The 139,572-nt window shown below is 42.0% G+C and overlaps 5 protein-coding genes and 1 long non-coding RNA gene across 6 annotated transcripts in view; 4 read left to right on the top strand and 2 right to left on the bottom strand.

Moving 5' to 3' along the window:
* B3GNT5 (UDP-GlcNAc:betaGal beta-1,3-N-acetylglucosaminyltransferase 5) overlaps window positions 1-14,374 on the bottom strand; it is a 19,065-nt gene extending 4,691 nt beyond the window's left edge. Inside the window, exon 1 of the mRNA XM_041406011.1 lies at window positions 14,315-14,374. The gene's annotated coding sequence lies outside the window, so the exon portion shown is untranslated. The remainder of the gene's footprint in view (window positions 1-14,314) is intronic.
* Window positions 1-69,537, top strand: part of MCF2L2 (MCF.2 cell line derived transforming sequence-like 2) — a 115,522-nt gene extending 45,985 nt beyond the window's left edge. The window contains exons 16-34 of the mRNA XM_041406012.1: window positions 31,317-31,383; window positions 32,506-32,621; window positions 33,901-33,970; window positions 38,679-38,771; window positions 39,286-39,378; window positions 41,598-41,723; window positions 45,684-45,905; window positions 47,162-47,254; window positions 47,664-47,742; window positions 50,803-50,875; window positions 53,831-53,940; window positions 57,794-57,889; window positions 60,457-60,546; window positions 62,253-62,324; window positions 63,986-64,072; window positions 66,132-66,250; window positions 66,795-66,907; window positions 67,318-67,421; window positions 68,554-69,537. Coding sequence (XP_041261946.1) covers window positions 31,317-31,383; window positions 32,506-32,621; window positions 33,901-33,970; window positions 38,679-38,771; window positions 39,286-39,378; window positions 41,598-41,723; window positions 45,684-45,905; window positions 47,162-47,254; window positions 47,664-47,742; window positions 50,803-50,875; window positions 53,831-53,940; window positions 57,794-57,889; window positions 60,457-60,546; window positions 62,253-62,324; window positions 63,986-64,072; window positions 66,132-66,250; window positions 66,795-66,907; window positions 67,318-67,421; window positions 68,554-68,654 — 1,924 coding nt within the window. The 3' untranslated portion in view covers window positions 68,655-69,537. The remainder of the gene's footprint in view (window positions 1-31,316; window positions 31,384-32,505; window positions 32,622-33,900; window positions 33,971-38,678; window positions 38,772-39,285; window positions 39,379-41,597; window positions 41,724-45,683; window positions 45,906-47,161; window positions 47,255-47,663; window positions 47,743-50,802; window positions 50,876-53,830; window positions 53,941-57,793; window positions 57,890-60,456; window positions 60,547-62,252; window positions 62,325-63,985; window positions 64,073-66,131; window positions 66,251-66,794; window positions 66,908-67,317; window positions 67,422-68,553) is intronic.
* Window positions 69,538-73,286: 3,749 nt separating this feature from the next.
* LAMP3 (lysosomal associated membrane protein 3) lies at window positions 73,287-88,243 on the top strand. Its single transcript, XM_041405860.1, has 6 exons — window positions 73,287-73,581; window positions 77,694-78,451; window positions 79,561-79,683; window positions 82,472-82,529; window positions 83,065-83,232; window positions 86,506-88,243. Exons 1-6 carry the CDS (start codon window positions 73,536-73,538, stop codon window positions 86,643-86,645), a joined length of 1,293 nt encoding a protein of 430 aa, XP_041261794.1. The 5' UTR covers window positions 73,287-73,535; the 3' UTR covers window positions 86,646-88,243.
* A 5,480-nt stretch (window positions 88,244-93,723) lies between these two features.
* Window positions 93,724-113,337, top strand: MCCC1 (methylcrotonyl-CoA carboxylase subunit 1). Its single transcript, XM_041405871.1, has 19 exons — window positions 93,724-93,852; window positions 94,860-94,906; window positions 95,407-95,546; window positions 95,960-96,055; window positions 96,207-96,328; window positions 97,267-97,414; window positions 98,182-98,303; window positions 99,377-99,488; window positions 99,817-99,898; window positions 100,676-100,803; window positions 101,731-101,914; window positions 102,436-102,545; window positions 103,819-104,035; window positions 104,754-104,840; window positions 105,387-105,436; window positions 107,527-107,664; window positions 109,020-109,127; window positions 110,141-110,212; window positions 111,768-113,337. Exons 1-19 carry the CDS (start codon window positions 93,806-93,808, stop codon window positions 111,885-111,887), a joined length of 2,130 nt encoding a protein of 709 aa, XP_041261805.1. The 5' UTR covers window positions 93,724-93,805; the 3' UTR covers window positions 111,888-113,337.
* Window positions 113,338-115,891: 2,554 nt separating this feature from the next.
* LOC121336622 lies at window positions 115,892-121,663 on the bottom strand. The gene is made up of 3 exons (XR_005952791.1): window positions 121,496-121,663; window positions 121,151-121,363; window positions 115,892-116,619 (listed from the first exon to the last, which is right to left on the bottom strand). It is a non-coding gene; the product is annotated as an uncharacterized LOC121336622 (long non-coding RNA).
* Window positions 121,664-121,674: 11 nt separating this feature from the next.
* DCUN1D1 (defective in cullin neddylation 1 domain containing 1) lies at window positions 121,675-138,756 on the top strand. Its single transcript, XM_041405955.1, has 7 exons — window positions 121,675-121,817; window positions 129,668-129,884; window positions 131,156-131,324; window positions 131,811-131,941; window positions 135,956-136,038; window positions 136,270-136,366; window positions 137,771-138,756. Exons 1-7 carry the CDS (start codon window positions 121,815-121,817, stop codon window positions 137,848-137,850), a joined length of 780 nt encoding a protein of 259 aa, XP_041261889.1. The 5' UTR covers window positions 121,675-121,814; the 3' UTR covers window positions 137,851-138,756.
* Window positions 138,757-139,572: the final 816 nt, after the last annotated feature.

Below are 139,572 nucleotides of genomic sequence, written 5' to 3'. Positions count from 1 at the left end.
CCCCCCGCCCCCCCCCCGCCGCTCCGCCCGTCCGCGCTGGCCTGAGGGGAGCGGCCGTTGGGCCCAACGGCCGCGGGGCGTGAGGCGCCGCGAGCCCGCGCCGGCCGTTACCGCGCGGCCCCTCAGGGCACCCGGGATACAGGGACACACGGACTGACACACAGACACACAGGCTCTGCCCGGCCCTTCAGGGCACCCGAGATACAGGGACACACGGACTGACACACAGACACACAGGCTCTGCCCGGCCCTTCAGGGCACCCGAGATACCGGGACACGGACTGACACACAGACACAGCTGTTCACTGGCTCTGCCCGGCTCGCACCTTCGGGCACCCGAACTACACCCAGGACACACGGACTGACACACAGACACACAGACACACTGGCTCTGCCCGGCTCGCACCTTCGGGCACCCGAACTACACCCAGGACACACGGACTGACACACAGACAGACAGACTCACTGGCTCTCCTGTTAGGCACCCCCGCCACAGGTACACCCTTGCACTTACAGCGCTACTGTCTCTGCTACCGGCCAGCCTTTAAGTGAAGAATACAAAGAACAAAAAGCCCCCCAAGTCCAACCTTCTTGCCCTGCACGTTAAAATTTGGTTCTTGTAGCCAGAGTTGTCTCTGCTGTATCATAAACAAGCGCAGCCTGAAGCGGCAACTACTTGTTCATCCCATAAAAAGCCAAAAATAGCTGTTAAGCAAGAAGTGTAGGACTAGCACCATAAGGAAGGACATCCCACGAACTAAGCACTTGTTGCATGGAAACAACCCCAGAAGCAAGAGAACACAAGCTATCACTTTCAAGTCAGAAGTTACATGCAACACAAATATTTTGAGACTGTTTTAGCCATCTGAAGTCTTGCAATGAGAATAGCATGATGAGAACACAACAGCGTATACAGCGATAAGAATACCTGGGGCAATCCAGGAAGTGGACCAGAAGGGGACCGGCTGCTCAAAACTGAAACCGTGCATTGGTGTACCCAAGGATTGCAGATTGTAATGCGTAACAGAAGAGCTGTATGGGCAGTTTGGTGAATAAAAGTCAGTCAGCGCTTTTTATAGTATCAGTTTAAACCCTTTTTATTTTGGAAACATGAAGTTAAACAATACACCTCAGAGTTATAAACTCAGCAACTTTACAATAGAACATTATTGCAAAGCTTACTCTTGTTTCAGATGAAGCACAGGGATGCAGACAAGCTGGAGTGTTACAGAAATCCCAACTTTTGGTGGTTCCTTTTGAAGGAGCCGGTCTGAAGCTACCAGATTGTCAGGTTGTTCACTGCCATCATGATAAACTTAAAGCAGAGGACTGAAAGCAAAGGAACCACAAGGCAATCTATTTAACCACCTGAAGCAAAGTTTACCTTGGTAAACACAGGGATACTCATCACCAAATACAACTTTTTTAGATTACACCTGGATAAGAATTTCGGGAAACAGTCTGCAATTGCCAAAGCCATCTGGTAAAAGGAGACAACAATCAACACCACAGATAAAAAGGACATGGTCACTGCAAGCTAGCAGTGAAACTAACCTATGTGACAGTTATTCCCCACTAGGGAAAAAAACAGTCTCCAGAAAATAACCAAAACCACCAACAACACTCAAACCAAACCCACATATCCACCAAAAAAATCCACCACAAAACACATCATGGAAACAGCTTTAAATATGGAGCAGGTAGCAGGGGACAAGAGGCATGCGTAGACTCAAGTTTTCTGCTCTCTAGCACCCTTTCCTGAAATCAGGGATGCTGGAAAGAGAACTTAAACTTTTCCTATGAGGAAAAAAAAAAGCCATGAAATTAACTGGCTAAGGGCTGGAACAGTCTGGTTGTCATTTCCTTGTTCTAGTTCAGTGGAATTAGATGAACCATTAGTAAACAAAAGCTATTCAGAATCCTCCTCAGAAAAATACCTCTCAGGTAAAATTTTAAAATGCAACTATAGATGAACAGTACTGATGAAGTTTAAGAAGGTCTATACCCACTTGCCCATCTCTCTCCAAACGCATGGAGATGTGCACTGAAGGTACAAATGCACAAGCAGAGTCTCTTTGATTGTCAGAACTTTTTATAGCCCAATTACAAGACCCAGCCTTTGGACTTAGTCATGTTGTCCTTCCCTTAACAGGAAAGCAGGTTGAGACACCACAGGAGCTATTTGCTGCTATTCAAATTTCATCATTCCAGGAAAAGAAAGCAATCCAATTCATCAATGTGTTCTCTCTAGCAAGAGGAAACACCATTGAACAGAGATAAAACTCTGCCTGACAGTCATTTTTCTGACCATAATTAAGCTGGTTTTCCTCTTGGTGTGCATTTTCTGTCTTGTGGCTTGAAAGCTGTTAGATCCACTCTAATATTGCAGAAATATTGTAAGAACCATGGATCCATACACAGTTCCTGTAACTGACTTTATTTCCGGTAGATTTAAGATTAGAGCTGCCTGTGGTATTTCCCCCAGTTGCAAGAAGCGCAGGCTTTTGCCATCCTGTCTTTGCTGAGTTTTTTATTTAACCTTTCAATACTTCCACAAGCATGACTCACTGTAGCAATTGCTCACTGTTCTGTATTTTGCATCTGGAATATATTCTAGGCTGAAAGAGGAGCTAGCATAGTTTGACTTGCAAACTCAATAGTTTGTAGAGTGACCACTATGGAAAAGCAAATCTACTTTAACTTTTGAAAAAAAGTCAGTATGAAGTTTTTTTCAAGATAGAAGTAGAATAGTTTTGGAAAGTCAGGTAAGGAGAGACAGACAAGACACATCCTAGAGAGAAATAAAGACACACTAGACATGAGACACCAGAGGCACAGACCCTCACAGGAGGAACCATGAAGAGACAATGTTTACACAAAAGACACAATGTGTATTTTAGGACAAAGATCATAATGTATAGTTATTTTTCACTCTTCCACCTAGGACAGAAGATTAGTTCAGCTCACAAGTGGCTTTGCCAGGATATACCAGGAAACACTATTTGAAATAGAACCATTTTTTACAATCAACTTGTAGCAACTGCCCCTTCATATCAGCAACTCTTGGTTAAAGTTCAGAAGATTTACCAGAAAGACTGAAGACCTCAAACATTACCTAGTTACAAACAGAATTGATCTGAAGAGCTGCTGTTTTCTATGTCCATATTTTGTCCTTGGCTTTTGTGGACAGCCTCACAGACACTCTGCCCTTTCATCCTTAACACACCAACCTTCCACACCTTGCAACAGCTCTGGAGTTTATATAGTTGCTCAATAATCCAAATTCAGCTCCTCCCATCCTCTTACCCCCAAAAAGCAACCTGCTGAATCCCTGAAGGAAGTATCAGAAAGTGGCTAATTGAGGTCAAGCTGTGCCTAACCTAAGTGCACAATAGGACTCAAGGGTTTTCTTTTGTAGAACCAGATGTAACATTGTATCTAATGCTTTCAGTCTTTTCAGTTCTAAGGCTACTGCCAGGCTCTGGTACTACAGAAATTTTGAAGCCCTAGGACAGGCTTTTGCTTTAAGGTCAGAATAGTTCTGTCACACGAGTCACTCCATATCAGCTTTACAGTGGATGCCCAGGTTAGAAGGCACATTGTAGAGATGTTTCAGCTCCTGTTTCACCTGCACTTCATCCTGCTTGCTCCATCCTGATGTCAGATGTGACATGAGATGTCCTCTAAGCTGCAATACCACTTCTACAGCACTAAAGAAATGTGCCCAGCCACAGAGGTGACAGAGGCAGATATGTTGCAGTTAAAGCTGCGTGGGCCAAGATTATCACTGTCTGGCTTTAAATTCAGAGAGATGTGTCAAGCCTAGTGTAAGGATGGGACAATCCTGACAAGAGTGAGTTGGATTTTCTTTAAGTTTCAAAATCTGTTTAGAAAGGGGCTATGGGGTCCAAAGAACACGTCTATAAGATATGTTTGAGAGTTTTATTTGTTAAGTAGAATTCAAAACATTTTTTGCTGTTTGAAGCAATTTAAACAGTTATAATTCCTGTGAAACTGAACTCTCCCATCTCTAGTATTGATTTATGTACTGTTTACACCCAAAGTCCAAAGGAAATCTAGTCAAGTTCACACATCAAATAAGCTGTCAAAACACAAGTTTATAAAGATTTTTCATTATGACTGAGTAATTGAAGATGATGAAAGTATGTGTCTAAGTTAATGGGAGCAAAGCCTGAATAGACTTTGCTGCTTACAGCTTTAGCTACAAGATTATGTAACCCAGGTTCCTCTGATGGTTTTTCTGTTGCTGACATGTCTTCACAAGTCATGTTATCTGTCATCTCTTCCCAAGCCTTACATGCTGTCTGTGGATGTGTTGAAGACTTCTCAGGTTGAACAGACACCTGACCTTCCATGAAGATGAACATCCAACACTTTCCAAAACACAAACTCCTTAAATGATTCTGAAATTGCTCAGTCAAGAGGAACCCCCTTATTAAAAACAATGGGCATTGAAGCACAGCACTTTGTCCAGGGAAGTTCTGTATCAAAATAACTACAACACCACCTATAAAAATGAGCCTTTTGAAGCTGTGCCCAATTGCTGATTGTCACTGATGGCTAAAACTTGCAAGTACTGAGCAGTGTTGGCAGAGAAATTAAAAGGATGGCAAAGCTTTAGATGGCAATTGAGTAAAGCAGTTCAATTCCTTCAGGGCTGGAAGCAGAAACAGGTTGTAAATGCTCAGCACTGCCAGGAAGCAGCTAATTGCCAATAGAGATTTATTTTCTACAGAGGTTTTGCACTTACTGTAACTATTGGGTGGAAAGAAAGAGAATTATTTCTTCTAATTTTCCACTATTGGGTGGAAAGAGAGAGAATGATTTCCCCTAAAATGAGCTGAAACTTCCCAGCTGCTACAAGCCAATGTAAATGGAGACATCTGCCAGAAAGGACAGATTTGCCTTCTTAAATGGCTTTTATCAAGATCAGTTGTCCAAAATAGCCACTATGGAGATGGCAGGAGAGGAGCAGGACCACATCTTTCAAGCGTCAGTCTACATTAGCCTGCAGTTCTCAGTTATTTTAACCTCCCATATCCACTGCAGACTCTTCCCCATACAAGCTGGAAGGAAGGATGGCATTTTCCAGAATGAGTCTCAAAAATATGAGTCATTTACTTCAAGGGATTTTGCATAAAATGCACAAGCACCAACACGAATTTTTTTGGCTTGACATGCAGCAGATGAGGTGAAAAGAGCCTGTTCTTTGCACTGACAGTAAGGATAATATTCTGAAGTTTCTGTCTGTCATTGACATGACCAAGGCCACGTGTCCTCATGTTCTGAGAGGAGGGACTAAGTTAAGCACTTAACTTCCATACAGACAAGTCAGAACCCTTGAGACTCAGCTACAAAGGCTGTAATGGCACCTACTGTGCAACCCACCACATCTGTTTTGGCAGCAATGAGCTCTAATAATGCACTGAGCAGCAGTCTGAATTTATGTAAGTTCACTTTCACAGTGCCAGCATTTAAAGACATACGACTCTGGCACACATTCCTTCCTACTCCCATGCACCAAGGCAAAAAGAGGTAGCAAAGGGGTAGAGCACATTAGCTGCAGCTGTTAATGTTACCCCATTACTATAGCCTCTGGAAAGTCACCTCCCTCTCCATTTTACAGTAGATAATTTCCGTTTCTATTTGAAGTCTTATCTGGAAGCTTCTGTGCTAGTGGTGTAATTATTTTTTTTTAGTGATTATAATATCAGTTACTCCCAGGATATTATAAACACAGCTTGCCTGCAAAAGTGGGCAAGGACCACAAGGGGCAATACAAAGAGCTTGACACTACTTTCCGTCCCACATTAGTGTATTCACCTCTTTACAAAAGTGAATTGCAGACAATCTTGCAAGAAGGACATCCCATTAAACATGGCACACTTTGAGCTGAACACTGAAGAAAACTATTTTCCCCATACTAGAGAAAGCAATTGTGAAATATCAAGCAGTCAAGGGTCCAGTACAAAACTCAACACTGGAAGACAAGAAATTAAAAATTCCCTAGTTAAGCATTAATACTGAATGTACCTGTTTCATAGTATGTTCCAGTTGAAGAGCTACAACCTCAGAGCCCCACCTAATCAATAATTTTTTAGGTGCCTGCTTTAAGTAGGCCCATTCAAATATTTATTTGCAGCTACATCTAGAGGTGTTATTTCCTGCCTATTTTCCCCACAAACCCAAGGTGATTTCTGTTGCAGTCTGCAGGCCATACTTGAAGATCAAGCTGAACAACTATCTGAAGCAGACTTTTTCCATGCTAGCTATCAAGCTAAAACAGGACGTAAAGTTTCAGACTGACACAACTAACTGTAGGACTAGTTCAAGCTGCCTTTTTATGGGGCCTCTCAGAAAACCTTCTTTTGCCCAGTAAGAATACTTAAAAATAATGCAGTGAGTCAGAAGGTGTGTGAAGGGCTTGTTTCAACCAAAGGCTAACACCATTGTACCATGGCTATTTCTAGATTTTAAGATTTTCATTCCAGAGTAAATATTCTCTCATCTCCTTCCCAGTCTATTCCTCTTCCTCAGACAATACTGTAGCCTATTAACCTAATTCAGCATCAAACTCCAAATGAATGTCCCACACTGCAGCAAGAGCTTGGATGTTGCATGGGCCACTACAATGTAGGCATTAAGGCAGGAAGACAGACAAATGAGAATTTGTAAATTCAGTTTCAGATTAGGATGCAGAGTGTTTTGTGCCAAATTATTGTGGTTTTCTCTTTCAGTTAGACCAGTGATGATAAAACATGTTGGAATTAAAAATGTCAAATATACTGGTTAACTTGAAGGGTATATGAGTGGTGGGTTTTCTTAGTGCTCTATTAGATTGACTCTCCCTGTTCTACACTGGTTAGCACAGACCAGAGGTGAACTCTTGAGTCCACACAGCAGAGTACCATCCCATCAAGACTTCCCAAATAATCTCAGTTGCTTTCTTAAGCATGGCTCATTCAACTCAGCCAAGTCTCATGCTGACTTACCATTCAGACACCATTTATGCCCTACAGAAAACTGAGCATGACAGAAGTCCTGCCTCATTCTTTTCTGCTTCAAATCCTTTCCCAAACCTACAAGTAGAGCCCAGGGAGACAAATCTTCAGGTTTGCTTGTAACGTGCAAAGCACATCCACAAGAATTTGAGGAAGCTGGCTTGCAGAACACCAGTGCTCATTCCCATCCTAAGATGCCTTCAGTCAAAACCAACACCACTTTTACTAATATCTGTTCCATCAACCAGGTACATAGCCTGGTTTTCAGCTCTGTTGTCAGGGAGGTATCCAGGTCTGCAGTTTCAAGGCCATGCTTTCCCCACCACATGCACACACCCAGCAAGGTCCAACACTATGCTGAATCCACCACGCACAAAGCACACGCTTACACACACAGGTCTAGTAATTTAAACTATAGCATCAGCCTAGAAAGGAAGCTGCTTATGGACAAAAATAATACTTCTATCAACATCCGAGGACGCACGTGCATAAATAATTAATTATAAAAAATGAGCTTTCTGATTAATGATGATGAGGAAGAGATGACCGCTAATGGCTCATCCCCTCCCATGAATGTAGTGGAGCTGCCACCACCACAACACTTCAGAGGCCTCCTCTTGAGATCACCAAGAGCAAATATTGCCCAAGCCACTCCATCCTTCTATACACCCACAGACCTACATGCACTTAAGAAGAGACAGTCATTGCCCACTGTTCTTTGGCTCTGAACAGTCTGCCCTTGCTCATCCTCACCCCCTCCCATTCACTGCTGTGCATAGCTACCCCCAGCACTTAAGCAGAAAGAGAGAAATGCTGTCTTCTGCTGGAGGCTGAGGGAAGAGAAAAGTTGTTAATGACCCTGTCTGCTTTTTGCATAATCTCATCTAGTGGGTTGTCTCTTTCATTCATAGCAAATGCATCTATGTGAATCAAGCAATCAGCCTGTCCGATCATGCATTCATTTCTTGTTTAGCATTTGTACTGCAGTTATTTTCTTGAGAGATTAATTACCATTTGGGGTAGCTCAGCAGTAATTTAATAAAACTGTGCAGATGCTGTGTAAATGTGAAGTTTATATATACTATATACACACACACATTTTCTATAAAAGCATGAAGTACCAGTCATCCAAGATATACTAGCAGAAGAACTTAACTTGTAAGTTAAGAACTTACATTTTAAACTACTTTAAAATTAAAGTTACACAAACAGCACCTTAAATTCAACTAAAGAGTCACTGTAACTTGAGGCGAATCATTACCTAGAAATAGGAACACATCAGACTGTCCATTTCTCCTAACTTCCAGCCTCCAATTCTGAAAGCATTCACAGTTTTCACAGACCAAAGAATAGCCCGAAATAGTTGTAGCATTGAAACTGAAGAAACGTTATGTTAAGAGGCACAGAGGTAGTTTGAGTAACCAAACTCCTAAACAAAAAAGCACTATCCAAACCTGTAAGGTTCATGTTCCCCAATCTCTATTTGTATAAAAAAATCCCACTTCTTGGGAAGGGGCTGTCAGTTAGGGGAGAAGGTTATACAAGACGGCAAAGTTTTGCTATTATAAGTCCACTTGATGAGCTGGCCACCAAAAAAGACCAGAGAGGATAACGTTTCACTACTGATTCATCACTTCTGTGACATCTGGATTCACCTATCCAGCTATCCTTTTCCATTAGTTCAGTAGTGAAATGTTTAATTTAAATTATTTTATATGATTACACAAGTTTCAAGGTTCTCATGTGGTTTGCACGTTTTAAAGTTTTTAAGACAGTCGAATATTTCACATAGCAAACTGATAGTTCTTTGAAAATTTAAAAACAGATTCAGTACTGTAGGCTTCTACATGCATATTCGGGGTCTCCGTGATTGCCTCAAGCCAGCCAGAAAGACGTAAGCTTTTCAGATTTTAGGATAATGTGGATCGAGAACCATCAGCTTATACAAAGGAGCTGTAGATTGGCTGGGATAATAGCGGTGCGAGGCTTTGTTTAAGCCTGTCTGCAAACAGGGTGGGATGAATTCCATTAGTCCTCTCGTACTTCTGTGGGAACTAAGGAGAATTTTGGCTTTTATACAGCCTCTTCTGCAATGCAACAAGGGCAGGGATTGAACAGGAGATACGTGCCTGCTCTTAGTCGTTATTAACTATGGGGAGCAGGACGAGCACAGGCTCATGGCAGAAAAGCAAAGCAAAGCACCGCTCCTTCCCCACCCCATGCACTTAGGAGGAACACTGAGGAACAGCATCCTGCAGTTCCAGCTCACCATAGCTCAAGTGCCCTCCCTGACAGCTGCTAACAAGCAGCCACAACAAGCCACAAAACAGAGGGCTAAGGAAAGAGTTCCTCCAGATTAAAATCAGATCAGAAAAGTCAAACAAAGGAGCTGCTAAACACTCCCAATGTGTTTAACAAGGAGTGAGATTTCTACAAGGTGGCAATCTTTGTAAATTAAATGAAGGAACTTGTGTATTTGCATTTAACCAGAAGTGCTTGTCTGAGCTTAGGGGAAAGGGATAATAGGTCACACTTGTCAATAACATCAAGAGACAGTAAAATAATATTTTTACATATTTAAAAATACGTGTATGTCGTATATATGTGTGTATATATACATTCATACTTCTTTGCAAGATTAACGTAAGGCAAAACAAACTACCTACAGCACTTGCACACACAGCACCAGATTAGGAACTGCTGTGAGGACAGTTTAGTGGAACGGGGTTAAAGTAGAAATTACAAATGCAATTCAGTGAGAGAGAACCACAAAACACCAGTCTGTGGACTGCAGAAGGAAGCTACAAAGAGAGGAGCAGAGGCTTGCAAGGCAGGGATGACTTAAGGATGACTTAAGAAGGAAAAGCAAAGATGTCGCTAAAGAAGCCTGATGGTTCTAGAAAGTTGAACTTGGAGAACAATGCACTAGAAAGCCAGTATTTGTAATTACCACAGGACTTTACTCAGGGCTTGCTGACAAAGCAGCCAGAACCTCAGCAAACAATTAGTCATAGGTATGGTACTTTTGCCACCCGTATTACCCACTACTAAAAATGTAGTGAATAAATATGTTACTGGAAAGCCAAAAAGTTCCAAGGAAGAAAGCACTTTGTGTGAAAGTGCTTTGTGTGGTTTTAACAGTAAAACACATGGATTGCACAGTCTGGTCCACAGTGCAAAGTTAAAGACTAAGCATCCTTTAGTTAACTAAGTCAAGTAGCAGAAAGTTCATCCTCTGTCTATTTCATATTCCTTAGGAAAACACAGCTAATCGAGGGCTGAGCGCACAGGGCTGCAGCGCTGTTTGTAAACTGCCACTGATGAGTAGCAGTTTAAAGAACAAGAAAAACTAAGTTTTCTGCCCTAAGACAAAAGGTCTGTTTTGTCTGACAAGCCTCCTCAGGTTCTTAGTGAAAGTGAGATTGGAAGAAACAAATGATGCAGGATACAATGGGAGAAGAAATGTGAGCAGACTTAGCAGGCCAGCAGCATGTTCAATTTGAAGAAACTTTCCTTAGCTCTAAATGCAAAGGACCAATTAAATCCCTTCCTTTGCTGCTATGTCCCAAAGCACCTCCAACCATATGTTCTGTGTTGACCAAATATGTTCTTTATTCCCAACTTCCTGCCTCACCTGAGTCGGTGAAGTTGAGCTGCTGCATCTGAAAGGTGATCATGTACCTTCAGAGCATGGCAGAATTCCTGGAAGTTGTGAGTGAACATTTTTTATTCAAGTTTTAAACTACATTCTGAAATCTGGAGTTGGTAGCAGTCAGCCTTGACCTCATGAAACTGCTTTGCAGAAAGCCAAGGCAGGAAATCCTACAGCCTGTGGTCTTTGTAGTATGTACATGTATGTCCCACTTCAACAGTCCTGCCAGCTAAGTTGCTTTTGCTTACAACAACATTCCCTTCTTCTGAGGTCATCTTGTTTAAGCATCCTTGGGATCTGTTAGATTTTCTGAGTTATTTGGGCATGTAGCAGCCACAGCATGTCCAAGCCACAATTCTGAGTTGAAGATCAGGCTACACAGCCAGCCAAACAACAAGTAAACTTCAGCACTGCTACGGGTTCATTCTAAGCCATTGCAATTCCCAAATCAAGGCACGTCATCATCCTATTTCTATGCATGGCGGTGGTTTCCCCATTGACTATAAAATTTAAGTCAAGTGTCATCTTTCAAAGATCCTCCTCAGCGTTCTTCCCTTTGCTGCCAGGGGCAAATGTCCTACATGGAAAACTTATGATAGAGTGGAACCTCTAGTATCCATGACTATTATTTCAGTTTTTGAAGACTCAGGAATTCACAGGTCTCAGTTCAGGATCTGGACCACAATCTCCCAAATGTTGTAAAGAATCCAAATATATGTCTCCTTTATCAGAGAAAAATCCTGCTTTCACTTCTGCCAACCTGACAGAAGTAGGCCATGCTGCTTTCCACAGGAATTTAAAGGTCTGCTGAATAGTGAGATAGCGTCAAGTGAGATGTGCACATCCTAGGAAACTAAGGAAGGTATCTGACTAAACTCTTCAAGTGCCATGTGGAACGAAGAGTTGGTAGTGCAATGCTCATCCGTCACAGTAGTGCTCATCCATCACGTTCTGGTTCCCTTCACCTCTTTCCACCAGTCCCAAGGCCCAGCCAGACCCACTGCAGTAACAGCAATGCCACAGGGAGGTTTCCCAACAACAAAACCCCCTCAGTACTTCTGTACTTCTAGTAATCAACATCTTCAAGGTAGAGGATTACCTAGGCAACTGCTCAGGCGCAGAGGGATAACCATGGAGGAGGACATGCTCAGTACACTGATGTAACACCGTAGGTGCAGAGTGACACCAAACACATCAGCCACTGGCATTTCCAATGATAAGCCATGACTTGCAGGGTTTTCCACATGCTTCTCCCTAATCTGTAGGTGAATTACCATTCCTAGCATCAGTACTCACTACTCCAGTTTGGCCAGATGTCAGAGAGATTGTCCCAGCTGCTGCTTTGGGCAGCAGGAGCAACCAGTTTGTTTCTCAATAATTTGGGACCTCAGAGAAAGCAGAAAGTGATACAGTTTTGTTTCACTCAGTGGAAGACAGTCAGTAAGCAGATACTATTACATTTCTAAGCAGAATAACAAACAAACTCCAAACCCCTTACTTGAAAAAAAGCCCACATTTTTACTGCAATACTACATTTCTGTATATAATAAATGGTGGACTTCTATGAAAGTAGTTTTGGAAAAAACAACCAATAACTTCCATAATACTAGAGCAACAGCCAGCTCTATGTGACAGTGCAGGCTTCTGGAATACTGCTAGAATATTCCATAGCTGTTATCAACAGTGACTTACTGTCTCCTGCCCTATTCAACAAAAACCCCTTAGACTGCAGCTATTTTTCCTTTTAAAAAACAATCCGTTCCTTTCCCTTTCCAACTGCTAGAAGAAATCCAAGTATCGAGGAGAAGTCAGAACAAGACAGCATCATACAAACCAGGTTTCAACAGCTGCACTGGTAGTTTCAACACTGCTGCTGAGAGATCCTCAGGCATGCCTGGGTAGTTTCGAGTTGAGGATGCTGCAGCACGTACCGAGTTCTGCACTGTCCTGCCGAGTCAAGACAGTGACAGGGGTTCTTATCATTGTCTTGCAGTCCATGTAGTTGCTCACACCGGCATCTCCCATCTCCGGATACTCCCATGATCTTGCGCAGAAGCAGTTATGGAAGCTACTGTTCCCCCAACAGCTCAGGTGTTCTCTGTGCTCCCCGCAGCGCGGATGAGGCGCTGCGATTCTCCCTTTCCTGGGGTCCCGCCGTCCCCAGCCCGGCCCAACCCGCGGCTCTGCCCCGCGCCTGCCTCCCGGCGCGGCAACAAGGGCATCCCCAGCTCTCCCGAAACCTTTGGAACCCAGGAGAATCGAACATACCGGGAAAGTCGCGGGCTGGAGGACACCCCGCTGTCCTCACGGGCTTTCCCCCGCCGGCTGTTGCCGCCTCCCGGCAGCCCCGCGGCCCCCAGCTCAGGGACGGAGATCCTCCCCACCGCGCCCTCCCCCATGCCCGTTCCCCATGCCCGTTCCCCGGAGCACCCGCGGAGCCCGGGAGCGGCCTGGGAGGGGCGGCAGGCAGGGAACAGCTTCCAGCCACGCGGCTGCGGGCGCCCCTTCGGGGAAACAAAGGCGGGAGCCGGCGGGCTCGTTCCCGCACAGCCCCCGCCGCCAGCCTCCCCCCTCGGCAGCTCCGCAGCCTGGCCAAGAGGCCAAAAACAAAAAAAACAACAACAACAAAAAAAAAAAAAAACAAACCACAAACTTTTTTTCAAGCTTTGCTCGCACAAACGCGAAAGCGTTCACTCTCCTTCTTTTCCCTAATGTGATTTCTCCTGCCGATTTTTCCTGCGGGGTGCCCAAAAACTGCTCGGGGCGGAGGCAGCTCCGTGCCCACGTTCCGCGCTCAGCAGGCGGGCGGCAGCCCCGGCGCTCTCGGGGGCGCGTCCCCGTGTTGCAACGCAGGGCTGCGAGGAGAAACTCCCAGCCGGATCTGCGAGTTTCTTGTGTGGGAATAGTGGAGGAAGAAAAAAAAAAAATACCACACTTTTCCTGTAGAAAAAAACAATCTTTGGAGGAATAGGAAGCCGGGAGGGGCTGCTGGAACAAGGGGCGGGAGGAAACGGCGCGCCTTTGAATGGGTTGTTTCACCGCAATGCTCGAGCGGCAGCGAGTTTTCCCTCCAAGGCTCAGGGCATGAGAAGGACCCTGAAAGGACCACAAAAACCCAGATAATTTTCTGGCTTTTTTTTTTTTTTCCTTAAACATAGTCGACTGCCAGACAATCAGAGGTTTGGGGGGAATCTGCTAGGTTACATAGAACAGACATAAAAACTACACTCAAGTTGGTCTCGTTTATCACAGAAATTTGAAATCCCAAACCCCAACAAGACCCTTCTTTAGGACGGGAGAAGAGGCAAGCGCGTACGGCAGTAATGGATGCGGTCTGCACCGAAACCTTGGAAACAAAGCAGTTGGAAAACTCGTTTGTCCAAAGCAGGGAACCGCAATTCCTGAAACGCGGAGAAGTGAGACACCCTCCTCCCCTGAACAGACCAGCTCTTACAATCCCTGAAGCCAGGCAGAGAAGAGAAAAAAAAAAAAACCCTAGCATTTAGAAAACCGGAATATTTTCGCTACTTTCAATTAGCCGCCACTCGCTTTAGCCATCAGAGGAACCAACTGCTCTTAGTTCAGAAAGCGCGAGGGGCAGCGGGACGACACCCAGCAGAGATTCCCGCACCTCACCTACCAAACTGAGCGGAGAGCTGCTTTCTCCTCCGCTGGCTTCCTCGTGCAGCAGGGACGGGCCGGCCACGGCGCTCCCCGGCAGCAGATGGGCTCCGGCGGCCCGGGAGCCGCCGGCTCCGCCCCCTGCGCCGCGCTCCCCGCGCCCGGCCCGGGCTCCGTGCTCGGCCCGGCCGTCCCGCTGCTCAAACTCGCGGCGCTGCTCCCGAGCGGCTGGGCGCGGTGACACCGCCGTGCGCGACGTGGGAAAATTCTGCCATGCGCTGACACTCGGAGTGAGAAAAGTGATGTGCTAAAAGTTCTAAAGTGCTTCTATCTTAAATGTTTCTTAGGGGACGCCATAAAAGTTTAGCTAATTGCTCCTCTAAGTCTCCGAGGTGCCAAATAACATCTTATTGCTGGGTAGTTACTTTGTAGGTCACAGTGAAACTTGTTTGTCTCCCATTGCTGTTGGGAATCTTCAGAGGAGTAAAAGAGAGCATGATTTAGGGTTTCTTTTTCTCTTCTACCTTCCCCACAAATCTTGGTGACTTTCTTACACCAGCCTGAGGGGAATGCCTGATTAATTGAAGAACATCAATAGTAAGTTAGTCTCCATGGGCAGTAGGACTGAGACAGAAGTGTTTAAAAAACAAACCAAAGAAAATGCTATAAACGCGCCTTCATTGAATACACTTTTGCCAAACTTTTGTAAAGAGAAAAACTGAGTTAAAAATGGCATTCAAATTCACTTGGAAAGCCACTACAATGTTGTGCCTTGTGTAATTTTATAGAATCACAGAATCATAGATTTCTCACTGACCATAAAGATCAAACACAAACCCATTGTATATCTCCAGTTCTTTCACATGACTGTGATTGATCTGAATCATTCCTGACCTCATCATTGACTTCATAGAAATTTAACTATTGCATATCATGACAATTAGGGTCTGCTTGTCACTTTGCAACCATAAATCTGACAATGGCTTTGTGAGGCAAGGAATTGTTTTCTTTTCACACACAAGAGAAAATAGAGATAGGAATACTGTTGTCAAGGTCACCCAGCAAAAGTAGAGCAAGGGTAAAACCTGAGCAGCTGATGGTCCTATGGAAGGATGTGTTGTTTTGCAATACAGGTTTTGCTTGGGAACCTTCAAGGCCTAAGGAGTTTTTCACTTGATCTCTCCTTTCTCCTGTTGTGTGTCTTAGTATGACTAAATACTTTATAGCAGCCTTCCCAGACTTTCCTTTGTTTGATCTGGAGTAAGACAAAATATAATTCTCTGCAATCTTCAGTTCACCTTAGAAGGAAAAGTTTGCAGGTCACAGTGGAAATTTGACATGTTTTCTGAGCAGTGTTTAAATAAAAAATAGAAATAAACTTATAAACAAACATCATTCATTTTTCTTACTAAAATGATAATTGTTGATTCCTTCCCTAGTTCACAAACACAATGGTTGTTTTTTTTCCCCATACATTATTCTTCTTTGCAACTTTTAAGTGTCATTTCTGCCTTATCTGTGTCTGGGTAATGCAGCTTCCAGAAGATACAGCTTCAATGAGTCACATTCTCAAAATCAGGAGATAACTTTAAATTTTAAGGTGTGTTTATGTGGAAACATCATTCAGACATAATTACAAGATTTGAAGAACTGGGTCCATAGAAAACAAAGTCAGAAATATTTCAATTATTGAATAAAAATTACTATTTCTAATCAACACTGCAAAGAAACTGAGTTTGTCATACAGTTGTGTCTACTTTTTTTCCTGAAAAGTGACATCTGCTCAAAGGATCCACAATCTTTTCTTTGTCCTTACTAATGTCCCATCTTGATTGATCTGGATTTTCTCCAATTGATGTCACAGAAGTAATCACACTTCATCCTCCTTCTGACCTAAAATTACAGTTGGAAAATTTCTATCTGTATCTCTTAATAGATTTTATTTTTCAGTAGACAGAATGGCCTTGCCTTGCCTCGCCTTGCCTTGCCTTGCCTTGCCTTCCCTTTCCCCTTTCCCCTTTCCCCTCTCTCCTCTCCCCTTTCCCCTTTCCCCTCTCCCCTCTCCCCTTTCCCCTTTCCGTTCCTTTTTTTTTCCTTTCCATTTTCCCTTCCCCTTTCCACTTTCACTTCCCTTCTCCTTTTTCCTTTCCACTTTCCCTTCCCCTTTCCATTTCCTTTGTATTAAACCAAATCTTGTTCAGTCCTCTGTTGAGATAAAACTTATTTAGAAATTAGGATCCACCTCTTCTATTTTTTCCCCAGTGATGCTGGTAGGGAGAGGTTCTTCAGAGCACCACCCTTATTTGTTTATAAATTACATTTAAACATCCCTTCTTGGCCATATCAGGCCCACTCAGCCCTGGCAGAAGTGCAGAGCCGGTTGTGTCTCTGAACCAGCAAAGCAGGAGGCTGCACTATCTGGCTGGCTGTTCTGAGAGGCCCCCACATGTGGTTTTCCCCAGGAAACCTGCCCTGCTGTAATCATGCTGTCCTGCATGCACAGGCTCAGGTCACTGTTCAGAGAGCAGCGTGGTTTACAGTGCAAGGATGTGGGACAGTGCAGTTTGTAGGGATGTGGGTTTAGCAGGTGCCTCCCTGCAGCCAAACAGCCTTTCCATTTCGCTCAGTCCGTCACACCATGGCACCAGCATCAACCTCGGTCGTGGGTTTGGTTCCTGTATGGGCCACTCATTGGCCTCACATCCAGCTGGAAACCTCAGGCCCTATTTCAGAGTAAATAATGAGTTGATAAGATTCAATAGAACATGGAGAAATACCTAGATGTTACTGTTTTGTAGAATGGTTTGTAATTCCTGCTGATTTGTGTTGAGGTGTTGTGCTCTTATTGCTTCCTACTGTATGAGCAACATGGTTTAGCAATTGTTGCCCAGTGGAAGAGGAAGGTTGGAGGCAAATTCCATAAAATACTTTGTAACACAGAAGCCTGCGTACCAATGATGTATTTGCACAAGGAGGTTGGGATCAGAGACCTGTCATTTAATGCTTCTGAGCCTTTGAATCTCAAGGAGCCCTGAGGAAGCCACACAGTGCTCTCAGAGGGGTTGTGCTTCTGGCCCAGCTGCTGCTGTGTTCATCCTGCAGACCCATCCCAACAGGAGGGACTGGCATGATCCAACAGCGCCTATTGTGTTGTCCAGTGCAGCCCAGTATAGCCCAGGCCCAAAATCCATGAGAAGAGATCTTCAATCAATGGAAAGGCAATCTAAAAATCCAGAAGTACAGTTCTGTTTGATAAGCCAAACCAGCATCTTTCTGTGTATCCTTGACGTGCTTCTTGTATGAGAAGTGTGAAAGTCTTTCACAACCACATGACTGTGCTTAGACTCTATGTATAACAGAGCTGGGCATTTTTGACAAAATTTCAAGCAAGGCAGCCCTTTCTAGTTCATTTGCACAAATGGCTGTAGGCAGCCTGTTCCTGTAGCAAACTGCCCTAATCATGCATTGACTACTTTGCTGGGATATTATTCTATTTATGGTCAAATGTTATTGTGGGGAAATTATTTGGTTCGCTGTTCTGTGGTGTGATTTTATGGCCGGAAATCTGATTCATAGATCTGTTCTGAAAATAGTTTCACAACCAGTCTTAGCTCATTTAGGGATGCTGCTGCTGCACCTTTTGCTCTCCCCACACCCACCTCATGTAGTCCCTTCATGTCCCTTTTACAGGACTGGCACCTGAGCAGCTGGTATGACCTTTTTTGTCTTTTTTGTGAGGTTGGTTTTGAGTTGGGCCAACTCATCTTGCCCACCAGTTTACCTGAGTGTGCATGCTGGAGTACACTCACTGTCAAATGCAAGGAAGGGGGCAGGATGGAGTGACTGGGAGCAAGCAAAGATGCACAATTGTTCCTTTGTAGTTGGAGTGGATAAACTGATCAAGAAATTCCATCCAGAAAGCTGATATTGGCAATCCCCATCAGACAGAAAACTGAATTTCCTGTAAATTTGGAATATTTTTCTGGTTGATTTGCTCTGTATCTGATAAACCCAGCATTTTTCTAGTCCACCTCGCAACAAGGGCTGGGAGAATGTTGGGCAATGTTAGTGCTTCATTTTGAAAACACAGAAGTATGACATCTGCTCCAGGGCATTCTGACCACAGTCTCATTTTTTTCGTGAGATGACCCCCCAAATCTTGCATATGGTTTTAGTGTTCTCAGTGAGTGGTCAATATGGCCTTAACAGAGATCACTTACAAGCACAACAATGTGTATCTTGAAGTGATCAGTGTGCAGTGGCAGGAGTTAGGATATAATTAATGTTTCATCTTCATTCAGGTCTATTACTGCTGAATAATAAACTGAAAATTGCAAGGCATTGGTGGTTTTGTACTCAGGTGAGGCATGTCACATAATGACATTTCTCCTTTCTGAATCAAATTCTCATGAGGCAGTAATCTCTCCTACATTTATTTCAGATCTAATTAACTTCATGAATGACCAGTTCAGGGTTTGAAGTCTGAGGTACCATTTTTGTGACTTTAATGAAAGAGAGTCAAGTTTAAGACTCAGCTATCATGTATGCATGGAGCACTTCTGTACGCATGCAAGATAATCTCCAAGCATGTACAAAGTCCAGCCTCACTGCTTGTCCTCTGAACATGCCCATAAAGTGTGCTTTACATACTTAGGAAATCTGTGGAGCATCTGGGATCACTTCTGCACACCAGCAGCCAGCTGTCACTTGGCATATTCACATCCTGGAGTGTGCAGCCTGTGTGCCTGAAGGTGCTTGTCCCCTTAAATGACAGGTTCCAATTGTAGATTTGGATATTATTTAAATCAAAGAATCCTTTAGATTCAGTGTATCTTTTTATCTGGGTCAGGGTTGTTGATCTAGCAAGTTCTGGGAACCTCCAGTCTGTGCATCTCTCTGAACATGAGAATAAGTGTATCACTGAAACATCAGGTTGTGTGGGTAGAGCAGGACAGCACTTCTGCCCTGGGTAAGGAATTAGAAGCTATTTTCAGAATGAGAATATTGTGCCAGAGCCTGATTCTAAATCAGCAATAGCAAAGATGTGCTGACTTTAGGTCTGGGAATTGCTAAATTTAGGTGTAGACTGGTGTCAAAAATACTAGTAGCTCAGGGAGTGCTACTGAAAGCTTTGGTGTCCAAGTGCTTATTGTAATCATCAGAGCTGTGTATGGCAGGAGAGAACTAAGTTTCCTGATTTCATTAGCTATTGTCCGAAGATGCAGAGCTTCTACAGGAGGCAGAGCTAAATACTGGAATCATAGAATAGTGTGGGTTGGAATGGACCCAAAAATCTTGTAGTGCAACTCCCCTGCCATGGCCAAGGAACCTTACACTAGAATAGGTTGTTTAGAGCCCCCTCCAGCCTGGCCTTAAACATTTTCAGGGATGAGTAATCCTCAGCCTCTCTGGGCAACCTGTTCCAGTGCCTCACCACCCTCAAAGTAAAGAATTTCTCCCTGATATTTCATCTAAATCTGCCTTCAGCCAGTTTAAAACCATCACCCCTTGTGCTGTCACTACAGGCTTTGGTTACTGTGTCTCTCTTGTAAGCCCCCTTTATATTTTAAAAGGCCATAAAAAGGTCTTCCCAAAGCCTTTTCTTTTCCAGACTGGACAACAATTTCCTCTCTTTACATGACATAAGTAAGATCCATTGCAAATATTTCCATTCAGTGTGTAAATGAATGGAAAAATATATATACATACATAACCTGAATGTGAAAATAGATAAATTTCATAAAATAGTGTAATATAAGACTTCTGTTACAATTAAAAGAAGGTGATTTTGGTGAGTGTTGCAGTAGGAGCCCAACAGCATGTCTTTCCAGTCTAATTTCCAGGCTCATGAAAACTTCCAGCTGTAGAGAGGAAGAACTTGGAGTCTACATTTTAAAAGACAAACCATGCTCTTGACTCAATCAATAGGCACAGAGAGCTGTTTTCTTTCACCAGACTTAATGAAAGTTCAGTCAGCAGGAGAAATTTCAAGAAGCCACAAGCCATTTCTTGTTTGCCATTGTCTCTTTCAACTTTTACAAAATCTTTGTTTTCAGAGAAGTTTCCCTGTTGGGCAGATTGGCTCCAGCATTTACAAGTCTAATTACAGCCTAAAGGGTTGGGAAGATCTTTGAAGTGAAGTGTATGCTGCCATGTAGGGAGATCTGGCTGCTGATAGAAATCTGTGTAGAATAACAAGGGGAGATTCATTCCTACTAGAGTCCCAAATATTTCTAGGAACTGGGAAAATTATTATGAATAGAAGAAGAAAATTCTTGTTGTTAAAATGCAGTTGTTGACTGAGTGTTCTGGAGGCTTCCTGAAGTCCTTGAAGGCCTTGCGTCCTTGCTCCCAAAGAGTGTGGGAGGTAGAGAAAAGCTGAAAAAAGCACTCTCAATATGTTTTCTTACAAAATTTGCACTTAATCGAATATCAAAGAGCATTAAGCAGTCACTTCTGCTATTATCTCTCATACCTGCTTGCTATTGGATACTAAGGTTATTTTAATGCTCTTCAGAAATTCCAGGAATTCCTCGACTTGTTTTCTGTGTAGTTGTTCTGCTGCCTGCTGGCTCTGGGCAGGCTCCTGGAATGCAGCTGGCCACATGCACCTCCTGGATGGTCGGTTTGGTTTAGGCACATCAGAGGTATCTTCTGTCTTGTTCGTGTCACAGAAATGTGTGTGCTCCACTTGAAAAGCACCGAAAATTTCTGCAAGCACATAGTCAATGGGCAGCGATCTCCCTCCTCTTCCTCTGCCTATTCAGGCCAGGACTAAAGGTCTGCTCACACCCCTGATCCAACTCAGGCTTTACAGAGCACACACAAAGAAAGGCAGCTCCGTGTTGGCTTAGGACTGGATGCATCTTCTCTGAAGAAGCACATGTGGACTTCAAGTTTTGTATGCTTGTTTCTCCCCTAACTGTAGCTTGTTCATCTCTCCATAAAAACCTGACTTTGGTCTGACATGGCAGGTCGATAGTCCTTGGCCTTTATGTATTTGCATAATACATAATATCTCGAAATCCCAGGTAACACGGGCACAAGCCAAGGAGCAGAGGAAATGAACCCTGTTATGAGCGTTATCAGCTGATGGATGAGGAAGAAGGAGAGGCACTGGTGTGATTTTACACCACCTCAGTTCAGGTGGTGCTGCTTTCTCTGTAAAGGGCAGAATGGGGACAGTTTCCAGGCTGGGAAATCACTGAAACTAACCAAGAGCAATCACACCTCTCGCAGGGTAAAATTCTCCGACACCTGCCAAAGCCTTGCTTTTGCACATTCACACCAATTTCAAAAGAGTCTGTTTTTAAACTCTGTAGTTAAAAACGTGCAGCTCCTGTGTGTCAATTAGCTCATGAAGGAGTGCTGAGCGCTTCACATTGTTATTTACAACAGCACAAAGAGCACGTCATGTTGCCTAATCAGATGTCAGTGACTTGCACCCACACTGAGCTGATCTAAATAATTGCACGGTTTGCAGGACAGCAGCAGACAGGACACAGCAGATGGGAGATCACTCAGTCCCATGTAGTGAGTGATTCAATGGAGCAGTGATTTATCAATTGCACTGTGCAGTAAATCACTGCTGACTTTATTTCCTGCATTTAACAAGCTGCTCATTAACTGGGAATATAATAACTAGGTTTGGAAGATTTATTACGTAATCACCTTTAGAATTCTGTATTCACTTCTGAAAATTCATGTGGATTTTTTCATTCAGCAGGAACATTCTTTCTTTGTATGAGTCTAGAAAGGAATTCTGTTTTACATAGTATGACTTGTCTGTCCAGCAGCTCCTCTGTAGACTCTGCAGTTCCTGTGCATAGGCAGATTACTCAATACACTGTTGCCGGTCTTTCTCTGTAGCCTCTAGTTGGGAGACACTGATGCTTTATTTGCCTTTCTAGTTTTTACAAACCTGTCTTCAAATACTGTTCCCTGGTTAATAGCCATGTTGGACAAACTAGCATGGACAGTCTTGCCTTTGTGGCGCCTGACCTGCATTAGAGCTAAACAAGGTGACCCTAAGCGTGCTCTTCTTGGTAAAAGTGCCTAAATTCTATTTGTCTGTGCTCCCCCAGCAGTCTGTCAGATCAGATTTCCTGTGTGGGCAGAGGACACCGAGAGCTCCAGCCCCCGTAAGAGCCGTGCCTGGTGCAGTGCTCTTACCTCTGCCAGGCAACCGCCCAGCCCCAGCTCTAGCTACAAACACTGGAGTGGCAAACAAGGCATTTCCCACGTAGGCGAGGCTTGTGTAAGACCTGCAACAGCCACTGATGCTGATAAACCAAGCTCCCTATTCTTCTGGGAGAAAAGGAAAGGAATGGCTGTCGTGGATGAACTTAGAAATCTCTCTGTGCCGTTGTATTATCTTGGACAATCCCCATTAGCAGCTGCTTAGAGGAAAAAGTAAGAACCCCAAATGTTGGGTAGTGTCCTTCCAGTTTCGTGCAATTTGCAATTGTAGGAGTTTCCCTTTGAGTTTCCTACTGAGTAAAGTGGCCCTCTGAACACTTTCTCCAGCTGGAGTCTATTTGACAGTTCTCTAAAGTTTCTTTCTAAGTTTGGAATATCTTCCATCTAAGTTTGGAATATCTTCCATGAGTGTCTCTCCCTCTTTCTCCAAGTTTATCATTAAATTCTGCAAGCCATGTTTCAGGGTGTGGCAGACAGGGCTGCCCAAAGTACAGTTCAGTAAATGGATGTGGATGTTACTGAGAGCTGTGATTCCCAGTCCCTGCTGGGTGGAGCGTGGTAGCTGCAGATGGCAGGATCCTTGCCTGCCCCTCTGGCCCAGATTACTGCAGCTGAGGACGTGTGGCACACAAAAAGGGGATGTTTGTCCTCAGCCATGGCAGTTCACAACTTACTGACAGATGTAAATGTGCCAAGAAGAGATTAACTAAAGCACAATATGTTCCAGTTGCTCTCATAAACTCCATTTGAGCTTGTCAGAATTTTCTCTCCCTGTTCCATTGCTGTTGTCCTGTAACTAACACCTCAGTTTATTTCTCCCAGGCCTCAAATACTGATTCATGAGGGTATTTAAAAGCAGAGTCCAAGATGCACTAGAGTTTGGGTTGGAGGACCATAGATTGTAAGTCTGGCACAATTTTGTGTTCTGGTACAGGAAGAAGCAGATTTTGCAGGATGGACTTTCCTTAGGGTCATGTCTCAGATTGAAATCATAGAACCATAGAATCATTTCAGTTGTAAAGGACCTTTAAGATCATCAAGTCCAACCATTACCCCAGCACTGCTAAGGCCTTCACTACACCATGTCCCCTGTAGTGGAAAAATCTACATGACTTTTAAATACCTCCAGGGATGCTGACTCCACCACTTTCCTGGGCAGCCTGTGCCAGTGCTTGAAATACAGACCCTCAAAGGTTGAGGCATCATCACCAAACCTATCCTCTCACTTCCAAGTGCAACATGAACTTCCCTGGTCAGCCCTCTCCAACATAAACTCAGGCCTGTCCGTAACATCAATTATTATTAATTTTACTAATAAAACTAATTCTTCATTCTACCCAAATGGCCTTACAAAGCAGAACAAAGCTATCAAAGGCAGATCTGCCATGAGAATCAAAACCACTGGTGCTCTTCTCCTGCTCTTCTGAAGAAGTTGGGCCTTGAGGATAGAATTTGTGTTCCCATTTACATGAAGTAAATGACAGTTCTGTGTTAAGCTTTTGAATCCCAATAGAAAATGGCTCTGTATGGCACAAAATGTCCTTGCAGGGACAGGAAGGGGACGAGTGAGTACCACAGGCATGAGACATGTAAATCACAGCACTGTCAGAGGTGCTCTGCAGTGAGAGATTAGGGTGGTGTAGGAATCTGCAGGGAGCAGAGTCACATGTGCCTAAATCCTTCTCTGTCCCAACAAGACACCCACAGCAAGGACATCCACCTGAGACTGCTGAGAATTTTGGAGCGAGGCTGTGGGCATGGTTTAGGTTTAGGTTTAGATTTAGGTTTAGGTTTAGGTTTAGGTTTAGGTTTGCTTAGAGCCTGAGCTCTAGCAGTCAGCAAGAATTCTCAGTATAAACAGTGTCCCTTACATTTCCTTTAACCTACTTCTGCGTTTCATATTGCTGGTCTTGTCTGTCTGAAAGTTTTGGGGTTTTACCACTTTTGCTGTAACTTTTGCTGTTATTGAAAAAGTGCTTTACCATCCTGTGTGGGAAAGTCCACAGCACTGTCAGCCCTTATCAGATTTCTTGCTCAATGAGGTCAACTGGTATTTGGATATTGTTGTATTGTGTCTACAAAGGAAAGGAAAAAGCATACGGCATGTAATCTGAAAGTGGTTGTGGTCTTAAAAGTCAGATTGGGCATAGAAGAAGGCTGTTAAGTTTTTTTTTTCCAGAAGTCAGAAACTATTAAATATCTAGAGTTTTTGTTTGTTTTTTTTTTTTTTTTTTACGTGCTCTATTTTCAACTTTTAAGAAAAAGGTGGCCAGGAAGAAATTACTGCTAGGACACAAAAACCCCATGAATTTCCCACATGAGTAGGACACGCAAAATCTAAAGTGCTTCATTTCAGAGGCCTTATCTTTGAAATATCATTGTGACTGATACATGCATATATATATATATATATATATATCTGATATATATTCATATATATACATATACATATATCACTGATATATATTCATAAGGTATGTTCTAATCATTGCTAGCTAGAAACAAGTATGGGAATAAATGTCAGTGTTTGTATATGAATTAATTCTGTGCATATGTGCATGTATTTATATTTCTACATGTAAAAAAAACCAGTGAGCTTCCATGGTTGGCTGGCAACCCATACTGGCTTCAGTTCAGCAGATCAAATCCATCCTTAAGGAAGTGTAGTGAAGAATTATGTCTTTCTCTCTGTCCTCACTTTAAATCCTTTACTCAATATGGTTTGTTGCTGCACTAGATTTGCCTGGCCCTAGGAAATCACCACGTTTTCTTTTGACTGGGTAATATTTCTAAAGCATACTGAAATCTGAGTAATTAAGTTCATTCTGTGGTCTGCATGTAAATACTCATGATCTCAAGCAAACACAGAAATTGCTTGCAAGTCTGCACAGTGTGGGAGCAGCCTGTTAACCTGCAGTGCCTCAGTAACATCAGATATTTCACAAGCATGTGTGTGTAGTAGTTTCTATGGATCTCAATTTATTACCAACCTATGACAATCTGCTGGAACGACCTAATACTAGTAACTTTTAGCAGTTACACTATTTTTGTATATAAATTATTCACCTGCTCTTAGCTAATTGATTACTCAATGCTGAGATATCACAGAGCTAAATATATCTGTATCACCAAACAGAAACAGTGGAGCTGCAAGATTAAAACCAAAATCACGAGGGGGGCCGGATGGGTAGTTCACAAATATGGGTATTTGACAAAACATGTACACAGCTATGTGGTCTCTTATTTTGGCCCACAGTAAGGACCAGTCTGTAGCATCCACATCATCTAAAGGTAGCTCAAATTTGGGTTCAGAGATGCATCTTTTCAGTGTAGATGCACAATTGAGATAAGAAAAAACTCCTGTGTGACTTTTAGTCCTCTATTCATATTATTCTTTTCTGTAGGTGATTTAATTAATTTACCTCTCCATTAACAACTATGCTCTGGTTCCTATAATGTAGGTCAACTAATTAAGATATATAAAAATATTTCCCCAAGGTCATTTGTTTTGGGAACAGTGAATATGGGACAATTCCTTTTATGTGAAGAGTTCAGATCATTTCAGAAGAAGCAAAATATTATAAATGGCGACTTTGGTGGTGAAATATATTTCTAACAAAGATGCAGTCCTTCTGCTCAGAGGAACTTTCATAACAGCTGGAGCAAATCCATTAGACATTGCAGCAGGCACTACAATAACTTCAGTAAAGGGCACGAATTTTGAGATGGGGTGGAGTGTATTACCTAAGTCCCTTATGCTTCTCAAAGTTACTTAGTTGGGGTTTGTTTGTAGCCATGAAATGTATTTTAAGAACTATCGTTCCTGTGAGGCATTGCTCTCACTGGAAAAAACAAACAAACAAAAAAAGAGTACAGGGCAGAGAAATCAGAACTGTTGTCTGTATCAACTAACAAATACTGTATCAACTAACAACAAGTTCTGTTGAAACAAATGTTCTTACATCCAGAATGTTCTTTTATTACATTTTAGGAGGTAAAGTACAGCAACTGACTCATTACTCAAATTTCATTTGAGCTGTTGCACAACCTCAGTTAAGAATACTTTTCAATTGAAAAAGGCCTTTTTAGCACTATGAGAAACAACAAAAAAAATCCTCTTAAATGCCGTTATGTAGGTGGAATGTAAGTTTCTTCTACTCAGCTACTGGCATGCTGTCATTTCTTTTCATTCCATAGCATCAAGATAATTTTGAGATTTTATAATTAGACCAGCCTTGGAATTTCTTGTAGTGATTTCTAATTCAAAATTGGATGTGATATTTATTGCTGATTCTTCTTCTACTGCAACAGTGAGACTTTTGTCATATACTACCTACAAAGAAGATATCATTGCAAAAAAATATAGTCTTGTTAAATTTTATTTACATTCAGAAATAGGAGTTTCACAGTGCTTTGAACTAGCCAGAGTGCTGGACCAGAGATATTTTTACCACTGTGCTCATTTTTGCAAGCCAGTAAATTATTCCCTCTGACTTCCCTTAAGTCTATCCAGTGTTGATATTTTTTCTGTGATTATGTTTCCATAACACTGCACACAGGTTCTTTCAGTCCTTATTATTGTGTTTGAAGCCTTGGGTAGTAAAAGAACCAGTATTTTCAATTTTAGTAGCTCTCTATCTAATTAGATAAATTTATAAAAGTGATGAGAGTGTTTTTTTAGTTAATTTATTAAATTAAATATTTTGCTCTTACATACCCATTTTCTGCTCTTCTGGCTGTTGAAAATACTCCATCTAATGTTCCATCTCCTAGGCACCATATGTTTTTGTAGGACAGGTATGGAGAGCTCCTGCATGAGTGCCATTTCTGCTGGTTCCACACCTGTCATGCAGTCAGGTTTTCACCAGCACAATAATTTGGGAGCACCAGTTATGATTTATGCTGGGGGTTCTTTTCAGAAAAGCTCCCTGGTTTCATTCTAATTGATGGCTTCAGTTCCTCTTCTGAGAAAAAACTCCTTATCAGGACAGGCATGTGTGATAGCAAATCCTGGCACAGAAAGAGGATCTGTGAGTGGAAGTGAGCCAATGAGTTTGTTAGAGAAACACAGCTATGGAAACAAAAATCCTGAATTAGTTTATATTGTCATCTGAGCAGGATGCACAAATAGTAACTCTATGAGGACAAAGCAATTGAGATTTAGCTAGAGGAGATATTAATAGGTTGTGGTAATCTCTACATAATATTCCTGCTTAGTGTTTCATTATACTGGATAGGGTTTTTTAAGGCAGCACATATCACAGCACAGAAACCATTCTGCCAAAATTATTGTGACAGAGACTTGCAGAATGACCTGACAACCCTGGGGAGCTTGGTCAACCGTTCAATTATGTTACTTTTTCCTTCTGTTGTTAAAGAAGAGGGAAGGAGAAAGAGTTACTGAGATGAAATTGTCTGATATGTGTCTGCTTTATGGTCACTGTGGTGGGGCCCTTCCTAGAAGTGTGCTCTCAGTTACCCGAAGAAGCCAGCTCAGATAAATACCTATGACTGAATTTTGTTGCAACAACACAATACAGTGCAGGGTAAGTTTATACTTATAACAACAATGCTGCTAATTGCTATTTGCACAGTCCTAAGTGATATAAATAGCTACCTTTGATCTAAATACCAGCACAGGCAGGGGCTGATAGAGAAATGCATTTCTAAAAGTCAAGGGTGATAGGTAATAGCAGAGTTTACCTCAGTTTCAAGGTTTCACTTACAACCTTGGCTAAAAACAGGTCTTTTCCCAATGCTTTGTTGTCCGTTGCAGCTCCTACATTCTAACCCTTGTTGAGGAACTTCCTCTGTGAAATAATTTTTTTCCTCACTGCAGCACGGCATGACTAACTTCCCGGAGACAGCACTATTGACAAAGCAGAAATAGTTTTTTATTACTCTCTCCTTTCTTATCATCCCTGTCATGCTGGCACTTCAGGGCTTCTCAAAGCTCAGAATAATGGAAAGTGGCTCAATGTGTGAGATCTTAGTGGTGCTGCAGGGCCACAGGATATCACAGCTGCTGAAGTGAGAAAAAACAGCCCAAATGGCACCTCTGTAAAATCCCCCTTGTGGGAAATGTGGTCTTGGTGTGTCCAAGGCCACAACGTTTCCTTAGAAACCCAGATCAATCATTCAAGGAAATGTGAGCCACTTCATGCAGTGTAATTAATTTCCATACCAAGAAGTTTCCTTTGCTGGAGGAACATCTGACAACATCATATCAGTGAGCCTGTGTGTGATCCCTGCCACAAAGACACCCAGATTCTGCCAAGCAGGGATGGCAGCAGGGGCCCTGCCATTCTCAGGGCTTTGCCAGGTCAGTGGTGGCTGAGCTTCCTCTGCTAGGACAGGTTTAACTCCCTCCACAGAGTGAAAGCTGGCAGTGACCTCCTGAGCAGTGTTTCACGTCACTATTTCCATGCCAGGAAAGCTACTGAGTCAGGTATTTCTGGGACCAGAATATTCTACCTTTATCTAGTTCTGGTGGTTTGGTGAGTCTCTTTGTTTCATGGGGGAAGGAGCAAGTATACTTGAGTGGAATAAGTTTTACTAGCAACAGGATGCCTACAGATAGGACCTTAGGGATTTCTCAGATTCTGACCTTTAGGTCAGATGCCTAATCCTTTACCATCCCTGCTGAGACGGCCAGTTTGCTTGGGAATGGTCCTGGTGAGGAGTTATCCTTGTTGAATCTGCCCATAAACTTCAGCAAGCTCGGAGTTTTGTTGTGCTTGGACTGCTGCCATGCAAACCTCAAATCCTTGTAAAATTTCTCTGAAATGAATGAACAATACAGTGTGGAAGTTCTCTCCTACCCCTTTACCTCACACATCCCAGTTACACCAGGAATTACTTCTAACCTAGTCATGCATGTCAAAGGGGAAAAGGGGATGGGAAGAGCTGCCTGTGACAATAATCCTCTCAGTTGCTGCCTCATATTTTTGTTAAATCTGATACTGGCAGCAGGTGTGTGCTAAGCTCCCCTCATTGCCCATGACAGTCATGGAGCAGCTCCAGTCCTGGCACAATCAGCAGTGGAACATTTTGGGGGAGGTCTCCCAAACTGTGGACACCTGAGTGGGAGCAGAGTCACCAGGAGCCCACAACCAGTGCAAGAGTGACCAATGGGACCTGAGTGTGGCCAGAGGAGCACTGGTACAGCCTCACCCACTGCCCTACCTTCTGCTAGACACTGCAATTTAAGGCATCATGCCAAGGCAGCTGTGAAATCCCAGCTATTTTATAACAAAATTTGAAACATCAGTTGAAGGTAGGGTCTGGTTTTCTCAGTATTCATAATGTTTCTCAAAAAGCAGACCATAAAGGAGTAATAGCCTTTGAGACCTGAATAAGTGGTCCCCAGCTAGCCTACAAAACCACATTCCTTGAAAAAGGATTGGGGAAGTCCAAAGGAAACCAGTGAATCTATTGTAGTAGCCAAGTAATATTTTAGTCAGTGCTTTTGCATTTCAAGCTGCAAGCTGAAATGTAGCAATTTGATTTTCAAATGCTTGGCCAAACCATTCAAATGAGGCTTTATAAGAAGTGTGATTGTTTGTTTAACCTCAAAAAGGACATCCTAAAATATTATGGAGAATGAGGGAATCCCCTTATAGTGGATGTAACAGTACAGTCATGACTCAGGATCTAAAGGGCTGGTGGGGTCTGGCTGATGGGTGGCTGTTGTGTGACACTCAAAGACAGGTAGCCAGGTCTGGCTGATGATGTGACACACAAAGCCAGGTAGCCAGGTCTGGCTGATGGTGTGACACACAAAAACAGGTAGCCAGGTCTGGCTGATGGTGTGACACACAAAGCCAGGTAGCCAGGCACAGGCAGTGTGTGCAGGGAGATGCTGGATGAATGCTCCTGCTGGTATCGATGCCAAGAGTTGCCTACACTTTCCTGGCCTCAGGTTGTGTGCTGCTCATGGCTGGCCACACTCCAGTTCCTCTAGACATTATTCCCTAGTGTCCTTCTGGGGATGTGTTTTGGCTTGAGGTAGCCATGCTTAAAGACTCTCGAGAAGCACAGGCCAGGAAAAGAACACCAGGTGCTTGTCCTTTCCTACTGCTCACACCTCTGGAGGAGCTACCCTGAAAACTTTGTTTATAACACTAATAAAGACAACTAGATAATATGGGATATTTGATGCATAAAAACATGAGAGACCTAATGCAATTTTATTTTAAAATCTAATTAGTTATTTGTTCAAAAGTTAATTGGTCACATTCATGTTTCTGTGAAATAAGTCAGGCATCTTCAAAATATATGTCTTCAAGTTACTTAGAGCATTAAACTAATATTAGAAATGAAAAGTTCAAAACATAGTAAAAGTATTTTACTCTAATCTACTTTCATATTTTCAGACTGACATCATCGTATTGCCTATTTTTGCAATGTATTAAAGGATGGAAGTCTAGCCACTGATTTTGTTTATTTTATAAAAGAAATTAAACAAAAATATTATCATAGTTCTGATGTATAGTTTCATTTTATTCAGTATTAGTTATTTGTAGAAAATAAACCTTTTTTTTTTCTTCTTCTTGGGATTTTTTTTTCCAATTTGCAGGAATAAAAATGACAGAAAAATCCAAGCTGAAGTTTTAAATTAGCTGAAAAAAATTACAGTCCAAGATGTGCTTAGGTCTTTTAATCTTATCAACAAGGCACAGGATTGAGGAACTGAGAAATGACCTTCAGAGGGTTTTTGTGTGTAGTCAAAGGCATAAACAGGAATATGTAAGGAATATTATTTTTTTTTCTTTCTCATGTGCTTGGTTAACACTATGACTCTCTACCTTCTTGTCTTTCAGCCACATAATCAATGAGCTGATAGAAACAGAACGGGTTTATGTAGAAGAACTTCAAAGTATAATAGAGGTAAGAAACTCTTCTGAAATTACTTTTTTGGTGCTTGACCTCTAAGTCATCACTGCAGGTGCACATCCTTCATGGGCTGAGCACTCCCACCTCCTGTTTATAACACACAGGCTGTGTTGGCAAGATAGCTCAGCCTTGGAGATGGAGAATGGGAAGGATGTTGTGAACATCCTTCCTCAGGCCTTAAAGGAAAAGGCACCTTCTCTGGCCCAAGCTCACAGAATGACAATTTGCATGGTTCTGAAAGTTATGGACAGAGAGAGTTAATAATGTCTTTTCAAAATATTACCAATACGTCTCAGAAGCAGCACTTTGATGTCCATGGGGCCAGCCACTAAATTCTGTGAATCTGCATTTGGAAAATGATTGAGGAAAAAGGAAGGCACCCCTCCTGCTCTTCTTTATTGTCCCATGTTGTGCTTGAACACAGAAAAAAAAGCTCATGCTGCAAATATAATTCTTGAACTTTTGAAAATGATAGGATACCAGCATATTCAGTGTGTGTGGAGTCTGAGGTCCCCAATCTGTGGGAGGACAGAAGCTGAGTAGGGATCAATCATGCTTATATTTGGGTGGGACTTCTGGGACCTGTGGTTGATTCTTTATTGCATTTGTTCCATGGGAGCTGGCAGCTCTGGTAATTGATGTATTACTCTTGAGTTTAAAATCCGAATGTTCTTTTCTCAAAGTTATTGTTGAAGAAACACAATACAGCTTTTACAAGAAACAAAAAAAAAGTCCAACAAATAAATCCAAACTAACTCTTGCGCAATGAAGCAGGGTAGCAGAAAGATATCTACCTGTCAATCTTAGCAGTCCCCATCCCTACATGACCCAAATGGCTTTTGAATCCTAGAGACATAATTTTGTCTATTTTTTCTCAAGCTCGTGACCTGTTCATTTGTGGTTAAAATGTGTTTGCACAGTTACAGGGTAAAATCTCTGGGGAAAATCAGAAGCATCAGGAATTCATGGGAGCAACAAAGCAGCAGGCATGGGAGAAGCTTTGTTTGCTCTGTGGAGAACAAAAGCACATGAACTTTAGGGCTTTCCAGTCCTTTGAACACAGTACTTCTTCCCTGGTAAAAACAGTCTGGTTTTATTTTCCGCTCTTGCCTGCAGGGATACGCTTCAGAAATGGACAATCCCAATTTAGTACATCTGATTCCATCTGCACTTCAGAACAAGAAGGAAATTCTTTTTGGGAACCTCCCAGAAATCTACTATTTCCACAACAGGTACCTGGGAACTGGTGGTTGTCCTGCATCCTTGGGTGCCACCATCACATCCAGTGCTTTTCTGTTGGGTGCTTTCTCATGCTTATACCTACACTGGCAGGAAAAGTCATTCTCACTTGGTCTCTGTGTGTATCCTGTAAAACCCACGTGTAGAGAACGCCTCCAAGATCATCTATTTCATCTTTTTTTTTGGGTGAAGATTGTACTCTTTGTACATTTACTAGTGATTTCCCCTGGCAGGTTCCATTTTGAATGTCAGCTGTGGTCAGTATATTACCACCTCTCTTGGTACACTGGAAGATGTCACAGGACTAAATCCTGATATTTTCTGTCTGGCAAGACACCTTTGTGAGGAAGTTTTCTTAGTGTTCAGCTAATTTGTCCTGTGTTTCTGTTATCAGATCAGAAGATGTTATATATTTGATAACACTTTTCTTTTTATCCCTCATATAAGATCACCAATTTTCCCAGAAGCCATGTCCATACTGTGGATAAGAAAACCCAGAGCCCATAACTACAGAATATAAGTTATGAACAAGATAAACCCTTTTGCAATCAGCTTTCAAAACACAAAGTTTAGGGCTACTTCTATAAATGTCTTGCTTTTCCTAGCCTTGCTTAAGCACGACTGGCTGTAACCAAAGTGGGAATTGAGGAACTCTTTTGAATAATAATTGCCTGTAAGATGTAACAAATAGTTGAACAGAATAAATTTAAAAAATCTCTTTTACAAGTCTTAATATTATGCCAGAGTAGTTAATACATAGTAGAAAAAACTATTTTCCAGTTTATATATTATTTTCAAAGATTGTGTCTTCCACTTGGAGAAAGATATTCCTCTCCCTTTGCAAGACCACTCTTTCTTTCCCTAAAGGTTTAGTGCATTGACAGTCACTGCAGAAGCCTTTGGACTACATCCCATATTTTCACTGCTTGCTGATTGAGCAACTGCCTCTGACAGAGCATTCCTCTCTTTTCTAGCTGTTCTGAAAAATCCTTATACCCAAATGGAAAGCAGGTATTTGGGCTGCACATTAGAAACAAATTTCAACAGCCAGAGGAATCAGATGTAGCAGATAAAATATGATAATATTTGTGATTTAGGGAATCAGGTGGCAGCCACATCCCATTTTTCTAAAATATGTATTTCTTGGTGTGTTACCTTCCCCACTGAATCCTCATATTACAGAAATGAAAGCTTTAAGTTGGATTTATACAAGCTAACATACAATGTGAATGGGATTTTACATTACTCTTTCTCTTTTTTTCTCCCTCTCAGGATTTTCCTTAAGGAGATAGAAAATTGCATTGAAAACCCTGAGCTTCTTGCCCGATGCTTTTTGAAAAGAGTAAGTGTATCCTTTTTCAGGTTTGAATGAGTATCTATGGTCTTATCCTACAGTATTTACAGATTTACTCACATCTTTTCAGCCTGTTTGCTTTTGTGAATGAGGGAAACTCCTCTAAGCAGATAGTCCCATATTAAGCCACAGTTACCAAGCATATATTCTGATATCTGACCCTTTACCTGGTTTACTGACAGGAAGAGATCTGTTACCAGTGCTTTACAAGTATTTTAAGTCCCATTTAAAAGAAAAAACCCAACAAATAACAGAGATTCAAATGTTTGACATGCTTTTCATATCAGACATATCTATAGCAGGAGAATGATGTAACCCAGACACCACCCTGCAGTAAATAAGCAGAGGATGGTGTCACAGCAGGTTGCTCTGAGTGCAGACAACACATCCTGTTCCTGCTTTATCTTATCTCTCTCTTCTCTGCACAATTCAGGACACTTGGTCCCCTAGAACTGTTCCAGCTCTGCTGCTGTCCTGCATGGACCCCACCATCCCCATAAGACTCTGTGAGGTTGATTCCCTTTATTTCTCCACACAACTCACCAAGTGGGATTCTCCCCTCTGCTGAGGTGACTCTCAGTGCCCAAGTGCTGCAGCTCTCTCCAAGAGCTGCCTGTGATGTCCCTCCTCCACCCCCACTCAGCCTGACCATTAGTTCTTTCCTGCAACACAACCAAAGGTGCTTGTTTATATAGCACTCCTTCAGGGGCCCTATTAATGAAAAAAAAAATCTGTTTTGGTGGTTTGCTACTGCTTCAGAGTTTGACAAAACTGTGTGAATAAGGCTCTGTGTTTTGCACAGGAAATGGAAGTGGCAGGAGAAATGGGAAAGTCTGTCCACTGTAGTCAAAGGTACCTCCTGCTTCTACTGTATACTACAGGCAGCATTTGCTGCTTTTCCAGAGCACGCATTAAATACAGCCATGTTTGGATGAACCAGTCAGAGGTGCTGAGCACTGCCACATTACTAAGGTTTAATGGGAATTTGAGCATGTGATACTTGCAAAGGGTATGCTTCCAATTTACAAACAGGTCAGGCTGAAGAGAATCACGCAAGTGTAAATGTGATTATATGTCCATTGAATTATTTTCTGTTCAACAACTCAGCATTTAGAGCTTGAGTAAATGACACTACTAAGGCATATGTTGTTAGCCTAGGATTCAGATACTGGGCAGGAAAATACTGTGGTGAAATCATTATGCAAATGAGGAAAAGCAGTCTTTGAAGAATGCAGACCTCTGAAACCAAGAAATGTAAAATAGTCCATGTGCTGCATATATCCCTAAAGAATGCAGCTAAATAAAAATTCTTGATATAGAAATGTAGAAATGTTCTGATTCTGCAGGAGGTTCAGATTCCATATTTAAGTATTGTAGCTTGTCTCTCTGTAAAAACAGCTGTTAAGTCAAATTCTCCTCACTATTATACCAATATGAAGACAGCACTAAAGCAGGGGTTCAGGTATGAAGTGAAAGAAAATCAGTCCTTCCATCACCTTAGCTCATCAGTTTCTGTGGCCTCATCAAACCACACTAAATCTATCTAATAAGAGGTTAAATCATGCATTTGCTTTCTCCCTATTTCAAATTTCACACTAAGAAAGCACAAGCTTCTCTCTTGAGATGTCTCTGCTCACACAGTAGCACCTTTGATTCCTGCCCTTATGTTCTGTTTTTAGAAGAAGCCACATAAAGTCCAGAAATGTGTTGTTTCTGTTGGACTGCCTTTGGGAGGCACAAACAAAAGTCTGGTTGTGTGTTTGTGCTCCCTATGATTTGGCAGCTTTTTATGCCTTCCTGCTGAGCAGTGGCTTCTGGCTGGCCCGTGAGTTACGGCCGTGCTTGCAATGACAGGGGCAAACAGAAGCAGCTGCTGTTCCAAGTGATGCTGAGCTCTGGGAGGAATCACACTCTTCAGGTTGTCCCCCTTTGTATGGGTGTGACCATCCTTCTACAACAACAGGCTGGGTCTATGATTGGAAACAGACAACTTTTTAAAAATTCATACTTTGAAGAGTTTTACTCTGTCTGATCACACCGGGCCTTTTGAGCCCTGATTCCAGAGCTGCTTGAAAGTATCCTGAGAGCTGCAGTGAGACACTCTGGTGCCAGAATCACTCCATCCCCTGCCAGCCATTCCTCTGCCATGGCCCCACACACCTTCCCAGCTCCACCAATGCCACCTGAGCAGCTGACAGCATGAATGTGAACCCTGCATCTCAGGTGATGGGAGAAACAGCCTGTGGAGTCTCTCTCTGGCTTTGTCTCCTGGAACATGGCAGCAAAATCTGGTAAAAGAGGAGCCAGAAATGCCGTTCTTGTTCTCCCTCCCACTTTGCCTGACCTCGTTTAGGGCATGATCTTCAGAGGAGCTAAATTAGAAGTGAGCCAGCTCAACTTTACCCACGTGGCAGCTATTTTGCCATCACCAAGATGCCTGACCTTCCTTACAGCTGTGTGGTCAAGGACTACACAGCATTCAAAGGCAGGAGGGATGTGCACTGAATTCCTTTCAGAATGGTCTTCTGGTGCTTTATCTGGGCTGATCTGCTTTCCAAAGGCTGATCTGCTTTCCAAGGGGCTGAGAAGAAGGAAACCTTACCAAACCAAGGCAAGAATGCCCAGGATGGAACCAAAGGTGTCAGACTGCTTACCAGAATGTGCCAGGTGATGTGTCTGGCAGGAGTGATTCACTGTGGATTACCACACTTCACTTATTCATATTGCTAACCTCAAAAAAGGGAATAGTTTAATAGGAGCCAGCAGTTGGAACATTTGGTCATTCAGGGAGAAAGAAGCATTTAGAAAAGAAATCTACCTGTGAAAGAACAGTAGCAGCTGACCAGAAACCTGTGAGTTTGATTCAAAGGTCTAAATTCTGGACTAATGCAAAAACTATCCAAAAATCAGCAGTCAAAAAGATAATTGGAACTGTGCATACATGCCATGTGCATTGGAGCTTACAGAGCTGTCAGGGTCCAAATCAGTGGAAAGGAAAAGCATTGCAGGACAGAGGAGCTTGGTGTAAAAGTACCAGCAAGAAGTCAGAACCTTTGCATGTGAAAATAGAGATGTGTGGAATATTTAAGACTGGGATTTGAATAATTAGACAATCAATTATTTCTTGGCATTTTAAAGTCTGAGCCTAATTCTATTCATAACACTATTGCAAAACTTAAAGCTGTAATTAAATATGTAAGTATCTGCCTTAGCAGGTGTCAGTGATTTAGGCAGCAGCGGATTGCACTGGAATAGGGTGGTTCCACTATGGCAAATTACTGGTAAATTGCTGGTTATTGTACCTTTTCTTTAAGTTTAAATTGGTTCTTTTCTCTTATTCCTGATAGTTCTCTTGTCTGTTGCTCTCTGTGCTCTTCTTACCCAGTCCAGTTAGGTTTCTGTGGGCTAGGATGAGATTGTAATTCTTGATTATGCTTTGTTGCTATTTTTAGTTCTGTGGGGTTTACCCCCTGCTAACTTCCCTCCAGGGCAACATGTACAAACAATTATATTTTTGTGAAGAAAACTCCGCACCTGTTTTGAAACAGAACCATAAATATTCTATGGAGTTGCAACAGAAGAGGTTTTTGTGTTGCATAATCCTTGACACAGTGTAGTGTTAGGTGGCACAGCTCTGATTTCCCAGCTGATTCATCAGGGTGATGTCAGGATGGGTCTGTAGAGGAAGACAGCAGCAATGCTGACTTCTTCTGGTAATTGTATAGAAGGAAGTGATTTCCCTGCAGCAACAGTGTATGGGAACTGCCTGGTGGACTGAAAGCACAGAGGAACTATCTGGGAATTGCTGAGATTTATTTTTGGTGTTTGCTTTGCTTTGCTGAGGTCACATCCAGCAGGGTAGGTACAGATGAAGGTGGGAAGTTCCCGGCTGGTCGGGCACAGCCCTGCTCAGGAGCCCCATGGCACTGCCCCGTGGCCACCCGGGGGCACAGGCAGCAAGCCCAGGACCTGGCAGGGGAACACCCATCTCTGCATCCACCCACAGAGCCCAGGCAGCCCAGAACACCCGCTCCAGGCTTTTGTAGAGATTGTCTCTGTTTTTACTGAAGTCAGGGAGATTTTTGCCGTGGACCTCAGTGAGAGCACTTGGAGTGTAGTCAAAGCTAAATAAAGTGAATCCACCCACTTCTAATTTGGAGAGGACAAGGTTTAAGCACATCCCCCTGCCTGGCCTGGGACATCAACAAGACAAACTTCCTCCTTTTTAACTTGTCCTTGTACTGTTGAAAGCCAACAATATTTTTGAAGTGTGTTGAACTGGTAAACCTTAGTCATCATTAACAATTACAGTCTGTGCAAATATTATTAATAAAATTGTTAATAAAGCTTAAATTTCTAATGTTTCTTTCTCTTTTTGTTTTGTTTTGGTTTTTTCTCAAACCATCAATTCACCTCCCTGAAAAAGATACTGGTTTTGCTGTTAGATTATTTATCTTCCAGTCTACAGTCTCCTTGCTTTGTATGAAAAGTGAGGAAAAAAATTTCTCACTTTTAGGTGTATTTAACTTAATTAGAACTAAAAATCAGGTTTAGTGGTTTCAGTATGTTTTTTACAGAGTTATTCCATCTAATAATTACTTCATGTCTTAGGATGGAAGGTAAGAAAAAGTGTGATTCAAGAAAGACACTCTGAATTCTTTTTCCTTCCCTTACCTAAACTCTTCTTTTTTTGCAGAAGGAGGACCTCCAAATATATGAAAAGTACTGTCAGAACAAACCAAGGTCTGAAGCTCTCTGGAGACAGTGTGGAGACAGCATCTTTTTTCAGGTGGAATTTCGTTGCAGACTAGCAGTGCAAAGCCCTCAAAGCTCATTTTCCCTGCGAATCTCTATTCTTTAGGGAACCTAGAGTAAAACACACATTTTCCTGCATGCTTCTTATACTGATGGCAGGTTGGCAGGTGCCCACTGTGTGTCAAAGTGTTCTCTACAGGAGACTGGGCAGGTAGAGCAGTGGGTAGATTTCCTGGACAGGAGCCTGGCTCTGCAGGCTATACCCACACCAAAAAGTGCTGGCTGCTTTGCAACTCCCAGCTGATTGCAATCTCATCAGCAGGGAATGCCAGATTTCAACACCAAGTGGAACCTGAACATTAGCTCTTGTTTGGATATATTTTCACTGTGGGATAAGGAACCCAGAAATTCCTATGCAAATGGAACAAATTTCTCTCTCAATTAATTCACAGATTTATGATCTTCAGATTGTGAAATGATAATGGTCTTGGTGACTTGCCTGTGTTTCAATAAACAATTTTATTTTTCTTCCATGTTGTCTCCTGCAGGAATGTCAGCGTAAATTGGATCATAAGCTCTCACTTGATGCTTATCTCTTAAAGCCAGTTCAGAGAATCACCAAGTACCAGCTGCTGCTAAAGGTAAGTTCTCCATGACAGTGCAGAGAATTCCAATGCGTGGCTTGTTTTACTTCCAGAATTGTATATCAGTCAGGAGTACCTGGATATAAATGCTCACCCAGTTCTTCAGCAAATAACTCAGCATTTTTCAGTTGCAAAATGGTAGAAAACAATCTTCTACAGGGACTTCCTGTTCCCAATCTATTTTAGATTTTAGATTAGGCTTTTTCCCCATAGTTCCCAATCTATTTTAGACTGGGAGCTGCTATTATTTAGCAGTACTTATACTAAGTAATAGCAGTATACTATTACATGTATAGCTTTCTCTATATAAAATATTTTACTACGTTTTTAACATAGTATTTTATTTTCTTATTTATTTTTTATTTCTCTTTAAACAGAAATTGAGCTTGTCTTTATTGTATCGGTATATGGTTTTACAATTTGAAAACAGGAACTGATGCCTTAAATCCTGTCAGTAACATCTGTCCCTGTTTAACAAAACTCTTTCAGCTCCCTGAAGTAATAGTTTCCCATGGTTGTGACTCAAATCTTTCAGAGGGAGCCACTCCCTTTTGCTGCTTCTTTTTAAAAGACACAGGCAGGAACAAATTGTCATTTTTCCACAGAGTGAATATGTGAACTTCCTCTTGATTGGTTGGAACCATGAGTGGTCCATGCTTGAAATTCTGGTCTGAACTGGGCAATAGAAAATATATACACTCAAAACAATGATTTTTTTTTTTTCTTTTTAAGGTGGTGGCTTAAATTTGTGTCTCCATCTACTCAGTTCTTAAAAATAATACTTACTGACTTTCCCTACAGGAAGGTCATGAAAGTGAATTACATGCTGTTCTCAAGCCTCTGGGCCTAAAGTAGTGTTATGTACTGTCATGAAATTTAGCATTGAAATTTGCAATGAAGATTTTAGGTTGCCATTTAACTTGCTAACAGCTACTATGGCACTGCTGAAAATGTGCCAGTATAAGCCATGGGAGGGCCTGGTTGGCCATTCTTGTATCTCTGTGAACTGCTTATTGACTTCGTGTAAACCTATAGAGTTCAAATATTGAATATGGATTTTGACAAGGATGTAACTTCACTGATTCCAGTAGATTTACATCAACTCTATTTCTTGAAACTATTCTGTGAGAAGGGAAAAAAATGTCAAGGTCTCCAGGAAAGCAAGAGTAAAACAGATTTTACTTTTAATTTGAAATATGACTGTAAATAAACCCAAGATTAGATCAAGGAGTAAAATTCTCAAGCAAAACAGGTCTCAGCCATTGGGGTTTAAAGCTTGTCAGACCAGTTTCATACTTAGCAACAACACATTGGCACTGGCATTTACTTTGTCAGGGTTTATGAGGTCTGGGAAGATGGTGCACTCCATCCCTGGCTGCAGGAGCATTTAAAAGTGTACAAAAATGGAAGCCAGTGAAAAATTGGTAGCAAACAAGTGCTTAAGAAACTGTGTGCCTTGAGTGGTGGGCAGACTGGATTTGAATTGTGGGTCACAATTACTGCAACCCTCTGGTTTCAATCAGTTTAGCTAATATGCTCATGCTGATAAAAGCAGCATGCTCACATCTCATGAGATCCATCCTCATTCTGGAAAATGTGCAGCAGGTACTGTAGGAGTGCATCCTGCCTTTGCCTTCTAATCCCTGGTTACCCAAGCACTTGAGGAGGGACTGCTGCTGTTTGGGGTTTGCAGGAACTACCTTTTCCATCCCTATTTTACAGGAACACAAGCACCTCAGCTTTTGGATTAGATATTTCCAAACTCAAAATGTCAAACCTGCCAAATTCAGACTAGAAATTAATTCATATTTTTAACAGTGGTAATAAGTACTGGAACTAATTGCAGAAGAAAATGGGGAATTGTCTAACACCTGAAATAATTATACTGAGTTTCTTTTCTAGCAGATGTGAAGAAAATAAACCCCTTATGTAATTCTATGGCATGCAAGGAGTTAATTGCAAATATGTCAGAATGGTCCTGTCTGTCTTAAACGAACCCTTTAAACTTGAGAATGTTCAAAAGATCAAAATGTGTGTCCTCAATGACCACACTAGTGGAATGTCATATTTGACGGTTTTTGGGTTTTTTTGTTCCTCTTTTGTTTTCCTCTAGTTCTGTTACTTTGTTTATACAACACAAATTCCAGGAGGATTGTCTTACAGTGTCTTTTGGTATCAGAAATTCTCAAGTATTCCCCATATCTTTTTTTAATCAGGAAATGCTGAAGTGCAGCAAGAATTCAGAAGGCACTGCTGAATTGGAAGAAGCCCTGGCCACGGTGCTTGATATCATCAAATCAGTAAATGACTCCATGCACCAGATAGCAATCACAGGATATGAGGTAACTGCTGCTGTTCCTACTCTGGTCTGTCTGAGCCATCCCATGTTCCTGTCACCACTGGTCATGCTGTGCCCACGGCTGGTACTGTGCTTTATGGAGCCTGTGCCACATTCCTGAAGGGTGTCACTCAGAGATGTGTTGTGATGACCAAAAATACATCTCAGCACACCTGTCACACGGAGCTGGGGTGTGAATGTGGGGGCATAATGGGGAAAATGCAGGACTTTTGAGTAATTGCACCCAAAAGTAGGTGAGAGGTACATGTGGCAGAGCTAACTTAAGAAATTTGCTGAAACTTTGTGACTCCTGTGCAACTCAAGTGTTTTCAAATCTTTTGCACTTAGGGAGAAAAATGTGGCTTTCATTTAAAGTGGGTACTGGAATCCATGCCAATGATTGGCAAGCTTGTTATCTGAAATGTGAAATAACAACCACGGTACAAATCAAAGGGCACAAATATATGTCTCTGCAGAAGCTCCATTGAAGTCATATGACTTTCAAGATCTAGTGCTGACTACATAAAATGAGCCCTTAAGTGAGAAGTGGAAGTGATTGACACATAAAGGAGAAACAAGCCTGGCAAAATGAGGCCTGAGAATCATGTGGTTGCCCATTTTGAAATAGCTGCAGGGTGAAATGTCAAGAAAGAAACAATATACTGAGTATTGTTCAAAGAATTTTTACATCACAGTAACAGGCTTTAATCCAGAAAAACTATTTTGTGCAGAACCTGATTTCCTGAGAAGGTGCTGAGGTCTGTACAGACAAGGTCTGGGTGGGAAGAGTTGCTCTGTTTATCAGGATGGGAGTGGCCCTAGGAGTTTTGATTTCTATGGTTCTCTTTTGTGCAAGTGCATCTGGTAGCTGAGGAACCCATGCCTGCTGCTAACATGATTTTATGAATAAATTCAACTGCTTGCTCATTTAACTGCTTGTCAGAGATCCATTGCTGCACACAGCTGCAGATGTGGACTGTGCATTACACTTGGGATGAGAATTTGAGTTCTGCCTGCAGTAGCTGCGCTGGGTTGAAGGTGAAGCAGTGGCCACTGGCAAGCACTGAATAGGTTTGGTGATTGTGGATCAGAGAAACATCACAGGTCATAAATACAATCTTAGATCTCCTGAACCTGACAAGCTTAAATAAAGCAGCACATGGTCATGGCTAAATCTGAGTGTCTCAGACACTCATTTTAGTTCATTTTAGAAAAACTCTTTAGAGCCTGTATATTATTATTGCCGACTTGAACCAGTCAACATGGACACGGATACAGCACACATTCTACCTCCCAATTTCCACTGTTTCTTATTAATTTTCAAAGGGAAAGGTAGCTTTCCTCCTGTATTTCTCAGTTTAAATGTATGTACTTGCAGCAATTCAGCAAAAAATTTATTTCAAAACAGTTCTGTAAAGGGAAGGGAAGAAGAACTTCTCCAAGAAAGGTAACATATCATCCTGAATAGGGGGGATTTATCCAGATTCCTGTCCATATAAATGCTGAGGTCATCCTTTTGTCTATTCCTTGCTTTAAAGTGTGAGTAGTTTTGTACTCAGGAATTCAACAGAACATTGCTGTTGCTTTTCAAATTCTACTTTTGAATTTTCCAGCCTTTCATGAAATACCAGATAGTAACTCCAAGGACTAGATTTTAGCCTCTGATTTCTTAGCTGAACTGCAAAACATGACACAGTGGGACATGGCCACTGTTTAGCCCAATGCTGACAGCATTCCTGAGATGGTTTGTTACATGACTATTAAATGGGGTGAAAGTGTGAAAGAGGATGTACCCAATAATTTCTTCTCCCTGTTCCACCTGTCCCAGATGCTCAGCTGTAGTGCCAAATATACACCTCCCATAGACAATGAAACCACACCCCATCTTGTGGAGTCTTTCTCATACAGCCATGATAGAAATACTTGCCTGGAAAACCTTTCAGAGAGGGATAGTATGGCAGTAGGAAAGCAGGTTTGGTGACAGCTGATGAATGCTCCCAACTGCATATTCTGTTTCTTGGACTTGGGCACATGCACATTTGAGGAGTTGAACTCCTGTGTAACAAAATGCTACCATGTAAGTCTGGGGTTGGTTTGGTGTATGTTTTTTATTTTTTAGCAAAACCACAAAAAAAAGCTCAGAGAGCAGAAGATTTAGATGTGTTTCCTACTATTACCCTAATATTTGTGGGTAGTTTGTCCATGAATTATGGTGAGGGATTCTTATAAATTATCGTATGTATTGCTCATCTTCCATAAACATGGGATACTATGAAATGCTCAAACAGGGGAAAATTATATTTGAGATAGTGACCAAATCCTCCACTTCAAAGAAACTTCCTTTAGGATGAAATATTGCTGTCCACTAGCAGAAATAACAAGAAACTGTGTCCTCCTATTTGCTGCCTATGCTGAAGAGAGTGCAGTGCTTGTGGGCTGATATTCAAAGTGTCCTGTGGGATTGCTGCAGACTGCCATCCCTGTCTGTCTCATTCTTGTCTCCCATATCACTCACCATTATCCCAATCCAGAGTTAAGGCTGGAGAGAGAGAGCTGTCACAAGAGTTGAACTGAGCTTCTGGATCTCAGTGCTGTATTGAACAGTGCCTGGAGTGACAGAAGCCTCTCACCATTGTCAGAACAATGTAGAAAATATGCTTGGGGTTTTTTTTGTTTTTTAATTTAGCTTTGCATATCAATGTGCTTTTCACAGGCTTGCAGTTTATAGCTACATGCACCTATAGATACAAACACCCACAGTCCTGTATGCACAACGGAAGTACCGAGGTCTAGATATTAAAGATGACAGACTTATCTAAATTGCTGAGGGTTTCTGAATGGTTTGGAGAGTCTAATAATATCCTGATATAGAGTGTAGAAGTACCTAATAAAGCTCTGGTTTTGCAGTTGAATGTAGGGTAGAGGAGGGGGAGTGAGAGGGGAGAGCAGGTTGCAATTCTTAGTATAAGAAATGAGACATTCCCACTTGAAGTCAACATCTTCACCTTATAATCAACAGAACATGCAAATGTTGAAAGTAAGTACTTTAATAATGCACTGGGCTTATTCCCTCAACTTATTATTCAAAGCATTCCTAGGAAAACTTGTGTTAAGATAGTTATGATTATCATAATTTGTTGAATCCCATTACCATATAGGTATTGCCATGTCTTATATACATACCTTCCTCCACTCTTAACATGGGATTGTTCTGGTGACATCTGAGCTAAATATTTATATCAGTTGAAGTATTTTCCCATCAGTGGTCTTCATACAAGAGCTTTAATTTAGAAAGGTCTTGTTCCTGCCTAGTTTCACTCTCCCTCAGGTGCTTTTATGGCTCCTTGGTGCATTCACTCCCTCTTTGCCCAGGGCTGTGCAGTGTTGCATAGTTTGCAGATGGTGAGCCAAGAAATTATTGACAAAGCTTGTAAAGACTGTTTTGAAGGAGGGAATTGCATACCTACACAGCTCTAGGCACTGATCCGTGACTTCAGGCATCTAAGCTCTTTCAAGGTTTTGCCCAGGGATGGAGGAAGCTTGTACAGGAGTGGAAACTAAAACTAGATCTTCCAGAATCAAAGCCTTTGTTTGGGTATTGGACTGCACTGGCCCTTCCTGCTGCCTTGGAGTCAGGGGCCTTGAAACCCAGTTTTTGTCAGAAGAAGCTTCCTCTGAGGTCACCAGAGGGGACAGCCTCTGTGTCACATCCAAAGAGATCCTGAGACGGACCTTAAATGCTGACTATGGTTGGGGAGACAAACTGGGAATTGTGGACATGGAAACTGGTGAGTTAATGGTTGTGGGAAGAAACCACACAGGCTTAGCAAGGGGACATGTGCACTCTCCAACACAAGGAATGCCTCTGCCTGGAACCTCAAACACCACCAGAGCAATGAATTGTGCCTGGGACTACCCTGGTTTGAATGTGATGTATGCTCTCTCTCTTTTCCCTGCTTGCTAGGGGGATGTCAGTGAGCTTGGCAAGCTGTTGATGCAAGGTTCCTTCAACGTATGGACTGACCACAAGAAGGGGCACAACAAGGTGAAGGACTTGGCTAGATTCAAACCAATGCAGAGACACCTCTTCCTCTATACAAAGATGCTACTTTTCTGCAAGAAACGGGAGGAGAACACGGATGGCCACGAGAAGACAGCTTCATACAGCTTTAAAAATTCATTAAAGGTAATAAATGCAGTAATGGTGGGGGAGGGAAATAAGTCTGGTGTTCTCACCAACAGGGATGTGTCCATATGGGAATTTGAAGAAGGTGCACATATCTGGAGCTGTTTTGCACCCCTGAATAAATGACAGCTCCCATTTAGTTTTGGGCTGGAGCAAGACCAAGCTATACATCCTGCAACTGCAGATGTGAACCTTGTTCTTTGCAACTTGATACAAAGGGGCACCTTGTGTGATCTTGCCCAGCATCCCATAAAGAGAAGCCAGACTGAATGGACCTGCATCTGTCATTGTTCTGCCTAGGGGCATCCTCCAGGTGCAGTTCTATTGCAAGTTTTACTATTGGCACAGCTGAGCAGACATATTCTGTGGCAGTAACACCTACAGATGAATCAGTGCAGTAGAAGTGCCCTTTTATTTGCAAGAGTGAAATTTCCAGATATGAGTCAGGACATTTTAAGGTGGCAATCACAAGTAGGCCACATTATCCCTCTAAGCACATTGGTGTGACTTTAACCAGCTAACACAGATCATCAAGTGTAATGTTCCAAACTTATTTCAGGGTACCCAGACAGGAATTGTAACAGAACCTGCTTCAAGGCTTGAACCAATTCACATAAACATTTCAAGTTTCTTCCTGTAGAGACAGAAGGAATGGTGGCATAACACTGTCTAAATCTTTAAATTAATGCTGATGTGAATGTGAACAAGAGGCATGAACAAATGCAGTAATAAGATGAGAAGCTGGTTAGTAGCAGCTGAACTTCAAGACTGATTAAGAATTTTTCATTTAAGAAATCTAGAATTTTTTTTCTTCAGGTTTTTTGTGTCTTCTGGATTTTCAGACTGGTCATTAAATCTCACAAAGCCCTATTTCATCCCTCTTTCTCTCCCACCTCAGCAGGTCAGTGACAGCAAGTGAAAAAACATCTTCCTAAAGCTGAAAATTTGTCAAGGTGAACAAGAGCCAGGATGGGGTTGAAAACTGATCCACAGATCAAGCAATAAAAGAAATGAGGATAAATTCAAGATCAGACATTAGCTTGGGTTAATTTTGAACATTCTTTTTCCCTTTAGTAATCAAAAAGATGAACGACAAATTAGATATTAAGAAATAACATGCTCTGAATTTTACTTTTAATGACTCCCAAAGGTGTCAGAAGTGAATGCAGCCTTTTAAAAATGCTTCTCAGAGGATCAAGTTTAAAGACTATTGATATTTTCCAGATTCCAACTTCTTGTTTTCTATTTTGAAACAGATGAGCACTGTGGGCATTACAGAAAATGTAAAAGGGGATAATAAGAAGTTTGAGATCTGGTATAATGGCAGAGAAGAAGTCTATATCATTCAGGTAATGACAATCCTTTTTGTCTCCAAGGGCTTTACTTTCTTTCAATTGAATTGTTTTTAAGAATGTTCACTGTCCTGTATACTCCAGAAACAATAGCCATTGAAAGCTTCATTGTTGAAGCACTTTCCAAGGCACTGAAATGGCTAATTTATTGTGAAAATGGTCAGGATTTTGACCAAAAGAAGAAATAAAGTAATGGAAAATTCCTTGGAATGCTGGACAGAAAAGCAAGGACAGAACTTTGGATTTGTGGTAACTTTTCCACCTTGAGGAGCATCTGCTTTGCTCAAAGCTGGCCACAGTGTTCCAATCCTTGGCAAAACTGAGAGCCAGTGTAGGTCCAGACAGCACAGTGCTTGGCAGCATGTTTTAACTGGATCTGCTTTGCCTTGTCCTCTTTTGTTCTCAGGCATCTTCTGTTGAGCTGAAAAACACCTGGATTTCAGAGATCCGCAAAGTCCTGACAGGACAGCTGGAGGCATGCAGAGGTAGGGCTCACAGAGCAGCAGCTGGGAATGAGTCCTTCCCCCTGTAGCTGTGTGTGACAATATGGGGCTGGGACAGCTCACAGTGCCAGCCAGTACCCCCAGTGAAGCCAGCAAGGACCAGCTGGGCAGTTGCAGCATTGCTGGGGTTTAAAGCCATGTCCTGATCAAAGAAAATTTCTTGGACTTTTATAAGTGACAGGAATAACTATTCCATTCACAGTTAGTCCCAGGAACATGGTTTTCCTCTGTTTCCCTCTCAAGCCACAACTCCAGAAGCATCCTTCTACCTCAGCATGTGAGGAGATGGGGTGTGTTCTCTGTGTCTCCTGGATCAGAAGATCTTCCACATCTGTGACTGGACACAGCAACTGCTCCTCTGTCTTAGTGTTTAATTTATTTTCTTTGGGCTTTGAGGGTTTTTGTTTTAAATCTAGTCACCTCTCACCCTATGTTCTAAATCCCGGTTGTTCCATCTTTCCATCCTAATGACCTCCCTGTAAAACATGGCTCATGACATTTCCCTCTCTCAGAGATGTCACTATGAAGGTTCTTTGTGATGTGTTCAACACTGTGAATGATTGAAGCCTCCTAAGAACCTAAGATAATGACACCCTTTTTTATATAAGATAGTGAATCCCAGACAGACAAAATTCAGTCAGGTTATTTCAGATAGTAAAAGAACATAGTGATGAAAGCTATCATAGATGCTATTCTATTTATTCTCTTAGGACAAAAACCCCCCAGACTTTTCCTGAATCTTGGCATTGCCTCTCACCTTGGTCTGTCATTTTCTGCATCTCTTATACACTTTAAAGCAAGGTCAGCAAAGCCTCTCCACCCACATCCTTTAGATTCCTAAGCAGACTTTGTCCAAGGTGGAAACCTGTGTCTGTGCTTTAACTTTAGAGGTCTTTAATTGCCTGTTTCACAAAGACAATGAGTTCTTGCATCCTCCTTAGGTACAAAGAAACAATTATGAATGTTAACCTCAGCAATTGAATCCAACCCATAACAATACACTTATTTACAATGTTTACTACTCTGGTCTTGTGTTCCTGATCTTGTCTTCATCCTTTATCCTTTTTATTCTGAATTTTACTGTGATTAGTTCACCAGGAACTGCTGAGGAAAGACCTCAAGATTCTTGTTAGTGCAGTTTCGGGACTGGATCTAGAGACTTTCTGATATGGTTTGTAATATTTGCTTCTGAAGTATAAAAGCTGCTTACTTAGGCTACCACAGAGTTGCTAATGGAGAAAAAGTACATATTTAATAGGATAGAGTGCTAGTCCTCTATTTGTGTTTCTAGGCAAAGGAGATTAAGCTTGTATGTTACCCAGATGAGCATTTGTGAAATCTCTATAGCATACAAGACCTATTAGCTGTTAGAGTTGCTTTGCATTTTCCAGAGAAAAATAGAGGAATCAAGACTGATTGAAGCATTGAACATATATTTGGATGTTCTTTATTGTTTTACCCTAAGATTGTACCATTCTAGAATATTTCAGGTTTCAAGGGACCTCAGGACATCACAGTCCAAGGTTCTGCTCAGAGCAGAGTCAGTTATCGGTTAAACAAGGTTACTCAAGACTTTATTCAATCTGGTCTCAAGACCATCCAAGGGTGACTTTCATCCTACTCTATGAATATAGTCAAGCTTTCCTTTACTGGGAATCCAGCAGAACAGCAGTCAGAGGATATAAATTGTATCTCATTTGCTATTGCAACTCTTCCTGTTGCCTGTTCCCAAATGGTCACATGAATCAAACCCCTTACTACAATAACTGGTGTCAGGAAGCACATGCTTTGGCTTGTGGCTTTGAAGTTTCTTTTTTTAATGACTCACAAAAGAAGAGGCCTTAATCCAAGACTGCATATTTTTACAACTGAGCATTGCAATGGGAGAAGGAAGAAGGATATTTGTTTGGCTGTTTTTAATGACTGTTGTTAGGAGTTGCACAGGGGGTTGGAATGTTGGAAGGAACCAGCTGAGGTAAATGAGTGAGGGGCAGAAATGGTGGCCACAGGATGGGATAAATAGTTTAAAATATGGGTCATTCGTGTCCAAACACTCCTTGTGTACCCAGCCCCATCAGACCCTGCAGTGAGCACGGAGTGCTAACGGGGCTTTGGGCAACACCTTGATCCATCAATCCCCAAGGACGCAGCTGTATCCTGCAGGCAAAGGAATTACTGACACAGCTCAAGGGATTTGTGTAAGGCCATGAATCAGTTACCAAACCCAGGAGTGGAGCTACTTCCCACTCCCCATCCAGCATGGGCATTTCTACCCCACCAACAAAGGACTTGAGTTTAAGTCCTTTCAGCACTGCCCCGTGCCCTTGTCACTTCTCTTTCACTGATAAGAGGTTAATCTTTTTCAGAGTGAAATAGCCCAGGGATCTCAGCAATGTGAGAGTTTGAAAGCAGCTCCTCCCGTTGCTTCCTCAGTTCTCAGTGTCTGATTCTCCTGGCCCTGAAATCCAGGCTCTGAGCAACTGTCTTATAATTTTTCTTCACTCAGTGTTTACTGGACAAAGTACAAGTCTGTTGCTACCTTGTGGCCCATCAAAAAGAGTGAACAAGTAGCATATATAACATTTTCTGATTACTTATTGTTTGTCCAGGATGCTGACAAAATCATTCTGCAGAGAGATGGGGATATATTCTGCCATGTGGCTGAGTATGCAAAAGGACTGATGGACATGTGTTGCTAAATCCAGACAAAGCTGTAAGCCACAAAACTTGTATTCTGGGAAAAAGACCATTATGTCCATTCTCTAGATCGATATCATGCAGTTAGCTAGAAAGAGGTATTGAGAAAAGAGAAGGCAATAGGGAAAGAAATGTCTTTTGTGGTGAAAAAATGTGAGTTGTTTGGTGAGCTAAAAGGTTTCATTAAGATCTTAATATGCCTTTCTCTTCGAGTACAAGCATTCAATTTTGATTGCAGTGGCAGTCAAAATCTCTCCTCTCCTGTTTCTCTCTCCCACCTTCTACATAAAAACAGAAGCAATTGAAACATTTTGGAGCAGCTTCTTTTTACTTTTTCTTTAACAGAAGCAAGTCAACTGCACCAAAGAATCACTGAGAGTGTGTATCATGCACCGATGGATTCCTCTAATGCAAGCAGGTAACCACAGCTGCCTTGACATATCAGGGCCATGTTTTGTCTTGCATTTGTGCTTTTGCAGTACATAAATTCATAGGGTTTTGTGTTTAGCTTCCTTCAATTGTCTTCAAATTCTTTAAAGATAAATAAACACAGATAAAGGTTTGCTCAAGAGAGAAGTAATATTACAATGCAGAATTAATTTCAAAGACTAACTCAAATTCAGACGAAAAGTATTGGAACATTTCCAGGATCTTAAATGGAGCAGTCAGCAAAGTTTTGTAATAACCCAGTTGCTGGGCAAGTTTAATGTAAGTTGCCATGGGATTTCACTGTAAAATTTTAGCAGGATCAACCAAGCCAGGAGATCCCAGGTAACAGCCAGCCTTTGAGAATTGTACAACTCAATGCAAGAAATATTAAACAGATGTAGTGCTATTAATCCTGCACCATATTTTCTCTAGGCTTGGTTAATTTGCTTTTTTAGGGTTCAAGGGTGGAAATCTTTCAGCAGAACCACCTTGAGGATAGAAGAAAAATATTCCAGTAAGATATGAAGTCCAATCACAAAAATGTTTCAGAAGAATCCAGATGTGTGTCCTTCTTATAAGGCTCTTAAAGTGAGATTTTCCAGAGCAGAAATTATAGACCAAATACGTCAGCAGAAAATTAACTCCAGGAAGAAATGCCATGTGATCAGCTATTTGTCCTAGAGTGGATTAAACCAAAGGAAAAATGAAGTGTTTGTTGTCCTCACTCTGGCAGCTGTGCCAAAAAAGGAGAGGTCAGATGCTCCTGCTCCAAATGCTGGATTATTATAGGAACAGGAAGAATACAGTGAGTCTTCATGAATGATGCTTCATGAAAGATGCTTCAGTGAGTCTTCATGAAACAATGCTCTGGGCTGTGATGAATGGCACAAAGTTTGTTATCTGTAATGTATATCCCCAAGATAAGCTAGGGCAGCAGAATTGCAGCATCAAGCACAGTCTGTGCTCGTGGCTGACATGACCAAGCAGCCCCAGCTGTGAGAGGTGCTGGAGGCCAGTGGAGACAGCATTTGATAAAGAGCAGCCAGCACCACCAGTGCTCTGCCAGCAGAAGGAGGCTGATTAATCACTGACATGTTATCTACCCAACAAACACCTACTCCAGGCTGCCCATGTGTGACAGTGACTCTGCTGTTTGTTGGGAATTGTCAAACCTCTGCTGTGACACTGGGGAAATCTGTTTGCAGGATGCTTTCCCCTCTCCAAGCTGTATCTGTCCCATGACAAAGACTATCCCCTTTACTGTTTTCATGCCACCAACATCACTTGGGACTGCAATTCCATGAAATAAGGCATGCCTGAATTGGGATTGTAGCTGAGGTGTTGGGAAAAGGGACACTTAGAGCCAGTGTCCTTAATACAGGCAGCTATTGAGTGTCCCTAAGTCCTGTTCAATCTATTTCAATTCTCTCTCTCTCTCTATCCAAGTTCTTCCACAAAGTTCACTGTTCAATCCAAAAATGGGATGCCCTGTGGTATCTATTGCTGCTGTATCTCTCTCAAGGGATGGCTGCTGCATTTAACTGATAATGAAATGATCCTTTTGTATTGTTTTCTAATCTATTTAAACACATGAAACTTATATAATCTATTGTTCTAACTGCTTAACTATCTGCTTTGTTGGAAATGACTGATGCAGTCATACATCCATGTAAAAATATCCCGTGAACATGGATAAACACAAACTCTTGGAATTTGGCTGCAGATGCCGTTTCAGAAAAGCTCGTGTATTTTCTTGGTGTCTTTCTCACAGCTGTAAATCTTTAACTCTGTCAGCTGCATGTTTCACAGTTATCCCAGCCTAGCTGGGAAGAAAGAGAGGAAAAAGAATAAGGAAATGTGAGTGTGCTTTGGATTTGTTCCCATGTTTATTTTGAGCCCCATTTTGTACCCGACATTAGGCTGCAAAATCACATTTTGATTTAGTACAGGAGGTAACAGAGACCTTGCTAAGATTCCATCAGAAACAGGTCAGAAGTTCAAATGCAAAACAATGAGTCCTGGACTGCCTTATGTTTAGAAAAGGTATTTACAAATCTCTAGTATTTAAAATGTTTTTAAATTGTTAATGATATCTTGGACCTTCCCTTACAGCAGAACGAGCCCTGTGAATGTTAAGTGTAGCAGTTCACATGTTAATTGCAAGCAGCAGTTTAATTGCTGATACATGTCAATAACAAGAACTTTGGCAAAGAGTATTTCAAATGTGTAGATACAATGATTTGTGTGGAGCAGTCTGCCAAAGATAACAGTCAAACACCCAAATTAAACCACCAGACATTTGCAAAGAACCACAAGAAAACCTTGCAGCTTGAATGTCCTACAAACCAGGGACAGGGGGGTCCATCCCATCACCCAAGGCCAGTGCCTGGGCAGGTTTGTCAAGGTGGATCCTCCCATTTGTGATTCAGCTGCAGACAAGGATATCCCACTGGGATTCATGCTGCAAAGAGCAGAAGAAACAGAAGTTGGGGAAGCCAATAGAATTCATATGTTGCTTATGCATGGTATGACCTCTGCATAACCATCCATTATCCCTTTGTCTCCTGGAGACAAATGTATTTATGCTGCAAAGGAAGGAAAATCTGGGTTGCCTTTTCTTACCTGGCTTCCCACTCCAACCCTTTCAAATCTGCTGCACTTGCAAAAAGAACTTGTGCAGACAACCAGCTTGTTTCTCCATTTTTCCCTTCTCAACTCTGATGAAACACATCATTCACTGTGTGGTGTGGAGAGGAGGCAGGATGGGTTTTCCCCAACACACATGCCTGCACAGATGCAGGCTTTTATAGCACACAGCATTTTAAAACCAGCCCTTTGTTCCTTAGGCTTCCATGTCTGAGGGTAAAAAAGAATGCTTAGTATTCAGTGCTTTATTAGATGTTTACCAGGAATGTTACTATTTTTGTATTTCTTTTGTCCCAAGGTATAGCAGGAAGTCATCAAGTATATATGAAAACAAATCTGAGACATCAAATGTGGATGCATCAAACAATAAAAACAGGAATTCCAGTCCCAGTGCCAGACAAAAGAGAGGTAGGAATTCTCACAGAGATTTTGCTTCTAAAGGGTAATATTTTTATGTTTGCACATATTTCTGGAGTTTGATGAGGATACTTTAAATCTACATTGTTTTAACCCAACATCCAAAAAAAAAAAAAAAAGCTACAAAGTTGAATGACTGTTCCATGAAAATTTGTGAGCACCAAAAGACATTACCGGTTTAGGGTTTTTAAGTCTGAGTTTTGATGGTTTATAGTGCTCTTTATACAACTTATGTTGTTTGAAAATAGAACTTAGGGGACAATAGCATATATGTTTTAACCTTCTGCATCCTGGTGAAGTTAACTTCTAGACATACTTAATCTATTTTTTTTTCTACAGACTTTACTAACTGATTTCTTTGTTTAAGTCAAGGACAGTTTTTTGCCTCCTCTGTGTATATCAGTTCTCCTCAGGTGTACAGTAAATAAACCCACAGGCAGTCACAGAAAGTCCCTCCATTATTTGAGGCCATAAGTACAACAGATCTTCTATACAACAGAAGTTAAAATAAACACTATAAAGAAACAGAATCTCATCTGACAGCAGGAAGAGAAAATCTTTTGATAGCAGTTTCTCTTTTAGGCAGTATTTCTTTATGTTGAACAAAGAATTTTCTACTAATATGAAAAAAGAAAACTGTGAGGTCTTAAGACATTAATGCCCAAATGAGGCATAAAGTGGCAGCCCCTTTATAAATAAAGATATTTAAAAAGAAAATTGAATATCTCTGTTGGAAAAATAGGCTATTCACCAAAAGATTTTTAATTGCATTAGGTTTTCATGCTGGGAAAAAAAGTTTTGGCTTCTTCATTAAGAAACCCGATCTTACATTTTTTTTCAGTAAAATTTTATTTTTAAAACATTTAGACTTTTTTCCTGATTCAAGAAGTGGAAAAGGGGCTTTTCCTTTTAAACTTATAAACCCCTTTAAAAAAAAGAAATCCAGGGAGATTACTGATGGTTTCTAACTGTCCAGCTTACTGAAGAGTGTGGGATGTGGGAACAGGGCTCACATTCCTGCTGATTGTCATTCTTCTGTCTTCTGCTTTCCCATGAGCAGCTCCTCAGGGCTCTGGCTGGGATCCCACCGGCTCAGCCCAGAGCATCCTCGTCCTCTGGTGGGTGGCTCTTCCTGCAGGGCTGGCAGTGAGTCCATTCTTTGGTGATTCGAGTGTCCTGTGCATCCTGAGCTGCACACCTCGCTCTGCAGAGCCGGCAAAATGCCCTCCAGCTCCAGATGTCCCACCAAAACTCGAGTTTGTGTCCCTGTAAGGCACCTACGGCTGGGGCTCTGCAAGGGGCTGAACCCAAAAATGTCCCAACACCCGGCACAGAGCCTGGGGCTCTGCCAAAACTGTCTCTTTTGTGCCACCTACTGCTTGTAAAATGCTTCCAATATCGGTGCAGTTAATGTGAACACCGATTATTTTAAAATACTGGGGAGTTTCTGCAGTACAGAAGTGGAGGGTACTATTGACAAGCTATTTCAGTTTTGTTATTCTTATTGATAAGTGGCTGTGGCAGAGTTTTCTACATGTAAACCAGTGTGGACCTGACTGGTGGAGTCACTGCCTTGAGATAAAACAGGAGCAAATCCTGCAGGAACCTCTGGGGACTCCCATGTCTGACTGCCCTGCTCGAAGCAGGGTCAGCTGCAGCAAGCTGCTCACAGCCATGTCCATTTAGGTTCTGAACAGCTCCAAGGATGGTGACTCCATAATTTGCCATGGGGACACTGTCCTAGGCTTAACCCCTTCCACAGTAAAAAGGGTTTCTCACATTTTTAAATGGAATTTCCCATATTTCAATCTGTGCCCATTGCCTCTCTCATCCTTTCACTGGGCTCCACTTAGAAGCATCTGGCTCCATCTTCTTTCTAACATCCTCTTGAATATTTTGTTCTCCAGGCTGTGCAATCACAGCTCTTTCACTCTCCTCATGTCAGCTACTACAATCCCTTAATGATCTTCATGGCATCTCACTGGATTTTCACTGGAGTATGCCCATGTCCTGAGGAGCCCAGGAGGGTGTCTCTTGTGCTGAGGGGAAATGTCACCTCCCTGGAGCTGCTGGCACAGCTCTGTCTGATGCAGCCCAAGATGCTGTTGGCTTTCTTTGCCACAAGTATGCATTGCAGGCTCTCTGCAATGCATACTTGTGGCAAAGTATGCATACTTGTTCAACCTGCTGCCCATCCAAGACCTGGTTCTTATTATGTTTGGAAGTAATTTCCAGGGTTATTTGGTATACCTGCAATATGAAGGAAAAGGTTTGAATGACTGAGGTGGAAACAACATGACTTTAGAGACCAATGCTTTGCTGGTGCAGAAAGGCAGTGGGTGCTTGTGAAATGCAAAGGGGTCCCTCAGTGAAGTGATTCAATTGCAGAGCTGAAGAACACAGGAGCCCACCCCTCTGCACCTGCACTCTTGTACTCCCTGTGGGACTCTCTGATAATTAAATGCTCTGGATTTTCTTGCCCTAAGAAATCAGGAAGTAAATATATTTGACATACCAGTTTTAAATTCTTTATAAGCTACGGTATTTGTACAAAGATTGCCTGGCAATGGGAGCAGCCATGGCAGGGAATGGCCAACACAGGCTGTTTGGAAGCCAAAGGCAGCCAAAGCTGAAGCTGCTGCTCGGGAGCAGCTCCTCACCAGATCACCTGCCTGGCCCAGAGCTGGCACTGGGTAGAAGGAGCTCAACCACAGTGACATAATTCTTCTGTTCCTCTGTTCCTGTCACACTCACCTATGCATGCAGGCACCTCGGATCCTGGACTATCTTGGCTGCAAATCAGGAAGTGATGGGATGCACTTTCCTTGGGAAGCACAGCTTATTTGTCTATTTCTTGTCTGTCAGTGTGGATTCACTGTCTCTCTGTGTTCCCTTTGTACTTTTGGTCTTCATTTGTCCCTCTAAGGATTTTATGTGACAGAGGAGGAAAATCTATTGGTTAAATCCCAAGGTTCAGAAGCAGGCACCCAACACATGGTTTTTCTCCTGCTCCTTTGCCATAAACCTTGTGGGTGTTATCTGCCCACACCAAGAAAGGAGCAGATGGAGGATTTGGCAGGAATGTGTGGATATGGGGGTTTGATCTAGGTCCACCTGTTTCCTGCAATGTGAGTAACTGAGTATCTTTCAAGCTCAGAGCCTCAGGACCTCGATCCATCTGTGACTGATCTCTGCAGAGGCAGCTGTCAGACAGCATGGCTGATTATTCATGCAGGAGCCTGGCATGTGAGCTTTGCTGGCATGGCATCCTTACATCCCAGCAAATCAGGAGATCAATTGCATGACTCTCTGCAAGCTTCAGAGGCTTTAGAAAGGTTTCAGCAGGTAAGGCTGAAGGTGTACCAGCCACAGGGCTGGTGAGGGCAGTCTCTTCAGTGGCAGTGCTGGATTGCAGAAGTGGGACTGCTCCCAACAATTGCATGTCCTACACTGCAAGGCTTCTTCTCTTGTTTCTCCCTACAACTCAGTGCTCCAACCAATGATGTGTTTCCATAACAGAAGGCACTAGCTTGCTGCTAAATTGTATTTTCCTTTGATGAGAGCTACCTCCCTTCACCTGTTATTCTTTGGTTTTGTTTTGTTGTTTTCTCCATTAAAACTCAGTGAGCCAAACTCAACCCAGGGGCTCTGTTTGGTTCAGCTGGTTTTCTCACCCTGACCTCATGTCACCTTTCTGATTGATTAGCTCTTGCTCAGGCTTGAACTGAATCAAAATTTATTGATTTCTTTTTAGTTGTCATCCAGTGCTAACCTTTCCTTTGCCATAAGCTGAACAGCTGTCCCTTCCTTCCTTATTTCTCTTCCCTCTCCCTCTCTCTCCTAGTTGATGCTTCCAGCAGCCTTAACCTTGAGCGCACAGCGCTTGCTAGAAAGCGATTCACATTGCAAGGTCTTTCCAACCGCAGAGCTCCACCCAAAGGTAAAATCACCCATGCAGCATTTGGTCTCAGGCCATCTGTCTCCTGCACTCCCACAATGTTCTCTCCATCCCATGGTGCCATCCATCACCGTTTCCTAAAGTGCTGCTGCATCTCACCCAAACGCTCCTTTCTGGTGCACACAAGTGGCTCCTCTGCTCAAAGACACCGTCACCAAAACTTGCTCCCAGAGCAGCACTGGCAAGGCAGCCTCTGGGCTGGCTGGCTGGGTCTTTTACTGGAGCACAGTGCAAATAACATTTGTTTCCAGTTTCTCTCAAGGGTCAAAGTGTGAACTGGTTTTAAGTGATCAACTCAACTTCTTTCAGCAGCTTACAGGCTTGAAGAAAAAGAGTATCACATCTGTTGTGCTACATGAGATTTTCATGTGTGAAATCATTCATTGGTTGGAAGTCTTTGTTTTTTCAAATATTGTTCAGCTGTGGCCTAGTGGGGAACCAGAATTCAGGAGATCTGGGGTTTTATTCCACTTAATTATGTTATATGACACTGTAAAATGCTCTGTTTTGGGTATTTGTGCATAAATGTTTAGTAGATATCCGTGAACAGAGAGCATTGCAAGTTCCTGTGAAAGCTGTACAGGGAAGAGACTTTAGAGGAAAGAAAGAAATGTGAATAGAAATTAAATTGAATGACTAATTTCAATCACTTTCTGAAAATATACTGTAATTACTCCCTTTATTGTTTTTGTGTGGCTTTTCTCCTGTTCTGATAAATAATATTTCCTCTGTGAGACAAAGGGTTAGTATGCAGTGATGGGAGAGGGTGAGCATCAAAGGAGGAAGAACCAAGATGAAAGCATAGAAGCAGAAATACAGAAGCATTAAATTATAATGTGATCAAGTAGATAAGAAAGGCACCAAGAGTCAGCACTGCTGTAAGATTCTGGCTACAAGATTAAGGTTTCATGTGGTAGTGAGATCCAAGATGTACAAACAAAGTTCAATGCCTGAATATAAAAATAAGTGTATTTTAAATCTTGTGACTCAAGAAAATCAATGACAGAACACAACTTTCAGAAATAATTCCTTAATTTTTGTGAGTCTAGATTTACAATTTTGTTTGGAGCCTCTTTTACTTTTTATTCTGAGTTTTTCTTGTCATTTGAAGTGTCTTGCCTTGCATTCAGTGTTCCAGGCAGTGAAGCACAGCTCGGAAGAGCTCAGCTGTAGGTGCTCTGAGTTCAAAGCCTTGCTGGGTCTGGTTACTTGACATTCCTGTGGAACACCTCTTGCACAATGTCCTGCTTCACTTTGTGGGGCTGACCTGCTCCTGGCCAGAGGGAACTGCTGGCAGGCAGGCTGGCTGGCCGTGGTCGTGGCCACAGGAAAAGCCTCTCAGCACTGCACGGGCTGGCTGCTGAGGCAGGTTGGAAGCTGGGAGAAGGGAACAGGGAAGTGTCTGCAATCAGCTTGTCCTGCTCCTCAACACTTTGTCTAAAGGTTTTTGTTTTGTTTTGGCCATGGTGAAGGATGGTGTGTTGAGCTGAGTGTACTTTGGTTCAGGTTTGCTGTGTTTGCTCCTGTCCAGAGCACATAAAAATGAAGGTCTAAACAATATAATACCCCAACTAACTAGGGTGGAAACAAGATTGGGTATCAACTGCCAGTGGAGCATGGATTCTCAGAGAAATACTGAATTGTCTACCCAGGCTGGATATGACAGGCAGGAAAAATGTTGCATATAATCACTTTGGTGTTTTAGTTAAAGAAATGCTGATGTCTGGAGAAGAAACTTCAGCACCCTGCACTCCATCAGAGCAGAGATCTCTGGGGCAGACGTCCCAGGGCTGGCACCAAAGTGTATCCAAGTCCACACTCAAAGCACCCTGCATCTCCCCACCCTTGGGTCAGCATTACCATCCTGGTTTGTAGAGCCAAGTTCATATTCCTTGGGGTGGGCACAACTTCAGCACATCTCATAGTGAAATGTGGGGAGTCGTTGTCTTTACTCCTGAGCAAACTTAGAGAAAAGGCAGGATGCTAAATAAGGAAACAAAAAACCACTATGTAGCCTTCACTTTCTCCAAGCTGGTTTGCACTGGTAAAGACAGAAACTCAGAGATTATTTTCAGGCATTCGCACAGTTAAATTTTAGAAATGACAAATGTGAACTCCAAACCATCATTTATGCTTGTTTTTCAGTGTATTTCAAGTCAGTCATCACAGAACAAGCAGTTCAGTGTCTAAAATGATCCAAACCTCATCTGTAGATGCACGCCCCATTCCAGCCATCATGCTCATTTCTCTGTGTTTTGTAGCTGTACTTGGACACTACAGTTGGTTTTTAGTTGGTTGCTAAACTAATAATTGGCATGGCTCTTTTCTGAAGTATTAAAATTGGTGCAATTGGAAATGCTTTGAAAATATGTTCATACTAACACATTCTGTGCTTTTCACCTTGTTGAGGGTATTTTTTCTCTGTTTTAGAGGAGCAACCTTTCTTTTCTTTACCCTTTTCCAGCTGCTGCTTTGCTTTGAACATCTTTTACCCCCAGTGCTTATTAACCTCTAACCCTGCCCTGCATTGCATCTGTCTGTTCTCCCAGATCCAGAGTCTAAGGACAGAGAAGTTACCCGTCGCTTTTCCCTAGCCTCCTCCATCAGCACCACAGTTAATGCTTCTGCTGCCACCAAAGGTACTGTCCTGCTGCTTGCTCAGCTCCCCCTCTCCCTGCCTGCTGCCTGGCACATTCACTGCCAAATGCTGCTCACAGAGTGAGCGCCTCAGCCTCGGTTTTTGCAAAGGCAGTAGAAGAGTCTTCTTCCAGTAGAAGAGTCAGCACCAGTGTAGCAACTGCAGGGAGGCAGGCCAGGATATTTTGAATGTGTATTAAGGTGTGCTGTCAGCACACAGAGTGACTCTTCCCAGTTTCTCCATTGTAGGCTTCAAAAAATGTTGCTGGTGTCCATGAAAATTGGATTAAATTTTGGCTGATGTAGGGTTTCCAGTAGCATTGTGGGCACATAAGCCTACATATCAGGGATAATTTTGACAACAGAACATATGGTTTTACATGGAATTCTGAATATACTACCTTTTGGCAGTTCCTGGAGTGGACTGGAGGAACTGATTTGCAAGGTTAAGATTTTCAGGGCAATTCACAAATCAAAATAGAAGCCAAAAGGGCAGAATCAATTTTTTACAAAAATCTTTGCTCTATACTTGCCAGGAAGAAGGTTGCTCAGTGTCTGTTGCCTTCTCAACAGCTGTGAAGGATATGAGCCTCATTCCTGGCTGCAATGAGGCTGTCAGGGAATGAGGGCACAGTGGGGTTGATGGGCCAAGGAAGGATGTGATAGTCTCACTACCTAAAAATGTTTCTTTGACAGCACCTTTAGACCACAGCACTAGAACCTCCTCACATGGAAGTGATGGGCATAGCACATGAGAAGAAGTTATTACAGCTTTTTGCCCTCAGCAACAACTCAGAAATACATGATCAGTTGCTAAATTGTGGGAAGACTGAGTTATTTCCTAATAATTCTTTTCAAAGCTGGGGAACATAAAGAAGCACATATCTACAAAGAAAATGGGCAACCAAGGGTTGCTCTTTAGTGTGGTGTATCAAAGAGAGCATGTGTGAATTGCAATGAAAGTTAAAAATTGTTACAGTTTCATATCAAAAAAGTCCTATCCTAGAATCCTGTCTGCCAAAAGACTGTTGGCAATCTCTTGGGATACTGAGAAAGCTACTTCTGCAATGATTTTCAAAGCTCAAAAACAGAATCAGTGCTTTTCAATTAAGTTTTTTTGTTACAGCATCTGCTCTAAGAAAATATTTCAGATGACAAAATAAGTGAAGCCTGAGTCTTGTCTCAGCATCAGCCCAGATGCAGACCTAGCCAGCGTGTTGTGGTCATCACTTCTGAGGCTGCAGCTGCTGCTGTGTCTGACCCTCCCTCCTGACAGTTCAGCTCCCCCCACATCTGCAGTCGGGCACAGGAGAGGGGCTGCACACAGACCTGTGGCTGGTGTCCCCCACTTCTGTGGGTCAGAATTGTTGGCTTTGTGAGCTGTGTCCTGCCAGGCTCACGGCTGAAGGCTGGGACTGTGGGTCTGCTGCCTTAGTGCCATCTCCTGGGCAAGAGAGAGAGGCAACATCTGTGAGACTCGAAGGGAAGCAGATTCTTTTGTTGTGATGTCTCCATGTCTTTTGACAAAAGGGGTCTGCTCCCTATCCACTTCACAGAAGTGTGTATCTTCACCACCTAGAACCCAGGGGTTGGTCATTCTTCTGGGTGAAATTAAAAGTGTTAGGTAGTTAGTGTTTTTAGGTGGTAGGAAAGCAAGTTTCTTCTTTAACACTATTTACAGCCTTGTGACTCTATAAACTCCACACAGGTCCCCTTGTTCCTGCAGTTAAAGTCAAGAGACATGAAATAAAGAGTGACCCAACTCCCCTGGGGTTTGAAGGTAGGAGTATTTCCATCCTGCATGAAAACCTCATTTGATATTATTCACTGAACTCACATCTCATCACAGCTGGTGGGTGACACTGGAGTCCATTAGGGGCTTGGGGTCAGTTTATCTGCATAACTGGGTTAAAGGCAGCTTGTTACCCCCTTGCCTGTCCCCTGCACTCATATTCACCTAGGCACGGGCCTGAATTAAATTCCCAGTTCTCTGCCTGTTTGGGAAATAAAGCTCTAGACTGTCACCTGGATCTGGATTTTCTGCCTGGCTGTGCCTCCTTCCATAGGGAGCAGCAGCAGGGAGCCAAGGGGCTCCTTTTCACCTCCACCTGCAGTCTGGCCACTTCCATCCCTCTTCCCTTGTTGGTGTCTACTCTTAATGAGAGGAGCAGGAGCTACGTGCATAAAGACTACAGGGGAGGCTAGACTGTGTATTAATAGCCATTTCAGGTGCAGTGTTTCATTTCAGACAAGCAGAATTTCCACCAATTTGTTGCAGCAGATTAATAAATTGATATTTAATAAACAGTACCAAATAGTTAAATTGGGATGCTGTTCCTCAGCCACTGGAAGATCACCAGCTTCTATTGTTAGCCTTCCCCTTCCCCAGACCATTTGCCTTAGGGGGACATAAGGAGCCAGGTACCTCTGCTGCAGGACAGGCAGAAGAGAGATGTGTTCTGAGGACTCCTTTCATAGCATTGTGTTGTTCTGCACAAAAACTTGGTAGGAAGAGCCAGTGAACAGGTCAGTGATGGAACTGGTCAAATATCAGAGCTATCCCCCATGGCACTCCCAGCAGAAGAGGAACAGAGAGGTTGGAAGAAACAATTTAGAGACAGCAGAAGTAGTTTTGCTGTTTGCAAAATATTTCCTTTTGCCAGTGACCCCTGACAGTATGTTTTGAACCATCCTGGCACCCAGCACCACTCAAAGTGTGGGGTTTATTCCTTGCTTCCCTCACTGACAGATGGCCTGATCTCAGCATCCCCTGTGGCTGCAGGGGCAGAGGGGATTTCAAGGTGCAAGAGCTATCTGCAGCATAGAACTGACTTGCTCCTCACAGGTTACAAACAAGGTACTGCTGCACAGTATCTTTAAGTAGGAAACAATGAACATTATCACTCCTTTACCAGAAGATATTGCTGCTATTGCCAGGGCTCTGACTGAGGTAATAACACAAGGGACTCCCCCGCCCCCAAAATCCTGTTGCATTCATCAAGGGTGAAATCATTAATTTCTGGTCTCCCTGGTCCCCTTTTGCTGCTGTATGGGTTAGGATCAAAACCATGAATTATCACCTACAAAATCATTTGAAAAGCTGCAAGGAAAATATGTTTAAAAATGGGTAAAGAAGCTGTAATGAAATAGAACATTGCACTGTTCACTCAGGAATTGTCTTCCTTAATTAACATCAATACTTCTGTTTGATTCATTTCACTGTTCTCTGTCCTTCTCAGACTTACAGTTTTTCTGTGGAATGCTGCTGTCCTTTCACTCATTTGTGCTGGTCATGTGTCTCCTCTTTTATAACTGTTGGACCCCAGTCCACCTGTTTGTTAAAGAGACTGTCAGTTGCAGAGGTGATGCAGGAATTCACTTTGTACTGGTTGTCTGGTCACTATTTCACCTTGAAGACACAAATTGTACTTCCTGTCACAGATGCTTTTGAGAACACCATTTTGGCCCAGACTAAATGTAATGCCGGTTCCACCACGAGATCCGTACCTAGATCTGCTTCACAGACAGGTAAACAAAATTAAAGTATTTGTAAACTCAATTTGAGAGTGCAAACTAAATTTATGATGATATTTACTCTCTTTATTAAAAGGAGAGTTTTCTCTTTTGGTGAATATTATTTCCCATCAAAACAATGAAAGAACAAGCTTGGATCACAAGCTTAGAAACAATGCCCCAGATTCTGGTTTTCTGAGGTCAGGCTGAAAATAATTATTTTAATTGAAAGCAAGAGAGCTCAGAATTTGATATCTTATTTTATAAGAATTAAGCATGAGAAACAAATTGTTTCTTAGTCTCTGAAATTAGAATAGTGATTTGTATGGAAGAGGGAGACTAATGCATGTATTTGTAAGGAATTCTTGCTGGTGAGGTTTCTAAATGACAGTGACAAAAGACTGTGGAAGTTTTGTCTGATGGGGTAGAGAGATATATTTTTCTCTTGGTGTTTGTAGTCCAGTCTGTGAATTTGAACTAAAATTGCAGCAGCAGTTTGAAGTGAATTAGAATCAGGATATTCTTGTATGTTTAGACCCTTGCTAGTATTGCTGGTGTGAATAAACTGGTACAGGACAGTGTCACTTCAGAGGCTGGTTTACACCTTTAAAAGCACAGATGACCAGACCATATCTGTGGGGGCATAGCTGGGGATGCAGCTGTGCTGGAAGAAGGTCCCTGTGTCCCTTGAAACTGGGTTGCAGTTGTTGGAGCAGACAGTCCCTGGGTGGCAGAAGGGGCTGCAGAGCTGCATGACCATGTGTTGCACCAACCAGTGCTTATAGCAGGGAGGATGTGAATGGGGAGGGATTAAATAAACCAATTAATAAACCTGTTTCTCCCAGATCAGGTCACTTTTCTGTTTACTGCCTGAACTGCCTGGCTTGCGTTTTGTATTGCCTCAGGCCATGGTTTGGTGTAGGTTGAGTGTGCTGGGATGTGCATAACCCCAGTGTTTGAGCATCTGTCTCCATGCCTTGTGGTCAGAGCTTCACTTTGTTGAGAGCAGTGGCCCACAGGATGTAAAGAACTTGGTTCAGCATCTGTTCAACCCAAGTCCCTGTGAATCAGCTAATGCCCAGCAGGTACACTAATTAGGAAGGCACATGGTAAATTGACTGACTGCATTCAGCTTGTATCTGTCAGGGCTGCAGAATCATTTGGTAGATGCAAGGTCTGTTTCCTCTGAGCTGGACTGTAGTAATTCCCATTCCACCAGAAAAGGGACAAGCATCAAGTGCAGGAAAGTGCAGACGATGATTGCCATCTGCACAAAAGAGCCTGAGCTACTTTTGCACCATGGCAGCCTCAGGCAGAGAGGTCTCATAAGGCTCTGCCTCAGTTTCCCTAAGGATACGTCCTATGGACCTTCCTTTCTAGGTGAAGCGAGACTGGCTGTTGAGCTTGAGCTGGAAATCTCTCGCTGAGTCCATTCCACTGGGTTGGGGTGGTTCTGGTGAAAATCATGCAGTGAGACAGGTAACAGCACAAATATGACTGAGATCTCTCCTCACCCCCCTGGCTGTCTTTGTGCCTTGCTGTTTCCTCTGTGCCGTCCCTGCACTTGCAGCCTGCTCCAGCATATAGTCTTGTAAATTCCTCAGGTAGCAATATCACCTTGGGGTGAGATGGAGATAAGAAGTCAACAAAAATTCCATGGCTTTGTACTTAAACATGTGGAGGTAAGCTGGAAACTGAATCATCATGGCCTTCTGAAAGTCATGTCAGCACAAGTTACCATTTGTTGGAAGATTCCTGGTCCTTGTTTTTTTGTACCTCCTGAGCTGAAGGGATTGAGCAGTGCTGAGCACTGGAAATATCCATGGGTGTGAATGCTGCAGCCACACACACTGCTCTCACACCAGGGACAGTGAGTGGTGCAGGCTTTTAGAGACAGAATAATCGCTGTGACATAATTTTTATGGCAAAACCATGAAATAAGCTATAAAAAAGTACCAGCAATTTGGTAAGTGGAAGAATGGGAAGTGAACCTGTGACATTTATTTTACAGACTGATTATCAAAGAGTCTAATGTCTGATAGCTAACTCTTTCTGGTTTATGTCTTTTGAAAAGGTTGGCCCAGCAGACAAATGCCTTCTCTAGACACATTTGAAGATTTTGAAGCCATCCCTTCCAGCATGGATGAACTCTCCAACTCTTCTGATTTGGAGGAAGAGACCAACCCTAACAATGTAATTGCTTTTTAAAATTACACTGCCCTTTCCCAGCACAACTTCCTTCTCTTTAAGGATCACAATGTAACCTGTAAAGTTTGGGTTCATACTAGCTTAAATCCATGGATGTGTGGGAATACAGTAAATGGAAATTTCATCTGGGGTGTTGGAAGATTATTACAAGATTTTGTTGATCAGGATGAGGATCGTAACATGTCACCCATACTTGTAAGCTGTCACTTTGCCTGCTACAAAAGTGAAGGAAAACTCTGAGTCTTTAAAAAAGTAATTTCACACTTTTCCAGATAACTTCGCCTGGTGTCACAAACACAATTTTTATATCAGAATAATGGCTGGTGGGTTAAGCCTAAAGTCTAAATGCAGAGAACAGATCTATCCAAATTTTGAGTAATATTTAACCTGGGCATGATAAAACACAATTGCCTACAGAAGAAATATCTGCCAGCCTGAAATACCTAATTCAGTATTTAACTAAAACCTCTTGCACAGGGTTCTTTCATCCATAGTGATTGTTTCTGGTGCCTTGTTTCTTTCATTTTAGGGGAGCAATCTCTTCCGGGTCGAAGGCAGCTTTGACAGCTGTTTCCCAGATTCTCTTACTCTTGAGGATGGAGATTTAGTGCAGTTTGTGCAGGAAGGAGAGAATGGCCAATGGTGAGTATGGCAGAGAGAGAGAACTGGACAGCTGGGACAGCCAGAACCTCCTGGAAAAGATGGAAATATAGGTTGGATAGTAGGGAACAGTTTTTGATGGAAAAAGTGATAAAGTACTGGAATGGTCTGCCCAGGGAGGTGGGGAGCCACCATCCCTGGATGTGTTTTAAAAAAGACTGGATGTGGTACTGGGTGCCAGGGTTTAGCTGAGGTGTTAGGGCTGGGTTGGACTCAGTGATCTTGAAGGTCGCTTCCAACACAGTGATTCTGTATGGATACCTCTAGGACTGCCCTGGGCCCTCTGCCTTCTTCCCTAGTTCAGGAAATAATAGCCCAACATGCACCTCTAAGAAACACAACCCAGGGAAGAGAAATGTAGGAAAATTCACTGACTGTTCTCTGAGTTTCAGGTTAGTGAAGAAACTGGTCTCTGAGAAAAGCGACTGGGTTCCCTCCAGCATATTGCAGCCAGCAGAGGGGGACAGTAACAGCATAATTAAGAGCAGCAATGCAGGTAATAGAGAAAATGTGTTACTGGTTTGTTTGTTTTCTTCTTCATACTGAAAAAGAATGTGATAGCAAAAATAAATGTGATAAAAAGTGCACTTCTGTGTTGAAGTACTCATCTGAGTGCATGTCTGTGCTGCAGTCTCTGGTGACATGGCTGAGCTAACCTGAAATTTGGTGCCTGGGTGTCAGAGTTACTCAGGCACAGCAGCGTTCCTTGGCCTGGCTTAATTGTTTTCCCCTATCTGAGCAGAACTTGAATCTCCCATCCAACTTCTATGGCTACCAGAACTCAGGCTGGCTGCTTTACAGTGAGCCCAAGTGTCTCATACACAGGGTGTGTCTGCAGGACAGCTTTGATCCTGGCATGGACAGACTTTGGATGGAGACCAGCATCAGGGCTGTGCTTCTGGCATAGATTTGAAAACATTAAAATTTCATGAACCATTACTGCCTTCATCATATTTCACAGCTGGCTCCAAAAGCTGCAGGAAGGGCTGCTCTGGCAAGATTTCAGCCAAATCAGCACTAAAAGTCATCCAGTCACAGCTTTGGTTCTGACCTAACACCCAAACAGGTTGCACTGGAAAAGCTGAATCTGAGCAACTCTGAAGATCAAAGGTTTACAATTCAGACTAATATTTGTCCATCCTTAAATATAATTTACCAAATGTGTCCTGCTTTTCTTCTGGTAGCAGAAGAAAGCAAAATCTGGCACAGCCATTCCCTGGGGATCTGTGATAGAGAGCTAGCAGCACTTTATTCTGAGTTACTGATCTCTTTTGATTTTTTTGGTCAGTTTGTTTAAATGAAGGAAATCCTTTTTCAACCTCAGGATTCTTTGCTGTGGTGTAAAGGGAGTTTGGTAATTGCTGCTCCTTCACCTCACCAACCCAACAATGGCTCTCCTTTCACTGGCATGTCCTGTGATTCAAAATAAAAATAAAGCCAGGCACACATTACAGTTACACACCATTTCACCAGTTACACCCTTGACTTTTGTGAAGGAATTAGGAGAGCAGTAGAATTGTGATTTTATGTTTTATTTTATTCCAGGCTTTTAACAAAGAACCTTGAGACTGTAGATGAAAGATCCTATAGACATATTGCAGTGACAATGCCCATGTCCTCCTTTTCAGACACGTACAACGATTCCTGCAGCACAGCCTCAGTAGAGTCAGACACGAAGGAAAGTGAGGTGGCCAAAAGCTTCCCAGCAGAACAGAGGGCTGGCAGCTGAACAGCAGGACCAGCCTTCCTCAGGACCCTGTCCACCTGTCTTGATCTTGGGTGGACACTGGATCAAAGTTGCCTTTCTCACAAGCTCTGAGGTTCACAATTCACTAAAATTTTATCAACATGAACAGATGAGAACTGTGCTGTCCACCTGGCAAGCTGGGAAAAACAAACTTGAAAGGAGCATTAAACATCCAGAAAACATCAAACCTACCTTCAGTATTAGAGGAGAAAAATGCTTCTCGCATTGATTATCAAACTGTTTCAGAAGATGTGGCCTAAATTAGGTCGACAGCAGAGCTGAAGAGTCTCTATGCACGCACCTTTTGGCAACTTTGCTTGAGCACCACATCACTGCAGAGGGGCACATGGTGGTTACCAGTCCTTGCTCCACCCTGGGGTCACCTGGAGGTTTTTCCATTTGCTTGCCTCTGGCTGTGCCTTCCCTGTCCTCCTTAATTCCAGCTGATGCATCATCACAAATGTGCCCTTTTTGCTGTCAGTCAACACCAAAAACACCCCACTTGAGGGTGGCTGTGGAAAGGAGACTTCTGGCTGGGACCATCAGAGGCTCCGTGCCGCGGTGACGTGACCCCGCTGCGGTGGCTGCTGACACAGCATCCACACCTGGCACGGTGCCGGTGGCAGCTCCTGCCTGGGAGGTGCAGGCTAAGCAGGGAAGTAAAGACATGTAACAGCTACTGTGACAAAGAACACTCTGAACTCTTTTTACAGTCTAAGTCATTCCTCTGCCCCCTCTACAGTCTCTGGTTGCTGGATCACAACCCTTTGCATTTGGTGCCGAGAATTCAGTTGAATGCCATTTACTGTCACATGTTTGAGTAGACTGCATGCTTTCCTTGTGTGCTGGGCTATGAGTAGATACATTTCACCCCCCATTTGGAATATACTTAAGCATTGCAAATAGGCAGTGAGCATTAGATGCTCCAATGAGTGGATAAAGTGTTGTTGTTAAATACTTCTTTCCAGGATGTTTGATGAAAGGACTGTACCAAATCTCTGCCACATAAGGATGTAATGTATCATATAAAGTGATTACAGATGTTATGATTCCTATACAAGCCATTAGCTCATTTAGAGCAGCTGTTAAGGCATGAAGGCATTTTGATGGTAATTGGGTCTTATGTCCCACAAAAGCTGCTAGTACTGATAAATACTGCTAGTGAAGATAAATAGCTAAACTAGCTATTTAAACTAGCTGCTAGTAAAGATAAATATTGACTAAGAGCTGCAAACAGGCAAAGATCAGTCTGGTAAAAATGAGCCCAGAAGAAGCTCAAGAGTGGCTTTCACTCTTAGGGATGTTTTGTTTAACCCTCAGACTAGTGGTGCTTTATGTAAATAACAAAGGGCACTAAAAGCACTAGAAATGGAGATGAAGCAAACCAAAACCCATTCTTTACTAACAGCCTCTGAGCAAAGCAGTAGGTGTGTGTATCATTTCTGCTCTCACCTTCGCAGGGACTCGAATGTTTTCCTTAGTGTCTCAGTGGAGGCTGGTGTTGCAAGTACCTTAGTGTGGGAGTCAGGATAGCTGTGGAGCAGGCAGATAGTCCTGCTTGAGAAAAAGCCTTGGAGCAGGTAAAGGCTCAGTCAGATTTTTTTTTTTTTTTTGCCTGTGAAGATTTATTGCTTGATTATGAGTTGCACAGTGGTGATTGAATCCCATGGCTCTTCTAACCCTCCATATCTAAACTCTGTGATTTTTTACATTTTCTGTTCATGACTAAAGGATCTTTCTGGAATTTTTTTTTTTAATTTTTTTTTTTTTTTTTTTTTGTTCTATAGAGGTAGGAGCTTGCCTGTTTGTGTTGGCCATTTACCTCAAAATTGACATGTAGGCTCTCAGGAACATGAATCCTCTTGGTCTACTGTGGTTATCAGCATCTTGCAGGAAGAATTGATTCCTTTCAGTCCCCTAAGGGAATATGCAGCGACATTTTCTTATAGTGCAATTACTTTATCCTCCCTCTAAAATGAGTTCCTTCTGGTTTCTCTATTACTTTCAGTAATTTTTGCACAGGAACAGTGCTGCTGTCTACCCCTGCCCTAAGCACAGGAGAGGGAAGGGCTAGGGAGCTTTGATTGCACATTAGTGAGAATTGTAAGATTTTGTGTGTGGGAGACAGAGATAGGGAAGGGTTACCCTGAGTGTATGAAACTGCCAAATTGAAGATTTGTGACATTGCTGATGGATGGAGAGACAAAGGAGCAACCTTCTGCCTTTGCTGATGAGACAAAATGGAGTTTGATGACTTTTTGAGTTTTTAAAATAGTATGCAGGACAGTCTTTTAATTAGTGTATTTCTGTCAAGCAAAGTGATAATTAAGGGAATGACTCTCCATGTACAGTCTAGAAGATGATTTGGTAAAGTCCAGCAAGACTAATGTGTTATGTTAGGATATACTTATTCTGTCTGTAGGTCTTTGACACCATCCTATTCAGGTAGATGGACCTAAAAATCATAGCTTTCAAATAAGGATTTCATTTCAGTGTTGTTTGGAGATGCTATAGTGACCATTTAGAAGTTAATTAAAAGTAATGGTTGTGACTAAAATTTGGCTGTAGGAGACACCAGATCCCAGGTAAATCCGTGCTGCAGCAGCCCTTGCTGCTGGCCCTGAGCCTGGCTGTGCTCCTGGGCCTGGGCTGGTCACACCTGCCCTCCAGGCTGAGGGTTTGCCTGGGCTCTCCTCTCTCTGCCCTGCTGCTCTTCTGTGAAACTTCAGAAACTTCACATGCTCAAAACTGCCCTCAGAAGTGCTCACTCAGGTGTGGGTGGGCTGCAGAGTCCTTCCCTGGCACCAGTGACGAACAGAGACGGGCAGCTGCACGACACACAAGTCTTGCTTTTAGTAAACCAGGCTAAAATAGAATCAGCCTGATCCTCTCCTCTCACCTGGAACACCACCAGGTGGAGAACCAGACCAGTGCTGGTTGTCTTGAACACAAACAGCTGCAGCCAAACCACATCTGAGCTCTGGCTTTCCTCGCCAGTGACAGCAAAGCTCTGTGTGTGTCATGTTCTGGTCGTGTGTGTGATGAGAAGCCATTTTATTGTCTATGATTTTCTTAGAATTTTCGATTGGGTATGAGAAAGGCCATGAGCTTCCTCTCCAAAAATACTCAAAGACTTCAAATATATATATATGTGATTAGAAATATATAAGAATAACAAGAAAAAATATCCAAAATGTGTATTTCTTCTTGCAGCTGGACTGAAATAGCTGCTAAGATTTCCTCTCCCCAGCTGAGAATTGGTACAGTTTGTTTTCTTACATGATTTCCATGGTGTTGATAATGATGTATTTGTATATTGTGACTGATGAGAGATAATCAGACGGGGAAAGAGCACAGAATTACCTGTCCTTTTTTCCAGTCAATACAGAATGTATGAATTTATTACAAGAAAAAAGTGTGCAGATGAACTTCCTGTAATTAGGCCATTCTGACCTGTGTAGAACCACACTTTGTTTGAAATTTATAAAATTAATAACTAGTACAAAACCCTGTGGTTGATGTCTTTATATGAAGCAACAAGAAAAATGAGATTTTTTTTTTTTCTATCTGAAATAAATGAATTATCAGCAAAAGCACATCATCAGAGCTGAAAAAATTGACACATTTGTCCAATATAAGTTGAATTTGTCCAACACACCTGTCAAAAGGCAGAATAGTGTTTTTTTTCCTTTACCCATCTCCCTTAGTCATGTCTTGAATCACTGGGACTCTTAGGAGAGTGCAAGGGTTCACAGACAGCTCAGTGGAAGTCTTAGATGACTTTATAATAGTTACTCCTGAGATATCTGCATGCCTTTGGCTACCAGGGTTCATTAGGGAATGCTAATTGACCCAAATACAAGTTGTGGATCATGCAGAAAGGCAAGCAGGTAAAAATTAGAATGTAGAAACAAATAGAACAATATAAACTGGAGCTGATTTCATGCCGTATCCAGATTTCTGGGGGCAAACTTCACCCCACCTGACTCTTCAAGTCCTTGGCGTCGCCATGTTCCTGCAGCTGATATTGGTATGAGGAAAAGAAGAATTAGGAGCACACCAGATGCCAGCATGGGGGCTGCTTTGTTCCCTGCCCCAAGCAGGCCCCTGGCAGATGCCCAGGGCAGGAGTGAGTGATGCTCTCCTGCTGCTCATCCCCTGTGCCCACACAGCTCCTGCCCCGGCCTGGGGAGCTGTGCAGGAGCCCTCTGAGTGCCAGAGGAGCCTCTGAGTGCCAGAGGAGTCCTCTGAGTGCCAGAGGAGCCTCTGAGTGGCAGGGGTGTTTGGATGCAGCACTAACAGCGACCCCCTGCCCATCCACCTTGGCTGGAGCAGGCCTGGGAGCAGCAAAGGATGGTCCCCATGGGGCCAGAGCCCATCTGGGGCTCTGCTCAGCCCTGTCTTACTGGGCAGTAGGTGCTCTGTGGAGATGGTCACACCTCTCCCTTCTGTGCCTTAACAAACAAGATGGAGTTTGGCCTTAAATAGAGTATTTTCTACAGAACAGGGGAGGCACCAATTTACAGGCTGTGACCTGTGCTGGGGCACTGTGCACCAGGCTCTCAGACATGAGGGAGACGCACGAAGCTTTCCCTGGACTTGCAGAGCCCCAGGTCTCCTCCCAGTCAGCCCAGCAGTCATTTCTCTTTTCACTTTCTTTCCTAACCATCATTTATTTCCTTCTGCGTGAGTTTACAGGCAAGAGGCACCGGTCTCCCCCTCTCTCTCCACCTCCTTCCCAGCCATGTGACTGAGCACTCCCTGCACCAAGTGAAACTTTTCAGTCTCAGGGAAGCTCGGCTCGCTCGGCAGCGGCTCCCGGGGAGAAGCAGCGCCCTCAGGAGAGCCCGCAGCCCGCTGGCCATGGGGAGGAGCGCTCGGCAGCTCATCTCGCTGACCCTCGCCTGTGGTGAGTAACAGCATCATTTCTACCTGAAAAACGGGACATTATGTCGCTTCGGTTTCCTTGCAGTCAGGACAGCACCCAACAGACTCAAAACTTTGGACGGTTTTGTTGCTAACACTAAGGGGGCTTTCAGTAAAGTCCCACTGCCAAGAAATAACCATACCTGCTGTTCTTTGCAGCTGGTATACCCTTGGTTTGATACACTTAGTGTATCAAACTATGTGGTGCTATACACTTAGTCTTTGATGTTTTCTTCTGTCTTTTCCCTTGAACTCTTGTGGTGGCATAAACTCTGTGTGAAGGAGTCAGCTCAAAGCATTGTTAGAAGCAGACTTTTCTGGCTTTGCTTTTCATAATTAAAAATAATTTCCAGATCTGCACATCTAACTGAAAATCCTGAGTGAGACAAGCAGGAAAGAAAAAACTAAGGAAGCAGTGCTCAGGTCATTAATTTATCTGCATTGAGAGATGCAGAGCAGGATTAGAAAAGCAGGAATGAGGCTTGGAGAAGGCTGGGGCTTCTCTCAGTGACAAACCCCCTCAGAGTCACCATCTGATCCTTAATGCTGCTCTGTGAAAATCTGGGGAGCCATACACATGAAGGACATCTCTCAGTCACTGCTCAACACCTGCAGGAGCACTAAATTTGCCTGGTGAAGAGGACAAAATGTGATACAATCTGTGGAATGGCCAAGGGTTTGAGGTTGCTGTTGGGTGGGTTTTGCCATCAGCACATGGGGATCACACAAAGAACAACCCTGTCCCCCTCCCAGTCCATGAGCAGGGAAAGTGTCCAGGGACTTAACCACAAGCAGTTCCTGTTGTATCTCTCTGCTTTCCCATGCCTGCTTCATAGCCAAAGTCTGCTGAAATAGCCCCAAAACATAGAGATGAAAGGGAGAGCAAGATCAGAGTGGGTAGCAACACTAATAATTCAGTGGTCAGCAATCACTTTTTAACAGAAAGCACTTGTTTCCTCTGTTCTTTACCTGATTTTGATCTTTCCTTTAATAATTTGTTGTGATGTTTTATTAATGTCACAAAGTCAAGTCTTTCTATGCAGACAGGGAATGAAACATAATTAGTGCAGAACAAAACTGCTGGGCAATTGAACAGATGAGTGTGGTTAGATGAAAAGGGGAAAAAAACCCTCAGCAGGAGTTTCTATCACACACCCCAGCACAGGATGAGAAATGGCACAGCCAAGCCACAGCACAGAGCACTCAGCTTCCCACCATAACACCTGGGAGCAGAGCAGTGATGTTCCTGGTGACCAAAACTTGTCACCAAGCATAAAAAAGGGATCTCCAGGCCCAGACTGGGAACAGTGAATTTCTGAGAACTGTACTGGTCCATTTCTGGGAGTTTTGTTCTGGACCACTGCAAGGAGGCTGTCAGGGCTCTCACACAGCCCTCAGCATCTGTTACACACAATTTTGGTGCTGAAGTGAAACAAAGGGACTGCAGCTGCTTGCTCCAAGAAGATGCACCCCAGGACACTTGCATCCCTCAAGCAAAATGTTGCTTGTATGAAGTTTTGAGTTGGCTTTATAGGAGGAAAAAAAAAAAAAAAGAAAAAAAAAAGGGAAAAAATGAAAAAAACTACTGGGGGATGCAGAGCTGCCACTCCTTATGTTTCTGTGGCCTGTTCTGCTGTCAGAGCCACAAAAGGCTGTGCTGGGGGGTTTGTACTCACAGCTGCTTTCGGAGTGCTGCCAGGCTCCCAGAGAGGAACATGGCCATGCTAAGGAGCCTGGAAGCCTTCCCAGCCTCAGCTGGAGGGCAGATCAGGGACCCCATGGTCCCACCTGCCCCTTCACACAGCAGGGCCACCAAGCCACCTCCAGCAGCCACCCAAACACAGCCAGTGCCAATGGGTGCAGCTGCAGAGAGATCCCTGCCCATCCCCGGGAGCTGATGTGGCCAAATGCCTTTTGGGAAGACCAAGCCAATGGATTTAGCAGTGTGGCCATCATGCACTGGCAGAAGCCCCAAAATGCTTGGGGGAACAGTCTGGTAGTCACACAGTGAGCAAGAGCCACGGGCCGTTCCAAAGACATTTCTGGCTTTGTCCCTCAGGTCACCCTGTCCGGCTGAATAATGAAAAATACTTGGGTTGAAATGACCTTTTGAAGAGTTTTATTTAAAAGCTATGGGTGGCATTCTAATGTCACTTCAATAATACTTCTTTCTACATCTGTGTTACCTGGTCAGTAATCAAAACCAATCTGTGAACTGAAAACTAAGACCTACAGACAATTTAGGGCTCGTGTAAATTTAAATATGGATTGCTTCACAGTCTTAGAGGGGAAGAAAGAGTGAAAACTGCAACTTCTTCTTTCTTGTTTTTATCATGCTGATACACTTGGATGCAGCTACCCATAACTGGTGCATGGTAACTGCTCTGGCTTTCCCCTGGCCCCACAGAAGGAGATCAGTCATCTGATTAACAGCTCTGCATCAGCTGTGGCAAAGCTTAGGGAAAAGAGAGAAAATTAACTAAAGTATCGTATGAATTATGCATTTTTAGGTTCATTTTGAGAAAAAAACACAATATTTTTGAGGTTTTTCAACTGTCTCAAGTTGCATTTTGATGGTAATACCTAAAGCTGGCAGTCAGGTGTATTCTGTACAGCTCAGAGTGAAACCCAGGCAATTTTAGGAGTAAGGTGTATTTACATCTGCATTTCTGCTCTTCTCCAGCATAGCCATTTTTAAGGGAAAAATGGTAAGGTAAGGGTTAAGATCTGTGCATCTGCTCGTTTCTTTTATTTTTATCTTGAATTTGATTCAAAACCCAGTAAGTTTTATTATTCTTACTTAGTTTATATGTATCTGAAAATTGCTAGATTTTGTGAATTCAGCTATTATTGAAGATCTCTGTTCATGATGAGTGGCAATAAATAAATGAATAAATGGAAGAACTTGTGAGATTTCAGCCATTTTCATCCTTAATGTGCCTCTGGCCTTAATCTATCCTGAAATTCTAATCTCAGCAGCCTTCCTGCCATGAACTTGGACACTGATTCATGAGAAATTTCTTTGAAGGAACCAGTGGACAGTGAACTCAGACATGTGGAGCTGTACTGCTGGGAATATGAGCTATCTTGGACTTCTGGATCCCTTCTGCCTCCAAACTGGAGAATTTATCTCTGTCCTCCCACTAATTTAGGCAGTAAAGCATTTAACTACCTGTACCTTCATGAACATCAAAGAATTCACATACATCAGTGATTTATTTCTTTAACTCGACTTTGTCTTTCCAGAGTCTTGTTGCACACTCACAAAGACTTAAGCAGGAGAGTTGGGACATTCAAATATTCTACAATGTACTTTCCCACTTTTTGTTCACTTCTGTATTTACATTTAGGAGCCAGATATTTTTTTTTCACTTCTGCAAGGGACACATTTTTGTAAATGTTATTAGGTGGAATCATAATTTTGGTGCTGAAACTATTTCCTGATGTGGTCTAAAATGCTCCTGGATGCTGCACCCTGATTTTTTTTTTCTCATTTCTGAAAGCCAATCACTTAGAGGGAGGTCTTTCTTTGGGTTCTTCCAGGAGGAAGAACTCCAGGGTTCAAGCTGACATGGCTACAACAAAATTAATACCTGGAATTTCCCTGTTCCCAGACTGGTTTCCCAGACTTGTGAATCACTGTAAGACCATGGCACTGCCTCACTTCCTTCCCACACACAGACACATCCCCATTCCCTACACTTTGTTGGTAAGAAACCAACAACCCCTTTGGCTGCTGCACCCACTTCATCTTCCTTACAATTTGCTTCCAGCAAATCCTGCTGAACTAGTGCCTGCAGGGAATTCTTGTGCTTCCTGGGGATTGTGCAAGGTCTGGTTCCTCAGTGTGTGGAGAGCTGGGAGCCAGTGTGCTCCCCTGGAATGGGAATACTCAGAAGTGTGAAGCTTGGGGGGTGGTGCCTAGCTGTGGATAGTCCTACAGGGTGTCTGCCTTCACTCTCCTATCATGACTGGAGCCAAATGAAGAGTGAAATTGTATCACCCATTTGATAACAAAGTGCAGGTATGTTGTGGTTATCAACATAAAAATGAAATGTAAAGGTTTCTAGACTACTGACTTTAGTTTCTTTGCAGCATTTTCCTCCTGCTTTGCTGAAGTGGCCCTGGGGGTCGAACTGTCTCCAGAAACCACATCCTTCCACCAAATGGCTACTTCTGCTCAGCCACTTTCCCTTTATCATTCTTCACCCCATCAAAGCACCGCAGTTCATTTTACCAGCACAGGCCCTCTTCAAACAACACCCATGGGCCACAGAACAGCTGAGCAGACAACGGAGCAGCTCCAGGCAACATCAGCTGCAGGCCAGCACACGGCAGCCCAGGCAGGAGCAGGCACTGTACCCACAGCCCCTGCAGACAGCCCCGGCCCCGGCCGGGCCACCACCCCGGCGATGCCCTCGCTTACAGAGGTGGTCAAGAACACCACCACTGCCCCTGTGTCCTCCACCAGGCACGGCAAGGGACCACGTGTGACCACAGGAACTGCGGCAGTGGCCACCAACACCTCCCTGAAGCACGAGACAGCGAGTACCCCGGGGGCAGCTGCCACCTCCGCCTCGGCAGCCCCCAGCACGCCGAGGGCCGGGCCCAGCACGCGGTCACGGAGACAAACAGCAGCCACTGGTGCTCCAACAGCCACGGCCGTGACCAACACAACAGGCACCCATGCAGGGACACAAACAGCCCCCACATCCCCTGCCAGCACAGCGAGACCCCCTCCCACCCCACAGCCCTCTGCCATCCCCACAGGCACCTACACCGTTTCTGATGGCAACAGGACCTGCGTCAAAGCCGTCATGGGTCTGCAGCTGATGGCCCGAAATACACAACAGGTGAGGTGGAAGCTGAGCTTTGTAGTGACTTCATTCATTAGCTGGAGTTTATTCTTCCTCTTTCCAAGCCATTTTCAGAATTAGCTTCTATGATCAAAATAAGTGGTTTGCTGCCAGTCTAAGGCCCCTTGTGTGCCACAGCATCTCTGCTGCTGTACCCCTGCTGGCCTGTGTGATGATGATGCCAAGGGGATGTAAAGGTGCTTTCTTACTTCAGTGATATTTGTGGGAGCAATGCTGGGGCAGGGGATCAGCCTGCAGGGTTATTTGTGCTTCCCACAGTGGGAGGTTAGTTAAAATCAGAACTGACTTCAGGTAAGAGCTTGACTTTGTGAGTTGCAAGGAAAGCAGAAATTGCCAGTTCACAGACTGGGATTTAGAGGTAGGCTGTCCTGAAGCTGATGTATGGACATTTTAGGATCATGGGAGCTGCCAGGTCCTGAAGAGCTGCTCCTCTCTCCTAGAAGTGATCCACTGAGAATGTTTCAGCAAAAGATGCCATACAACCTGAAATGGCCATTGTGTCCCTCAGGATTAAGGTTTTGTTGCCTCCATTAATACACCATACGGAGCCACATCCTCAGGCCCTGGAGTTCTTATGCCATCCCTGTTACAAATACAAATACTCATGTTTGATGTCTGAATATTTCTAAAATAGGAAAAGTGACTGATGTTGGTAAAGGTAATTTTCATCCCTTGTCCTGGCAGAAGCCAGGAAGGGAGCAGGATTCCCAGCCTCACCAGACCATAGTGAGATGTTGATAATAACATAAGGTACTCCCTCTTTGTGAATTACCACTCATACTCACCTGACTCTGCCTGAATCATATCAGTTCACTGAATGAACAGAAACCAGATATTTTCTGCCAGCTTAATGCACTGGAACAGCTCAGTGATGTGTCAGACAACCACCAGTGCTGGTTTATAAGTGGGGAACAACCCTGGCAGGTAGAGGTTCGGCTGCCACCACCACTAGCCTGTTCATTCAGCCATGCAGAGCCTGTCTGGGGGCATAAAAAGGGCAAATCTCTGCATGTTTTGAAGTTATTAAATCTCTGCATGTTTGCTTTCATTCATCAGCAGTCCTGCAATGTCTCTTTTCTCTGCAGGAGCAGATGGAATATGTGACTGTTAACCCAAATGCGACAAAGATATCTGGAAGCTGTGGGATGGTGCAGTCTGAGCTGAACTTAACTTTTAGTGGAGGATTTGTAAACATCAACTTTGTAAAGGTAATTGTTGCATTTAGAAGGAAGGAGTCTTTGGGACTGGAAACCAAGAACAAAGCAAAGATGCCTTTGATCCAGCTTGAGCTGTGGGAAAAGGCATTTTATCTATCTCTGTGCTTATTTTACATCTGAATATAAGGCATGGTTACTCCTGTTCCTCCCAAGGGGCTAGAACCACAGGACCATGGTTTAATTAATTTAGATTGGAATATACCTCTGGAGGCTGCCTGGTGCAATGTCATGCTCACAGTACAACTGTGGCTTCAGTGTTAAATCAGGTCTGTTTGAACTTCCCATTTGGAAGGGAAGGGTAAGCACAGTACTCTGCCATCCTCTGACAGAAGGTGCCAGAGAGCAGCGTTAAAGCTGCCCATCAAGCAACACGAAGTCTAGGAATAACCAAGCAAAATCTGAGTCTCTTTTTTACATAGGTAAAAGTCTCATAGGAGGGGAGGTCAGATCTGCTGTTTGCATTGGAGTGGTGCAGAGAGAAAGGGTTTGGGACTGGAGTCCCTGTGCAGGAACAAGGTGTGCTGGCAGCTCTGACTCATTGTCAAGTTGCTCTCAGCCATTTGCATCCCATCTCAGGTTGTCAAATTCAAAGGACAGCCTGTGCAGATTTAAGTGCCCAGGAGCCATGACACATCCGTGGCTGAAGGAGTCTAATTTCATCTAATTTCTGAGTGAAAAATTCCAAACAAGTGAACCACAACAGCAAAATTGTAGGTAAGTGGCCTTAAAATGCACCATACCAGGGAGAACCATAAACACACACAGAAACTTGGGCAAGATGAGAGATCCTGCTTTCACAGTGGGAAACTGAGCTTTGTTTTTGACATTGTATCTATTAATTCCATGTTCCCCACTGGGGCCACATCACATGCAGGTGTGGCATTAACACAAGCTACCAAGAGTGCTGTAGCTTTTACAAGCACAGGAGAAAATCCCTGAGTGCAGCCATCCTCTTGCTAAATCAGGCATTTGCACATTTTGGGAGGCAGCACTATTTACCTGAAAGCTGTAAGGGCTGGGTGATGATGCCAGCAGAGGTAAAACAGAACTAACACTATACTATATATTACTATATAACACTAATTGTGTATAAAGTCATTAATGGGCATGGAGGAATGGGCAGGAACACAGCACAGGCTGGATTCCATCAAACTCTGGCAGGTGTAATGAATATCAAGGCCATGTCCTGGAGCTCCACAGCAGCTGAGAGCTGCATCTGGCCATCACTGCTGATCTGTGTCCTTCAATTAATCAAGTTAAATGTCAGTCTTGCTGCCTGGTTCCAAGCTCAAATTAGAGACAATTAAGAAAATTACAAATGGTTAATCAGTCATTTTCATAGAAAGTCCAAGAGAGAACAGCAAATTATACCCCACATGTTTCATTAATTCTTGAACAGAAAAAAATATTTTGATTAGTACTCATCTTTATTTTAGCTTATGGCTAAAAGTTTTCTAAGAGCTACAGAGGAAAAGTAAGGTAAAAAATGAAGGAGCTCTTTCAAAACAAAGGATCAGTTCAGACTCTTTGAGTGTTTGCTTTAAATGTGTGCTTCCTGCAACAAGAGGAGCATTTTTGGTCTTACAAGAATCCTTAGGGAAAGGCTGGGGATTCAAGTACCCATGAAAGCCCCCAGGTTGCAGCAGTGCTAAGGAGAGTGATGTGAACCTTTAGGAGGTGCTTGACCTGCCTTGCCCTGAAAAAGGTGGTTTTTGGCACAGCATTAGACAATGCACCCTCCACTTAAAGACAAGCCTCAAGAGCATAGCAGGGCTCAGCTTGGACTGCTTTGAAATTCAAGTTACTAAGAAAACAGTTTGCTGCTGGCTTTTTGTGTTTGGTCCCCACAGCCTCTCTCAGTGCTTTGAAGCAGGAGTGCTCCAGCAGTGGCACTTGTGGCTGTCCCTGTGGGAGAGGAGCTGGCTCGAGCCCCAGGGCTGGGGTGCCAGAGGAGAGGGGCTGGTTCAGTGCTCGCCACTCCAGCGGCCTCTGCAAAGGGCTTGAGAAAAGGAAGTTGTGTAACCAACCCACAAGATGTGAAGTAGGAGCAGGTGTTTTCCCCAAGCAAAGTTTTTAACCGTGGCCAAACAGAACAAAGCACTGCCACCCAAAAATGGTCATATTTATGTCTTAAGTTCGAATAGTGCTGAGAACCTCTTCTCTGGTGCATTTCTTTCTTCAATTTTCCCACTCCATCCTAGAGGTGCACAGGAGACATTCATGCCATTTACCCACCAGCTGCACACATGAATCCCTGTGTGCCCACAGCAGGAATTAAACAGGGTAGCAGGGCTGCTGCATGAGGCATCACATTTTACTCCAACACTGCTCCCAGGGAGAAGCTCCCAGGGCTGGCTCTCGCCCTGTGGCACTCCGGGGGAGAGCAGTGTCCAGGCTGCACCAGGGTTTCAGGGCACATGCAGGCAGGACACCTGGCTGGAAATTTTGGCCTGTGCTGTTGTGCCAGGTGCTTTCCATGTCAGCAATCTTCCTACTATTGGTTATCACAAGTGTCTGATGAGTGCCCAGCTTGAGCAGTTTGTGTAAAATGACACCTTCATGGCCCCGTTTCACTGAACTGAACAGAACTGGTGATGCAGCTGAGATTTGGAAAAGAAAAAATACATCCAAGAGAGTTGGTTCTTGGGTCTCAAAGGTGATGCTTTACAAAGTGTTCCTTTGGGAAATTCTTTATGACCATTTTGCTGAGGTAAGCTGTGTTTCTTTCTGCTGCAAGTATGAGCATGTATTACGAATAAAGATACATCTTCTTTTGCAGCAAGCTCCAAGTTACTCTGTGACTAAAATTGAGAGCAGAATACTGTTATCTTCTGAAGGTCAGTGATTTTAACCTGTCTTACTTTCATAATAAAACTGTTCTGGGTGTAGGATAAGCTTTCAGATCTTTAAAAGACTGGATTTTGCAACTATGTGTTTTATCAAGCTTTCCATGTGTCATTCACCTAAATCTTATGGTATGAAAATGGGAGAGGAGGGGCCTGGCTGCAGTTACATCACTATTATTGCATTTTCTTTTTGATCTCAAAAGCTTTCCCTGTCCCACTCTTTCAGAATAGAGATTACTTCAAACCTTGCCTGCTCCTATGAGAATTCTAACCTCCTCCTGCAGACTCAATTTGTTAAAATGTGATTTGAAGAAGCATCTGAAATTTTAGCCACTTTTTCAGACCTAAGCTCAGCTGAGTTGCCCATTGATAATTAAAGCACTCATTTAAAGTGTAAGAAGAATAAGTGATAGCTTATGGAGAAAGTGTCCATGCTTTAGTCACCTCTGGGACCATTTTACCTCAGGAAGATGTTGGCCCCAATGGGGTCAGTGTGGATCCTCATCTGTCTCTCTCTGGCCTCCAGGTATGCTTTACTATGCAGCCCTAAATGAGAAGCTGTTCACAACAAAGCTGGGGAATTCCTTTAAGTGTGCCAGCAGGCAAACCTTCCCCTTGGAGAAGAACTTCCAGATCCTCTTTGTTCATATGCAGCTGCAGGCGTTTGACATTGTGGGTAACCAGTTTGGAAAAGGTAAGTAGAAGGATACTTTTCCAGCCTTCCCAGATCTACAGCACTCTGGTGGCCTGATGGATGTAATCTGCTAAATTATACCCATACACATCCCACTGCTGTTTTCTCAACCTCTCCTGAGTCATTTCCAACACAGTGCTAATACCTATGGAGGATGGAAAAATATCTTTCCCCCCTCCATTTAGTACCTTCTGTTTCACCTTCTCATCAGAAATGTTCAGCTCTACAGACACAATATTCTTCTTCATGCATTTTCTCCCTGAACAAGCAGAGGTGTGTTCACCACCAGGGCACTGCCCAAACCCCAACGTGCAAAGTTCATTTCCAGGTCACTGTTCTCAATGTAGCCAGATTTTAGCTATTCTAAAAGACTCCTGATACATTGTCTACAGCTGCAGCAGCAAAACAGCCAGCTGATAAGGGGTATTTGTGAATGCAGGATGATATTTTCAGAGCAGCTGTGTCTAGACATGATGAAAAGTGCTCCTGAGGAGGGGCACAACTGGCCCACTCCCAGCTTCAGAATGAAACATGATGCTCATCTCTTCAGTTTGTCTTTTCTTGGAGAAGTGCCACAAAGAGACAATCAGGTATTGTAGTAACAGACAAAGACCAGAGAGGGGGACTCAGTGGGACCTTGTGGTCTCTTTCAAGTTGTCCTTTTTCTCATTTCTGTGGCATTTCCATACAAGAACTCACGTGCACAGAGGGGCTGACCAGCTCTCCAGCCCTTCAGATTCAGCAATAAGACATTTTCTATTCTGCCACTTGTTTTTCTGCATGCTTACAAAATACTGCCCCTGTATTCTTTTTAATTTAGACCTGTCTTTTGACTCAGTTTGACTCTCTGACCAACTCTTCTTTTGTTAGGTCACCATTTTTGTTACCTTTTTCCATTCTAAAAGGAATATAATGGGAAACAACATTTGGGACTTTTTAAAGACATGGTTCTTCTCCACACTGAAAATCCCATCTATGCTCTCATTCTATGGAAATTTTTTTCATGGGATAACAATGAGCTGGAAGAACCCATGGGATCCCATCTGGTCCCTGCATTCCCATTCAAATGTGTACAATGAATGATATTACTTATGGGATTAGGTACAGTCTCACTTCTAGGAGAGACTCAGCTAGAAGGATGCTCTCTGTTTCTCCCTCTCTCTCTCCAAGTCAGACTAATCTCTGCTAGTCAATACCACATACAAATTTAAATTAGTCTTACTCTTAATCAGAGAGCTGAGAAAGCAGCTCCCACCTCTGAAATAATTCCCCTGTGGCTATAAAACAGTCATGAAACTGTTGTGTATTGGCTTCATGTGCAAATTCTGAAAGAGAAAATCCCCAGTGAAGGAATGACTAAACATCACCAGCCTCCTCCCCTCAAGACTGATAGTTTCACTTCTGTTGCTCCTGATTTGCTTATCTTTAAATGGGGAAGAAAAAGAAAACATTAATGGTCATTGGTTTCAAGTTCCTAATGATTTTGTAGAGATTAGAGCAGTGTTGTATCAATAGCTTGATCTGTTTGAGTCTAGAAATCTGCAACAGAGCCTTCTGTATTTCATTGTATCAGGAACAATTTCTACAGTTCATAGAGTTCATTCCTTCATTCCCAATGTTTCATCAAAGCAAAATGGCCAATTCAAACATCTTTGGCTTTTACAACTCTTAGATGCAAATACTTTTCAGCTCATTTAACAGCAGGTTACATTAACCAGACAGTGCTTTTAAAAGGCAGCCTCTAATAGAATGCTCATGCCGCTGGCTTTGTGGCATTGCATCACCATCTGGATTAGAGCAGAAAAGGATCAGACTTTGGGAAGGACCATGTGGAGGCTCTGGAGCTGTGATATGATGTCATGGACGCCACATGTTCCCTGGGCTTATTGCCCACTGACAGAATAAAATTCCCATGGGGGAAAAGCCCAAGCCAAGCTACAACCTGTGCCAGCACAGTCATGGAATAAGAGTCAAGGTTTCTATCTCCAGGCACTAGCAAATCCTGCCTCAGGACAGTCGCAGGGCGTGAGGGGGCACAGGGTGTCAGATCTCCCTCGTATCCTGCTATAAACTGGATTTGCTGCTGAGCTGGGATGTGCAGTGGGGTTTAGCTGTGGGGTTTAGCTGACCACGCTGCCCTGCTTAGAGAACAGTTTGCTCTGCAGTTGTCACTCACAGCAGCATGACAGAGGTCTGTCTTTCCCTGGAGCACGAGGAAGATCATTCCTGTAGATCTGATGGGAGATGTAGGTCTGATCCAATTCTGGGATAACACATTAGTGGTCATTCCCAGAAGTTGCCTTCACTCCCAGGACTACACTTGTATTTTGAATTTGAGGTTGATCCTGCCATTGTAACTGGGTAAATTTTCCATTTCTGTCAGTGGCCCACATGGTACAGTCTCTCCATAGGAAAGCTACCAATTTACTTCATTCTGGAAGTTCACTTTAAAGTAATAAGAGTCTGTTTAATCAGAGGATGATTTGAATATTCATTTGGGTAGGAATTGGCTGAGGAAGCCAGAATTTGCCCTCTCTGTAACTAAGAGGTATGTCTGGAGTGGTATCTTTAGATGGTCCTTCAAAGATATGATTTGTGTCTGATATCATCATATGTACAACAGAATTGCAAAGGTACTGCTAAAGCAACTCCCTGGACTGTGTCCAAGGCTTCTGCCTTTCTAATGTCTGAGTCTTCTGAGTTAGCCACCATTATCTACAAACACTCTGAATTAAACAGAGAGAAAATTAGAATTTGATTTTTCTTAGAAAACACTGACTTTACAAGAATCCCCACTGGACTAGTGATGTGCTGGACTATGGGCTTCTGTCCCTGGCCTGATCCTCTTCACTGGGAAGGAGCAGTCAGATGTCACACAGGAGCAGTTTTTGACCTTGCAGGATGTCTTGCTCTTTATTTTCAGGCTGGCACTTTGTATTGTGATGCTCCCCATCTGCTTTTGGAAAGAAAGGCCCTGCAGTGTGTGTGCTGAGTGGTGAAACAATTCCTGCAGATCTGAGGGAGAAGAGCCACTCTCCAGGAAAGCACAGAGCTGCTGTAGAAGGGGCAAGGATGGTTTTCTTGAGATAAGGCTCATCACAGATAGAAGTGTAGTAAGTATAGCTCAGGAAAAAGAAAGGGAAAAAAAAAAAAAAAGAAAGAAAGGTTTTGAGAACTTCTGACTTGTATTTGCCAACTTTACTGGAATAGAGATGTACAGTTTAGGAGTATGGTGTTCTGCTGTAACATTCTCTGATCTCCTTTTCCTTTCAGAAGAAGAATGTTTTCTTGATAGAAACGGCAGAGTAGCTCCCATTGCAGTGTGCCTGTGTATCCTGGGATTGTTTGTCATTGTGTTTGCCACCTTCCTGATCTCCAGGAGGAAGCCACAGAGAGGATATGAACGCATCTGAGGTGCCCCTATGATTCCAAGTGTGTGCAGCAAGCAGAGAAGTCACAGGAGTTTTTGCTTCTGCCTGGCAATCTCTCTGCCCTGAAGCCACATTTTTAAGTGAGATGACACTGTGTGTTTACAGCTAATGAATGTTTCTGGAAGGAGTTCTTTTAAGGTGGGAAGGAGAGAACTCACACCTTCTGCTTTAGGCTATTCTTAGCATCTAATTTAGATGTAGTCCAAAATGAGGAGCCTAAATTCTCTCTGTTGTCAACAAAGGAGGTCATTCAGATCACTTAAGCCATATTCCTAAAAATAGCTTAAAGCAAGCAGTATCACTAACTCCCAGAAAATGCATCAGGTTTGTTAATGATGGTGTTCAGATTTATCAAAAGACCTCAGTCTGACCTTCAGGTGAATAAATCTGAGGCCCACAGCTACAGACAACCCTGCTAAGTGAGAGCTCACTGAAAGCTTTTTCAGAACATGGTGTGTGCCAAAATCTCAGGGGAATTGTCAGTGTGACTCCACTCACAAGCAAGTTCTCACCAGTCCTACACACGGTTACACTTCCTAAGCTCCTGGGGTTCTCCCTCTAAGCCCTTTGCAAAGACAGAGTGGTAATTGTGACTCTTACCCTGGAGCTTAATATGTTCCTGGTCTTGTGAGAGCTCAGGAATCCCCCACGTGCTGTTCAGACATGGACTTGTCACAGTGACCACACTGAGCCCAAGAAATGTCCTCTGCTGGGGCAACAGGGTGGTCTCTTAATCCAGGAAGATGCCACATTCACTGGAAATGCCTGGGATTAAGTGACCATCACTGGGGCACCTAAATGAGGTCCATGAGAAGTGGAAATCCACTGATGCTGTATGATCCAGGTTTCAGTGGGAAATAAAAGCTTGCACAGACCTTGGACAAATCTGCCCAAAAGTGAGTATTCTCCAGGGTGCTCAGGGCTGAGCAGCTGGATTTTCATATGGAAATAATTTGGAGTTGCTTTAAAGCACAGTGATACACTCTGTAGTCTATTTCCTGCTGAACCAATGATGAAGGCATGAGAATAGTAATTGCTTTTGAGATTTAAGTCCAGCTCATGTTCTTTGTTGTAACAAGGAAAAGTTCCTTGTCACAAAAGATTTACATGTGCAGAAATGTGCACATACACACATACACATGTGCACATGCCACACAATCTGCTCACTGAAGCAAATGATATCAAGATGATAAGAAATTATGTACAAAAACATTTGCAAAAGAGAAGATAATATTAATAAGAACACACTTCCTCCAAGGAGTTAGGATAATGGCTTAAATTTTACTAATAAAAGCTTGGCCTGGAAAAGGACTGTGAAATGGCTCTCATTAAACAAAAGAAAGACTGAAGTCATAAGCAAAAATGCCTTGACAGTTAAATCTGTATCTAAACAAAAAGGAAATGCTGGGAGTTAATTAATTTCTATGAATAATGGCCCAAATCCTGCGCAGTTATTAATGGTGATGAAACTTCACTGGATTTTCACTGGATAAAATTGATGGTTATGTCATGTCAGATATTCGCTTAAGTATTTAAAAAATAGTTTTGGTATTTTACTAGTATTTCACTAGTAAAGTGCAAGTTTACTTATTTAAAGTAAACTTCATTGCAAGTTGACTTATTCAAATGAAGAAAGAAAAGAAATTTTTCCGTTCTATGAATTAATTAGAGATGTTGGTCTGTGTGAAGCAGGAAACATGGCCATACGGCTCTATAATCAGTATAATATGTAGCTGTGGAAGTAATTAACATTCTCTAGAAATGTTCCCTTTGAGTCTGAATGAACCAATAAATAAGAAAGATAAAGACAATTTTGAAGCACTTTTACACTTGGAGAAACATCAGAACCAGCTGTGAGCTCAGGAACAGCTGAATACATTTATAAGATAAAGTAGCACAAGAAATAGGACACCAAACTGTCAAGCCTTGAATACAGACACCATGATTTGGACTGTATTCAGTTGAATACTCAAATTAAAATGTAAGTATTTCTATTATTCTTTTGCAAAAGGGCTCCAGCACTGTTCATAATGCTTAGTGAGCTTTATTGAGCTCATTCTCCCTTCCTCCTTTCTCCCTTAGCAGACAAAGCAGCCTCTGGACTCAGACCGTGGGCCTAGTAAGATCCCTCTAATTCTCAGGGTTACTTAATCCTATGAATCTGTTGCTTAGAAAGCAGATTTTTATACTCAATTAAAGCATTCACCTTTTTTTAAAAAATGAGATGTCTGGGAGGAAAGGTAAATGGACGAAGGCCTTCCATTTGAAAATGAGCATGTGCCTGCAGTAGGGATGTCACTGTCCCAGTCTGCTACATGTGGCCATTTTAACAAAAGCTGCCTAAAAAGCTCAGCATGTGGTCTGGCCTAAGCTGTTCTGCCCAGGGATCAAACATCCTTCCCTTGTCAAAGCTGAGTCCCATTTCACGTGTTCTTTGGGTTGCTGGATTGTGTGATCTGTGTTACTTCTACTGACATGGATATAGCATTTGCTTGTTCTGTTCTGAAAATTTGTTTTATGTTAATATTCAGTCATTTAAAATAGTCTGATATCAGCATGAGGACAGAAAAGAGTTACTAATGACTGCTAATACTGTGGTTAATATTGTGACAATATTGTTAATACTGGCCTTTTTACTAGTGATGCACGAATAATGTTTTTCCCCATAGTTTTTTTTTTTTTTTTCCTACAGTGAATCAACACGTTGGTATTGAACAATGTTTGGATTCAGATTTACCTTATTTGTTCTTATGCTTTTTCTTGCTGTTTTTGTTTTCTTGCTAACTTTTGTTTTTATTTTTATGAAGCTGCATTCTGCCATTTGTACATGAATGATACTCTGGGCTTGCTCTAACTGGCACCGGTGAAGTGCACGTGGTGCAAACCAATGAAATGATTGGATGCTCCCAGGAAATGCTGCCAACATGCAGCAAAATTAATCCAATGGAGTTAGTGCTTTACAGCAGTAGAGTATCCATTGGAGAAATCCTTACTGCATCAGGAGATCCCAGCCTTGAAGTGCAACCTTCCTCTCAACTGTGGCCCAGCCTGCATCCCATCACCTCCATCCCTGATCCCAAACCCAACCAGCCTGCAGCAGGGATGTGTCAGCATAGCAGGGAATGTTGCCTCTCCAGATTTAATGCTGAATTAGAGTCAGACAGCCCAGCTGCTCCCTGAGCTGCCATGTGCAGCTCTAAAAGCTGATGCCCATATTTATTTTCCACCAGAATATAGGAATATATTTAGCTGGCACTTTTTTACCTAATGGAGTGGCTTTGAGGTCTCCCTCCTACTGGGAAGACTCTGTAGGGTAATTCCTCTTGGTGTTGCCAGACTTGCTCTTTTAAACATCTGGTCTGAGGAAGTATCTTGAGCAAAAAGTCCCTAAAAGAACATCATACAAAAGGAGGATATTTGATGAACTGCTTGCATGCTAGGTGGGCTGTAATGGCCATAGCATGGAGCAGCAGGGCAGTTCTGTCTGCTGTGGGAGGAGACAGTTCTGCAGCTGGGTCCCAGAGTGACTCAGCAGCCCCAGCTCACTTCTATCCCCCAGCTGCAGGCTCAGACCAACCCAGCCCTGAGCCAGAAGGTGCTGATCAGGGTGATGTGATGCATCCACCAGGGAAGCAAGGCTTCTGTGCAAGCGTCTGCTGGTCGGGAGGTGGTGGGGCCATCACAGGGACTAGGAGCAGAGCACATCCCCACATCCTGATGGCTCCCTGGTGCTCTGCTGCAGCTCCCGTGCCAGACCATCCCCATCTCTGCACACCCAAGGCAAAATGAGGGTATCCCAGAAACACAATGATGTCACACTTAGACAAGTCACTGAGGAGTTTAAAAAGCAGGGTTTAATTTGTTTCAGTTCTTTCTGTTCTCTGATGGACAAGCACAAATTAAGAAACAGCTGTTAATTCAGTTGAAAGAGGAAGGGAGATTAGATTGGCATCTTGAGTACAACTTGGCTGATCACTTCTAGCTTGCTATAATGTAAGGCTGCTAAAAATAACTTGCTATGAGAAGTAAGATATGCTCTTTATTTTTCTATTATTGGTGTTTCCATAATAAAGGCTGTATTTAATCATTACAGTGTGCAATGATTTTATCTCTGAAATGACTGAGTCTCACATGTTGTGCTCTTCATGAAGCAAAGATTGTTAGTTGGACTGCAGGAAAGCAGAAGACATGGTAAAGATGGGGGAGAAAAAACAAGTCTGCTGCCAGCAGCTGATTGAGGAACTTGGCTGTTGGAGAAGTGCCAGTGAAGGCAGCAGTGAGGCTGCAACTTCCCTCAGGGATAAAATACCAGAAATATGCTTCACTTCATTTCTGGTGTCAGTGCACATCCCTAGATGATGGATAATTTAATGTCAAAAGGTGAAAAGTTTGCAAGCCCCTTGATTTGTCCTTCAGAAGAAAAGCAGGGCTGCCTGGAGAGCAGGGGCAGATTGCTCTGCCCTTTGGCACTTGCTTGGCCTGGTACAATGTTAAATTTGATGCCAGGCTTGCACCTATTTAGTGGCAAGATTCCTTACTTCTTCATGTTTTAGAAACTGGGCTGGTAAATACACAGTTGTGTGTGTGAAGTAGGCCTTCAAAGGCTGCTGGTGTTTCAAAATTCTTTCTTGACAAGGTTTAGTGGCAGATGGAGGAAAAGTCAACTATTTTGCTTAAAGGCAAAAAATCCCCACCTATGAGTCACACCCTGGACTGTCCCAGAGGCTCAAAGGTTTGGAATTAATTGAAGAAACCTTTGCATCAGAATATTTAGAAGAAAAAAGGAGGTGTATTTTTTAAGCATCAATTTGAGCAAAATAACAAGCATGAGAAGTGAAAGATTTCTGTGGAGTTAACCCTTTGTGACTAAGGTGACAAGACTTGGACACTACACTTTTTTCCTCACTTTTTCAGTCCGGGGTTGTGGCCATTGAATGTCAACAAGGCAGGGGAATGTGAGTCTGAAGTTTATCTGCCACAGCAACATAACACTGCTGGGCTTTCATCAGCAGCTGGGCTTTCCCAGCCAGCCACAAAATGTCACAAAACATATGTTTCTCTTTGTGAGTCTTATTGCCTATGGAACTGGTAGATCTCAAGTATTTTATGAAATTATAAACTAACAGACTCAGATTCTTACTTAGCTCTTTGTTCACAATTTTAGATAGGAGAAGATGCATTTCCAACATGCAAAACCAAAACAAATGGCTGTTGGGAAAAAGGAAGGTGTTCAATATGAGTCAGGATATCTGTGTCTATTAGAGACACAGATCTTGGTTTAGAACCTCAGTTTTACTGAGGCTTTCCTATATCACAAAAATGTTTGAAGATTATGAATCATGAGTCCAGCCAATGTTTAACCTCATGTTACCGAGGAATGGCTTTGTTGTCATCAGGTCAAGGAAAATGAATTCATATTTCACATTACATTTTTCACAACCTGCTTATGGAAAAATTTGTTATGAGCAAACTACTCAAACTATTAACCAAAGCATCTTTCAAAATATGCCCAGCTTCCACAATAAAATTAAAAAAAAAAAATTTGCCAACCCAACCTATCCACTATATTGGTAGGTTCACCTGAGTGCTTCCAACTATGGATGTGCACATCAAACATATTACTGGTGTCACTGAGGAAATTATTATTTCCTCATTTAAGCTTTATTACACTGTACTTTCAAACATCTGTGTGTATAGTCTGGTGATCCCGCTTGGCTTTGCAAGCCCTAAAAACCCTGCTGGCAGGATGCCTCCACCAAGAGCAGATTTGCAATGTAAATGAGTTTGCCACTTCCATTAGTTGTATTGCTAAAAGCCTCTTCTGGCACCTCTGATTTAAGTACTGTAAAAAATCTGTAGCTCTCCCCAACGTCCAACAGTTAAACTACATAAAATGCTGCCATCTTGTGTTTAGAGACAAATTAAGCAAGACCTTTTAAAAATCTGGATTACAAAAGGCAAAAGTAGGATCTACACTGTCAGCATCTTATGTTGGAGAAGACTGGATTGAAGGGATTATGGAAAAGGGGAAGCTTCACTTAATAGTTTAGTTTTTTAAATCTCATCCTTAGAGCAAGTGCTGATCCCTCTTGCAGTCAGGTCCAAGGGATGATTTCTCCAAGCTGATCCAGTGTCTGTTTAACCTTCTTGGACCTTCCAGTCACTGGTGTGAGGGGTCACCATGGCAAAGTTAAAACAGCAGGAGTGGAGCAAGCAGAGACTGCCTGCATACTGAAGATGCTCTTCATGTAAGAAACTGTTAATGCTTCAGAGTATGGACAACACTTAAGAGCTTAAACACTGCCACTATTGCAAGTGATAGCTGGTGTATTCCCGTTGTGAAAAAGCACAACAGCTTTGCTTTTCGTAAACAACAACTGGAAATACTTTGACTGTGCTGGGGCCGGGCAGGTTCAGCAAGGCCCTGCACTGGGGTGGGCTGGGCCTTAAACAGATGGATTTGGGGAAGAAATCCTTCCCTGTGAGGATGGTGCGGCCCTGGCACAGGCTGCCCAGAGCTGTGGATTCCCCATCCCTGGAAGTATCCAAGGCCAGGCTGGATGGGGTTGGCAGTAACCTGGGCTGCAGGGAAATGTCCCTCCTCAAGTGAGCATAATGCAACGTGATGAGCTTTAAGCTCCCTTCCAACCCAAAGGAAGAAGGCTCCCTTCTTCTGTGGCTTGTGACTTGCACATCTCCAAAGCCTGAGGGAGCGGAATGGATCCTGACGGCTTTTTGATCCCCCCGCTCCGTGACCTCCTCTGCTTCAAGGCGGTTTTGATGTCCGATCTGGGGATGTTGTGTTATCCGAGGATGCCCGTGCCCTTCTCAAGCACCCTCACCTTTGTGTGTCGCTGTCCCACTACAACCCCGGATATCATTCCTGAAGGAGCACGCTCAGCTGAGTCCGTGCACCCACAGGACCGACAACCCTTCAGCGACACGCATCGTTTCACATCTAAATGAAATTTATTCCGTCTGCCCTCTCAGCGCCGGTGCCACCCAGCCCCGCCCCCGACAGCCATTTCCGCGGCTCTCCCCGAGCGGGCCCCGCCGTGCCCGGCTCTCCTCTCCGTGACGCGCTCCCTCCGCCCGCTCCCTCCCCCTGAGGGCTCTCCCCGCTCCCGCCCGCGCTCCCCAACATGGCGCTGGCGGCTGTCGCGCGGGGCCTCGGGGCGCTGCGCCGGCTGTGAGTGCGGGCGGGGGGCGGCGGGGCCGGGGCGGCCTGAGGAGCCGAGGGGAGCTGCGCACAGCGAGCTCGGAGCCCGCTGCCCGGGCAGGAGGGGAGCGAGCTCTGCGGGGCGTGAGGGGACCCACGGGAAGGCCGGGCTGCTCTGTGGGAAGGAAGAGCAAATAAACCCTCCTGGGCCGTGGGGAATCGCTGTGGCGGGTGCCATGAAGCTGCCCCGGCCCCGGGGTCGGTCTGCAGCCTGTGCACAGGGAGGGTGACCATGACAGCTGTGTAGTCAATGTTTAGGGCATGCACCGATTCCTCCTCTCATTGTTGCCACCGAGCTCTGCTTGTGTGAGCTCGGGGACGTCCCGTGTCTTTTTGTCCGATAACGCTTAAAGAATGCTGGACTTGATCCAAAATTCCTGCGTTGTTTTGCATACTAATTAAAACAGTTCCAGGAGTTTGCTTTCACGGCTCTATCCAGTCACTTCACTGCCGTTATCTCATTTAGTTAGCATTAATCATCTGAAGTTTAACTTTCCATTTCTAAGTCTCCATAGCTCGCTCTTGCTCTTTCACACTCATTTCTCTTGCACCTTTGCTCTACAAAAGCAGCTCCTGTTGCCTTTTTAAGCTTTTTTATTTTATGTTTGCTCATGTCTTCTTTCCCAAGTACTTAATGAGTTGGCCTCTCTGTAATAAATAAATAAGAGTTGTTGGCTGTTCTGTCCACCAAAAAGAGGGGTTTTTTGCTTGTTTGTTTTAAGAAAACTCCTTGATTATTTCTGTTTGAATGCTACTAGAAAAGCACGGGGATAATTTTTATTGGGTCCATGTGAAAGTACTTGGGGAGAGATCTGGTGAAGTTTGGGCGTCTTCCCTTGTTGCAGCTGAATATGTTCTGTATCAATAGATGTATCAGATGTTTCAGTGCTGCCCTTTTCTCACCTGAAAATAAAATCAGCTCAGTTGCCACTTTTTCATATGCACTCTAACTCTTCTGTTCCTTTATAATTGCACAGGCAATGGAACCAAGTACAAATATTTGTGAAATGGGCCTCGACAATAGGTATGAAATTTCACTTCTCCAGGTACAAGCTTTAATTGCTGTGCAGCATGAATGGTTTTAGAGTATTAGTTGTTGAAAGACTGCAGGGTTTTTAAATAAACATACAGTGTCTTCACAGTTTTTGAAAACAGGAACCTGTAGCTAACCTAACAGAAATCATCTTTAATGTTTAAACAACATTTTGCATAATTTTATCTGTTATATTTAGGTATGTGGAAATTAATGAAAACTCTTTATTTTTTGTGATGTTTTCCTCTGTGTCCTTTTCTGATACAAATATTGCAAAGTCTGTGAGAATTGTTTTATAGGCATAAGGACTCTGAGTTAAAAATTCAAAGAGCAGCTTGGAAATGCTTTTGGGTGAAGTATGCTTTTTCTATTATTGAAGAAATGCATAAACTTTATAAATAATGTAAAATAAAGCAGAATTTTAAAGTTGCTTTGTTTCCAGGAATGTTTTTGTGGCTTGGTTTCTTACTGTGCTTCGTCCTTTCAAACAGGAGGTCACAGCATAGGGAAGATCCTTATTGCAAACCGAGGAGAAATCGCCTGCAGGGTGATGCGAACAGCCAAGAAAATGGGGGTGAAGTCTGTGGCAGTTTATAGTGAAGCAGACAGGAATTCCATGCACGTAGCAATGGTGAAGTATATTCATTAAACTTGGCTGATGTTCATTCATAACAGTATTTTTCATTGATAAGTTCCATGGGTGAAGCAGATTTGGGTGCTGATGCAAAGTTGATTTTCACTTCTGTAGACCTACTGCCAGATTTTCCTTGAATGGGTGGAAAGCTTGCCTGGTCTCTGTCTCAACACCTGACAGCTTTACAGAAAGTGCATTCAGGTTTGGCTCTCTGACTCTGGACAGCCAGGGGTTAGAGAATGGACTGTGATTCTGGGGAAAAAGTCAGAATTTTTTTTCACCCAGCTGAGCCTCTCCATGAGGAAAGGCAGTGATTTAAACTGCGGTCAGATAAGTGATATAATTAGCTCAGAAGCTAATTTAAATTTGCTAGTAAACAATCTCTGTTGTCTGTTTTTTTTGTAAAACAGGCAGATGAAGCATATTGCATTGGTCCACCACCCTCACAGCAGAGTTACTTGGCCATGGAGAAAATACTGCAGGTGGCAAAGGTCTCAGCAGCACAGGTAAGATCAGGGCCTTACATCTTCTGTTGCTTCCATGTCTTTAGTTCTTTATTTTTGCTCATCTTGCTTTTCCTTAATGATCTCTGAAGCTTCTGAGTTTTCTAAGCTAAACTGATACAAAAAACAGGCTGCTAACATTTTTCTGTTTTAGGCTATTCATCCGGGTTATGGTTTCCTCTCGGAAAACACAGAGTTTGCAGAGCTGTGTAAGCAGCAGGGAATCATCTTCATAGGTCCTCCTTCATCTGCTATCAGAGATATGGGTATTAAAAGGTAGCTGTTTCTGATTTGCTACTTGGTTATGCAGTTTACAGCTTGGCAAAGCTAATTTTGTTAACAAATGACCAGTTGCTCTGTAGTTGTTTTATTCTGTCAGTTTGCATTGTATTTTTACAGTTTTCTTCAAAGGAACAAACTCCAGGTTTATAGATTTGTTTAGAGACATAAACAGCCAAGAGTGTTCAGTTATTGGGATTTTAGTAATTAAATAAGTAATGATTCTACTTTTCCAGAATTGAAGCATTGCAGTGTAGTATAGGTAGAGGTTCAGCAGTCAGATTGGATGGGTCAAAAGAGCAGTGGAAAAGAAGCACCAGATCATCAGGGTTATTGTGGCTCATATAAAATGATAAGTTTAGTTCATCACAGAGGATCTTATTCTTAGGTACTTAGATTAAAGAAAGACTTTTAAGGTATGAAGTATAAATCAAGAATATGGAAATGAAATTATTACTGACACAGGAACTGTGCAGTCATAGTTAGAGAGAATTAACTTTATCACCTCATAATGTGAGAGTAAATTGCCTCAGTAATTTAACAAGCTTTGCATGCATTTTGGAAATTAGAGTTGTTATGCTTGAGTGTTTTATGCGTGGTGTGAATGTAGCCTGTGTAATTAAAAGTTTTGCCTTTGTACAACTTTAAATATTGCAGGATACAGTGTTTTAATTTGAAAATGTTAAATTTTGGCATCTATAAAGTGGAAAAGCCAGTCAAACTAAAGTGTAATCCTGCTAGGAGAAACAAAAATATTTGTTTGAAGCATGAACTGAATTACAATCCAGTGCTGTGTAACTCACCTATGCAAGTAGTCTTGTTGAGGTCTAGGGTGGAACTGGAGAGAATTAACATTGGGAACATTAGACAGGTTGGAGCTTAAAGTAAGAAAAAAATATTTTTATCATTCTAAATATAAAACTGTTCTGTCAAAGCACTTCCAAAGCTATAATGTCTGCTGCTGGCGTTCCTGTTGTTGAAGGTTATCATGGAGAAGATCAGTCTGATGAGTGTCTAAAGGAACATGCCAGGAGAATTGGATACCCAGTAATGATTAAAGCTGTCCGTGGGGGTGGAGGAAAGGTAAGGAACTCATCTGTTTATCATGTGCTGTAAAGTTACTGTGGCTCAGGATTTGTAACTCAATATTCTAAAAGAAAACAAAAACTGGAAAAGTACTTTGTGTTAAAATTTATTAATGGCCAATCCAGCACTATGAAATCTCATTTCCCTTGAAGTGTAGAAGTTAAGTAGCTGGAATAAACTGAAAGAGTTTTGTTTATTTCAGTGTATCTCCAGTAATTCACATAAGCAGAAAAGTTATGCTATGGATTTGTGCAAAATGAGATGACTCTGTGATGGGTTCTGTGACTTCCTTTGCTAACAGTTTTAAACGTTGCATAAGAAATTATTAGAAATACCATTTTGTGTCTAGATATTTTTCAATGAGTGGTGAACTCCCAGTCTAAATCAGATTTTGCTCTGAAATAAATGTCTGTAAAATTACATATAAAAAATTTTAGTTATTTCCAAATAGCTAGATTTATTTCGTAAAAAATAAGTTTTTCTCTGCCAACCTTGGAAAATCTCTGTAATATTTGAGGGCAAAATTGAATTTTGTGCTCACTCATATCAATGGAATGATAATTATATTATTTTACACTTCTTATGGCACTTTCAATGGGACTTAGTAGGTTTATCTTACTAGAGGCTGATACACAATTCTGCTAAAGTTTATGAAAGAAAGAAAAAGTGTTACTTTTAAGCTAATCTCTCACTCTGTGTGCAACAAGGTTTTCGTTGTGTGCTGTATTTGAGATATTTAAATAAGCTTTTCTCTTGTATTTTAGGGTATGAGGATTGCTCATTCAGAAAAGGAGTTTCTGGACCAACTAGAATCAGCAAGGAGAGAAGCAAAGAAGTCTTTTAATGATGATGCAATGCTGATTGAGAAATTTGTAGATAATCCTAGGTGAGAAATAGATGTTTCAATATAAACATTGTAATGCTTATTCTAATTAAATAAACATAACTGGCTAAGTTGTAAGGTTAAAATTGGTTTTGTATGTCTGATTTGCACTATGAAAGTTATTAATTTGGTCAAAATAGTTTATAATTTATTGAATTTCTTGTAGTGGCTTTGTTTTGAATGACAGGAATTAAATGCTGCGACTTGGGAGATGTGGCAGTGAGATTTCTAAAATTGATTTACATCTAGGAAAAAAATCTCTCTATAACATTTAAACTATAGACCTTAGTCAAACTGTGATGGTGATTCTGCTGCCCTCAGGTGTCCCAAACCAGTTGTTTAATCTTCCTCTACTTAGATATTTCAAACAGAAGTGAGAGTCTTTAAGGCCAAACTGAACCAATTTATTTTTTATAAAGAATGTCTCTCAGAGGTCTGTTTGACACTCTTGTACTTTACATGTGTTCTTCCTTGAAGCCTCACTATAGGGAAAGCATTTATTTCAAATAAATTGAGAGTCTGCTTATGCTGTCAAATGGACATGAGAAAAAAACTCATTGCTGGGGAATTTATTTTGCCAAGATCAGGGGATTGTCACAATAGTGATGTATTTTTATTATTTTTATGCATAGAATAAAATTCTGCCACCTAATAGGTGTCCTTTGAAATGGTGTTTTGAAGTGAACAATGTTATTTCTGAGCCAGGACTGCTACTGTCTCTTGTGAATTGCTGCACAGTAAATTATGAGGGAAATAATCATTATCAAATTAATAGTGAAGTGGTTTTACTTTTATTATAATAACTAAGAAGGAGGTAGCAGCCTTCAGATATGTGTCTTGCTTATCCTACAATCTATGAGATTTCACTGCAGTAGTTGGTATTAGGAATCCTCTTTCATTTAGAAGATTGAGTAAGTCTAAAACAGTAAAATCTTGCATAATACCAGCCTCACTTTACATTTTCGGCATTTTTTAAGGGCAGGCACTTAAATTTATAAGAAAGCCTATTAAAATTACAAGTTTGAAGTCTGTTTGGAGCATTAAAATACATTAAAACATTTATTTTTATGGAACAGGCATGTTGAAGTCCAGGTGTTTGGTGACCAGCATGGCAATGCAGTGTATTTGTTTGAAAGAGACTGCAGTGTGCAAAGGAGGCATCAGAAAATCATTGAAGAGGCACCAGGGGTGAGCAGAAAATTGTTAATACATTTTATGAACTGCTGTGTTTTTATAGTAATTGCTATCTCCCATTGAATGTATGTAGTGGGTAATAATTTATTTGTAATTCTCAGACCTGTTTCAGTTTTGCTGCAGAATATGTTCTTATTGAAAAAACTACACTCTTTAGGAAAATGATTCTCAAAGAAGAATTATTCTCAAAGTAGATTTCAAGTATAGTACAGATCAGGGTTTCACTGCAGTTAAATACTGTTAAATATTCATGCATACCAGATTTAATACCGCCAGACTTAACAATAGTTTGTAATCTTTTTATTATCATTATTATTTACAGCCAGGAATTAGTCCAGAGGTTCGAAGGAGACTTGGAGAAGCTGCTGTCAAAGCAGCTAAAGCTGTGAATTACGTGGGAGCAGGTAAATCTGGGGAGCTGCAGCTTTTAGCTTAATCAGACTTTAAGTCTCAGGCATCTGGTTGTTTTTGAGTATGACACACATCCCTCAAATTTTTGAGGTTTAAGCAAGTAATCATGTAGTTAATTCTGATGTAATTACAGATTTAAATTAGCATACCTGAGCTCAAGACCAGTGGCAGCTGAAGGATACAAAGAAAAAAATTTCAGGGCTGATAATTTGGTCAACTCAACTGTTGTTGGAAAGTGAGCATTATGAATTAGTAAATTTGAGCTGAGCAAGGGGAAAATAATTTTTCTTTTAGCATACAAAGGGTAATACTTTATATGCAAACAGTAGTCTTTAAAAGAAAATCACAACTCACTTTAAAGTCCACACCATTTCCCAGATGAAAAATAACCTCCTAAAATTATTTGAACTTTGTTTCCTCACTGCTTTCTTTGGATATTTATTTTTTTAAAAATTACATACTCTATGAATATTCAGAATACTTTCAAACACTCTTGATGCACTTTTTAAAGTGCTAATGAAATGCAGCTCTTACTGTAGAGAGTGGCTATTAAGCAAAGGTTATGTAAATATACAAGGAAACAACCCTTCTGTTTTCAAATCTCAATTTTGTGACCCTTTTAGATTATTTCTGTAGAATCTAATGAAATTCAGTGTGTCTGATTTAGAAATAATAGTCTTGGCATAGCTGAATTAATTCTTGGGTGTCTTTTCCATAAATGGGCACCTAAGATGCTCTTAGGTGAAATGTCCTTTTGTTGAATTCTTCAGGAACAGTTGAATTTATTATGGACTCCCAACATAATTTTTACTTCATGGAGATGAATACCAGGCTGCAAGTAGAGCACCCAGTTACAGAGATGATCACTGGAACAGACTTGGTGGAATGGCAGCTCAGGGTGAGTGTTAATTGATTTTACCTGCAGAGCTCCCCCTGAGTGCTGTGTGACACAGCCTGTGAGAGGCCACGTGGGTTTCCAGATCCTCATCTCCTGCTCAGCTGTCAGGGTAGAGTTTCCTTTGCTCCACAGGAACATCATCTCACATTGCTGTGTTGGATGTAGAGCATTGTGTAGGTGCTCTGAATTTCAACCAGGCCTCTCCCAGCTGTGCAGAGAGAAAACATTTTTCCAGTGTATTTAGAGACATTACAGACAGTGTGGAAAGTGGGAGGGAGTGGGGTCCTGATCTTTCCTTTGCTATGTTGTAAGATTTCTAAAACTAATTGAAATGGTTCTGTGGCCCAAAAATTATTCTTGCATTAGGCTGTAGGAGGAAAAAATCTTCACAAAAACCTATGTCTGGTGTTCTACCAGTATAGCCACATTCTGAAATAGATGTACCGTGGGGTGGACTGGAGCAGTGGATTTCCTCACACACCCAATTTGCATAGATTATTCACACATTTGAGTGATCACAGGAAGTCTTGGGTATTAGGGGACTTGAAATAAACCCCAATTCTGTTTGTATAAATCCAAAAGTGAGGACAGCAGCTTAAGTAGTGTGAGATTAAGGGTGGGGAAGTGTAATCAGAAAGAAAATTAAAATGGCAATGCTGATGCGAAAAGAAGGGACATTTGTCTTCCTTATCTGGGCATGGAAATTGAGAATTGAATCCTGAGTTAGAATCAGGGATCAAACAACACTGGAAGAAAGAGGTAAACAAGGTGGACAGGTTCAGTGATCTTTGCACTGTTTTGCTCCTTGTGCGTTTTAAAATGTGCTTCCTAGTTGTTCATATTCAGAAGGAATATAGTTAATATTTCATATATCATAATTCCAGAATACTGATCCTGCATTAAAGAAAAAAAAACTATTGTTTTCAGGTTGCAGCAGGAGAGAAAATTCCTCTAATGCAGGAAGAGATCCTGCTCCAGGGCCATGCATTTGAAGCTAGAATATATGCTGAAGACCCTAATAATAACTTCATGCCAGGAGCTGGGCCACTGTTGCACTTATCCACCCCCCCAGCAGATCGTTTCACCAGGATAGAGACCGGAGTCAGGCAAGGTAAAACTGAAGGCAGTGATGGAAGAAGAAATAATGAACATCAAGATCTTACCTTTGTAAGCATTTCCCTCTTTGGCCACAAAAAAGTTTGTCTAAAAGAGTGCTGTTATAAAGACAAATCCCTACAGAATTTTCTTATGCTTTTCCATGTACTTTTGGTCAATCACCGGATATTTTATTTACCTCTTCTTTTCCTGTACCCAAATTAATGCCCACTGGATCACGGTAGTGATATTCTCCTCGCTATTTAGCAATCCTGAATTCTGATTGCAATAAAGGAAATTGAATTTGGGTAATGTTACCTCTACAAAAATTTATAAAAAGTCTGTGCTGAAATTGTCCTTAAAATTGAAATGCCAGGTCACATTATCATGTCTTCAAACAATTTTAATCTTGAGAGAAACGTGGCCGTGAATTGTGCCTGTGTTGGATGCCACGTGGTGTCCAGTACTTAGCATTACCAACTTTCATAACTATGTGGTTGCATGTTACAGCATTTTTGTTTTATTGCCCCGTTTCAGGTGATGAGGTTTCTGTGCATTATGACCCCATGATTGCAAAGCTGGTGGTTTGGGCTGAGGACCGGCAGGCAGCGCTCAGAAAGCTGCGCTACAGTTTGCACCAGTACAATGTAAGTGGGAGGAGCCCAGTGTGGCACCACAGCTTGAGCCATCAAAGCATGCAGGAAACACTGCAGTAAAACAAAAGTGCATTCCAAAAGGGAGCCTGCATTGCTACTGCCATTTCTAATTCATTAGTTGTTTGGAAAAGTTGTATTTTTTCCTAATTTGCAAACTGTTTTCATTGGTGGAGTGAGTGAAAATAAGTGTGCAGCCCAGTTTTACACATAGATTTTTAAGCTTGTGGTATCTTCAGTTTGGATATGCACCTGTGACTTTATAGAAGGGTAAGGCTAAAACAACATTTTCAATTGTAGTGTGAGCTTTCTCCTACTTAAAGGGTTTCTTAAGTGGAATTTGTGTCAGACAATATTTGCTTGTAGTTTTTAATTTGTAAAAAGAGCTAAGTTTTTAGACTGTACATGTGGTAAAGAAAAATGCTGTCAGCTCTTTTTAAGAAACATTCAATTTTTCCCCTATGAAAACTACAAGTATTATAATGGTTTTCAAAAGTGGAATTCAGAAGGTTTGGCTTGAGGTGAGACTGAATATTACTTGTGCAGAACTAATAAATAATTTACACTTTTAAAGCATTTACACTTTTAAATCAACAATATGAACATTACATTCGTGTGACTGAGGTAGTGGAAGTGTTGGGCCCCGTATTGTTTTAGCTAAAAATGAAATTTACTGCAAGAGAAAGAGATAAAAGAATTCTCTCACCTTTGCCAGAATTTTCTGAGCAGTTCTGTCAGTAAATGTTGACAGCATAACATAATTACCATTTTTACTGATTTCTCTAAAATAATGATGATTCATTAGATATTTTGCACTGCAGGAAATGGATAGTATCTAGTAAACTTATAGAAGCCCCTGTTCCTACTTTTTACTATTAAAAGATCAAATATGGGATACTGGAATTGTTGTAACTCATTTTTAATAAGAAGCACTTGTCAAATTAGGAATGCTCTTTTAAATACTCAGAGCACAATTTTCCAAAAGTAGAGTTTTTTCCTGAAATTACCTCCTGTTAGTGTTTCTGGGAAACTTTGCTCAATTTCACAGTGGACAAAGGCAACATTTAGAAAACAGAGTGCTTTTGAGAAAGCAGCTTTTGGGTTTTTGGGTTTTGTTTTGGTTTTTTGTCTTTTTACAGTCAGTGGTTTTATTGATAATAAAACAGACCAGTTGAGTGAATTACATTTTATGGATAAACATTGTGAGCAGAAAGCTGTGTATTCCTAAGTCAGTTTGGCAATATGCTTCTGTTCTGTTTCTTTACAGATTGTAGGATTAAGCACTAATATTGATTTCTTACTGAGCCTGTCAGGACATCCACAGTTTGAGGCTGGAAATGTGCACACTAATTTCATTCCTCAACACCATGATGAACTATTTCCAGCCAAAAAGGCAACTCCACATGAAGTTATGTGTCAGGCAGCTCTGGGGCTCATACTGAAAGAGAGGATGCTAACAGATGCTTTCAGAGATCAGTCAGATGGTAAGGATCATTGTTTTATATTGTTTCATTTTGTGAGTTCACGTGCAGTTACTTAATTGGGATGTTCTTTCTTTGCCCTACTTCGTGCCTGGTCAGGGTTCTGCATTCTGGCATCTCCCAAATATTTACATACAGGGCAGACTATAACTTCTGTTAAGGATCAGATAGGGAATATGTCACCACTGTAATGTCCAGAGCACTTCCCAAAGCCCTTCAGACAAGCACTGTCTGAAAGACCTTGGGATTCATGGTCAGTGGCACTGTGAGCTCTTTGCTCTTGATATGCACAAGCAGTGCCCTTCTGCCTCTGTTATTCCTACAAGGTCTTCAGACAAAATTACCTCTGCTCTGAATGGGAGAGGCAGTGGGGGTTTAATGGAACCTTCACCTAAAGGTTCATCAGGACCTGCTGTGGTGTAGTTGAATTCTGATGCTCTCTAGTCCTGTTCAGGGATGTGTTCATGGAAAACAGCCAGTGCCCTTCCTAGTGTCATGTTGTCTGTAGGTCACACAGCATCAATTTATTCAGTGTTGGAGATCAAGGAATTGTCACTCCCTCTGACTACAGTACTACTTTCTGTAGTCTTTTCTGTGCAATATAAATACATAAATGTGAAGGTAGTAAGAGCAGGACAATGACTTTAAGGCCTAAGTTCTAAGTGTTGTGTTTTGCTGAAGTAGAATGAAAAATAACATATCTGTGTATTTTGTGTTTTAGATAAATTCTCACCATTTGCATCCAGCACTGGCAGAAGAATAAATATATGTTACACTAGAAAATTGTCTCTGTTGGATGGGGAAAACAGTAAGTTAATAAAGTGTGTGGAGGGAAGGGAGGTACTTGATGTATGGTGCTTGAAAATTCAGGCTAAGATACAGCATAGAATCAGCATGAGTTTTATGCAGTGTAAGCTGGGAATTCACAGAATTGCATGTTTAATCCACACTGTTAGATCCTGAGGACATGTAAACCAAATTGAAATGACTACTAATTCATATTCATCATTTAAATAAATGAGGTTGAGATTTTAAAAAGAGTTCCATTTACTTTTTTTAAACTTCTTTTTGTTGTGAAAGGGGTACTTGGCCCCCCTCACAAACTTGTTTTCGGTCCAGATAATACACATTTTAGATACATGATTTCAGATGTTCATCTTTGAAAGAAAAATTGTCTGGAATTCAGTAGGCATTCTGCAGTGTGTAGTAAGCTAATCTGAAAGTACTTGTTCTTATCTTAGTGTTGGTAGGCCTCATTTTTATCAAGAAAGCCTTGATAGAGTTTATATGTCATCATTCTCTAGATATTCCAATTGAATCTACTCATACATGCATGTTTTGTTTTATTGAACAGTTGTGGATGTAGCTGTAAGTTACAATCAAGATGGGTCATACAAAATGCAGGTACAAGTACAATTTTTTCAGATACTTCATTAGATAAAAGAATCCATTTCTTGTAGATTTCTCTTAGTATTAATTGTTACTGAAATTGCTTGGTGATTACAGATGCAGGATTCTATTTTTAGTGTGCTTGTATCTATTGCTATATACTGTTACTTTGACCTGAAATCTTCTGTGCTAGATGCTGGATTGGCATGGGAGAACTATTAAAATGTTTCTGACAAGGCTAAGAGAAGTGTTTGTATTTTCAGTATTTAAAGGTCTTGCTCTTTATTTTCCTTGTTAAACTTGTCTGTTTAAAACATGGGAAGTTAGATTTAAATCTGCATTTTAAAAGCCTTTTTTTCCACAGGACTCCTGCTCTATTCTGTGCATGAGAATGGATCTCCTGTGGGATAAATAAAAGCTTTCTAGACCATTATCTGCAAGATAACATTTTGTTTTGAAGATGGAAATTGGAGAGTGATTACCAAATGAGCTGAGGAATCTTCTGGTTAGATAATTGAATGATACCCCCTAGAATTGGCCTCTTTGTCCATGCTATAGAGCTCCTACAGTAAACAGCTCAAGATGCCTTAGTTGTAGATAATTTTGTGTGTGCACATGTGAGAGTCTCCACTTGTTGGCTTAAGGGGGTTGTGTTTGGCTGAGTGTTCAATATTCCTTCTTGCATCCCCTGTAGTTGATGTCTTATTCTCTCAGATTTGGCACCCAGAATGGATAAACACTCAAGAATGCAATCTCTATTTCTTGTTTTAATAGTCAGAATAGGGGAATTGAGAGAATAAGTATTTATTAACTGCTTAGACTGTATAGAAATGGGTGTACTAGAAAAATAGGGATAAAATTATTGTGCTTTCAAGGGTATATCGTGCTAACTCAAACCTTTACTTCTACTGATATGAAGATTGAGCTAACCCACATCCCCCCTGTAATACCTGGGTTTTTTGAGTGTATTGATTATCTGTGTAATGTCTGACAGTTTTTACACCTGAGCCTTATCCTAGAAGTCACATCAGCAACGATGAAAAGAGGCTGGAAGGGATGTAGGGGCCATTTCTGGAGGGAAGTGTAACTGGAGAATGTAGACTCCTAGGGAAGAAGGAAGAATTGGGGTTGACAAGGTAATGGAGAGTAGCTGGAGATAAGAGATGTGAAGGCATATTTGGGGGCTTATTATGAGGAGGACAGCTCCTCTGGAGTGCTACAGAACCTGTCCTGAGGCAAAGCCACCAGAGCAGGTGGCTGGGCCTAGAACTGGCAGGCACTCAGTGCTCAAGCCAACAATTCTCTGCTCAGGGGTCAGTGTCAGATCAACGGGATCCTTTCAATGCATGTTTTCAGTGGAAGAATAATTTGGAACTATGTAAGTGAAGACTTGAGTTTTATTTCTACTTGTACCATCCTGAAAGACCAGCAAGTCTCTGATGCTGTGCTCAGTGATGTCAGACTTGGAAGTAAACATATGTGAAGTATAATGTATTTACCTTTGTGTGTTCTTACAGTCTTTGTGTGCTGCAGTTGTAGTACAGGTGCAGCTTCCACTGAAGGAACAGGTGGGAAGGGATAGTCATAAATAAATGACCTTTCTGTTTGGTCTTTCTTTTGCAGTTTTGGTGTCTCATTGGCACTGTTTCCATTACTGCTTTGGTCCTTTGTAGGTTTACTGAATATGTTGTAGTTCTTGTCCTACAAGCTTCCAAGACAGAGGAAGTCACCTCTCTTTTGGAAAACATTGTGGAATATGTCAGCTGAATACTATGAATTCCTCAGTTTGAAGAAAGTCAAGATGCTAGGACAAGTTAAAAATATTGGATTTTAATAACATCACTAAACTCAATATTCTGGGTTTTTTTTTTTTCTTAAGAAATATTGTCCTGAATGAATATATTAGATAATTTGCTGAGCTGCTTTTCTTGGATACACAACAGTCTTTTAACTGAAAAATAAAGGATACATAAGGTTTAATTTTTTTTTTTCAATTCCAGAGTTGCCTGTGCAGAATCACAGGTTAGGAGGGTACAAATACAATCTTTTCATTTGTTGCTAATGAATGGTTAACCTTTGTCCTTATAAAAGCATTTAACTTTCAGATTCAAGATAAAACGTTCCTGATTTCTGGAGAGATTTTGAAAGAAGGTGATTCACTTTACTTGAGGTCTTCAGTAAATGGAACAGTGTCTAAGTCCAAGTTGGTCATTTTGGACAACACCATTTATCTGTTCTTCCCGGTAACTTTCCTTTCTTTACTATCACAAATTTAAAATTTTGGATTTTTATCCATATAAATGAACAACATAAATTGCAATAGAATGTGAAAGAGCTTTGACCTATCAAGTTTTGATACCTGTTGGATTATTGTTCTAATTAGAAATTCATTGCTAGTGGTGAGTGAGAAAAAGAACTGCTTTTAGAAAGTTAAAATACAGTTGGTGAGTCAGGTTTGGAAATGATGGTTTAGGAGGGGGGGAACACAAAATACTGAATTTGTTAGGTATTGAAGTTTGTCACAGGACAGTCGCACATACTTCAAACTGCCAAATATTTGAGAGGTCTTGTAACTGGTGTTTTAATTTCAGTTACAATTTTAAAATGATATGACAAGAAATAATCAATACTGGTCTCAGGAAGGATAACTTCAACTAATATTAAAACATGCAATTATGAGTTACCATGGCATTATATGCATTGCATATATACAAATGACATTTGAAAGAAGATGTACCCTAACTTGCATTATTAGGTTGTAATTTTTTATTTACAGTTGAAACATTGCAAGGCCTTAAAGTAACTCAATGTAATCTAAATAAATAGATTATTATTTATTAGTTTCAGTGATTAACCTCTAGCTCTGAGCCCCTTAAAACTTTCAGCAGAATGCAGCAAAAACTTTGTTGCTCCAGTGATGAGGACAAAATAACCCCATGCTGGAATGGCAAAGCTCAGTTGTCCTGTGGTATCAGACAGGGGGTCTGGGGTGAGTGATGGAGAAGAAATCCCAGGACTTTAGGGCATGGGAAGGATGTTGGGGGTAATGAGTCTTTGAGAGACTCTGGGAGGCATCTCTGAGAGGACTTAAGGGATTTTGAGTAACACTGAGAATTTTTGACTAAATTTAGCACTGAATTAATTTGATTGTAAATGGTGAAGCACTCCTTGGCAGTGGCTGGCAATGGAGATGCCAGCATGTCTCCTGCTTGTGGCAGCCACCTGCCTGCCCCTGTGCAAACAGCATTTATGCATTTTCCAAAACCTTCTGCACTGCTGATGCATGAACAGGGAAGGTACAAATAGGGGGTTTGTACAAAGATCCACATGGACCTGCTTTGTCACAGGTGTTGTTCCTTCCTTGCTGGGCCTTCCAGTAGCATGTGTGACTTCCTAGGCCTCAGACACAGGCAAAGCAGTGACCATCACAGTCCTAGTGCAGCTCTGACTCCAGGGTCTGCCACCCTCAGAGCTGAGTGCTTTGCCTAAGGCTGGATCTGTTCTTTCCCTCTGTCACCCCATCTACTGGTGATTTCATGTATTTACTCACCTGTTTATTTCATGTTTGTTTCACCTGTCCTGGATTTTCTTTTTGTAGGAAGGCAGTGCTCAGATTGGCCTCCCTGTGCCCAAATACTTGTCTGCAGTGAGTTCAGGGGCAGAGCAGAGTGGAGCTGTGGCACCCATGACAGGCACAGTAGAAAAGGTAATTATAACAACATGGGTGGGACCTGAATTCTCCAGTATATTCAAATTTACTTTTTTTGTAGTACTATTTCTGCAGTACAGAAATAGTGCTTCTGTACTGCCAGGAAAGATCTGGGGCCAGAAATGTCAATGCTGTGTGATTTCTGATTGGAAGAAGCTTTGTTTACTCTGAGTTTTCAGCAGCCACCCATGGCTTTTTAAGGCTTCCGTTCTTTCTTTAGAGCTCTGGAAGATCTGAACTAATGCTACTGCTTAACTGAATTTTTCTTCATCTTAATTACTTCCCAAGTCAAAGCTCTCTGAAGTGTTATGGGCCATTTGATTAATTTCATCTAACAAAAGAGTGAGATGCACTTGCAAAAAGAAGAAATACTCAGAAACACCTCTTTTGTTAAGCTGTGAATTGATTTAATTTTCTTTAGCTCAGCGAGTCTTCTTCATTCTCTGTACAGTGACAGAGTTTCAACAGAACGAGGTTTTCTGGAGAGTTTAGTGGTTGAAAGATTCAACCACTAATAAAAAGGCATAAAGGACAGTACATGGAACGTGGATCTCTGACATCCTGAATGAACACTCCAAATCAGAGTAATTGTTGAAAATGAGGTGGCTCCTGCCATCTTCTTTCTGGGTGTTGTTTTAAAGACTTTAGGGACTGGCTCCAGGAAGAGGTTCTGACATTTCTCAAAATAGAATTGCTGAAGCCCAGAAAGGGTAGACTATACATCATCTCTTCTAGTGTTTCTGCTTTGATAGGTAAATGGCTTCCTGGTCATCCTGTCATGTGGTACTGACCTTGTTTCTGTAGGCTCTGCCTTCCCTTGAGGAGATCTGTCTAGAGCTATTCCATATCTGGAGAACTCAGATACCCAGACAAACAAAAATAAATAATATCAGGCTGTTTTGCAAAACCTCTCTCCCTCTGTGCATTGTGTTAGTCAAGATCCAGCTGATTTTGAATTGTACAGGAATCAATTATTTTTCCCCCCCCCCCAATTTTCTCCTGAATTGCAGGTGTTTGTGAAGGCAGGGGATAAAGTTCAGATTGGAGACCCTCTAATGGTTATGATAGCTATGAAAATGGAGGTAAGTGACATGTAAAGGTTTTAATTATTGAGAAAATAAAAATCTGCTCAAAATTTAATTATTTTTGCTTGCATTATTGAAGTTCAGTGTGGAGTGCAGCTTGCAGCTGTCAGTATCACTTCATCTGCTGTAACATCAGTGTTGTCTCTGACTAGATTTCAGAGGATTATATTTGCTGTTACTTTACTAACAAATGATGATTATATAATCCATGGTATTCTGCAGCTGTTTTAACATGCATTTGAGTGATGGTGTCAGGCCTTCTGTCCCATCCTCTCCTTTGACTTTTCTAGCACAAAACTGTCTTGCTGTGTCTGCTGCTCCCCAGTTGTGATCCAGGCACATGGATGTCTGCTGTTACTTCAAGCAGAGACTTAGCTAATGGGGACTTTGCAAATATGCACAGGATTCTTCTTGTGTATAATATTATTATTATTAATAATAATATTTACATAAAGTTTTATCAAAAGCACACTAAAGATTCTGTGTAGTTATCCACACAGCATTCAGAGGACTGGCATTTTGGCCATTTTACCTTGTCACAGTGCTTGGACTGTGGCTCAGATTGCTTGAATTACAGTTTCTGTAGCCTGAACTGGTTTGGTTTGACTATTTGTTTAAAATCTCAGTTTGTGGCAGCAGAACTAACACTGTTGAGAAAATCTGCCTTTCTCTTATCATGTTCTTTTTTTTTAATTACACTCAAATTCTATTAAATAAAACTGTGTGCACTAAAAAAAAAACCTATGCACAAACTTCTTTGCAGTTGGATGCTAAATGTGTTTTTGCCTCTTCAGCTGATATCCAGACTGACATTATCTGAGTTATTTTTTATAGTGCTATTGAAATATAAAATGTGAAATTTAAAAAGCAAATTATTATTTAGAGAGTCCTTAGATGTAAGGATTTAATAGCTGATCTTACATGTTTTGATGCTGGACTAACCCCATGTAGAAAACTACCAAGAGGCAAAGCTACAATATCAAACTAACCTGGTGCAATGACAAGCAGACCTCTTGGGGCTTGGTGTGTAAGCATGCTGTTCCTTTACTGGCATTGGTAGCTGTGTTTGTGTTTAATCTGCATTTTACCAAATATCTGTCCACTAAAGACCCCTCCTGGCCAAAAACCAGAAATATCTTCAGTAAATCTGCAGATTTCTCTTAAGGGAACAAATCTGCTCTCTGATTAACATTTTGGATTAATGCTGTGTTATTTCTGTTTGGTATTTATTACAACAGCAGAAAGCACTAGTGAGGTAAAATAAGTCAGCTGTTCATACTGATGATCATTCACATGATGATGATAATTCATATAAATGTATTATATAGCATTTTTCTCCCCAGTATACTTGCCAAATATTTATGAGAAAATAAAACTCAAAAATGGACTAGGAATGTTTCAAAGAAGGTTTAAAATAAAACATGTCAGAGGAAGGAATTAAGTGTTCAGTTGAAATTGGACCAAGCAGTAGTGCTGGCATTTGCTGGAGAGGGAGGGAGGGGAGGGAACCCCCCGAGTTGTCTGTGTTCACTCTGGCTGTGTTTCTGTCCAGCACACCATAAGGGCTCCCAAGGCAGGAGTGATTAAAAAGGTCAATTTCCAAGAAGGTGCCCAGGCTAACAGACATGCTCCACTTGTTGAATTCATGGATGAAGAAGCAGAGTCAAAATAAAATTCAAGGAAAGTGCATTTTATTTTTTCTACTTTGCTGATTTTCTCCCGGAAGATTTCTTCATATTTTCAGCAGACTGTTTTGTATGAATGGGAGATTGGTTTCCTCTGCACTTCCTGCATAGTTTGACTGTAAATTATGCTGAATTCACTGAAATTTGGGTATCACTATACTGTAATTATAACTTGTGGACCTATGTGATTGTTGTCCAGTGGTTGTTTGCCTGATGAAAGGACTGGAAGAAGATGTGAAACTCTGAAAGGTTCAGAGAGGTTTAATAAGGACTATAAGGTACAAACAGGTTGGGTTCTTCTGCCTACTTGTTCACAGCTGCCTTTTTTCCCTTAAATATGCGAGAATTGATTTGAAGGAAATCTGAAAGACAGTTTTTCTATTTTCTGGCAAAATTCCTGTTTGTGGCTTATGTTTTTGCCTTAATAGGGAATTTAGGATTGTTCCTTAGCCCAAAATGCCTCTCAGTCATTTCTGGTGCATCTGTTTTTCCTGTTTACCTCAATGAGTTGTGACAATTTGCATTTCAAAAATGATTTTAATATACCTCAAAATATGTGATACAAAGCATTTCTCAAATACATTTGCTACACTAATCAAAGTGAAAATGTAACTGCTTTCCAAAAATACCATTTGAACTTTAAACATGAAGTAGTAACAGAGAAATATAAGCTTAATTAATACTTAGTGTGCCAAAATACAATACTGACTTCAAAATCTTCATTACTGTTACCGTATTGTTCATGTTCTAAAATATTTCTTACTGGCTGAAATGAAGTACACCACAGTCTTTATAACAACATGAAATGTTACTAAGAATAATAGATTTTTTTTTCTGTATCTTCAGGGTTTCAGAAGGGAAAATTGGCAGGTTTTTGGATGTGCAAAGAAAAAGAATTCTCAGACTAAGCATACTGAAAATTTGCCATAAATTTAACATATTTAACCAGCAGCTTAGAGAAACAAGGGAAAGAAAAAAATGTTTTAATTGTTGCAAACTTTGAAAGTCTTTTCATCTTTCAGTTAATGTGAAGTTCTGTTATCATGTGAAGTTTTGATATGCTAATTTAATTAAATAATCTGTTCTATACTGCAGAAAGGAACAATCAGATGCTGCAGTGATCCCAAGCCTGTAGTTAAATCTGTGCAAATGGACCCTTACCTGAAATCTCATTTCTGAATCAATATACAGTATCATGGGGAATTCTCTGATCTGCTTTTATAATTGTGCAGCCTTGTCTGCAATGCAGAAAAAAAAGTGGTGAAAAAGCAATGACTCTGGATGATCAGTGTATTAAAAGGATATTTTAATACTTTACAATTTTCCTTGCAATCCTGTGGTCATCTAGCAAATAATTAAATTCCAGTGATCATCGTGTAGAATATTGCCACTATTATTTTTATTTACTGCCAAATAAAAATTAAGCGTAACTTGGAATGTTTTGATTTTTCTCCATTTTGTTCTTTGCTTGGATTAGAGGGTTTAAGCAGCTGTTTCTGTATCATCTGATGATGATGAGCACAATCTGCAGATCACATTTAGGAGGCAGTAATCCAGACACTCGTGATGGGTTTCACTGCAGGTAAGGTTAGGCACTTGTTTTATCCAGCATTCAATCCTCACACAGAAACATGAGCTCAGCCCTGAAGACACTCAGCAGCTTGGCATTTATTTTTTTCTCTCTCTGTGACACGGCTGTTTCTAGACTGCCTTTGCTGCACTGAATCTGCACCATTAGAACTCCCAGCAGGAGGTTCTCTGCCCGCTCAGGCTGCACGGCTTGGCTGCACACAGCCAGCGCAGCAAAACACATTCCCTGGGAGTGACAAAATGTCCTCCCTTCGGAGCCAGGGAGACAAATAATCTCACCAGTCTTCATTTTCCCTCACTTCTCAAAAATTAGCAGTTAGGTTTTTATCTCTGTAGGTTTCTACTGAGATAGATTTTTCAGATAGTGATGGTTTTGTTTAGTTAAGAAATCTCTTGCAGAAGCCACTGTCACAGTTTGCATATTTGAAATGCTTTACTGCAGTGTGATTTAATTGAACTTGGAGATGCTCAAAAAATTATTAAAGGTAGGTTGTTTCTATACCAGTATCTTAGTTAACAAATCTAACTGAATCTTCAGTTTATTACAAATAAGTTTTTGTGTTACAAATGTAAATTGATAAGAGTCCTAGTAACATAGCTGTCACTTGTTGTCTCTAAAACACTTAATGGCAGAGTAAGAAAAAAATTTTAATTTTTTAAAATGCAGTATTTTAGCATTTGGGCTAAAGGGGTAATCTCTGCTTCTAATTTATTATCAATTTACCTTTTCAGATAGTGCTGTAGTTCTGAAACAGCAGTCACAGATGTTACAGGAACAATGAATCTCAACTGATTCTAGTTGTAATGATTTTTTCTTGCTGCCAGAGGAGAGAGGGGGTTGTGTCATGAGATATTTAATTCAGCCACAGCTGATGGTCTGCAGGAAAGAGCAAGGGTGTTGGTGTTCCAGACTCAGGCTTCTCCAAGACAGGGTCAGGGAGCACTGCTCAGCTTGGACCGGGAATGGCTCATCCTGCCCAGCGGTGTGGCTGCTGCCAGAGCACAGCGAGAGCCCTGTGTAAACTTCAGTTTTCCCTGCGGGGATCTCCATCTCTCCTGCACTCTCCAGCGGCTGCCAGTTCCTGTGGCTGATACCCAGGGAAGCTCTGTAGTGTGGAGCCTCAATCCATGCTGGACTGGGAACCAGGAGAGCAGGACTGTGTTCTTATTTCAGCCACTGACTCACTGTGACTTCACACAAGTCACTTGGTAGATATTTGCCCGTTTCCTCCTATTTAAAGAGGTTGACAGCAGTCAAAACACTGCAAAATTTGTGGACACACTGATTTATAAATAATTTTTTCTGCTTGTTGGGAAAGTTGTCATTTCAGATGTAGACTAATTCTAATTTTTTAAGGTTTTTTTTTAACCTTTTACAAATCAAATATCAATACCTCAGAGTTACAAAGTTTCCAGCGTGTATTGTATCCTTTGTTGCAATGATTGTACCAGCTAGTTACCAGGAAATCTTAGCTTCAAGTCTTCATGCTGACTAAAAAATGAATACTCAAGTGGTTTTTGGCAGGACCTTTAAAATTTAGGTATGATAGAGGGGGAAAAGTTTATCTGGGCACAGAACTCTTTTATTGAAGTAACTTGTTGATATGTCCCTTGAAATAGGTACCATTGCACTCTCACAAGGTATCATTGCTGATAATCCTCTTCAAGCAGATCAGGAATTGTGTGTCCTGTCTGTAAAAAGTTCAGCTGTGCTCATTAGAATGCTGAACTACCAGCTTTTGCACAAAGTATATTCTCGACATACTCAAGATACTTCAGCTTCTTGTACAGTTATGTTCCAGGTAGAGATTTTCACACACAAATGCCTTGCAGGTGAGTATCACTTAGTACCTCTATAATACTGGGGCATACCCTTCTGCCTAAGGATTCCATTTGGAAAATAATATGCACTACTGAATGCTGTGTTTAAAAAATCAACATTTCAGAAATTGGTAATTGAAACCTTGGTATTTATTTTTATGTGATCCAACTGAATTTCTTGGAAGAGAGCCTGGATTCTAAAAGCAATTTTGAGACATTTGATGTTAGCTTAAAGACCTGTTGATTATACAATGAATTAATATTAAAACAAACATGGATGTTATGGTTACACCAGAATACACCATGTTTTTTATTATAGCAGTAATTAATAAAATACATCTGGAGTCCTGCTGGGTTTTAAAATCCTAATGGTTGCTGCATTTAACTTTAATCTGTGTGCTGGTTTCAGCTGGGAGTTAACTTTCTTCCTAGTAGCTGGCCCAGGGCTGTGTTTTGGAGTCAGTGAGAGAATAATGTTGGTAACAAGTTTTTTTTGCTGAGTACTGCTTGCTCTAAGGCTGTGTTTTGGAGTCAGTGAGAGAATAATGTTGGTAACAAGCTGATGCTTCAGTTGTTGCCGAGTACTGCTTGCTCTAAGTTAAAGGTTTTCCAGTTTCCCATACTCTGCTAGCAGACAGGTGTACAAGGAGCTGGGAGAGAGCAGAGCTGGGCCAGCAGACCCCAACTGGCCTAAGGGACAAACCACACCACAGAACACTGTGGCAAGCACAGACATGGGGGAGGCTGGCCAGGAGCCACTGATCGCTGCTTGGGGACATTCTGGGCATCAGTCAGGGTGTGCTGAGAAACTGTAGTGTGCATCACCTGTCTCCACTGGGTTTCATTTCTCACAGTTTTATTATTATTTATTATATTTGATTTCAATTATTAAATTGTTCTTACTTCAACCCATGGGTTTTGCTCCTTTTTTCCTATCCTCCTCCCCATCCCAGCAGGAAGTGAGGGTGGTGGATGAGCAGTTGCATGGTATCTAATTGCTGGATGGAGTTAAACTGTGACGTTTTTGGTGCCTGATGTGAGGCACAAAGGGTGGAGATGACAACAGATCTGACCAGACTTTGTGTAAAACAGATTTGTTACAAGCATTCATTATATTAATTTAATAGTCAGTGGCCACAGTGTTGTTTGTTCTCAGAGCTGTTGTGCTTGTTCCCAGGTTTGTGTCAGGTGATGATGCCCTTGGTGTCCAAGTTGCCTTTGTGCTGGTTATCACCTCTGAGGGCTGGGCTAAGGTCGATTCTGTTGTACTTTATTACACTGGCCTATGATATGATAGAATTGCTGGTTCTGAAACAAAGAGAAAACAGTCACAAATGGGGGTTCTTCTGGGAAAACTGCTGCTCCAGTCTCCAGGGGGAAGTTCCCCACACAGAGGAAGAGCTGGTCTTACTCCTGATCCTATGGAAAAAAATTCAAATACATTTTTACAAGAAGCAGGGAATCCTAAGAGCAGTACTAGAGGGGCCCTGCCTCCAGGCAGGTGGAGGAGAGGGACAGCCAGGTTTGTAGGACTGTGTGGATCAGATGGCCTGGCACAACAGACCCACAGGAGTGTAAGGCTCTAGCAGATACCTGTGCACAGTGCATCCTAATGCCATCAAGCTGTAAAGGGGCAGATCCCATTTTCCTTCACTCCCCATCCTACTGGATGTGAGCAGCTGTGTGATACTTAGCTGCCAGCTGGGGTTAAACCATGACAGCCTCTTTTCCTTTAAACAGTTCTGGTGCCACAGCAAAGCTCCAAAGAGTGGTGAAAAAGGCTGACAGCTGCATCCCTCTTTGGCCTCTCTGAAAAGGAAGGTGACATCTTCTCCTGGACTGTCCCCTTCTGCTCACTCACACACAGGAACACTCAGCGACCAATACTGGGGTGGATCTGCCACCAAACACCCCAAGCCTGTTCAGTGTCCTGGGCTAAGCATCCCAGAAACATCAGACACAGCTGCTGCTCTACAGAGTTGTAAAATGAGGTAGAATACAAGAATAAACCCATTCAAACCCAGCGCTGTTACATACAAATGTGGTTAATACACATTTTCCTTGAGACCTGCCCCACTGTAGTGTTGCAGGCAGCCAGTCACGTGCACAGAGGTTACAATCAGGACAGTATTTTTGGCCAGGTGGTGTAGACATGAGCCCAAGAATCAGTTTGCTGTTACAAGGAGGAGAGGAAAAGGCTGAAGGTGTGTAACATGACAGGAGCCAAGAGCCATCTTACTACTCTTGCCTTGTACCTCTGCAGTGTGCCTACCTTCAAGGCAAAAGACTCTACCTCCAATATAAGTTAACTTAAATTATTGTTTTGTATACCAATACCAAAGTATGTGCTTTGCATTGGGATGGCTGATTTTTATTACATTGAACAATTACAGGTGGCACATACAGAAAATCACTGGGATAGGGTGATTGATGTCTCAGTCTTCTAGATTCTTGAAATCACCTGCAATTCTTTGTAGTGAGAATGGAAAGCTGCTTACAGTTCAAAGGTGTAGGTTTTAATCATGAAGCTCTGATGGCGCTGTGTGGATCACAGCTTGGGAAAGTTTCAAAGAATTCTGGTTACAAGCATTGTACCTTGTATTACAGAAGTTCTGAACTAAAAAATGTCCATGTAAAAATCAACTAGCTATGTCAATTCTTATTGCCCTCCCATTTGCTAACTCATATTACTTAAAATGCTTTTAGTACACATATCTCAGTACTTACTAGTTTAAAAAAAAACCCAGAAGCCTAGCAGTCTGTTGCCTTTTAAGTGTCCTGGGATGTCTCAGTTTATTCAAGCCTGCCAGAGTATGGTGGAATACATGCAAAATTTTCAGATTTTCTTAGCCTTTCTGACCTGATTTTGCTTTGTCACATACAGCTGTCCTGCTCCCTCCCAGAGATGCTGTCACATGGAAAACTGCTCCTAACAGTGCCTTGGACTGGGTGTAGTAACTTGTTAACCTCTTGTGTAATGCAGGAAGGATGAAAAACTTAATAGAAGGTGAACACCCTTCCCTGCAACCTATCAACAACAATCTTCTGATACTGGTGCTGTGTCACTGCAGGTTAAATTGCTCAGACACCTACAGGAAGACTCACTGTTTACTTCCTCTGTGCTTCCTTCAATGCAGAAAAAAACCCATAATGGGCTGATAGAGACATTCCAACTGTATCAGCTGAACAGCACAACAGGAGGTCATTGGGTCTGCACCTCTGGATGCCAACAGAGTGGCATTGACTACCCTGGTGCAGGATAGCTCATGGGACTTTGCTACAGGAAGACTCACTGTTTACTTCCTCTGTGCTTCCTTCAATGCAGAAAAAAACCCATAATGGGCTGATAGAGACATTCCAACTGTATCAGCTGAACAGCACAACAGGAGGTCATTGGGTCTGCACCTCTGGATGCCAACAGAGTGGCATTGACTTGTGCAGGATAGCTCATGGGACTTTGTTCTCTCTTAACCATGGGGTCAGTTTGCAGGCAAAGGGTCATAGCTGTAATCACCCTATGGCTGTTACATCAGTATATGATGATTTGGTGGTTTCATTTTCTAGAGCACAAAGTAAAAAGATCTGGTTAGAAAGACATGTCAAGCCCAAGCTGCCCCAGGTTACTGTTATCCTTCATAAAGCTTTGGGCCTCTTCCTCAGAAAGTGCTCTAAGTTCTCAGCCAGGGGATTACACTAAATGGATTCTGCTTTGACCGAACATGAGACTTATTTGTCTGCTCAAGAAGAGAGCTCAGGTCAGTGTAAACCAGCTCAGTGTTATATTCAGTTATGCGCTTGACACAGTTGGTTTTAAAAAAATAAAATCACTGCCTCATTTTCCTGGGGTTCACATGAGAAGATAAAACATCATTGGTTCACACAACAAAACAAGGCAAGTGTGTCAGCCTTAAAACAAACTGAACAGGTCATCGTGTTACCCTGGTCACGGTGATTGTGCTGCGGGCACATTGCACAGTGACATTTCCTTCTCCTCGGTGTCACTGAGGGCACGTGTCACGTTCACAAGCAGCACAGCTGGCTCTCCCTGCTCTGACCTGGGCTCCATCCTGCACGGGGCTGCACAAAAGGCAACATGTAACAGGCCCAGTTCAGGTAACTTACGCTTTTTGGTGGCCTCATGCTGCCTCCTGGCTTATAAAGCATCTGGTTTTCTAAGAAATGGTGAGAGTGAGATTCAGACAGCACACACAGCATGCAAGTACCCATCTCCGTCTGTAGGCAGGATCAACCAGGATATGGGTGGAATTGGGGCAATCTGGCTGTGTCCTGAAGTGTGTGCCTGCCCACTGCAGTGAGCTGTGTTTGGAGAATAACTCAGTCTAGTCAGACCATGGTGGCCAAGAGTTCTGGGTAAGGTAACCTCAGATTCAGAAATGCAGCCATATCCCCATGGAAGCACTCTGGAAACCAATACAGAACACTGCAGCTCCCACTAAAATCAGTAACACTAGACTCATGACCTAAATGGCAGCAGGAAGTCACCCTTTTCTCAGGTACAGTATCACCTGAGGAGTGATCTTGAATTGGAAAAAAACCCACAAGAAATAGTATGCATGCTGTGAATAGCAGCAATATGTATTTCACATTTTTAACTATATTTCATTTTTATAACTTATATCACAGGATTATCTCGTTATCTGCCCTGCTCAGAAGTGGTTAAGTATGATTTTCCATACCTTCTACAACAGGAATTCATAATATAGAGCAATCTAGTAAGTTAGGGAGATCAAACCAAAAGCCAGTCAAAAAACTAAACACAAATACAGTGTGCCCCCATACACTCAAAAAAACCACTAAGAGTCCCTGCATTACAAGAAACCTGCAAGATCTGCAGGTATTAGAAAAAAACAAGTCACTTTAAAAATCCTCTTTCTCTCCTGAGGAGTCTCCTGCATGCACAGCTCATCCCTCAGATTATTGTTACATGTCACAATAATTCTCCAGGTCTAAACTGTGTCTTCAGCTGGCAGGAGGGCTGTCACAGCATGTTACAGTGATGGCAATTAGCTACCTCAATCAAAGGGATTTCCAGGTTTGGCTTTGCCTCCCCTGCCGTGGTTACAAGGGCAGGGCTGGTGTGCAGTGTTCATGGCTGTTCACTGGCCAATTTGCATCCACCCCCAATTTCAAAATTATGCTCTTTGGTAGGATTCAAGGTATCCAGGCAACTGCTGTCTCCAAGAATAGCTGAATTTAGCTATATTCCCATATACTTGATATCAAGCTCTTAATTTTACTGTTTCATACACCAGCAAAATTGGACACTTCACAGGACAGGCCCGATTTTCCTCACCAAATACAACTGAACTCCTTACACTCCCATCTCAACTTTGCTCTGATTTTCAGGAAAGTAAGCAAGAAACAATTCAGACCCTTTTCTATAAAAACTCATACATAAACTGTGGACATCCATGATGAGGAATGGCTTTTTGAAGTCTTAATTTCTCTGCGGTGTGTGCAATCATACCAGTCATAATAAATACAGAAGCTTACTTTAATAGCTCCAATCTCAGCAGGAGATGAGAGAACAAGATCAGATCTCAAACCTTTGTCCTTCACAACAGCAGTTTGCCACCACTGTGAGTTTTATCAGCAAGTATTTTGCTTCCCCAAACTCCCTCGGCTGCCAAAAGCCTGCAGTAGGTAGAGTAAGCTTTCCTGGGAAAAAACAACTGTCTGGGATAGTGGTACAAACCGTGATTTAACCATTGCAGCCCCTTCTGCTAGCACAGCTGCGCTACTGCGGGAAGAGCTACATCTGCCCACAGCTGCCCAGAGCAGATCACAGCCTGGAGCAGGGAAATCAGGGAAATCTTACAGCTGTGGAGGTGCTCCTCTGTAAAGCTGCTGCCCCGAGCCTTCACCTTCCCCAGGTCTCCGTGGCTGCTCAGCAAGCGATTTTGCCTCTTCTGCGAATCCATCCTGGAAAGCCCGGGGGATATTCCCATCTCACCCTTTCCGGGTTCAGGCCCCCAAGAACGGCGGCCACACGACCCTGGCGCTCACACTGATGGCTCGAAAAGCGTTTGACCTTTTGATATTGACGAAATAGGAACACATAGGGAGTCCTCCCGACAGAACAGCGGGTCCCGGGGTGAGGAGCCGCTGGGAGCCCGCACCCCCTCCTGCCCCAGCCGCATCCCCTTCCTAGCCCCAAGCCCACCCCATAACAGCCTCCAGGAGGCCGGGAGTGACTCTTTCCTTCCCTTCCCTTCTCTGCTCGGGCCGAGGCCGCCCCGGTGCTCGCCGCGACCTCAGCGCCGAGCGAGGGCCGCCCGCCGCTCGCTGCCGCCGCTCCCGGGGAACGCGGCCGGGGCCGCCCCCCGTGAGGGCTCCCGGCTCCCCACACTGCGCATGAGCGGGGGAAGGCGGCGGAAGGGCCCGTGAGGAGCCGGGAGCCGCCGCCGCCGGAGGAAGCGCCGCCGCCGCCGCCCTCAGTGTCCGCCCGAACCGGGAGGGGAGAGGCCCGCACAGCCCCCACCATGGTGAGCGGCCGCCCGGGGCCCCTCTGGGCCCAGCGTGGCGCCTCGGGGCCGGGCAGGGGCAGCGCGGCCTGGTCGTGGCGCGCTGGGTGTCCGGGAGCGGCCGAATGGCCGGTGTCGGGGGCTCCGCAACCGGGCACGATGTGCTGGCCCGGGGGCTGCTCGTCCTCCTGCCGGGCACGGCAGGGCCGGCGTGTGGGGCCCGGGCCGGGGCCGCGGGGCGGGCGGCAGGGGCTGCTTCGGGCAGGGGCCTAAGCGGGGGGCGCCGGGATCCCGCCCAGGCTCCGACCCGCGGGGCCCCGGCAGGCCCCGCACGGCGGGGAGGGGCTGCTGGCACCTGGTGTGAGGGTTCAGCCACCTCTGCGGGACAGCGGCGGTGCTGTGGGCAGCTCTGTCCGGGCTGTGCCCTGTGCCTGCAGCCCCACTGAGGGAGTGCAAGGGGCTGCCAGGAACCAGGGGCTGCTCGGAGTTTTTCCGCAGGATTTCAGGCGTCCAGGACCCATTAAGTGCTGTCAGTTCGCAGGGAAACTTGGGGGTGTTGATGCTTCTTGAGCTGGGATTATGTTGGAGAATTTCTGGATAATTGTTCTAGGGTCTTGGTTGGTTCTTTTCATTGAAGTGTTGTAAGGGAGGGCCTTGCAGAGGTCATCCTAGTAAAGGTCTTGTAAAGGTTTATCTTGCTTTTTCTCTGTAATACAGTTCTTGTAGCTGAGGATTTGCTGTGGACTCCCAAATCGACTGACTTTCTCCCTTGCTTCTTGTAGGGGGAAAGTTTAGCACAACATTTGCTGGTTTTGTTTGCCTAAACAAAAGAAAAATATATTCCATCAATTTAATTAAGGGGGCCCTCATTGGTTTCTTGGACAGTGTCTTATGCACCAGAGGGAACAGTTTATAATAGTACTTCCAGGCTTTCTCGGTGTTCAGGTGTTGTAACAGCTTTAGCTACTACACCTGTACAATGTAAAGCAGTACTTTTCTGTAGCAGTGATACGGCCTTAGGAAGGGTGTAGGAGGGAGTCTTAAAATCTACTGGTGTATGCTTATTGTTATAAAGATATTTTATGCTTGCTGTTAATGCTATTCTGACAAGCAGAGTTAAAAACATATTAAAAAAATTACAACGTCACCTTTAATTGATGGAGTTACGTTGGCATAAAAATTTGGTTAGCCAGCATTTAAATTAGTGGTGTGCAGACCTCTAATAAACTTGCCACTATGTAACTAGTATAGTTTTTAATTGAATAGTTTGATGTAGATCTTCATTTGTGTTTTTTTAGGAGTGCTTAAGACTGAAGTCTGAATGAAGTTCAGACTGTAAAGGTGTCTTATTGTAATTGTGCAGGTCTGGGACTGTCTGAAGTTGTGCATACACAGTAATGTTACACAACTTTTATGAAGACTTTTTTCCATAAAAATCACCTAGAGTTGTCTCACAGTATATCCAGTGTAGGTAGGCAAAATAGATACATGGTTGATGAAATAGACAGTTAATGTCTTGAATTGACATTATTGTCAATATATTATTGGCTGGCTGTGAGATTAGAAATTTAAATTGAACCATACTGTAGCAAGTGGCATTATAACAGAAATAGCGAGGCCCATTATTGGAGAATATATTTTTGTGAGAAACAGCAGAGTTCTGTCTGCTTGGTCTTCTTGGAAACACTTAACTGGAGAGCCAGCAGACATATTCTGTGTAGCAGTTCTGTACTGGTAGATTGGTATTTATCAGATGGGAGGGAGTATGTGAATACTCCAGTCATGGCCCCGAGCAGAACTGTTAGGCCCTGTGCAAACTGCTGTGTTCAGGTTGTGCTTGTTGACTCCAGCACCCAGGTGAAAGGATGACACTGAAGTGGGACTAAATGACAGGCTGCAGCTTTTAGAAGTAGTAAATACAGGTATGGATGGTTTCCAGTGCCTGGGTGTAGGATTCTGTACCTGTACTTGTGGTATGTCAAAATCCTCTTTGGTTAGGGGAAAGGTAGGGAGGCTTCACAGAGATCTGAGGGTGCCCATCCAGAAACATGAGATTTGATGTCCCATTTTTCATGCCATGTACACAACTGCTCTGGCTCGTCCTCCCAGAGGCTGTGGCCAGGTAGCTTGTCCAGCACAGCAAATGCCATGGCACAGCTCCTGCAGCTGGGGCCTGGCTGCTACCTGTCCATGCAGCCCTGCCAGACTGAGCGCTGCTGGCTCTGCCTTAGTCTCACCAGTGTCCATATGGCCAGAGCTTTGTGCCTTCAGGACAGAGGTTTCCTGCCCTTGAACCATCTTTGTCCTAGATCTGGAAGGGACGCCACCCTGCCAGTATTCCTTGGACTGCTGAGAGTAGTCAGCCTTTCTTACCCACTCTTCGTTTGAGCTGGCTGAGCAGCACCTGTGGAAGTGCTGTCCTTCACCTTCTCTGTGAGAGTGTTACTGCTTCATCTCATCCTGAGGACAGTGGTGTGCCCATGAATCAAGGCAGAGCAGTAAGCTGGTCCACTGTACTCTGAGCCATCTTCACTGCCTGTAAAATTCTGAATGATTTAATGAATTTAGAACTGTGTGTGATTATCTACATCTTTATCCAGAGCCAAGTGCTAGCCTTGTCTATTTATATTATCGATTATATTGTCCAGTTTGTGTTCTCTGGAAAATATTTCTGTGCTGATAAATACATAATTTCTTACTGCAAGCCTCAGCTGACAGGAAGTTGTAAAATTTAATATTACAAGAATTTCATGTCTGACGCTGTCTCCTGTAATGTTAGTGTACTTCATGACATTGTTATGTGGTGTTTAACTCAACGAGCTATTCTGCAAGGCCAGCTGTTTATATGTGTAGTCGGTGGTGCATATGCATGTTTGAAGCAGTTTGTTGATATTAAATATTTGAGGTTTGGTTGTCCCATGGTAAAACTTTAGATTCTTGGCATTGTGCTTTGGACGAAGTAGTCAGAGTGCTAGACAAGATGGTGCATGATTTTGTTTCCTCTCCTAGCTTCCCAGAGATCCCTTTGAACTAATACTTTAAATCACTTTTAACTAGAGCCATGAAGAAAATATTCAAGAATATGAACTACTCTGAGAAGGTGTGAAATTTATTATGTAGCTCTTGATATTTTATGGTGCCAATGCAAATACACAGTATGACTAGAGCTTGTGCCCCAGACCAGAGTTAAGAATGCTAAACAACTGGCTGCTTTATGTTGTCCTTTTTTATTTGGAAAAGCCCTGATTTTTGTGTTTCCTTCACCTCTCAGGTTAGCATGAATTACCATTATATCTACAGCAATATTCTGGGTAGCTGTATATTGACCTGCCTGCATACAAATACTGAAATTATTTTATCCACTAAAAGAACATTATAGAGGGTGGAAAGCAACTTTAATTTTATGTTATTTTTCCCTTGGATTTTATATCTCAACAGACTTTTTAAATGTTTTTGTTCTGTTCCACTGCAGCCAAGTGGATTTCACATCAGTTTGTGACAGAAGCTTAAAAAAGTCCTGACTGTCTTAGTTTGTGTGCCCTCTCTTAGAGAAACTGCTGTGGAAAATAAAATGTAGTTGAAGGACATGTTTGTTTACATTATGCAGAAACTGTGGCTATTTACTTTCATTGTTTTTGTCTTTTCCTTAGATTTTTTGGTAGTGTACCTGTGTGCTATCACTGTTGGTGGGTTAAGATGCAGTTCTGTGTATTTATAGATTTTTGTTGTAATTAACATTTTTCTTACAAAACAAAGAAAAATACTCATGATTCTGCCTTTTAAGCTTTATCCCTGTGTTTGTTGAAATCAAGCAGTAGAGCAGATATTTTTAGGTGCCTTTGGTTCCTTTCATGGATACGGTCCAAGGCGGGATGATTCAGGAGCAGAACTCTCCTGCCATTCGTGTCGCAGCAAGGGACAGAAGGGGCAGTGGGTGAGGGGCTGCCTGCCCGAGCCTCTGGGATTGAGCTGGGTCCTTGGGAGGAGCAGGGATGCTTCCCGCAGCCACAGCTCTTGCTGGACTCTGAGTGCAGTGGGTGTAAAGGCCCACGCGGTTGGGACTGTTTCAGAAAAGGCTTTTACCTTCACGTGCATGAGAACTTAACAGGCTTTTCCTCGAGTCCTGCCTGAAACAAAAGCGCAGATGTCACATCGTTGGAATTCCTTCGCTTAGCAGTGGAACTGGCAGGAATGGGATCATCTGTATCTGGCTGGGAAGGGAAAGGTGCAGAGCAGTTGCTCTCTGTGTGAATGCCTTCCTTGGGGGCCACAAGGAGCTTTGGGCAGCAGAACTCATCGTGCCCTGCTTGTCTCACTGGGGCCACATGGGACCTTTGAGCCAAGTTCAAGAACAGGCTCCAGTGGGGATCCTGAGCTCTCCAGTCCGGGCAGTGTGGGACAAAGGTTGGTGCTGCTTCCCGTGAACATTAGCCAAGAGAGTGGAGCCCTCATTTGGCTGTTAGCTGTCTGCAGAATGTTGATGACCAGTGTGAGGAATTTATCTTTGAATCTGGGGTGACTAAAAACAGTGCAGAAGATAAGGAAAAACAGTAGTCAGAGTTGGTAGAGAAGTTCTAGCATTTTTAGTGCCTGAAACTAGGAGAAAAAATACTTGAAGAAATAAAAGTCCAAGTATTTTATTTTTTATTTGTAATTTTTCACTGAAGTACCTGATCAAGGAAGGGATATTGAATTAGAATATTCAAATTTGGTACTTCATGGTGAGAGGCAAATCTTCGTCTTAAAATTAAAGTTATACAACCAGATGTTAATTAGAATGAGTGTAGTTTTATGAATCTACACAATGTAGCTTTTCATTTAGAGACGTTATTCTGTGTTTTAAAAGGAAGGTTATCTGTCTTGTGACATTCTTATTATGAAAGGTAGCTTGGATACCACACAAACTTGATCAAAGGCTTACAGAACTGAATTTTTCCTTTGCCTTTTGATCCAAGAAATAAGAGTACAAATTTGTTTCATTTGCTTTCCGTTGGTGTTCATTTGTATATATAGGCAAGACAAATATCTGTTAAATAAAATTCTGTCTTCCTTTTTAACCTGTGTTAAAGTTGAGATGTTTTAAGTGGATTGTGTTGCATTACAGTGAGCACAATTTCAGTGTCAGGTATTTGTTGCCTGATGACTGTAGGATTAAAGGTTATGTGCTGCTCTGTATTGCACTTAAAACAATAATAGAGTATTAGTGCTCAGTGTCTAGAAATAGCCCTTAAAAGTGCAGAAGGTTTGGAACCTGTTCCTGCTTGAAATGTGGGTTTTTAATATGCTGGAAGAAGAGCTATAAAAGGATAATAAAAACTCAGCAATAATTCCATCCCTTGCTGTCCTGTAGTAGGCCTGCAGAGAGTGCCCAGTCGCTTGGGATGTGGAGTGTCTTGTCCATACTGGCAAGGTTCTGCAGAGGCATTCATCAAGTATAAAGAAAGGGTTTTGGCACTTCTTCACTAAAAATAAACTCATATTTGACCCGGAAAAATATGAATATTAAAAAAAAAGATTATGACTGAATAGTGTGATTTATTGCATCTTCTGCCTTACTGGCTGTTGTAGTTAGCTGCTTGATTCTTTGCAATTTCAATCTTCTTTTAAAAAGGTTTTATGTTGTTGCTATCACTTAGGGAGCCCCAAGCATGGGACAATCTCATGTACATATGTAGAATTTAAATTTTATCATAAAAGGCATTTAAGATGCAAGTTTTTGTTCTAAAAAATTGCACTATTATGTGACAAGATGCAGAACATAGCACCTTCTGTAGTCCTGGGCATCCATGGTAAAGCTTATTTAAACCTGTTCCTTGACTTTTTGTGGGATGTCACTGCTTTTAGAGTTCCCCCTTGCAGGAGCAGGGAAGAACAAAGCCTCCTGAGGGTTATACAGAGTGCTCACTATTAAATGAGCTATGCATACTTATGTGTACACATTTAAAAAAATCAAAATACGAAAGATTAAAGGCACCAGCTTTGTAAAGGAAAAAAAGAAAAGCCAAGATAATTAAGTATGGCTGTCCTATAGTGCAGCTGAGTCTGTGGTGGTGCAGCAGTCTGGCTGTGTGGAACTGATTACAGGAAGCTGGTAATTGATAGAGCAATTTAAATTTGGGATTGTTTCATCTTCATCTGGGATTTCTTTCAGTGGTTTGTTTTCAATAATCTGAGTTTACAATACATTTTAAAAAGCTGCAACTAAAAATCCATTAGTCATTTCTGGAAGTTGTTCCACATGACCTTGGCAGTGTAAGGGATTTTTGTGGAAGTGTGAGCTCAGTAGTGCAAGGTGCTGAATGTCTGCTGTGGAGCCGGGCATCGGCACATGGGCTGCCCTGGTGGCTTGGCCTTTACCTGGAACCACGCCTGAGAATCTCAGTTTCAGAAATGTGTTTGTAGCCAGAGGTCCAGGGTGACAAACTTGGTCAAGAGGCTGAAATAAAGCAGCAGCACATAATAGCTTTAAAAATGGTACAGCCTAACTAATGTCACTCTCTTTGAAGGCTGCAGTTTGGCTTCAGTTAAATGTTGTAGATACAGGGTGGTTTTGGTTTGGGGGGATTATTTTTCTTAAAGGATACTTAAGCTAAGGGTATTGCTCTATTTAGTATATTATGTGGGTATCAGTTTAAACCAAATGTGATGTTCTTGTATTTTTTTTTCAGTGTAACTCTGAAACTGGTAACTTAACTATTCTTACAAATAAAAGTGTTCACACTCGTCATCAAGCCACAGAAGACTAATCCTGACTTTCAGGACAGATGAATTTGTGTTCTGATGCATTAGTTCTTGTTTCTTATGATGATGTGATTGAACACTAATTAACACTTTGGAATTAAGAGCTTGAGCACATACTGCTCCTAAATCATTCTTTGGCTGAATTTTATCATGTCATGGGATTTTTTTTTGCCCTTTTTCTCCATATTCAGTGAGAAGGAGCTGTTGAAATTACAGTTACAATAGCGAACAGAATATATAAGTTTTGGTTAGAATACAAAGTAAACTAAAAATGAAATACTTGTGCCATGTAAGGAATCCAATCCTGACTTAAAATTTTGTCAGAACTTTTACGTACCAAGTTGTAACATTGTTTGCTTTGACTGTGTTGAGTGAACTGTAGAACTGAATTTGGATGTGGTACAGGAGCTGTGATTGCTTTCTCTTGATGAGCAGTTAGTTTTGTGTAACTCATACCCTTGAAATCCTGAGTGTGCTGCTCCTCATCAGAAATATCCTTGGGAATCCCTCTCTGCTGATAAGCAGCAAGTGTGCGTTCAGTTCTGCGCTAGAGCAGGCGGGATGGCTGTCTGGGCAGGAGGCCTGGAATGCTCTGGAATTCCAGAGCTCTCACCTTGGCTACTCACTCCCCCGCCTGCCTCAGGCACCATTGCCTCTTTTTTTCTTAGCTTCGGTTGCTGCACCTGTGAAATGGAGACAATGCCTCCTCGCAGGAATGTTGTGCAAATTATGTAGGTGGAGCTGAGAACCTTCAAAGGCAAAAATCCTTGTAAAGAAAAAGAAGTCTTTAAGGTATTTCAGTGTGTAGCTGCCTGAAATGGATGGCCCAGCCTAGTCCCTTGCTGCCATCAAGAGGCACCTCAGGAGATCCCGTTCCAAGCGTGGCCCTGGTCCTGCAGCAGCTGGGACCAAAAGGACACCAGCCTGCTGCTCAGTGGTGCTAAACTGTTCAATGGCCTGCTCTGCCCCACCTCTGGAGGAACTTGATCAGATATTTTGGTATCCTGATTGCTTGGGAAAATTATAAAGATGCTGATTTTAAAAAAACATGAAGAGACTGGTTTTCATTCACCTGTGGGGTTTTTTTTCCAGTAGACATTTCTAGTTACAGTATTGTCTGTTTTCACTAGAACAAGTTGAAATCATCACAGAAGGATAAAGTGCGTCAGTTCATGGTCTTCACACAATCTAGTGAAAAGACAGCAGTGAGTTGTCTGTCTCAAAATGACTGGAAGTTAGATGTTGCAACAGACAACTTTTTCCAAAATCCTGAACTTTATATACGAGAGAGTGTTAAAGGATCACTGGACAGAAAGAAGTTAGAACAACTATATAACAGATACAAAGGTGAGTACCCTGAATTTTTAGGCTTATTTCATACTTGTGTAATTCTTATTTACAGTATATTGGTGCTGTTGTGCTCTTGTGCTGGGAAATCTTAACTGACTCTTTCAGCTTTGTTTTTCTGTGCTAGTAATACAGATTAGAAGGGAAATGCAGGTAGGTTTCTGCTTCACAAGGATTAAATGGAGTTGCTTTATGTGATCTGAATGTATCTACATTTGTAAGACATTAGGGTCTGAGCTGGAATTGTGTGTGCAGTGAGTAATTGTGATGGTTAACAAGGATTTTATGCAAGACTCCTGGGGAAGGCACATCACACAGGACTTGATCCTGACAGAGGACAAGGTTGCATACTAGGGATGGGTTCTACCTTGGTTTTTATTCAGCTTGTTCTTATTATCAGGTAGTTACAAACAGAGTGTAAAAGAAAACAGACTCTCTGTATCTGTTGTATAGCCAGTGTTCAACTGATATCCTACCACATAAAGTGGACTTAGTAGAGCAGAACAAATCCTGTGTTTTAGCACTTAATCTAAAAAAGAGTGCTCTGTTTTCTGTCAGCTTTCCTATGTTTTATATGTATAATCCAAATACCTTTTTTATGAAGTCTTTGTTGGCTTGTATTAGTAGATCTTTATTAGCACAGTTGAAATGTGAGCATCTCACTTCCAGACCAGATGTTGATTCCTTTGTGGAAAGAGGAGTGGGCCTGGCTGACTTGGAATCGCTAATGGAGCAGCATAACTTCCCCCTGGAGGTTACTGTGTCCAACCTCTGCGTGCTGAAAACCTCCTGTGTGCCAGGAAATGCCTAAATCTGCTCTTGGGGGAGCCGTGGATGGGCAGATTTGGGTGTTGGTACAGCTTGGAAATGAACACTGCAGAATGGCTTCTAGTGGGACACAGCTCATCAGTGTGACCAGAGGCCAATAATTGAGTGTGCTGGGGGGAGAGAACCACTGTGCTCTGTAGGGAATGAGTCAGAAGATCCTGCATATTATTAGGCAGAAAACAAATGTTTGTGGTGCTTTTGTCTCTCAATGAAAATAATGTGATCTTCATTGTCTGGGAGGCTTTATTGCAGTAACTGCCTCAATTGTTAAAGCTTAACCATTGGGAACACTCATGTAATTTTGTTTTTAAAATACTCTCTTAGAAGGGCAGATCCCAAAAATGACTTCTTGAAAATGTTTCCTTTTCTTAAATACGCTTGTTGAACAAATTAGCTTTTTCAAATATCTGTTTTTTCTTGATACTTACTTTTATGTGCCAAAGATCCTCAAGATGAAAATAAGATTGGTATAGATGGAATACAGCAGTTCTGTGATGACCTAGCTCTTGACCCAGCCAGCATCACCGTACTCATCATCGCGTGGAAATTCCGGGCTGCAACACAGTGTGAATTTTCAAAGCTGGAATTCATGGATGGAATGACTGAGCTGGGGTAAGTGCTCGCTGAATGTTAGATGGTGGCAGTGTGATCCAGTGTCCTGCTTTGGGGAATTCTCAGTCTTGGTGTCCTTTCTGAGACGTTTCAGAGCCCAGCATCGCTTGTCTGCCTCTGGAAAAACGCAGCCCAGCCTTGGTTCTGTGAGGGTTCTGTGGTGGTTGGCACAGAGCTGCTCTGGCAGGTGGAGCAGGGATGTTGGGCAGCCCTGGGGTTTCTCTGCCTTGTGAGAGTGCAGGAGTCTTTATCACACTTCCCTAAAAGTTTTATGGATTCTAGAACCTGATCTGTCGGGTATATGTGCAAATGCAATGCGAAAAAATAACAAAATTCTTGTAGAGGTGCAGACTCATTAAAGTCTTCCTGAATTCTGTTTGGTAATCATATTGTATTCTATAAACAGTTTATAGATTTTAACTCATGTTTTTATAGCAAAGTGAATAATACATGCATACATAAACAAATGTACTTTTTAAAATACAGGTGTGACAGCATAGAAAAACTGAAGGCCCAGATTCCTAAAATGGAACAAGAATTAAAAGAGCCAGGAAGATTTAAAGATTTTTATCAATTTACTTTCAACTTTGCAAAGAACCCGGGACAGAAAGGTTTAGGTATGTATTCTAATTCATAAGCATTTGTTCATGAATATTGGAAATGGCTAATTAAAGCAGTAAATGAATGTATTATTGTGATCCAATGAATCTGGAAGATAATCACCCTTGGCATAAAATACATCTCTGTGTTTTGAAAGATAGATGTCAATTTAAGGTATTCAAATTGATTATTAATAAAGGCTACAGAGTTTTATGGGAGAGGGTTTATTCGTTCACTCAGAGTGAGTGCAGTTCTCAGTAAGCACAATGGATTATGCTCTTATTTTAAAGACATAATTGCACCACTTAGAATTTGCAGCACTGAACAGATTAATTGAATTTTTACTTTTAGGATAAATTGAGGCTGTAGAACCATTTTCTGCATAAGCACATTTGTACAGTCCCTTGTAACACCAGAAATGCTTGCAAATGTGTTAGCAGGATAGAATTGGAATGGTACAAATGGATTCCTGTGTTCTGGGCCTGATGCCTGCTGGTGCCTACCTACAGAGGTTTTTTTCCCTTTACCTCACTGAAGGCTTTTTTGTCATTATTTTGGAGTTCACATGCAGAGTGTGGCTTTGGTTGGTGTAACAGGTAGAGTGGAAAAATAACTTACTAAAAATAATTTCAGAACACCACAGTTTGGATGGAATTAAAGCAACAAACTGTAGCTCTGTCTATGCAAAACAACAAAAATGGGGGAATAAAAATTTCTTTCAAGCTGTGATTTTAAACAGCCAGGATGTACTTTAATTTCTCTACAGTGTGATTTGGCTATTAGCCATAACTAGCCTTTCGTGATCCTGTAACTTCTTTAGTTATTTTTTCTGGTTTTGAGAAGTAATGAAATATGGAAAGGCTGGTAGGTTCTTCCTTGGCAGCTGGTGAATGTGTTCTTCTCAGTAATGAAAATGCTCTAAACTGGCTGCCACTGGACAGCTTTGCATTCCCAGGCTGTGTAAAGATGAGCTTTCTGCCTTAGTTTTACTGGCTTTTATGTACAGACCAACTTTTGCCTTGAAATGAGTATTGAAAAGTAAGTAAATAAGCAAAAGCTCTGTGTCCTTCTCTGACATTTGTTGTTTTCAGTGGATTGTGAATTTCATTGTATCCAGAGGAGCTAAAAGTGGTGCTAAACCATCTGAAAATACTTGTGCGTGCTTGTAGTCATTTCTGAATCATGCAAATAAATTAATAGGCTGATTTGTATTTCTTGTAGAAAATCATTATTTTTTTTTTAGGTTGCTACAACAAGGAAAATGTAGACAGCAACTGAATTGTGGGATTAATTTCCCAGGAAAACTCAATCACTTGCTTTATTTCTCATTCATCATAAAACTTCTTTGTGCATGTTAAGCTCTAGCAGTGGCAGACAAATTTAGTTTCCTGAGATCCATATAGCATATACATAGTGTAAGATAGTTTTTTTAATTGTTTTTGTTTTAAAGTCTGGGTCTGGAAGTCTGAGCCTAAAAGTCTGGATGCTTACCAGCCATTTTGGTGCTCATAAATACACAGTTCTAGGCATGAATTTAGAACAGGGCAGAATAATTCTGGAAACCCTGGAGCAAAACAATACTGGGAGAAGTACAGAGCTGCAAAGTAAGTGCTGCTAGTTAGGCAATTAATTTTGGTGTGTCTGAATAACTGCTTGTAGGAACTTGCCAAATTGATTTTAATGTATATTGGCCTCTAATCTTGCAAACATTGTGCAGTAGTTCAGGCACAGTTCTGGAAATATATTTCCTCTGCATAATTCCTTACTACTGTGTAAGTAGGAGGGTGTCTGAAAAGTTCTTGTGATATTTGCATCTCATTGGAAAATACCCTGTAGCTGGTGTTCATCTCAAACACTGTTTGCTTCTCTTGCATCTCTCTGGATAAAATTCAAAATGGAGGAATTTTGAAACTCTTATATTTGATCCAGGAGGATTTCACTGAGCATTTTCACACTTACAGAAACCTAAAATTATATCTTTAACTTCCAGTTTTGTTATTTCATATAGTTTATTTTTAAAATGTAGTTTGTCCCAAGGCATTATGTCGTCGTGCTTTACATGTTCGGACTCATACAGTGAGTTTGAGGTTGCAGCATCCTGAGATTGAGCTTTTAACAGCCTTTGCTTACCCACAAGAATTACCTCAAAATTGTATAAAAATGTCAGAATGCACAGTTTGTTTATAGTGATTGTTTACAAACCACTGTAAAATGCAGTGATTTGATCACCTTGCCTTTTTGTATGCACACCTTTAATGCAGCACAAGTAAATAAAACTTAGTTTTCAGTTTTTTACCTTGAGGAACTGATCAGCTTCCTCTGAAGTTTGTATCTATTAATTTTTAGAAAGACAGTAGTTTTAGTTGAAAGCTAAAATGCATGTTTTTGTACCTGAATCTCCTGTTAAAGAGAGAGCCTCTGTAGTCTTGAATCAGTTGCCATTTTCAGACACAGCTTTATTTACTGAGTAGTGACTTCTGTGTGATTTGTCTCTGCTTCTTGCACTTTGGTCTGAAATCAAACCTCTTTGCAGCTTTACAGCAGAAAATCCTTCACAAATTTTATTCTGTACTTTGGTCAGGAGATATTATAATGTGACTCTGCTGTTTGAGAACTTTTAATATCAGATGCTAAACAATGCAGAAACTCCTCATCAGCTTCTATTTTCCCTCCAGCAATGCAGATTTCATACTTTGTTTTGTTTGCTGTTGGTTTCACCTTCAAGATCTGCCTCCGTGGGTTCTTTTAAATATTTGGGCATCCTGGGGGGAGGAAGAGAGTGGTGTTCTTGGGCTGTCAGTGTGGGTTTTGCTTTTCCTGAGGTGTGCAGTTGATCCTGTGCCTTCTCCCCCCCTGCTTCCACAAGGAGATTGTTTATAGTAGAAATTTGCTAGACTGTCAAATAGCTAAGAGTTTTTGTTAAAAAGAGACAACTTAACTGGGCAGGCTTTGGGGTCACTGTGTGACATCCTGTGGCTGAGGATACTGGATTTGGTAGTTCACAGTGAGTGGGGTTTGGTGCTGCAGCAATTCCCTGGTATTCCTGGTAGTGCAGCTGACCCTGGGCAGAGTTGTGGGTTCCAAATGTTTTTTATGTGCTCACAAGCTCCCATCTGCCCCTCCTGGCACTTCGGCCTTTGGCCCTCCCCAGGGAGGGAGCTGCCTCTGTCCCTCCCCTCCATCCAGACGAGCCGGGGTTTTTTTGGGAGCTGCTGCCCTCCAGCAGCTCTGGCAGGCAGGGGGGCTGCTCTCAAATCTGTCAGGGCAGGCTTCACTCATTCCAAACAAGCAGGAATTTAACAGAAGGCTTGGAAAGAAGAACAAAAAAGCCAACGCACCACAAAAAACACCCAACAAACAAAAGGAAAAAAATCCCAAACCAAAACGGCCAAAAACTACCCCAAACCACCACCACCAAAAAAAAAAAAAAAAAAAACCCAAATAAAGCAAAAGCTCAACCCAACCAAAACACCACCAACAACAAATAAACCAACTGTCTTCTGTCTGCTCAAGCACACTACCTAAAGATTCTTTTTCAAAAGGAAATCTTGACTACAGAAAGGAGCACTTGACAAAAGCCTTGTGACAAAGGCAGCACTTGTAATAAGGTTGCCCTAAAAATGAAATCGTTAAAAGTTGGTTTTATCTAAATTGTATTTTGTACATTAAAAAAAGAAAGTCTTACTACAAAATACTACAAATTTTCTTTTCAAGCCAATAGCATCTTTAACTGAAAATATTTTGCTGACTTTTAAATAAACAATTGTTAGATAGCAAAAGGCATATGAAATGTCCTGGGGGGTTTTGGATATGTTAGATATTACTATGGACAATTTTCAGTTCTGTAAAATATAAAATATGTGTGTAGCACTTTATGGTTGCCTTTTTGTAAAGGATCCATGAGTATATTTGCATTAGTTTAATCTTTTCACATGTATGCATGAATACATGGTTCATCCTGGTGTTAGATACTTGTGGAGATTATATATTTGATATGTGTATCTCTAAAAGTAATTATTTTAATATTACAGATTTAGAAATGGCCATTGCCTACTGGAATTTAGTACTTAATGGAAGATTTAAATTTCTAGACTTGTGGAACAAATTTTTGTTGGTAAGTTTAAACCTTTACATAATCTGGACTGCAGTATTTTCAGAACTTGGAAGATAAACATGTTTAAGTTATTGAGTAGATGCAATAGACTGTCTTGACCTAAATCCTAAACATAGTGTGTACAATAGAAATATGTTTTGGGGATATGGATGTGTTTGAGACAGTAAAAATGAATGTATAATAGGGTTTTAATTTATTTTTTTAAATATGAATTTTCCACCTCCCCAACAGGAACATCATAAAAGATCAATTCCTAAGGATACCTGGAACCTTCTTCTAGACTTTAGTACAATGATAGCAGATGACATGTCTAACTATGATGAGGAAGGTAAACATTGCCATCTTCCCTCATTAACTTCTAACTGTGTTTTATGTTTTGTGTATCTGCTTTGGCACAGTTTCAAAACTAGCTCCATTAGAATTAAGTTTAAACCTTTACATAATCTGGACTGCAGTATTTTCAGAACTTGGAAGATAAACATGTTTAAGTTATTGAGTAGATGCAATAGACTGTCTTGACCTAAATCCTAAACATAGTGTGTACAATAGAAATGTTTTGGGGATATGGATGTGTTTGAGACAGTAAAAATGAATGTATAATAGGGTTTTAATTTATTTTTTTAAATATGAATTTTCCACCTCCCCAACAGGAACATCATAAAAGATCAATTCCTAAGGATACCTGGAACCTTCTTCTAGACTTTAGTACAATGATAGCAGATGACATGTCTAACTATGATGAGGAAGGTAAACATTGCCATCTTCCCTCATTAACTTCTGTGTTTTATGTTACATTTATTACTGTGTATCTGCTTTGGCACAATTTCAAAACTAGCTCCATTAGAACATTTCTGGTGATCTGAAGTCCAGTTAGGGCTGCTTTAATGCACGTTGTAATCATATCTGTTACTAATGTTTTAAAAAAGAAATGCTTAAGCTTTCATGGAATCCATTTTCTTTTTTTGTTCTAAGCTCAGACACAAATTCTTTCTTACTGAGACAACCTCAAATTCTTTCTTATTGAGACAAACCCTGCTATATGTCCATTTAAAACCCACAGATTTTCTGTTGGTGCAGTTCTTGGCATCTTCGTCCCAGTAACTGATCCATGGTTTGTGCAGCTCTGTGTAGGGTCTTCTGGTTCCTGCATTTTGTAGCTGAGAATGTTTTTAAGTCTGGTTGCTTCAGTTTATGTGAGACTTGGACATGTTTTGACATAGAAGTGAAGCTGGCAGCACGCAGGGGTTTCTGAACAGAACTCACTTCCTACCAAATGTGTTTCTTGTAAACTTCTGTATTGATCTTTCCTCTTGCAGTCCCTGTGCAGCCAAGAACAGCTGATTACCCTCAGCCCTTGGCAGCACATCAGTTCAGTGAGGGGGAAACTGAGCCTGGGGTACCTCCAGAGCAGAGGGCAGCAAACTTCTCCAGCTTTATTTAGTAATTATGGACTGTCCTCATTCCCTCATCAGGTTTGAGTTAGGGTTTTGGTCAGTTTTTTGTTTTTGTCTGGAAGATGACCCTTGAAAATGATGTGTATTAACTGGCTTTAAAGGAAGCAGAAATCTTTAATCGGCTCTTAAATTTCAAGCAAGAAAATAAAATTGTATTTTTTAGCTTCGAACTCTGCCTAGTTTAATACTGGAAAGCAAATAGCTTGTCTGGATATGAAGCTTGTGAAAGAATGCCTTATTGAACCAAGTTCTTACGTTCTGGTGTTTTCCTCTTTTAGGGGCATGGCCAGTTCTTATTGATGACTTTGTGGAATTTGCACGCCCTCAAATTGCTGGGACAAAAAGTACAACAGTGTAGCACTAAAGGACCCTTCTAGAGTGTACATAGTCTGTACAATACCTGAAATGGAAAATTGCACAGTCAATTTCTGCTGGCTGGACTGAACTGAAGATCAATCCTCACAATATGGCTGAGGGTTGAGACAAACCTTTAAGGATACATCTTGGACCATATCATATTTCATTCTTCTACTGGTGGTTTGGGCTTTTCTTCTAGTCTGGACCACTCTTGCCCGTTAAAATTCCAACACTGTGGATTTCATCATGGATTTATTTTTTGTTGGTGGATCACCCTAGTTTCATCTCCCATAAGTCCTAGAAGCTTTATAATTATTTTGAGGTTTCTGATTTCACATAAAGCACAACGCTGGTCATCATCAGACAACTGTTGTATGGCATCTGAATTATACAGATCAACATCAAAACAATTTTTAAAAGAATCCTTAAATACACACTTGGGGCTAGTTGCAAAGACTGTACTGATAGCACTTCCTGCAAGAGTGATATATTTAAGTGTACTGGGTCCGAGTTTTTTCTTTTCTGGAAAAGTGCAGGTGTCTGAGCTTGAGTCTCTGGTCACAGCAGTGACAGGAATGACCCAGGAGCCCCAGGGCTGTTGATTGGAGGTCGCTGGTGCCTGGCTGAGGTTTGCTGGTGGCTCAGCTGCTCTGGGGACACCTTGGGGACGACTCAACTTGAGCACTTCCCCCCGTGGGCCATGGCAGAGCCCGCAGTGGGCCGAGCTGTGTCCTCACAGAAGCCAGCGTTCTCTAGGTTACTCTCTAAGAAATCAGATTTCATTACAGTTTTGAAATGCTTATCTGTTTGTCAAAGAAAGGTTTTTCATTTCTGTGGAAATCAAACACTTGAATATACTGAATTTGTGTCTTAACTGTTTGCTACACAATACAGTATTTTAAATTGAGACGTGACTTTTATGGCTGAGGTGTGACAAAGCAAATGGCCCTGTTGTACAAGAAGCTGGTGAGGTTGATGTGAATCTGGGTTTTGAAACCATTATCCTGGTAAGTTAAATCTTCATAACATAGAGGTACTGCCATTATGGATGACACCCTTTTTTAAATTATTTTGCTGAGTTTTCCTTAAATTGACGTATCACTGTGGTTGCCAAATACAGAAATTCAAAGTAAAGCTTTCCCAAACAAGCACAGATCAGATACAAACGACTCCACTGGCTTTGTTTGTTTAAATTATTTTGTTGATCATCACTACTTCTGTCCTGCTGCATTTGACTATAAATTGCTTCATTTGGATCAAAGCAGGTTTTATCAAATGCTATTCTTTAATAATACAAGAGCTCTTGAGCTGCTTTTATGGTCTTTTACTCCTCACTGAGTTACCTGTGAAGAGATGTGCTAAATCCTGCTCTGGAAAACAAGCTGGAAAGAAGGAGCTCCAGGAGAGGAGACAGACCATACTTACAAGTGAGAAGAGGGGGTTTAAGTCCATGCTCTAAATAGTGCCCTGATATGGCAAGAATTATTCTTGAGATGAGTCATTGGTACTTGGCACTAGACTGCAGCACGATTTTATGCAGATGCTGAAAGTATTTTAAAGAAAATTTGACTTAAACAGCTAAAATTTTTATTTGTACTCTGTGCAGTTGACCTTAAGGCTGGCTCCCCTTACAGCAGTGCCCTTTTGGCAAATCCAGTTGTGCATTTATTCCAAAAATACAATTCCTCAAAAACATTGCAGACTTTCTCCAGCTACTGGAATT

Source organism: Onychostruthus taczanowskii, unplaced genomic scaffold (genome assembly GCF_017590055.1).
Source record: "Onychostruthus taczanowskii isolate IOZ18803 unplaced genomic scaffold, ASM1759005v1 scaffold24, whole genome shotgun sequence".
In the NCBI taxonomy this organism is placed as follows: Eukaryota; Metazoa; Chordata; class Aves; order Passeriformes; family Passeridae; genus Onychostruthus; species Onychostruthus taczanowskii.
This window is presented reverse-complemented; position numbering and strand designations above follow the sequence as displayed.

Coding starts and splice junctions, on each gene's coding strand:
- LAMP3 (XM_041405860.1), top strand. CDS start 73,536: ATGGGGAGGAGCGCTCGGCAGCTCATCTCGCTGACCCTCGCCTGTG. Junction 73,582..77,693: donor CTCGCTGACCCTCGCCTGTG/GTGAGTAACAGC, acceptor GTTTCTTTGCAG/CATTTTCCTCCTGCTTTGCT. Junction 79,684..82,471: donor TAAACATCAACTTTGTAAAG/GTAATTGTTGCA, acceptor CTTCTTTTGCAG/CAAGCTCCAAGTTACTCTGT.
- MCCC1 (XM_041405871.1), top strand. CDS start 93,806: ATGGCGCTGGCGGCTGTCGCGCGGGGCCTCGGGGCGCTGCGCCGGCT. Junction 97,415..98,181: donor TCCGTGGGGGTGGAGGAAAG/GTAAGGAACTCA, acceptor CTTGTATTTTAG/GGTATGAGGATTGCTCATTC. Junction 100,804..101,730: donor TGGTGGAATGGCAGCTCAGG/GTGAGTGTTAAT, acceptor TATTGTTTTCAG/GTTGCAGCAGGAGAGAAAAT.
- DCUN1D1 (XM_041405955.1), top strand. Junction 129,885..131,155: donor ACTATATAACAGATACAAAG/GTGAGTACCCTG, acceptor TATGTGCCAAAG/ATCCTCAAGATGAAAATAAG. Junction 131,325..131,810: donor GATGGAATGACTGAGCTGGG/GTAAGTGCTCGC, acceptor TTTAAAATACAG/GTGTGACAGCATAGAAAAAC.